The 121,896-nt window shown below is 45.9% G+C and overlaps 2 protein-coding genes and 1 long non-coding RNA gene across 9 annotated transcripts; 2 read left to right on the forward strand and 1 right to left on the reverse strand.

Annotated features, from left to right (window-relative positions):
• Positions 1-35,414: 35,414 nt before the first annotated feature.
• gtpbp8 (GTP binding protein 8) lies at positions 35,415-107,673 on the reverse strand. Of its 5 annotated transcripts, XM_072514065.1 has the most exons (8): positions 73,380-73,492; positions 60,003-60,394; positions 56,775-56,873; positions 50,858-50,988; positions 48,881-48,980; positions 45,345-45,463; positions 41,500-41,581; positions 35,415-40,995 (listed from the first exon to the last, which is right to left on the reverse strand). In XM_072514065.1, the coding sequence occupies exons 2-7, from the start codon at positions 60,354-60,356 to the stop codon at positions 41,515-41,517; spliced, it is 870 nt and encodes a 289-aa protein (XP_072370166.1). In that variant the 5' UTR covers positions 60,357-60,394; positions 73,380-73,492; the 3' UTR covers positions 35,415-40,995; positions 41,500-41,514. The 5 variants fall into 5 exon arrangements, with proteins under 5 accessions (XP_072370166.1, XP_072370164.1, XP_072370162.1 ...); XM_072514063.1 differs by lacking the exons at positions 41,500-41,581; positions 73,380-73,492 and adding an exon at positions 107,655-107,673; XM_072514061.1 differs by lacking the exon at positions 41,500-41,581.
• On the forward strand, positions 73,562-90,604 carry LOC140428769 (uncharacterized). 2 transcript variants are annotated; one of them, XR_011948871.1, is made up of 5 exons: positions 73,562-73,608; positions 73,836-74,247; positions 75,790-75,913; positions 82,080-82,205; positions 90,188-90,604. It is a non-coding gene; the product is annotated as an uncharacterized lncRNA (long non-coding RNA). The 2 variants fall into 2 exon arrangements; XR_011948870.1 differs by lacking the exon at positions 90,188-90,604 and having other exon boundaries at positions 82,080-83,074.
• Positions 107,112-119,047, forward strand: smpx (small muscle protein X-linked). Of its 2 annotated transcripts, none has more exons than XM_072514067.1 (4): positions 107,112-107,331; positions 108,544-108,605; positions 108,785-108,871; positions 118,621-119,047. In XM_072514067.1, the coding sequence occupies exons 2-4, from the start codon at positions 108,570-108,572 to the stop codon at positions 118,747-118,749; spliced, it is 252 nt and encodes an 83-aa protein (XP_072370168.1). In that variant the 5' UTR covers positions 107,112-107,331; positions 108,544-108,569; the 3' UTR covers positions 118,750-119,047. The 2 variants fall into 2 exon arrangements, with proteins under 2 accessions (XP_072370168.1, XP_072370169.1); XM_072514068.1 differs by lacking the exon at positions 107,112-107,331 and adding an exon at positions 107,863-107,953.
• Positions 119,048-121,896: the final 2,849 nt, after the last annotated feature.

Consider the following 121,896-nt stretch of genomic DNA (forward strand, 5'->3'; position numbering starts at 1 on the left):
TGGTAGATGAATGCGGACTTTGTCTCCAGGGGCCAGGGGGGAAAGATCAGTTGCCCTTGCGTCGTACGATCTCTTCTGGCGATCACGCTGCAGTTGCATCTTATGCAGTACCGGAGCATGGTCTGTTGTTGGTGCCAGGATGGAGGGCACAGTGGTTCTGAGGGTGCGACCCATCAGCAGCTGTGCTGGCGAGAGACCCGTGGCTAGCGGGGCCGAGCGATAGGCCAGCAGGGCGAGGTAGAAGTCCGATCCGGCAGCAGCAGCCTTGCAGAGGAGCCGCTTGGCAATGTGAACGCCCTTCTCCGCCTTGCCGTTGGACTGGGGATGCAGAGGGCTGGACGTGTGTGAAGCCATACGAGGCGGCAAAGGACGACCATTCATGGCTGGCAAAACAAGGCCCATTGTCCGACATGACAGTCATCGGAATGCCGTGGCGAGCAAAGGTGTCTTTGCAGGCCCTGATGACAGCAGACGACATGTAGGCGTAGTCCATGATGATAACATAGTCCATGCCAAGCGCGTGAAATAGGTCGACACCCACCTTCGCCCAGGGGGACGTCACCAGCTCATGGGGCAGAAGCGTCTCAGGAGGTTGCGCCGGCTGAAACCTTTGGCAGGTTGTGCAGTTGAGCACCATGTTGGCAATATCGTCACTGATGCCCGGCCAGTATACCGCCCCTCAGGCCCTCCATCTGCACTTCTCGACCCCCAAATAGAACATAGAACATAGAATGATACAGCGCAGTACAGGCCCTTCGGCCCACGATGTTGCACCGAAACAAAAGCCATCTAACCTACACTATACCATTATCATCCATATGCTTATCCAATAAACTTTTAAATGCCCTCAATGTTGGTGAGTTCACTACTGTTGCCAGTAGGCATTCCACGGCCTCACCACTCTTTGCGTAAAGAACCTACCTCTGACCTCTGTCCTATATCTATTACCCCTCAGTTTAAAGCTATAAATGGCCTTCATGTAGTTGATTGAGAACCATCTGGCGCATACTGTGCGGAATGACAATCCTGTCTAGCTTCAGAAGGATCCCATCAATGATGGCTAGGTCGTCCCGTACGTTATAGAATTGCGGGCACTGCCCTTTGAGCCATCCTCCCGTCATGTAGCGCATCACTCGCTGTAAAAGGGGGTCGGCCGCTGTCTCTCGGCGGATGCGGGCCAGACTGGAGTCGTCATCCGGCAGATTTGCCGCTGTCAAGGCCACCTGTGCCTCGACCTGGCGTACTCACTGCTCGGGATAGGGCGTCCGCCACTATGAGGTCCTTCCCTGGAGTGTAGACCAGTTGGAAGTCATACCTCCTAAGTTTAAGTAGGATGCGCTGGAGGCGAGGGGTCATGTCGTTCAGGTCCTTGTTTATTATGCTGACCAGGGGGCGGTGGTCAGTTTCGACCGTGAATCGTGGAAGACCATATATATAATCGTGGAACTTGTCCAAACCGGTTAGCAAGCCCAGGCATTCTTTTTCGATTTGCGCGTAGCGCTGCTCTGTGGGAGTCATAGCCCGTGATGCATAGGCAACCGGGGCCCATGACGACGTGTCATCCCTCTGCAGGAGCACTGCTCCAATGCCGGATTGGCTGGCATCAGTTGAGATTTTGGTGGGACGAGACGTGTCGAAGAATGCCAACACTGGTGCCGTGGTGAGTTTGTGTTTGAGCTCCTCCCATTCCAGCTGGTGTGTATGTTGCCACTGGAACTCTGTAGATTTTTTTACGAGATGGCGCAGAGTCGTTGTGTGGGAGGCAAGGTTGGGATTGAATTTCCCTAGGAAGTTGACCATGCCAAGGAATCGTAGGACAGCCTTCTTGTCGGCCGGCTGCGGCATGGCTGTGATGGCGCTCACCTTGTCTGCATCCGGACGGACCCCTGACCGGGAGATGTGGTCCCCCAGGAACTTCAATTCGGTTTGGCCATAGGCGCACTTGGCTCGGTTGAGGCGCATGCCGTTTTCCCGTATGCGGGCAAAAACGCGTTGGAGACGATGTATGTGCTCCTGCGGTGTGGTGGACCAGATGATGACATCGTCCACATATACGCCCACCCCTTCGATGCCTTCCATCATCTGCTCCATGATTCTGTGGAAGACCTCGGATGCTGAGATGATGCCAAATGGCATCCGGTTGTAGCAGAATCTGCCGAAAGGGGTGTTAAAGGTGCACAGCTTTCGGCTGGACGGGTCCAGTTGGATCTGCCAAAACCCTTTAGAAGCATTCAGTTTCGTGAATATCTTCGCTTGGGCCACTTCACTGGTGATCTCCTCCCGTTTTGGTATGGGATAATGTTCCCGCATAATGTTATTATTGAGGTCTTTGGGGTCTATACAGATGCGGAGCTCGCCAGAGGGCTTCTTGATACACACCATGGAGCTGACCCATGGCGTGGGCTCCGTGACCCTGGATAGGACCCCTTGGTCCTGGAGATCCTGCAGCTGCAGCCTGAGGTGGTCTTTAAGTGGCGCAGGAACCCTGTGAGGTGCGTGAATGACCGGGATGGCGTCCGGTTTGAGGCGAATTCAGTATGTGTATGGCAGTGTTCCCATGCCTTCGAATGCCTCCTGGTTGTGGGCGAGGAGCGATTGGAGCTGTGCGTTGAACTCAGCATCCGGGAAGTCAGATGTGTCATCTGGAGAGAGAGACAGAATTCGTTGTACAAGGTGGAGAGCCTTACATGTCTGTGCGCCCAGCAACGAGTCCTTCGATGAGCCAACTATTTCGAACGAGAGTGTGGCCGTGTGTGTTCTGTGTGTCACCTGGTGCTGGCAGGATCCCATGGCCGGGATGACGTTCCTGTTGTAGTCGACCATCTTGCACCGGGATGGCTGGATTGGTGGTCTGACCTTCATGGCAAAGAATGCTGACCATGCTATGAGGTTGGCGGATGCGCCAGTGTCCAGGCGGAAAGTGATCGGCGATCAGTTGACCGTCAGGGTGGCACTCCATTCGTCGGCCGGATTGATGGTGTTGACCCGGTTCACATCAATGACCGCAACTCGGAAGGCGTCTTGGTCATCTGTGTCGTTGGGTTGGACGTCCTGATGTGGAGGCTGGATGGTTCGCACGTGTCTGCGAGGTTGTCGGAGATGTGGAGGATCCATCGGTTGAACCGCTCGACAGTAGGCAGCGTAGTGGCCCATCCTGCCACAGCGTAGGCATTGTCGGGTTTTTGCAGGACATTGCCCTTTTAAATGTTGCCGCACGTCATGATGTCATGACGTTCGTTACGCCACTGCGCATGCGCAGTTCGGTCTTGCGTCGGGCGCGCCTGCGCAGTGCGTCCCTCGATGTTGCCGTTGGTTTTGGCGCGCACAAACGCGGGAGACCTCAAAAAGCGCGCGAAAGGGCCGCCCTGATCCGGGCCGCGGGCCGGGAGAAACTCGATTGCCTGAATGCGTTCGGCCTCGTGGGCAGCCTGGCTTGCCGATTCGATCGCTTGGGACCCCCTCCGTGCCGATTCGGTTGGCTGGAATTGGGCAAAGCGGCTGGTCGCATTTTCATGCAGGACACAGGCTTCCACTGCAGATGCTAAGGTCAGGCCTTTAATTTTAAGAAGCTGCTGGCATAGGCCACTGGAGGCAATGCCAAAAACGATCTGGTCCCGGATCATGGACTCTGAGGTGGTGCCGTAACTGCAGGACTGCGCGAGTATGCGGAGGTCCGTCAGAAAGGGTTGAAAGAGCTCATCCTTACCTTGCAGGCGTTGCTGAAAGATATACCTCTCAAAGCTTTCATTTCCCTCAACGTTGAAGTGCTGGTCGAGCTTGAGGAGGACCGTGTCATATTTAGATTTGTTCTCGCCTTCCGCGAACACCAAGGAGTTGTAAACATCGATGGCGTGTTAACCTGCGGTAGTGAGGAGCATGGCAATCTTTGTTTCGTCCGAGGCACCCTGTTTTTCGTTGGCTCGCATGTTCAGTTCAAATTGCTGTTTGAAGAGCTTCCAATTGGTGCCCAGGTTCCAGCGACTTGCAACGGCTGCGGTTTGTTGCTAATGTCCATGGCTCAGGATGGCAGATTTGCCGGCAGGTATCGATCCACTCACTGGTATCATGTGGTGTTGGGTGCTCTGAGGTACAGATGAACCAACACGGTTGCGATTGGTACAACGCAGTTTTATTCCAACTTGTTATTTACAGATCTGTCTTGGTACTCAGCACGTGGTGACAGGGTGAGTGTCTTGTTAATCAGGTCCTGTCCTTGTCCTTGTCTCCAGATGGACTGTCCACCAGGTGTCGTGTTTCTTGTCTTATACTGTGTCTGCTCTTGTCTGTGATTGGCTGTCGTGTTATGTGTGCTAATTGGTCTGTTGGTCTGTCTATCATGATGTGTGTGTTTGAATATCATGACACTGTCCTTTACATTGACATTCAATTTTCCCAGAATCAATCCAAAGTGATTCTTAGCTCTTGAAGGTTTATTCACCTTATTTTATTTTCTTCGCCTGGTGACTTGCAATCTTAGAACTTCACAGTCAGGATTTCTTTTTCCGGAGAGTATCTCTTTAGCCCAACTCTTCAAGCCACATTTTAAATCCCCACCAATTTGGACTGTTCAATCCTAGCATAAGTTTCCACCTACATTCCAGCATGGCAAACCATAGAGATCTTCTTGGCTTTCATTTGATCCCTCTCTCCTGGATCCAGGTAGACTTAAACACACTTGTCTGTAATATTCACTAATATTCTAGGAAAGCTTTTACCTTGATCTTTACAATGTTTCATCTTCATCCTTCCCCATGGTAACATGAATCACATGGGCCATGTATTTCAATATAAATGATAATTAGCTATCCTTAAGATACTTTTCTGGGACCTTGGATGCTCACAGTCTCCACTTTTAACACACAGCCTGCTGTCATTGTCTCCAAACTTAAATATCTTACACCTTCTTCCAGGTAAAATCTAAGCTTTCCTTTGATTTCTATCAACCACACCACACATGCTTACTGTCTGAATTGGTCATATGATCCCCTTTTATTCACCTTAAATTTAATGACACTAATGAAAATTTAATCTCATAATTCTAACAATACCAATGATGAAAGGTTTTAGTTCTGAGAAGTTACAGGAGAAGCTATGGCTGAAATCTTAATGAAATGGACCTGCATTCAGTGGCAAATTCAGTAGAAGGGCACTTTATTTAAACTCATCATCCTTCTGTCCTCAACTTTATTGTATCCCCCAATCACCCTGGACATTAGCTTTCAGATGAATGTTATGAATAGCATTTACAAAGAGGAAGGGGTGTGAATATAATGGTTGGCTAATGGATAGTTAACTGCTGGAATGAATTGTGCCTGGGGTGGCATAGCATTTCTGATTGCCCCGTCAGATGCTCTCACAGACTTAGATTAAGAAATGTGTGCCTGAATGAGGTCACAGGTTTCTTTGGTATCCACGTATATGGCTGAAGGCACTATGGTCCCAACTGGCTCCTCCTCCTACACTTCCACAGAGAATGTTTTTTTTCTGCACATTCTTCTTGTTGTAGCTCACTCCTCTCTGCTGCATAATATTGTGAAGTCCACCATCGTTCGGGAGACCTTATGGGACATACTGAAGGGTGCCTCCAGATCTGTTGAGGCACCTGAAGTGCAACTTAATTAATCCAATGGCTTGTTCCACTACTGTCCTTCTGGTGATGTGGACCAGATTGTACCTCTCCTCTGGGCCAATGGTTGGGTTCCTTACAAGAGTCATCTGTCATGAATTCATAAAGGCACAATAGACCATATGACCCATCATCCATACCAACTCTCTGTAGAGCAATCCAATAACTTCTACTCCTTTAACCCTGCAAGTTTATTTCCCCCAAGTTCCCATACAATTTCCTTTTAGTGGGCAGCACGGTAGCACAAGTGGTTAGCACTGTGGCTTCACAGCGCCAGGGTCCCAGGTTCGATTCCCGGCTTGGGTCACTGTCTGTGCGGAGTCTGCACATTCTCCCCGTGTCTGCGTGGGTTTCCTCTGGGTGCTCCGGTTTCTTCCCACAGTCCAAAGATGTGCAGGTTAGGTGGACTGGCCATGATAAATTGCCCTTCGTGACCAAAAAGGTTAGGATGGGTTATTGGGTTACATGGATAGGGTGGAAGTGAGGGCTTAAGTGGGTCGGTGCAGACCCGATGGGCCGAATGGCCTCCTTCTGCACTGTATGTTTTATGTAAAACATTGATCATCTCCATTTCCACCATTCTCACAGGCAGAGAGTCTCAGGTCATTATCAATTATTGCATGAACAGGTTCTTCCTCACATTCCCTGCATCTCCTGAACAAAATCTTAGACCTGTGTCATTGTGCCAACAGTTAATAGGGATAGACTTCCATTGGTTTATTTATCTAAATCTGTTATAATCTTGTAAATCCCCATTAAATCTCCCCTCAATCTCCTCTGATCCAAAGAGAACACGTTTCTCCTACCTAATCTTATAGCTAAAATCCCTCATCCCTGAAACCATTCTGATAAATTTCCTCTGTATTCTCAAAAGGACCCTCTCACCCCCCCCCCCCCCCCCCCATCAAGTGTAGTGCTACAAAAGAGATGCAATGTTCTAATTATGGCCAAACCAGAGCTTTCTAAAGGTTCAACATAACTTACCTGCTATTGTACTCAATGCCTCTATGTATGATGCTCAAGCTCTCATATGCTTTGCTAACTACTTTTTAAATATGTCCTGCCATCTCTAGGCACATGATGCCTTTGGTCCCTGTACACTCTTTAAAATTGTGCCATTTAGTTCATATTGCCTCTCCCTATTCATTTTTTCAAAATGCATCATTTCAAAACTCTGCTTTAAATTCCATTTGCCACTTGTATTCCCATTCTGCTAGCCTATGTCCTCATGCAGTCAATTGTTATCTTTCTCACTGTCTGCCACATCTTCAAGGTATCATCAGCAAATTTGGAGGACAGCACCATTTACCATGACTTCCTCTTTTCTGTCCTTAATCCAATTTTTGATCTCGGCTGGCACTTTCCCAGAGCCTCAATTTTGTTAACCAGCCTTCTATGTACTTTGGTGAATACTATTTAAAATTCATGTCAACAACATCCATTGCTTCCTCTTCAGCAACCTTTTCTGTGACTTCATCAAAAATAATGAATTAGTCAAGCATGATCTGCCTTTTACATATCTGTGCTGGCTCCCCTGGATTGACTCAAATCTTTTCCACTGAGTCTTTTTTCATTGCAACAAAAAAGGTTCAAGTGGGGAGCTAACAGATGTTTTCAAAATTCTGAGAAATGTTTGTAAAGTAATAGAGAAAAAACATTTCTGCTGGTCAGTGGGTTGATAACCAGAATGCATAAATTTAAGAGCAGAGATTTCAGAGAGTTCTGTGGCGGGAATCTCCATTAGCCGACGTCGGAATCGGGAAAGGCGATTGGGTGGAGAATCGGTTCCGGCGTCAAAATCGCGGCAGGCGCCAATTTGACGCCAAACCGCAATGCTCCAGCACCTCGACAGCAGTGTCGGAACACATGTACAGTAGGCACCGTGTGCATATCATTAGCGGGCCCGACCCGGTATTCTCAGGGGCCTCCGTGATTCTCCACCTCTGATGGGCCGAGTTCCTGACGGCGTGGTTCACTTGTGCTTTTAAAAATCGTGAAACCAGCCTGGTACAGAAGGTGTCCAACATCGCCATAGTTTGCTGACAGTTGTTCTGCTGGCCGTGGGGGGGGGGGGGGGGGGGCTTCTGCCAGGGCTGGGGGGAGTAGTGGGGGGTGGCCAGGAGGTGGGTTGTGGGGTCGGGGTGGACAGGCATGGAACACCATTGCCGCAGCCGGCAAGGCAACCATGCAGCTGCGCACATCGCTAACAGCTCACTTTGAACCTAGTGCCTCTGGCCTCAGCCAACCCATCAGCTGTATGGGCGCGCTCCAGCAAAACCAGTGGCATCTTTTTGGCTGGGATAAGTGTGTATGGGGAGTGTAATGTGTATTTGCGGCTGCAGCTGGTCGAGTGTCGATCACAGGTCCGGCGAATCCCGCACCATTTTTCATTGGAATCGATTGTGTTCCACGCTGCACCAGTGCTTGTCCCTCAATGGTACCAGAATTGGTCCAAGTGCGGGGCCGGTTTTTCTGTCGTAAAAGTCCACGGATTCTGCATTGGCGTCAACACCTGTCTTGGAAACGGAGATTCCAACCCCTGATTTTTTTTAAATGTAGAGATTTGTTTGAACATGGGTTCCCTACCAGAAACAGCAGTGAAGCAGAATCCAAAAAAAAACTTAAACACAGGGAAGTGGCTGATTATTTTTTAGTATATAGCTCTTCAAAGAAAAAGCAATGGTGCAACGAAGGTCCTTCTGTGAGAAGTTCTATGAACTGATGATACAGAAAGTGCTAAAATTAATTAATTCCAATAGATTTTTCTTTTATCTGATTAAGAATAAAGGTCAGATCCAAAATTGATGACTCACATCAACCTATGTTTAATAGTATGTTTGTGATGAGTATATTAACTTCTACTGTTTATCTGGAAAATATTTCAATGCTTAACATTTCCCAGCAAGATCCATTTTATGTTACCCTACATAGAAATGCTAATACATAAATGTGTGGTATAGCATCTGCTACACATATATGTATTGCAGTCTAATGAGTCTCAAGCTTTGTAGGCAAATTTGATTTTTCTATATATATATATAAACTATATATTAAAATGCTACATACAAAAATATCAAGTAAAACTCAAAACTCTCTAGGATTTGAATTACAAGAATTACATTGAATCAATAACATAAATGCACACCATTCCGTCCAATTAGTCTATGTCAGGGTTTCCATATAACTTCCTCCCCATCTAATTACTCCTTCTCACCTTCACTCTCTCACGCATATTCATCTATTCCTTCCTCCCTCATATATGCATCAAGTCTCTTCTTAGATCCATCAGCTATCTGCTTTCCATCTGGCAACGACTTCCACATTCTCATGACTTTCTGCAGAAAGAAATTCCTCCCAAATCCTTTATTCGATCTTAGTGGCTATCTTGTCCCCTTGACATATCTATACACTACACAAATTTTCCACATGCACCCTCCGAAACCCTTCATAATTTTGAAGATTTCTGGATCGCCTCTTAGATTTTTTTCCAGAGAAAAGAGTCCCAGATACTTGTATCCACTCACTCCTGCTTATATTCTTATAATTATTTTCTGCACATACTCCAATGCTGCAATATCTTCCTTGCAGTATGGAAACTCGTACTGTTCACAGTACTAAGTTTAGTCTAACCAAGGTTACATATACATTTAACATTACAGCACTGCTTTTGTATTCTGTTCTTTCAAAAATGAACCTCAGTATTAATGACCTGGACTGTGGTGTACAGGACATGATTTGAAAATATGTGGATGATACAAAGATTGGAAGCATTGACAACTGTAATGAGAAAGCAATAAGGGGAGAGAAGATGGAATATGAGTGTAAACTAGCTAGTAATATAAAAGATGTTTGCAAGAGATTTCTTTCGATATATAAAATGTAAGAGAGAGGCAAGAATGGACTTTGGACAACTGGAAAATGAGGCTGGAGAAGTAGTAATAGGGAACAAAGAAATGGCAGAGGAACTGAATAGGTACTTTGCATCAGTCTTCACAGAGTAAGACACTAGTGGCATACCAGAACTTCAAGAGAGTCAGGGGGCAGAGGTGAGTGAAGTGGCCATCACTAAGGAAAAGGTGCTGGGGAAACTAAAATCATCCAGGATGGATAGACTGTACCCCAGGGTTCTGAAAGAGATAGCTGAGGAGATTCTGGAGGCATTTCTGGTGATCTTTCAGGAATCACTGGAGGCAGGGAGGGTCCCAGATGATTGGAAAATGGCTAACGTAACACCCCTATTTAAGAAGGGATGGAGGCGGCAGAAGACAGGAAATTCTAGGCTGGTTAGCCTGACTTCGGTTGTTGGTAAGATTTTAGGGTCTATTATTAAGAATGAGATTGTGAAGTACTTAGAAGTGCATGGTAAAATAGGGCTGAATCAGCACGGATTCATCAAGGGGAGGTCATGTCTGATAAATCTGTTAGAATTCTTTGAGGAGTTAACAGGGAAGTTAGACAAAGGAGAACCATGGACATAATCGATTTGGATTTCCAGAAGTCCTTTGACAAGGTGCCGCACAGGATGTTGCTAAACAAGACGAGCCCATAGTGTTAGGGGCAAGGTACTGGCATGGATAGAGGATTGACTGACTGTCAGAAGAGTGGGGATAAAGGGGTCTTTTTCAGGATGGCAGCCGGTGACTAGTGGTGTTCCGCAGGGGTCAGTGTTGGGGCCACGATTATTCACGATGTACATTAATGATCTGGAAGAAGGAACTGAGAGTATTGTTGTAAGTTTACAGATGATACAAAGGTATGTAGAGCGACAGGTTGTGTTGAGGAAGCAAAGAAGCTGCAGAAGGACCTGGACAGGCTAAGAGATTAGGTAAAGAAGTGGCAGATGGAATACAATGTAGAAAAGTGTTAGGTTGTGCACTTTGGTAGGAAGAAGAGGCATAGACTATTTTCTAAATAGGAAAAGGCTTCAGATATCAGAAGCACAAAGGGACTTAGGTGTCCTAGTTCAGATTCTCTTCAGGTTAACGTGCAGATTCAATTGGCAGTTAGGAAGGTAAATACAATGCTAGCATTCATGTCGACGGGACTAAAATACAAGAGCCTTATATACCCTTAACAGTACATCCCTGCTCTTGTATTTATGTCCATGGTTAGACTAAACTTAGTACTGTGAACAGTACGAGTTTCCATACTGCAAGGAAGTTATTGCAGCATTGGAGTATGTGCAGAAAATAATTATAAGAATATAAGCAGGAGTGAGTGGATACAAGTATCTGGGACTCTTTTCTCTGGAAAAAAATCTAAGAGGCGATCCAGAAATCTTCAAAATTATGAAGGGTTTCGGAGGGTGCATGTGGAAAATTTGTGTAGTGTATAGATATGTCAAGGGGACAAGATAGCCACTAAGATCGAATAAAGGATTTGGGAGGAATTTCTTTCTGCAGAAAGTCATGAGAATGTGGAAGTCGTTGCCAGATGGAAAGCAGATAGCTGATGGATCTAAGAAGAGACTTGATGCATATATGAGGGAGGAAGGAATAGATGAATATGCGTGAGAGAGTGAAGGTGAGAAGGAGTAATTAGATGGGGAGGAAGTTATATGGAAACCCTGACATAGACTAATTGGACGGAATGGTGTGCATTTATGTTATTGATTCAATGTAATTCTTGTAATTCAAATCCTAGAGAGTTTTGAGTTTTACTTGATATTTTTGTATGTAGCATTTTAATATATAGTTTATATATATATATAGAAAAATCAAATTTGCCTACAAAGCTTGAGACTCATTAGACTGCAATACATATATGTGTAGCAGATGCTATACCACACATTTATGTATTAGCATTTCTATGTAGGGTAACATAAAATGGATCTTGCTGGGGAATGTTAAGCATTGAAATATTTTCCAGATAAACAGTAGAAGTTAATATACTCATCACAAACATACTATTAAACATAGGTTGATGTGAGTCATCAATTTTGGATCTGACCTTTATTCTTAATCAGATAAAAGAAAAATCTATTGGAATTAATTAATTTTAGCACTTTCTGTATCATCAGTTCATAGAACTTCTCACAGAAGGACCTTCGTTGCACCATTGCTTTTTCTTTGAAGAGCTATATACTAAAAAATAATCAGCCACTTCCCTGTGTTTAAGTTTTTTTTTGGATTCTGCTTCACTGCTGTTTCTGGTAGGGAACCCATGTTCAAACAAATCTCTACATTTAAAAAAATCAGGGGTTGGAATCTCCGTTTCCAAGACAGGTGTTGACGCCAATGCAGAATCCGTGGACTTTTACGACAGAAAAACCGGCCCCGCACTTGGACCAATTCTGGTACCATTGAGGGACAAGCACTGGTGCAGCGTGGAGATGAAGTGGAGATGGTGGATAGCATTAAGTTCCTGGAGGTCACCATCACCAACAGTCTTTCCTGGTCCACTCACATTGATGCAACAATCAAGAAAGCTCAACAACGTCTTATGGTCTTATACTTCCTACGGAAGCTAAAGAAATTTGGCATGTCTGCATCGACTCTCACAAACTTCTACAGATGTGCGATAGAGAGCATCCTATCTGGCTGCATCACAGCCTGTTATGACAACTGCTTGGTCCAAGATCGCAAAAACTGCAGAGTGATTTAATCACCTGCTAATGCTCGCATTCCAAGCATTGTCTGGCATCTTTGAATCTGTCTATATATATGTTTCTGGAACATACCTCTTCATTCACCTGAGGAAGGAGCAGCGCTCCGAAAGCTAGTGACATCGAAACAAACCTGTTGGACCTTAACCAGGTGTTGTAAAACATCTTACTCAGTCCAACACATCACACAAGCTTGCCACCCCCACATTGATTCTGTATACACCTCCCGCTGCCTCAGGAAGGCAGACAGCATTATCAGAGACCCCTCCCACCCAGGCTTTGCCTTCTTCCAGGCTCTTTCATCAGGCAGAAGGTACAGAAGTCTGAAGACTCGCACATCCAGGCATAGGAACAGCTTCTTCCCCACAGCTACAAGACTCCTCAACGACTCTCCCTTAGACTGATCTGTTCCCTGTCAGAACATTATTCACGATGCCCTATGCTGCTCTTGCTCATGTATTTGCTTTGTTTGGCCCCTTGTTCCACACTGTAATCAATCACTGTTTGTCGATGTACCATTTGTCAATGTTCTCTGTTGATTATTCTTTTTGTCTACTATGTACGTACTGTGTACATTCCCTCGGCCACAGAAAAATGCTTTTCACTGTACTTCGGTACATGTGACAAGAAATCAAAATCAAATCAAAATCAAATGGGAATGGGAGGATACAGGCTCAATCACCCAAAACCAGACTGGTTTAATGTCAGAAATAACATGGAAGGTCATAAAGAAATAGAAAGTTAAGTTTAGATATTGCCTTTTGCAACCAAATGATGTCTCAAAGTGCTTTAACACAATCAAATACTTTTTGAAATATAGTCACATGTAGGAAACACCATACCCAATATGTGCACACCAAGTTCTCGTGCACACCAAGTTCCCGCAAGCAGTAATATGATAATGACAAGAAATTCTATCTTTGCGATGTAGTCACTACTGTAATGTAGACATTTGATAACATGTCACATAAGAGATTCTTGATGATGGTCAAGGCATGTCTCTGCAGGACATAATTTCCACATGATAGCTCCAGAGGAATGTGGAAAAAGGATGTAGATGTTTTGACCATAATTATGAGTCTCTTAAGTGACATACAATCAAATCCCTGCATTATAATAGTGACTACATTTCAAAAATAGATTTTCTTGTCATTAGCATCTTGCGGCTTGCGAGATCTTGCTGCAGCATTTCCTCAATTACATGTGACTATATTTCAAAAAGTATTTAATTGCTTTAAAGCACTTTGGGACATCATGTGGTTGCAAAAAGCAAAATTTAAAAAATATGTTGTTCTTTCTTTACAACCCACCATGTTATTTCTGCCTGTTATGTCAATAAGAAAATAAATCAAAATTGTACGTATAAAAGTTTTTTTTTGTTGCAAATTTTAAAACTGATTTCTGTTGATCCACAAGTGGTTGTTACAGGTCACATGACTCGAGATTGGCCACCTGGAATGTTCCAACAGAGACTACAAGAACAGAAGAGTTCCACTCCCACCTTTGTGGAATCTCACACTCCATTGTGAGACCATATTCTAATCACAAAGGTAGACGAATAACAGACAAACTGACTCCCCCCGCCAGGATGATAACAAAGACAGAGACATTGAAACTCGTTATACCTGAAGTGTTAACAACCACCATTTCGCTCCCAAGAGACAATAGATTTTAGCCAGGAATACAGAAACAGTTTTTGAGGCTGCAATTAACACATTAATGGGCCACATCACATGACCCCATGCTTCTTGCCTTTTGGATCATTTTAATATTACACTTCCAGCCTCACAGCTCAGGTTGCTGCTTTCGCAGGAACAGGAAAGAACTTCAGGTACCAAAGCAGCTGGCCACCATCTCTCAACTCCACAAAGTCTGGTTGATTTTAAAAGTTTTTGATCAATGCCTGTCAGGCAGTATAAACACAGAAAGCCCATCATGCTGCAGCATCATTTGTTTCATGGATTTTCAAGGATATGCTGTTGATGTAGATTACATGGATTTCAGCAAAGCCTTTGTCAAGATTCCACATGGGAGTCTTATAAAGAAGGCAAATGCACAAGGGATTCAGGGTAACTTGATAAGGTGGATTCAAAATTGGCTTTACGGTAGGAGAGAGGATGATGACAGACGGCTGCTTTAGTGACTGGGAGCCAGTGTCCAGTGGCGTACCGCAGGGATCTGTGCTGGATTCCCTATTGTTTGTCATTTATATAAATGACACAGGTGACTGTGGAGGGTATAACCAGTAAGTTTGGAGGTGACATAAAAATTGGTCAGGTGGTCACAGTGAGGCTGAGAGTCTTGGGTTACAGGAAGATATAGACGGGATGGACAAATGAGCAGAAAAGTGGCTATGGAATTTAACCCTTAAAAGTTACAATATAAATTATACTTAAAGTTATATAAGGTGAGTTCTCAATATAAGTTCTCAATATAACCATAATCATACTTTATAAAAGTGATACAGGGTGAATACACAATATAAGTGTATATTAATTTGGACATGATATTAATTTAATTTATCCACAATGTGAGGTGATACACTTCGGAAGGAGTAATGTGACAAGGATATATTCAATGAATGACATTACACTGCGAAGGTCCGAGGAACAAAGGGACCTTGGTGTTTGTTCTTAGATCTCTGAAGGCAGAAGGGCAGATTAATAGGGTGGTGAAAAGGCATATGGGACATTTGCCTCTATCAATCAAGGCACAGATTACAAAAGCAGGGAGGTATTTTTAGAGTTGTATAGAGGTTTGGTGAGGCCACAGCTAGAGTACTGTGTGCAATTCTGGCCGCCACATTATAGGAAGGATGTGATTAAACTGGAGGGGGTGCAGAGGCGATTCATCAGGATGTTGTCTGGGATGGAACATTTAAGTTATGAAGAGAGGTTGGATAGGCTTGGGTTATTTTCACTGGAGCAGAGAAGATTGAGGGGTGACCTAATCAAGGTGTACAAGATTATGAGGGGCATGGAAAGATGGACAGGGAACAGTTGTTCCCCTTAATTGAAGGGTCAGTTATGAGGAGGCGCAAGTTCAAAGACCAGGGCAGGAAGTTTGGGAGGGTGGGGGGAGAGAGTGGGATTTGAGGAAAAACGTTTTTACTCAAAGAGTGGTGACAGTCTGGAATGCACTTCCTGGGAGGATGGTCGAGGCGGGTTTCCTCACATCCTTTAAAAAGTACCAGAAGGGAGCCAAAGCAGAGGGAGAAAGGGCACCAACAGCAAACGGGGCAATACACGAGCCCACTCAGATGAGCTAATTGGCGCACGAAGCGGCGGAATGGAAGCCTCGCCGCAACTGAAAGAACTGGAAAGACAGGAGCTTTTTCCCCTTGGGCCAGAGGGGAACTGGAAGGCAGCCTTTGCCGAGGCGCTGAGGGAGCTCCAGCAAGAAAGCAAGGCAGGGAACAAAGCAGATATAGATAGCAGTGGCCAAGGTCCTGGCGGAGGTGCAGCTCGCCCTGGGCAGAGCAGAAAAGAAACTGGAAGCCCAGGAGGAGAAACTGGAAACCCAAAAGGCGCCCATTAAGGAACTGGAGAGTGCTGCGACTGACATGAGCGACCGGATCACAGCCCTGGAGAAAGAGGTGGCGAGACTGGGCACAATTTAGGGGAGCCTGAAGGGCAGGGTGGATGACCAGGAAAACCGCTCAAGAAGACAAAATGTCAGGATAGTGGGCCTACCAGAGGGGATCGAGGGTAGAAACCCCACGGCCTACGTGGCCATGATGCTGGGCAACTTAGTAGGGAGGGAAACTTTTCCCAACCCAACAGAAATGGACAGAGCGCAACGGTCGCTGCACCCGAAACCCAGGGCGGGGGAACACCCGAGGGCAGTTATAGCCAAACTGCACCGGTACAAAGACAGGGAAACAATCCTGTGCTGGGCCAGGCAAAACAGAACCTGCAGATGGGAAGGACACCTCATTAGAATTTACGAAGACATTGGGGCAGACCTCGCCAGGAGACGGGCCGAATTCAAGAGAGCAAAAGCAGCCCTTCACAGGAACAATGTGCGCTTTGGCATGCTGTACCCAGCGAAACTCTGGGTCACATACCAATAAAGAGAGTATTTCTTTACAGCCCCGCCGACGCAAACAAATTTATCGAAGAACATGGGCTGGAAAACCAACAGCAAGTGTAGAAACACAGGGCCCCTGGTAAGGGGCAACAACATGCCAACGGGGAGGGGGGAGGGTGAGGCAATGCCAGACCCCCCTGTCCCCACCCCCAACATGGCAAGCGCACCCTGAACAAAAAGCAAACCACTACACAATGAACCGATATAGGCGGGAAACCAGGCCCCAGCACAAGGGTATGAGAGTAGCGGAGAAGGGTGAGCAAACAGGGGGAGCCGCAGGGTAGGGTGGGGGAAGAGTGGGTGAAAAAACGCAGAGGCAGGGCAGGGGAGAAGCGAGACAGTAACTCCCTAGAGGGGGGTCGCCAGACTAGCAAGAAAGCTAGCACCGGGGACATGCAAAAAAGTAGGGCCACAGCGCCCCCCCAACAGAGGGGACGGCGCCAGGCAGAGGGCGGGTGGGAGCACTCAACAGAGGCAGGAGGGCAAACGGGGACAGGAGCAGGGGAAAGAGGGACAAAGGAGGGATACATGGGAGAGGGGGTGTAAGGGGGAGAAAATGGAGGGATTGGGGGGGGGAGTGGCACAGAGGGGGCGGAACACAGGGACGGAGGGACAAACAAGGCTAGAAAAGGAACAGCAAAAGGGCTACAGAGTGCCGCAACCAAGGGCTCGGAACAAGGAATCGCTGCAAGCATCCACCCAGTACGGCCTCTGGGCGAAGGGAAACCCCAAAGTGAAGGGGGCTACCCACGTGACGGCCGCACTGCGGGCGACCATGGCGGGGGCCCCCTGGACGGAGGGATGCCCCAGAGCGCAGGGGCCCGACCGCATGGAGAGAACAGTGACAGCGACCATCCTGGACGGCCCCCTAACAAGGGGAACCCCAGAGGGCAGGGGCGCATCCACCAGGTGAATATGGTTAATCCCACAGGAGCGAGGGGACAGAAGCCCCCACCAGGATAGGCACCTGGAACGTAAGGGGACTCTACGGCCCAGTGAAAAGATCCAGAATCCTCAACTACCTAAGAAACATGAAGGCAGACATAATCTTCCTTCAAGAGACGCACCTGAGAGAGCAGGACCGACTGCGGGTAAGAAAGGGCTGGGTGGGACAGACCTACCATTCCTGTTACGGGACGAGGGCCAGGGGGGTGGCAATACTGGTCAGCAAATGGATGATGTTTAGGGTGACAAAGACGGTTACGGACCCAGGGAGACGGTCGTCATGGTTAGCGGGACCCTGGATGGGGCACCGGTAGTACTAGTTAACGTGTATGCGCCCAACTGGGACGACCCGGGCTTCATCAAGAAGACCATGGCAGAAATCCCTGACATAGCGACGCACCGGCTAATCATGGGGGGCGGGGAGAACTTCAACTGTGTACAGGACCCAATGACTGACAGATCGAATTCCAAGACCGGGAAAACTGCAAACATGGCAAGGGAGCTCAGTCACTTTATGGAACAGATGGGAGCGGTGGACCCCTGGAGGTTCACCCACCCAGGGGAGAAGGAGTTTTCCTTCTTCTCCCCAGTACACAACGTATACACCAGAATTGACTTCTTTGTGGTGGGGAAAACCGTGCTTCTGGGGATAGACAAAGTGGAATACTCCGCAATTGTGATATGAGACCACGCTCCACACTACATGGACGCGAGGCTGAAAACGGACAGGGCCCAACACCCCACATGGAGGTTGGACGTTGCCCTACCAGCTGACAAGGCCTTCAACGAAAAGATATTGCGGGCCATAGCAGAATACACAGAGAACAATCAGAACGGGTCGGTCTCGCCCTCCACGTTCTGGGAAGCGCTAAAGGCCGTACTAGGAGGGGAAATCATCGCTTTCAAAGCGCAAAGAGATAGGGAGGAGAGGGCGGCTAGGCAGCAGCTGGTTGACTCCATTCTCGAGGTAGACCGTAAATACTCCGAGGCCCCGACCGTAGAGTTCCTGGCGGAGAGGAAAGAGTTACAAAGAAACTTGAGGATTGAGCTAACGAATGTGATATAAAATAGTTAGTTCAAATATTAGTTAGAGTTATGTGGATGTGATCAGTCTAATAGTAGTGAGTTCACAGACAAAGGATTTCAGAAAGCGTGGCAAGGAAGGGGGAAGGGGTGTCTGGTGGAGGATGGGAAAAGGATGCTGGGTAACAAGAGGCCCAGGGTTAAGGAATGAGAAGTGAGCCAATCAGGATGTATGGCCAGGTCAGGAGGGGTATAGGATGACCTATGGGTATCTTGTATGTGAAACTTGATGCCATTTGAATGTATTTGCAGAGATCTCTTTGTCTCCGACCTCACTCGGTTCCTCGGGTTTCAGAAGACACAGCTTGTGTGTTCTGAGGCTCATTATGAAGCGAGTCAGACTTGCAAGTTGGTTCAAAATAAATAATACTATACCTACAAATCCATCTCGAGTTTTATTGAGGCCAGACTGACAGGTAAAGAAATCAGTATTGTCATTTGGTGCCGAAAATCCGGGATTTCTCCAGACGGTCTCCGGCCAGCTGCAAAATCAGAATTAGACTGATGTTGGACAAGGAAAGTGGAAACGGGCCCACAATGTGTGTAGCTGGAAAATGACCACACATTGGTTTTCCCCTCTTCTCATGGTCTGATTGGTCTGGTCACTCGCGGTTGGTACGGAAAGATCGTCTCGATGAAATCAAAGGTCAGTCTGGGGATTAGAAAATTAAACTGATGGGACATCAGAAAGATGGTTCAGTTTTACGAGTGTTTTTGATGAACTGATGGGACATCGGAAGGATGGTTCAGTTCCACGAGAGTGTTTTTAAAACTATAGTTGATTAAGCTAAAATTGTATCCTTGGACTGTAGTGGCGAGAAACGCAGTCTTGAGGACTAGTTAGAGATTATGGGGAATTGCTTGGATAAATTTCAAAACAAAGAACATCCATAGAAATGGATGCTGCATGTTAGTTAAAGCAGAAGTCTCTCAAAGGGTTAACAGCAGCCAAAGTTAAAGACGACAGACAGTGCTTCTCACACGGGCCTTGAGATAACAGCAGCAGCCTGTGGTGTAATCGAATACCTTTCTTTCGAGTCAGTGAAACTCCAGCAAAGCTACGTTTAGAATTAATTAAAGGAAACCAGTGGATTTCTCCACCTCTTTGATAAAAGTTAATTATTTTAGCAAGCACTTGATTGAAATTGCCAGAATCTTAAGTTTGAATTACTTGAAATAATGTTTATTTCATTTTATTTGTGAATTAATAGAAACTTAAAGAAACTCACTGACACCATTTTAAAAAGAGTAAATCTGGAGATGACAGTTGACTTTGCTCCGGTATAAATCACCGCAGCTAACTGCTCTCTCATTGATAGCAGCCAACATTTTTGTGAATGTAAGAAAAGCTTGTTAAAAGAAAAATTGTTAAGATAAAGAATTAATTAAGCTGTAAAAGTTATACCAGTTTGTGTTAAGCAAATCGTAAATTCAGTTCTGAGTCGAGATCAGAGCTAAGCTTGCAGTTTGCAGTAATTCAATTTGAATTTTCAAACATTTTAAGTTTTAAAAGAACACTGTTAAAACCTTTTAAATAACTTTGACAAGTAGCAAAAATTGCCATTGGTTATAAATAGGCAAATAAATAAATTTTAAAAAGAGCCAAAGTATGAAAGCTAAAGAGTTAATTGGATTATGGAGACAATATTGTCAAGGGGAGAGGGATAAGATCATGTTATTAAGTTGGCAAGAAAATGCCCTTAAAATGGGGATTCCAATTAGAGAAGGGGGGAACCAGAATACTCTGGAGATCTTGAAAAAGGAGTGTGCATTCAAAAAACGCATAAGTAAAGAGAGGGTGGACTCGAGAAAAAACAAAACAATGGGCTACGTAGTTCAATGGCTGGCCTTGCATTGACAGAGACAGAGGATGAACTAGAGAATTGGACCGACTGCACCGGTAGCATTGTCTGCACTAATTCCAGGACCACCAGGGTATCATAATTTATATCCAGTCACTGCTCCCCAGATTCAAATCATGCCAGCCTCTCCAGCCCCTTTGGTTGTTAGCTTGAGTCCTATTTCAGCACCTTCACTATCTGTTAGAGAAGGGGAGCTCTGGTCCACAAACCCAGTTAGCCAAGGACCCGATCCCGGACAAAGAGAGAGGGGCCTGATCCTATCCAGAAACAATTACGCATACCACCTAGATTCCTTAAGACCGACATAGTAGGACAGAAAAGTATGAGAACAAAGAAAGAGGATGGGAATGGTTCTGAGGAGCTGGAGCTCCCCCTAGTGGAAGGGAAGGACGTTGAAGTCTTTGACGAGCCAGAGGAATCCGCTAAAGCGCCCCCTAGTGAGACTCTGAGACAGTTGCCGATTAGGAAAATACCTAACCCTGATGCTGCAACAGCAGCAGCCCAGCCCACGATAGACAGTTATTTTCCATGGAGACCCAGTGAGATGATGGCTATTCTGGCTGCAATCCCAGACAGGAAGAAATCTCCTGCTGCTTTCGTGGACTATCTGAGAACTACCATCTCAGTTTATCAAGCTGATTCAAGGGACCTCTGGGCCCTAGTCCAGCAGCTTTTAACCCCAGCAGAGCACCGCAGTTACCTCAACCACTTGAATTATGCTAGCCACGCCGCACTTCAGCAAGCCCATGCCTTGGACGATGATAGACGGACACAAATTCTGAATGCGTTGAATGCCACATTTCAAAAGCCCATAAACATCTCTGCTATCTTAGACCTCAAACCTAAAAAGACTGAAGAGCCAGAGGAATTTCTGGAACGTTTTAATGAAATCTACCGTGGGCAGTCAGGCGACTTGCTGTACCAAAATGGTCAGAATTCCCCTCAATATTGTGATATGTTAATGCATTGCCTACTACCTTCCGTGGCTTCTGCTGTGAAATGAAATAACATGAATTGGACAGAGAACGACCCTTCCCAGATGGCCCGGGCAGTCAGATTTTATTGGAAGGAGGGTGTAGGCCAGGAAGGAGGCTCAGTTACAAAGATTAAGACTGAGTATGTAATGAAAAAGGATGATCTGAGACCCCAACCAGCGGCAGATATAGAGGGAACAATGCATGTTTTAATTGTGGCCGTACAGATCACTGGCATCAGGAATGCCCCTTTAAAAGACGGGCAGCAGAAGGAGACTACCCAACCCAAAAGGAGGGGGTACCCACCAAGGGGAGGACAGATGAGGTACACCGACTTCTCCCAGGCAAACCCTTTCCCAACACAAGATTGACTAGCTAATTTAGTCATAAGGACTCTCCAATCGGACAGGGAACCTATTATCTCTCTGCAGACAGGAGATCAACATTACCCATTTATAATCGACACTGGAGCAGCCATGTCTTTGGTGCAATCAGAACTTCGACTACCACTATCCGACCACACCCAGCATTTGTCAGGGTTCCAAGGACAGGTGTGTGAGTATCCTATTTCTGAACCTGTGACAGTCACTTATGAGAATAAGTCTACAGATTATCAGTTTGTGGTAACTACTGGGGATTGGACTGTAACTTGTTGGCCCGAGATTTACTGTGTATCTTCCAACTACAGCTAGAGTGCGGAGACAAAGGGGTAACGGTTCAATCATGGAGGATGAGACAACAGTGCTATATTTCTATTACACCCCAGTGGTGGACATTAGACATTGAACATTCACTGCACCACGTTACCCTGGCCTATGACAGAACCAGACAGAACAGGGAGTTGGAGGACAAATACCGGCCGTTAATTGGGACCGAATGGCCAGTCAAGATTACAGCCACAGTCACAGGAAAAGAAGGTACAGCCGATTTTGTTACAATACCACCACATTTATGGCCACAGTCAGCTTCTGTAGGCCTTCATATTACACGTCAGGTCCACGACTAGTACCATGCCAAGGATCTGGGGCCTATGGTAAGGAGGGTAGTGGATCATTCAGATCCAACAGAGTACTCACTTCAAGTCATGCCAGACGGCACTTCCATAAAATATTTTGAGGTCCCTGAAATGATTAACAGTCGACTTCAGCCAACCCACAGCTCTGGAAGAATAGGGGATTCCTTACCTCGGCCAGCACGGAAATATCCCACCGGGGTTTAGTTAATGACCTACTGCAGGCCCTCCATATTCACGTGCAGATTTCCGTCATTAAATGCGCTGTCCATACAAATGGTAAGACCCCAGTTGACGTTGGTAATGAACGAGCAGATTGTGCAGCGCGGACAGCCGCGCAAATTCAGCAAGTGATGGTGCCTAAAATGTTCGGTCAGACTAAACGTTCTGCAATAAATAGGTCTGCCTCTGACAAGCCAATGTCAACCATCCAAGGTTACAAGAGGACACTCCTGAGAGTGATAAACAAATGTGGAAACGGTTAGGTTGTACATATGATTCTATTTCCTCTTTATGGACCACGCCTGCACATCAGACTTGTATGTCTGATGTACTGGCTTTATGGGTCATCGAAAGTGTACACTTTGCAACTCATTGTGGGGCTCGGGGGACTAGTGATTTGTTGCTGAACACTTGGTGGCACCCTAAAATGCAGGGGCTGGCCCAGAGTATCAGTAATCAGTGTTTGATTTGTCAGCAATATAACACCGGCAAAGGTATCCCTTGTGGTATGAGACAAACCCCGTTGCCCAGTGGTCCCTTTGAGACGCTCCAAATGGATTACATTGAGTTGGAAAGGTGTCAATGTTGTCAATGTTATAAATATGTTTTGGTTATTGTGGATGTGTTCAGCAGATGGGTTGAGGTGTATCCGACCACTGATAATAAAGCTGCTACTGTGGTTAAAGTTCTGAGGCAGGAAAACTTTCCTCGGTACGCCATACCAGCTCAGTTGAGTTCTGATAACGGGCCTCATTTTCTTCGACAGATTAACCTGCCTCCCTTCCCCAGCGCTGTTTTACAGGTGTGAAGCATGGTGGGGTGGCTACGCACCGCCTGTGTAATCTTTGGCCTCGCCTCGCTTGGAGTGACATCGGCGGCGGAAAGGGAAAAGGGAAATATCATCTACATCTGTAACCCCAACCAAACTACACGGACATTTCACTTATGCCGAGGTGACGTTCTTCGCTGCCCCCATATAAGAGGACAGGGTATCGACTCGTGGAAGGTCATCAGATTAACGGACAATGCAGGACTCATGGATGGGAAGGGAACACTGCATGGACATTGCCTTGTTTTTGGAGTGCATGTAAATTTGATTTTGGATGTGTTAAGATTGGTGCCACAAAGGTAAAGTCAGACCGTGCGGAGAGGGTAGGAAGAGGTTGTGAGAGAGAGAGGGGGACTAGAAAGAGGACGGAGCGTGTGAGAAGGGGAGTACAACTAGAACGTGGGTTATCAGGCGATATACTTAATTCATTTAGGACCCAGAATTAGGGAAACCTGGGTAGTATGAATCTCTTCTTCCAGATTTACCACCGCTTGTATGGCCAGGGACGGGTTGTCTGCTACCCGAACCCCGCATCGGTGTCTAGGTTATTTTCTGTTTCATCACTTTGGGGCACTCCCCAAACGGTGATTAATTGTCAGCGTTCCGAGCCACCGCCCGAGCAAGTCACTCTTCCTTACAACCCGGGTTCAGCACCACCGGCTATTTGCCTTCCCCTTCCAAGGGATAATTCCCACTCACAGTATGATAGGCTGCAACGGTGGAGGGCGTACATACCTAGCCACTTCACTCCCAATAGGGATTCCCGGTCGTACGAGAATTGTTTCAGCAGTGAAGGATACGGCTGTTTGCTGGTAGAGGTGGAAACGAATATAACATGTCTGTTCCCCACCTGAACGGACAAGAGGTGTCATATCACTCAGGCATCCGGCCACTGCGTCTGTTACAACACCACCTGCGTTCCATTGAACACCGGCCTCCAGCTCCTTTGTGGCTGGGCGAATGTCTCTCATATCACTGTTGGGACTAGGGCTTTCCGCATTGCTAGGAGGCCCGAATGGGCGTTCCAAAGCTGGATAAACTGGGCTACTGGGGGATCCCTACTCAATCGATATACTGATTGTGATGCTAGCCTGTACACGGAGCAAGGATACTACTTTTTTTAATGGCACAGCGACCAATGTTTTGTCACCCCCATTTCCCCGCCAAATTGCTCTCGGGACTCTAGTCCCTACCCCAGTCCCCTGCCCCTCGGCGTGGATGCTGCATAATCAGTTGGCATGCCGGGCAGTCTCAGCCGAATTCTGCGAGAACTGGAAAAAACCTCAGGTTCTCGCACCCAACCGGGGCCACTCAGCCGGATGGGGAATTCTGAGCATCTTGACACTGGGAGGTGTGGGGGATTCCTTGGCGGTCAGCGACAGGAATTCTTTTATTTGTGGCCTTACCATCCTGGGAAACGAAACCTTGGGAGCCCTCGGGGCAATAACTAAGGAATTGTCTCAGCTGCGGTGTTTCGCCATGCAGAACCGGTGTGCTCTTGATTATCTTCTGGCACGTGAGGGTGGGGTATGCACCATAGTGCAGGGCAAGTGTATCATGGGAGTTCAAGACCTAACCGCTAACATCGTTAAATTTATGGATCGCATACAGGATCACCTGGACGGAATGCAGGACCCTGGCACTTGGGGTAACTGGGGATTCGGAGGTTGGAAGAATTGGTTGATAAATATGGCCATGTATTTAGGAGTGGCACTCAGCTGCATCTTTGTGGGCCTGCCCATCCTTAAATGCTTCATGGGTAAAATGCAGGGTGCACTGGAACAGATAGACGCCCCTAGAATTTGGCTGTTCGCATCCACGAGTATACAGCGGATGACAGAGTGCTGCAACAGGAATTGGAAATGCAGCGACGAATCTTCTTAGATGAGGGGCCATAGCTACGGGTTGGACAGATAGGTTACCATGAAATGATAAAAGGAGGGAATGAGGAATTGAACAAACGAATGTGATATAAAATAGTTAGTTCAAATATTAGTTACAGTGGATGTGATCAGTCTAATAGTAGTGAGTTCACAGACAAAGGATTTTAGAAAGCATAGCAAGGAAGGGGGGGAGGGGTGTTTGGTGGAGGATGGGAAAAGGATGCTAGGTAACAAGAGGTCCAGGGTTAAGGAATGCGAAGTGAGCCAATCAGGATGTATGACCAGGTCAGGAGGGGTATAGGATGACCTATGGGTATCTTGTATGTGAAACTTGATGCCATTTGAATGTATTTGCAGAGATCTCTTTGTCTCCAACCTAACTCGGTTCCTCGGGTTTCAGATGACACAGCTTGTGTGTTCTGAGGCTCATTATGAAGTGAGTCAGACTTGCAAGTTGGTTAAAAATAAATAATACTATACCTACAAATCCATCTCGAGTTTTATTGAGGCCAGACTGACGGGTAAAGAAATCAATATTGTCAAACTTTGATCTGCTCTCCACCAGGAAAGCAGTGCACCAACTCCGCCAGGCACATGGGATCCCATACGAACATGGAGACAAAGCCAGCCACCTGCTGGTACACCAGCTGAGAAAGCAGGCAGCCACCAGAGAAATCGCACAAATCAGGGATACTAGAGGTGTATTACAAACAGAGCCAGAAAAGATCAACAAGGCATTCAGGGCCTTTTACCAAGGGCTGTACACCTCAGAGCCCCCAACAGGGGAGGCCAGGATGAAACGGTTCCTTGATGGACTGGACATACCAGTCGTGGGGGAGGGCAGAAAATGGGGCCTGGAAGCACCACTAGCACTGGGAGAGATCATGGACAGCATAAGCTCCATGCAGGCGGGGAAAGCACCGGGACCGGACGGATTCCCGGCGGACTTCTACAAAAATTTTGCGACAGCACTGGTCCTCATCTGCGGGAGATGTTCACGGACTCACTAGCTAGGGGCACACTGCCACCCATGCTAGCACAGGCCTCAATCTCGCTGATACCTAAGAAAGATAAAGACCCAACGGAATTTGGGTCATACAGACCTGAATGCAGATGCCAAAATACTGGCCAAAATTCCAGCCAAAAGGCTAGAAGACTGCGTGCCAGAGGTGGTCGCAGAAGACCAGACGGATTTTGTCAAAGGTAGACAGCTTACCTCCAACAGCAGGCGCCTGCTAAACATGATAATGACCCCCTCCGGGGAGAGAACACCAGAGGTGATCATCTCCCTTCGACAGTCGAATGGAAATACCTCATAGAGGTACTGGAGCGGTTTGGGCTTCGAACAGGATTCACCTCCTGGGTACAATTCCTGTACAACGCTCCCTTGGCGAGCGTACGGACAAACAACACCAACTCCCAATACTTCCAGCTGCGCAGGGGCACCAGACAAAGATGCCCACTGTCCCCGCTGCTGTTCGTTCTAGCGATTGAGCCACTAGCAATTGCGCTCAGAGCGGCAAAAAAGCTGGATTGGGATCCGAAGGGGCGGCAGAGAGCACAGAGTCTCACTCTATGCAGATGACCTGCTCCTCTACATCTCGGACCCACAAAGCAGCATGGACGGAATCCTCACGCTCCTGAAAGATTTTGGCGCCTTCTCGGGCTACAAACTCAACATGAGCAAAAGCAGATCTTCCCGGTACACCCACAAGTAGGTGGGGCAGTACTAACGGGATTGCCGTTTAAACAAGCCCGACTCAAATTCCGCTACCTGGGGATCCAAATAGCCCACGACTGGAAAGGGATCCACAAATGGAACCTCACCAGTCTGACGGAGGAAGTAAAAAAGGACCTGCAAAGACGGAGCACACTCCCAATCTCCCTTGCGGTTGGAGTCCAGACGATTAAAATGAACGTGCTGCTCAGGTACCTCTTCCTATTCAGAGCCATCCCGATCTACATCCCCAAGACCTTTTTCCAAGCAGTAGACAAACTAATCATGGCGTTCATATGGGGGGGGGGGGGGGGGGGGGGGGAAGAATGCTAGGATCACAAAGAAGGCCCTCCCAAACCTACAATTCTACCACTGGGCGGCGACGGCGGAGCAAATAAGGGGATGGATCAAGGAGCCAGAAGCCGAGTGGGTGCGTTTGGAAGAGATTGCCTGTAAGGGGACCTCCCTCCGGGCCCTCGCCATGGCGGTACTCCCATCTCCACCCAAAAAACACTCGAGCAGCCCAGTGGTAATAGCCACCCTCCAGTCCTGGAACCAGCTACGACAAAAATTTGGCCTGACCAAACTGTCAGAGAAAGCTTCCATCTGTAACAACCATAGGTTCACACCAGCACTGACTGACGCCACCTTCAAAAGGTGGGGACGAGGACGAGGGGACACTGACAGTCAGGGACCTGTATACACTGGACGAACTGACGGAGAAATTCCAGCTGGCCAGGGGGAACGTGCTAAGGTACCTGCAGCTCAGAAACGTCCTATGAAAGGAGACAAGGACTTACCCATAACCGCCACGACAGACATTACTGGAGAGTTACTGGACGCAAGCATATAGAGAGAGGAAACTGTAGCGACATGTACGACCGACTGGCAGAAGGGCCGACACCATACAGGACGCAACAAGGAGGAAATGGGAGGAGAACCTGGGGATTGAGATAAGGTGGGAACTCTGGAGCGAAGCACTGCATAGGGTCAACTCCACCTCCACCTGCGCAAGGCTCAGCCTGACACAGCTAAAAGTGGTAAATAGAGCCCATTTAACAAGAACCCGTATGAGTAGGTTCTTCCCGGAGGTGGAGGATAGATGTGAACGGTGCCAAGGAGGCCCGGCCAACTACGCCCACATGTTCTGGTCTTGCCCCAGACTTGCGGGGTACTGGACAGCTTTCTTCAAGGCAATGTCCAAAGTGGTGGGGGTGAGGGTGGAGCCATGCCCAAAAGTGGCGGTCTTCGGGGTTTCGGACCAGCCAGATCTATTCCTGGGGAGGAGGGCGGATGCCCTTGCCGTTGCCTCCCTGATCGCGCGGCGTAGAATCCTGTGCGGCTGGCGGTCAGCAGCACCACCCAAAGCTGCAGACTGGCTGACCGACCTCTCGGAATCTCTCCAAATGGAGAAAATCAAATTCGGCATCCGAGGGTCAGACGACGGCTTCCACAGAACGTGGGAGCCATTCACCCAATTGTTCTGGGAGTTGTTTGTGGCCAACAAACAAGCAGAAGAATAGCCAGGTAGCCAAGAACCAGGGGAAAGCAGCCAAAGCATGAGAGGGAGAGATAGACCGGGAGAGCTGGGGGTGGGGGGGCAGCTCAATCTAAGAGGAAGGAAAGGTGAACCATGGAGGGGGGGGTGGGGTGGGGGAGGAAAGGAAAGGCGAACTGCGGTATGGGGGGGGGGGGGGGTGGAGGAGGGAAGAGACAGGGAACAATATAGGAGAGCCAGGGAGTTGGGGGGAGGGGGTGGCAGGGAAACGTTAACCAACCTGACATCCACAGGAACAGAGAAAAAGAAGAATACAGGTGGAGGACGGGAGGGCCGGCTGAAGCGGCAGCGTGCACGTGAAGACAACGGCGGCGAAATCCAACCGGGAGAAGCGAGGGGCAACACCGGCACCAGACCCACTCGAGGACTGCCCTCTGGAAGTGCCTCGCCCGCACAAACGGATGCCTACTTACATATATATATATATATATAGATATATCATATCCTGTGTACATAATGGCAAAATATACTCTGTGCAAAAATCTAATAAAAAACATTTATAAAAAAAAAAGTACCTGGATGAGTACTTAGCACGTCATAACATTCAAAGCTACGGGTCAAGTGCTGGCAAATGGGATTAGGTAGGCAGGTCAGGTGTTTTTCATGCGTGGTGCAGACTCGATAGGCCGAAGGGCCTCTTCTGTGCTGAATTATCCTGTGATTTTCATTTTGTTGTCGCCAACCAGAACCTCACCTAGACGGAACTCTGACACGAAGGAAACACCCTCTGAACTTTGACTTTATGGACTCTGGCAAACACCTTCACTAATACTCATTTCTGTGGTTCTTTTACTGCTGTTGCCCAAAGTTGTAAATTCTCCTTTTTCCTATCCCCCTTTACCGTATATGTGTGTGCGTGAATGTGAGGTTGAAAACACTAGCCCCGCACATCCCCAGTTTGAATGTGAATAAACTAACTTTCTGAGGTAATCATTTAAAAAATATTTTTATTGAATTTTACATTTGTACACTGTGCAGATGATTGAAACGGTTATTATTTACAATTTACATGTGGCTCTGGTGGTTGATATATGTCCACGCCCCCCCCCCCCCCCCCCCACCAGTGGTGCTCCCCCTACTTTCTAAAAGTCGTCCGTACATGTTCCTGCAGTTCTCTTTTTCCATGCGGTATGCGTCCCTCAGGATGCTAGGGTATCTCGTCGTCTCCTTGCAAAGAATGTTTTTGACTTGGAAATGACAGCGTTCCTGTCCGTTCAGAAGTTCCAGTTTCTCCGTCAGCTCTTTGTTCCCGTGCAGGAGGACAACTCTATCCTCACACATTCCATGCTCGGTTCCCTTACCCATCCCCTCACCCTCTCGGCTGTGGCTGCCCAGTGGTAGTGTTGCAAGTTCGGGAGGGCCGGCCGCCCATGTTTCTTCTCCTTTGCAATGTTGTATTAGGGATTCTTGGGTTCTACCTCTCGCCATACAAACGGCATAATCATTTTATCGATTCTTTGGAAAAAGTCCTTGGGGATGAAGATCAGTATGGATCTAAACAGGAAGAGGGACCTTGGCCGTACATTCATCTCGATCGTCTGCACCCTCCATGCCAGGGAAACAGGAGTGCATCCCATCTCTGCAAATCCATTTTAACTTCCTCCGCCAGACTGGTCAGATTCCACGTGTGGGTCCGTGTCCAGTCATGGGTTATCTGGATCCCCAGGTAGCGGAATTTGTTTGGGGCTATTTTAAATGGGAGAACTTTCAGCTCTGCCCCTCCCCTGTTCGGGTTCACCGGGAAAACCAGGTTGAACTTGGAGCCCAGGGCCCTGAACTCTTCCAAGAGTTTCATCATTTCCTTGAAGCCATTCTGCAGATCCGAGATGTAGAGGAGCAGATCATCCACATGGAGTGAGATTCTGTGCTCCCTGCCTCCTCTTCGAATCCCTTCAAGCCTCTTGCAGGGCGATTGCCAGGGGTTCAATTGCCAGGGCAAACAGGAGGCTGGTGCCTCTGTGCAACTGGAAGTATTCAGAGCTGGTGGTGTTGGCGCAAACGCTTATCTTGGGGCATTGTACAGGGGTTTCACCCAGCCGGTGAACCCCGCTCCTAGTCCGAACCACTCCAGTTCCTCAATGAGGTACTTCCATTCGATTCTGTCGAAGGTCTTTTCTGCGTCTGGGGAGGCGATCACCTCTGGTGTTCTCTCCCCAGATGGGATCAGCATCACATTCAGCAGCCGTCTGATGTTCGCAGTTCGCTGTCTACCCTTGAGAAAGCCAGTCTGGTCCTCTGCGACCACCCTGGGTATGCAGTTCTCCATTCTCTTGGCCAAGACTTTCGCAAGTATTTTTGTATCTATGTTAAGCAGAGAAATGGATCTATATGATCTGCATTCCATCAGATCTTTGTCTTTTTTGGGTATCAGTGATATGGTGGCCTGTGTTAGCGTTGGAGGCAGGGTGCCCCTTGCCAGCAAGTCTGCGAACATTATCCGTAGGTGCGGGGCAAGAGCGGTGCAAATTTTTATCGAAGTCCGTGGGTTACCTCTCCGGTCCCGGCACCTTCCCACCTGCATGGAGTTGATCCTCTCCATGACCTCACCCCATCCTATTGGTGATTCTAGTTCCCTCCGTCTATCATCCCCCACGACTGGCAGGTCCAGTGCATCGAGGAACCGTTTCATCCCTGAGTCCCCGTCGGGGGGCTCGGAGGTGTACAGTTCCCGGTAGAAGGCCTCAAATGCTTGGTTGACCTTTTTTGGTTCGGTTACCAGTCGACCTCTGCTGTCCTTTACCTGGGCTATTTCCCTCGTGGCTGCGTGTTTTCTCAGCTGGTGAGTCAGCAGGCGGCTAGCCTTCTCTCTGTGTTCATAAAAGATCCCCCATGTCTGGCAGAATTGGTGAACTGCCTTCCTGGTAGATAGCAGGTTAAAGTCCATTTGTAGCTTTTTCCTCTCCGCCAGAAGCTCTATGGTTGGGGCCTCGGAGTATTTACTGTCGACCTCCAGGATGGAGTCGATCAGAAGCTGCCTGGCTGCCCTCTCTTCCTTGTATCTACATGCCTTGTAGGCTAATCTCTCCCATAATCACTGCCTTCAGTGCATCCCCGTACGTGGAAGGTGAGTCTTCCCCATTCTGGTTGCTAGTAATGTACTCGCTTATGCCCTGTGATGTTTTCTGGCAGAAGACCTTGTCAGCCAAGAGGTCCGTGTCCAACCTCCATATGGGTGTTGGGCATGGCCTATCTCCAACCTCACATCCATGTAATGAGGAGCATAGTGGGAGGTGACTATCATGGAGTATTCCGCTCTATTCTGGAAGCACCGATTTCCGCACTGCAGAGATCAATATGGGTATATACCTTGTGTACTGGTGAGAAGAACGAGAATTCCTTCTCACCTGGAGGAGCCGCCATGGTCCACTGTCCCCATCTGTTCCATGAAAATTCCCATTTCCCTAGCCATGCCTGTCTTTTTCCCCATTCTGGGGTTTGATCGGTCCGTCAACGGGTCCTGTACACAGTTAAAGTGTCGTGTCCCTCTCCCGTCCCCCCCCAAATGATAAGTCGCTGTGTGTCGATGTCTGGGATTCCCGCCATGGTCTTCTTTATAAAATCCGTGTCGTCCCAGTTGGGCGCTTACGTGTTCACCAGGAGCACCGATGCTCTGTCCAGGACACCGCTGACCATGATTTCTGTCCCCCTTAGTCCGTAACCGTCTTTGTCGCCATAAACACCATCCTCTTTCTTATCAAAATAGCTACTCCCCTGGCCCTCGATCCATAGCAGGAGTGGTAGGTCTGTCCCACCCAGCCCTTCCTTACCTACAGTGGTCCTTCTCCCTCAGATGTGTCTCTTGGAGGAAGACCATGTCAGCTTTCAAATGTCTCAAATGGGCGAAGACTCTGGATCTTTTCACTGGACCAGTAAGTCCCCTGATGTTCCAGGTGATAATCGTGGTGGGGGGGGTGGGGGGTGGGGGGCTTTGTCCGCCCCCTTCCTGTAGGATCAACCATGCGTAACTGGTAGACACGCCCCTGCACTCCGGGGTTTCCCTTTGTTCAGGGGGAACCCAATATGGCTACAAACTGTGTGTACTTCATACGTTGCACCCCCACACTCTGGGGTTTCCCTTTGTTGAGGGACCTTTCAAAGTGGCTGCTTACGGTGCAAACTTGTTCCCTCAACATGAACCTTACCTGCTGAAGCAAATATTCAACCCTTCCTATCCTCATCATTGTATTGCCCTCATGGTCCCCCTTCCCCCTCCCCCCTCTGTCTCCTCCCATCCCACCCAGTGTTCCCCTCCCTATTTCCGTCTTTACAATCCCCCCTTCCCGTCCCGCTTTGCCAGAGTCTCCCTCCCTGCTGGGAGGTGCGCCGCGAGCCCCTCCTTGCTTTCATGCTTCCTAGCGCTAGCATTCCTAACCAGTGTGGTGGCCCCCCCTACTGAAGCTGATCTTGCGCCTTTCCCATGTCCATTCAATGGCTGTTCCCTCTGTCTCCTCTTCACCTCTCCTGCACTCCGCTGCCCTCACCATTTTCTGTGATCTGGTAATTTTGCTCAAAGTACTGTCCCGCGCAAACATTGTTCAAGTCCATCACTGTGCTTTCTTCTTTCTTTCTCTGCCTCCTCCTCAATGGTGCCTTGTCTGCCCCTTGTCTAGGCCATTCATCCGCACAAACTCATCTGCCTCTGCCGGTGTGTTAAAATGCTGTTCCTGGTTTTGGATTGTAACCCAGACCCTGGCTGGGAATTGCACTCCAAATCTTACTCCACTTTTGTGCAGGGCCGATTTCACTCACATGATGTAACTCGGCCCTGCGCTTTGCCAGGTCTGCCCCAATGTCCTGGTACACTCCTGTTCTGTGTCCTTTCCGGCTGCTCACCTTTGTATTGCCCACCGCAAGATCTTCTCCCGGTCCTGGTATCTGTGTAGCTTGGGGATTATCGTCCTTGGCTGCTCCCCAGCCCGTGTGCCCAGTCAATCTCTGGCAGCTTGGGGAAGCTGCCCTTCCCAACTATGTTGCCCAGCATCTGGACCACATAATTTGTCGGGTCTCTGCCCTCAATTCCCTCTGGCAGGCCCACGATCCGTATATTCTGACGCCGAGACCAATTCTCCTGATCCTCGGCCTTCCGCTTCAGGCTCCCCGGGTCGCCATCGACCTTTTTATTTTGGCCTCCAGAGCAACACTCCTGCCACTCTGGTCCGTCGACGCCTTTTCAAGTTCTAGGATCATCTTCCCCTGAACTTCCAGTTTCTTCCCCATTCCATCGATCGGCATCTGCATGATTACCAACACCTCCATCACTGCCACTTTAATCTCAAATTTAATCACCTGTCTGATCGCTGTCAATTCTTTCATCAGGAATGTCTTCCATCCATCTCCAGGCCCGGAGGGTGGGGTGGCATTGTTCGGTTCTTCGGTCTCCCTCTCTCCAGGGACCCCTCGCCTTGTGGGTCCGCCGACTCGCTCACCGGCTGCTCTAGACCTTTTCCTCTGCTTCTACCTTCTCTGTGGCCTCTTGAACTCCCATTTGCTGAACCTGCACCTTTCCCCTTCCTTTCTTGCTTGTGGGTAAAATAAGTCTGAATTTTTGGGCTAAATGCATCCAAAAGTGCCTATTTTATTGTATTCTGGAAGAGAGCCACAAGCAATTTCTCAGCACATCCGCTTTCTGAGGTAATCATAATGCAAATTTGCTGCGAGTATCATATTGGATCATACAAACTGAGGGTTTGGGGAAACATGCCACAGTCCACTTTAAAAACAGATCTTCTTATGGGCAGATGGTGAAGAAAATAAAGAAACTCAGTTTTTTTCTTCCCTATCCTTAATACTGACACTAGACCATTATCTGGTTCTGAGTGATTGAACCTGTGTCTTTCACTCCTTTATGTTAAACATTGTTGCTTGGACGATCAACACTAGTACCAAACTTTGCCACTGATTTAATCTTAAATTAATAATTAGCAAAATAATTATTAAAACAACGGGTTACAACTCTCTCATATATTGTTTTGTTACTGTCAAGGTCCATTTCTGCATAAAAATCCAACAGATTGAAATATCCCACGCTACCCTATTATGAACACCACAGCCATTTCAACTGATGAAATTTTGAACGTAGTGAATAGCAGCAGGACTGCATTGGGGATGAGATAATTACTAAACTGTGAAAATCTATAAATAAATCAGTTTTTTTGATGTATCCACAGGCTTCCAGCATGTGTCCCATGAAAACTATAACCTGACAGGATCCTTGGCATAAAGCCAAAAGTACCACTCAAATCTTGTTACATCTGTCAGGAGGCACACAGGCTAAGCCATTATAGGTGACAGCACAAACTGCTCACTGTTGAACTTCCTACAGATGCTCTGCGGTTGTTCACATTTTCTTTCTTTTATAAATTTGTTCATGGGATGTGGGCATCACTAACAAGGCCTGCATTTTTGTCCTCAACAAGTGGCAGTGAGCCACTTTCTCCAGTTTGTGTTTTACTTTATGCTAGAATGTTTTTTCATCAACGTTTTACAATACACTACAGCACAAAGTCAAGATTAATCCCATTCATCTTACATAAATGCAATGGTGAGTCAACTTTATGAAAGCAGGTCTTCAGCTTATGTAACCTGCACAACTTCCTATGCTTGGAATCTTGTTAGGACTGGTTATGTTTTCAATAGGTTAGAAGATGGAAGTCATAAATCTGTAGATACATTAAGAATGGTCTATTTGTGGACCATTGTCCCGTCAGTTTCTATGTAATGCCCAATGCAAAGATGAGATAACACAAAGAACACTTTTATCTCCTCTTTTTCTTAAGTCTTAATTGAAACTAGCACGAGTGGAGTATTATGTAGCTGATTTCATTAACACTACACCCTGTATGCTTCATCCGATGCCAGTGCTTTTGTAGTTACATTGTATATGTTGTGTTGCCCTATTATGTATTTTCTTTTATTCCCTTTTCTTCTCATGTACTTAATGATCTGTTGAGCTGCTCGCAGAAAAATACTTTTCACTGTACCTCGGTACATGTGACAATAAACAAATCCAATCCAATCCAATCCAAAGTTTAGTGAACACTTGTTAGTCAGCTGAGGAAAACCAAACGTTCAAAAGATAGCAATGCAATTTCTTTTGCTACTTTTAGGTTAACCTATTTACACCCAACAGGGACACAAATCAGGATAATTCCAAAAACTAATGTCAGTCAAAATGACAAGACAACCATAGAAAGACTACTAGTTGCAAAGATACATTTACTATATTCAGCATTTAAATAGCCTTGTTTTACATTTGAATGTATTGAGTGCATTAAGAACAACCTGCCACTGGAAATAAATTTCTTGCTCTGTGTGAACACACTTATTTGATGCACATTAAAGAATAATTTGCTGGGAAAAAGCTTTCAACATTTGAACTGTTTGAATTCTTCAAAAGTATTTTATAACAATATGCCACAATGGAGTTTGAATAATTATAATGGAGTGAGGTTCTAGGAATTACAAAACTGTAAGTCAATTTAGGGGCAATGGGCTTCCGGTGGCGGCTATGAAGGAGTAAGTCGCACATTTGGTGGCTCCTGCTCGGGTCGGACTTTTGGACCTTATACCCCGATTTTCTATCGGACTTGAACTGTAAAACTGAAGACAGAGGCAATTGTGTACTGAATTCCCACATCGGTGCATGGAGAGAAGGATGAGAAGTGCTCGTAAAGGCAGAAACAGAAAGACAGAGAAGACTTGGGCTGAAGCTGCAGCGGGAGACAGCATGGCGGAGGACCGGACCTCTGGTTTGTCAACCCAGCGGTCAACGGAGCAGCTGATGCAAGTTATTCAGGAATGCTTTGCTACGCAGAAACGGGACTGCTTGGACCCGATAAAAGAGTCGATTGAGCGGCTGGAGCTTAGATTGGACGCCCAAGATTGGGCGATCCAAAAGGTGGAGAAGGCGCCGGCTGAGCAGGAGGAACGTGAAACTGCGGTGGAGTTGGAGGTGGGCATGCTGAGAGACCAGCAGAAGAAGCTCCTGGAGAAGGTGGAGGACCTAGAGAATAGGTCCCACCGGCAGAACTTGAGAATCATTGGGCTCCCGGAGGGGTCCGAAGGAGCGGACGCTGGGGCATACATTGCAGATATGTTTGAGAAGCTGCTGGGGGATGGGGCATTCTCCCGACCCTTGGAATTGGACAGGGCTCACAGAGCACTTGTGAGGAAGCCATGAACGGGAGACCCCCCCCCCCCCCGAGGGCAATGGTGGTGAGATTCCACAGGTACTTGGATAAGGAGCGCATTCTACAGTGGGCCAAACAGACACGGAGCTGTAAGTGGGACAATAGTATCCTGCGGGTCTACCAAGACCCGAGTGTGGAGGTGGCCAGGAGAAGAGCAGGCTTCAACCAGATTAGTTCGATTCTTTTTAAGAAAAAGGTGAAGTTCGGACTGTTGTATCCAGCCTGTCTCTGGGTCATGTACGAGGAACAACACTTTTATTTCGAGTCACCTGAGGACGCGCTGGACTTCGTGAAAAGGAAAGGACTGGTGGTGGACTGAGAACTTTTGAACTTTGCTGCAACGTTCATGTTTTTTTTTCTTTTTGTTTCTCTGTTCTTTAAAAAAAAGTTTCTCCTTTTTAGTTTTGTGGAAGTTGTTTGTAATGCCTTCTGTATTGATTTGGGACCAGTGGCAGAGCTGAGTGAATTAAGGTTTTCATTTGCAATGTTGGGGGATGGAGGTGTGCTTGTTTAGATCTTGGTGTTTTTCTGTCGGGCAATTGTGTGGGGATTGTTTGATGTTGGAGTATGTTTGCATGAGCGGGGGTGGGGGGATAACAATAGGTGGCAGACTACCCGGCGCCAGGGATGGGGGCCACCAAGCTAGCTGGACGGGCTAGCTCACAGAAGCGCAGTGGGGGTGTGTGCATATGTTCGGTTTATCAAAGGGGTTGGGTTACAGAGTGTTGTTACTAGGGGGTGAGGGGGGAAAATGTTCTGCTGACGAGGGAGGGACTTGGGCCAAGGGACAGAGAGGAGGTTGGGGGCGGAGGCTGCGTGGGGGCGGGCCGGTGGAGGCACGGAGCATGGGCTGGAGGCGGGCCAAAAAAGGGGATGGCTGATCGGCGAAGGGGGGGGGGGCAATGAGCCCCCCCAACTAGGCTGATCACCTGGACTGTTCGAGGGTTAAATGGGCCGGTCAAGAGGGCACATGTGTTCGTGCATCTTAGGGGACTGAAGGCGCACGTGGTAATGTTGCTGGAGACGCACCTTAGAGAAATTGACCAGATTAGATTGAGGAAAGGCTGGGTCAGTCAGGTCTTTCACTCGGGGCTGGATTCAAAGACTAGAGGGGTCGCGATCCTGATCAATAAGCGGGTGGTGTTTGAGGCGGGTAGAATAGTTTCGGATGTGGGAGGTCAGTACATTATGGTCAGTGGGAATCTGGAGAGGGTGCAGGTGGTATTAGTAAATGTGAATGTGCCAAATTGGGATGATGTGGAGTTTATAAAGAGGATGCTGGGGAAGATACCGAACCTGGACTCGCACAGGTTGGTCATGGGAGGGGACTTCAACCCAGTTATTGACCCTGGCTTGGACCGGTCAAGCTCGAAAACGGGTAGGGTGCCAACAATGGCAAAGGAACTAAAAGGTTCATGGAGCAGATGGAGGTGGTGGTTCCATGGAGATTTGGGCAGCCAAGGGTGAAGGAGTTCTCCTTCTACTCACATGTTCATAAAGTGTACTCCCGGATTGATTTCTTCATGTTGAGCAGGGCCTTACTGGCAGGGCTGGTGGACACGGGGTACTCAGCGATCACAATCTCAGACCATGCTCCACACTTGGTTGACCTGCAGGTTAGTAAAGACAGTAACCAGCGCCCGCAATGGAGGTTAGATGTGGGACTTTTGGCTGACGAAGGGGTGTGCGAGCGGCTGAGGAAATGTATTCAGAACTATCTGCAGGTCAACGACACAGGAGAAATTTCAGCAGCGATGGTCTGGGAAGCACTGAAGACAGTGGTCAGAGGGGTGCTGATCTCGATATGGGTCCATAGGGAGAAGGTGGACAGGGCAGAGACGGACTGACTGGTAAAGGAGATACTACAGATCGATAGGAGGTATGCGGAGACTCCAGAGGCAGGGCTTTTAAGGGAACAGCGGAGACTGCAGTCGGAGTTCAGCTTGTTAACCACAGGGAGGGTGGTGGAGCAGCTGAGAAAGGCGAGGGGGGCGCCGAGAGAAGGCCAGCAGAATGGTTGCACAGCAGCTTAGAAAGAGGGAGGCAGCCAGAGAGATAGGGAAAGTAAATGACGGAGATGGGAACCTGGTTGGAGATTCAGCAGGGGTGAATAAGGCGTTTAGTAGGCTGTGTAGGTCGGAACCCCCTATGGGGCCGGAGAGGATGAGGCACTTCTTGGGGGGGGGCTGAATTTCCCAAAGGTGGACGGGGAGCTGGTAGAAGGGCTGGCGGCCCCGATCGGGTTGGAAGAGATAGTGGAGGGTCTGAAGGCAATGCAGGCGGGTAAGGCCCCGGGGCCGGACGGGTACCCAGTGGAGTTTTATAAAAAGTTCTCTGGGATATTGGGGCCGGTGTTGATGAGGATGTTCAATGAGGCAAGGGAAAGAGGGGTGCTGCCCCCGACGATGTCATAGGCCACGATTTCGCTGATTCTGAAGTGGGACAAGAACCCAGAGCTGTGTGGGTCCTACAAGCCAATATCCTTGTTGAATGTGGATGCCAAACTGCTGGCCAAAATGGTGTTCTCCAGGATTGAGGATTGTGTTCCGGACGTTATTGGGGAGGACCAGACGGGGTTTGTTAAGGGTAGGCAGTTGGTGGCCAATGTAAGAAGGTTGTTAAATATGATCATGATGCCCCCGGAAGGTAGGGAGGTGGAGGTAGTGATCGCAATGGATGCAGAAAAGGCCTTTCATCGGGTAGAATGGGATTATCTGTGGGAGGTACTTGGATGGTTCAGATTTGGGCGGGGCTTTATTCACTGGGTCAGGCGAATAGGACAACATCGGACTATTTTAGACTGCACTGGAGGACGAGATAGGGATGCTCCCTCTCCCCACTGTTGTTCACGCTAGCTATAGAGCCTTTGGCAATTGCTCTGAGAGCCTCAAGGGCAAGGGGCTGGTCCAGGGGGGTGGGGGGGAGGGGGGGGTGGAGCACAGAGTCTCGCACTATGCAGACAACCTGCTTCTGTATGTATCGGACCCATTAGAGGGGATGGAAGAAATCATGAGGATTCTAGAGGAATTTGGCCAGTTTTCGGGGTATAAGCTAAATATGGGGAAAAGTGAGATGTTTGCGGTCCTGGCGAGGGGACAGGCGAGGCGATTGGGGGAGCTGCCATTCAGATTAGTAGGGGGAAGCTTTAGGTACCTAGGCATTCAAGTGGCGCGGGAATGGGACCGGCTGCATAAATTAAATCTGGCCCAGCTTGTAGACCAAATGAAGGACGATTTTCGGACATGGGACGCGCTCCCATTGTCATTAGCTGGGAGGGTGCAGACGGTGAAGATGACGGTCCTCCTGAGATTTCTGTTCGTGTTTCAATGTCTCCCCATATTTATTCCGCGGTCTTTTTTAAACGGGTCAACAAAGTGATCTCTGGCTTTGTTTGGGCGGGCAAGACCCCGTGGGTAAGGAAAGTAATGCTTGAGCAGAGTCGGGGAGAGGGCGGGCTGGCGCTGCCAAATTTTAGTAACTATTACTGGGTGGCGAATAGAGCCATGATCAGGAAGTGGGTGGTGGGGGAGGGGGAGGCATGGGAGCATACGGAGGCGGCTTCATGCAAGGGCACCAGTTTGGGGCATTGGTAACTGCGCCACTGCCATTCCCGCCGGCACGGTACTCCACCAGCTCCGTGGTGGTGGCAGCCCTGAGAGTCTGGGGGCAATGGAGGAGACATGTGGGAGCAGAGGGAGCATCGGTCTGGTCCCCAATCTGTAATAATCACCGGTTTGTCCCGGGAAGTATGGATGGGGGGTTCCGGATATGGCGGAGAGCAGGGGTTGAGAGGATAGGGGATATGTTTATAGAGGGGAGCTTTCCGAGTACGAGGGCGCTGGAGGAGAAGTTTGGGTTGGCGAGGGGGGGGGGGTTAGTTTAGCTTAGAGTAGGGGGTTAATAAAGTTGGGACCTGTAAGGGAAGGAGACGGCTTTTGCACTATGTTTATAGTTTCATGTACATTGTTTATTGTGTTGTTGTTATAATACCAAAAAATACCTCAATAAAATGTTTATTAAATTTTTTTTTTTAGGGCAATAGCAATTGATGTAATTTAAATTTCAATCAGAACTAGATCTATTTTCAAAACAGAAAGTATACAGTCTTTACAGATTTTATACAAAGATAGATTCCATCATATTTCTCATGAATACACAGTGATAATTAGGTCAAACTTAATTTGACTTTTTAGTTTGCATGTCGTCTCCATTATGGATCAGTACAATCAAATCAGCATTCGATACTGCAGACTCATAGCGCTATTCTGAAATCAATTTTCAATTCTTGGCAGAATTTCCCACCGATCTTAAGGAATTGGACCTATGCTCATTAATCTGAAGATTCCCAGTTATGTGAGCTATGAAGCATCTCAGCAGATGGATCCCAGAATAGTTCAAAGAACTGTTGGAACAAATAACAAATTTCCTTGATTTTGTAAGCTGCCATGGAATTCTGTATCACACAAGTTCTGAAGATTTTACACTGAAATTTAAAATTGCAGCTTTTAAATCTGAAGTTAATCCAGCCATATATGGAGGACACACTCAGAAACCAGTACACTAATGCTCCAATGATCGAGAGAATGGCTTCATAGCAAACTCCAAATCCGAGCCACTCTCCATGGGGAGGACCTGATTAATGGCCAGGTAATTTCCCATTGGGAGAATGCAAAGCACACACACAGCAGTGATATTGTTACTCGAGTTGCTGAGCCCCTCCACCGAGGCTTGGTTTATTCAGGTTAAAATGGTTTTGTCAATGATGTCTTGAGGCTGAGACGATTGGGCTTCAACAACCAGAGACATCTCCCTTTGTGCTAGGCGTGACTCCGACCACTGGATAGTTTCCCTCCCGATTTCCATTGACCTCAATTATGATAGGACTCCTTGATGTCACGGGCATCACCTCATCTCTTGAGTTCTATTTTTTTGTTGCTGGTCGGAGCAAGACTGTAATGAGGTCTGGCGTCCAATGGTCTTGACAAAATCTGGAAAAATGTTTGTTCCAGCTCAGAAAATGGGATAACCAAGGCAAAGACGTTTGTAACTCTAAAGAATTTGGTATTCTTTTATGTGTCATATAGATGAATATTATACTGATCTTTTTAAAAGGGATCTAACTGGCATAGAGTCACAGGCCCTTCGCCCAGCTTGTCCATGTCGCCCAGTTTCCATCACTAAGCTAGTCCCACTTGCCCGCATTTGGCCCATATCCCTCTATACCCACCCCGCCCATGTAACTGTCTAATTGTTTTTTACACAAAAAAATTGTACTCGCCTCTACCACTGCCTCTGGCAGTCCGTTCCAGATGCTCACCACCTTCTGTGTGAAAGAATTTCCCCTCTGGTCTCTTTAGTATCTTTCCCCTCTCACCTTAAACCTATGCTCTCTAGTTCTAGACTCCTCTACCTTTGGGAAAAGATGTTGACTACATTATCTATGCTCCTCAGTATTTTACTGACCTCTATAAGATCATCCCTAAGCCTCCTACGCTCCAGGAGAAAAAGTCCCAGTCTATCCAGCCTCTCCTTATAACTCAGACCATCAGGTCCTGGTAGCATCCTCGTAAATCTCTTCTGCACTCTTTCCAGTTTACCAATATCCTTCAGATAATAGGGTGACCAGAACTGAACACAATATTTCATATGTGGTTTTACCAATGTCTTGTACAACTTCAACAAGACGTCCCAACTCCTGTATTCAATATTATGACCAATAAAACCTAGCATGATGAATGCCTTCTTCACCTGCAACTCCACCTTCAGGGAGCTATGAACCTGTAACCCTAGATCTCTTTGTTCTGTAACTCTCCCCAACACCCTACCATTAACCGAGTCGGTCCTGCCCTGATTTGATCTACCAAAATGCATCACCTCACATTTATCCAAATTAAACTCCATCTGCCATTCATCAGCCCACTGGCCCAATTGGTCAAGATCCTGTTGCAATCTTATATAACCTTCTTCACTATCCACTATGCCACCAATCTTGGTGTCATCTGCAAACTTACTAACCATGTCTCCTACATTCTCATCCAAATCATTAATATATATAACAAATAACAGTGGACCCAGCACCGATCCCTGAGGCACACCGCTGGTCACAGGCCTCCAGTTTGAAAAGCAACCCTCCACAACCACCCTTTGGCTTTGGTCGGCAAGCTACTTTTGCATCCAATTGGCTACCTCACCCTGGATTCCGTGAGATTTAACCTTTTGCAACAACCTACCATGCGGTACCTTGTCAAAGGCCTTGCTAAAGTCCATGTAGCCAATATCGACTGCACTGCCCTCATCTACCTTCTTGGTTACCCCTTCAAAAAGCTAAATCAAATTCGTGAGACATGACTTTCCCCTTACAAAGCCATGCTGACTTTCCCTAATTAGCCCTTGTCTGTCTAAATGCCTGTAGATCCTGTCCCTCAGAATACCTTCCAACAATTTACCCAGTACAGAGGTAAGGCTAACCGGTCTGTAGTTCCCAAGCTTATCCTTATAGCCCTTCTTAAACAAGGGCACAACATTTAATACCCTCCGATTTTCAGGCACCTCTCCTGTGGCTGTCAATGATTCAAATATCTCAGCTGGGGGGCCGGCTATTTCCTCCCTAGCTTCCCACAACATCCTGGGATACATTTCATCAGGTCCCGGGGATTTACCTATCTTGATGCGCTTTAATATCTCCAGCACCTCCTTCTCTGTAATATGTACACTCCTCAAGACATCACTTTTTATTTCCCCAATTTCCCTAACATTTGTGCCTTTCTCAACAGTAAATACTGATGAGAAATATTAATTTAGGACCTCTCCCATCCCTTGTGGATCTGCACATAGATGACCTTGTTTATCCTTAAGAGGCCCTACTCCCTTCCTAGTCACCCTTTTACCCTTTATGTATCTGTAAATGCTCTTTGGATTTTCCTTTGCCTTATCTGCCAAGACAATTTCATGTACCCTTTTTGCCTCTTGATTTCTCTCTTAACTCTACTCCGACAAGCCCTATACTCTTCAAGGGATCCACTTGATCCCAGCTGCTATGCATGTCATATGCCTCCTTCTTCCTTTTGACCATGGCCTCAATATCCCGGGTCATCCAGGGTTCCCTCCTTCTACTAGCCTTACCCTTCACTCTAAGAGGAATATGCTCACCCTGAACCCTAGTTAACAACTTTTTCAAAGACTCCCACTTACCAGCTGTCCCCTTGCCCGTAAACAGGCTCCTCCAATCAACTTTTGAAAGTTCCCGCCTAATACCATCGAAATTGGCCTTGCCCCAATTTAGAATTTTTACTTTTGGGCCAGAACTACTATTCTCCATAGTTATCTTAAAACTAATGGAACTATGGTCACTGGTCCCAAAGTGATCCCTCACCAACACTTTCCTCATCTGTCCTTCCTTATTCCCCAAGAGGAGGTCAAGCTTTGCCCCCTCTCTAGTTGGGCCATCCACATATTGAATGAGGAATTCTTCCTGAATACACTTGACAAATTTCTCTCCATCCAAACCCCGAGTGCTATGGTTGTCCCAGTTAATGTTGGGAAAGTTAAAATCCCTTACTATTACCACCCTATGTTTCCGGCAGCTGTTTGTAATCTCCTTACATATTTGCGTCTTGATTTCCCGCTGATTATTTGGGGGCCTATAGTACAGTCCTATCAAAGTGGTTAGGAGCGTAGGAGGCTTAAGGGTGATCTTATAGATGTCTATAAAATAATGAGGAGCATAGATAAGGTAGATCATCAATATATTTTCCCAAAGTTAGAGGAGTCTAGATCTAGAGGGCATAGGTTTAAGATGAGAGGGGAGAGATACAAAAGAGACCAGAGGGGAAATTTCTTCACACAGAGGGTAGTGAGCATCTGGAATGGGCTGCCAGAGGCAGTGGTAGAGGCGGGTACAATTTTGACTTTTAAAAAGCAGTTAGACAGATACATGGGCAGGGTGGGTATAGAGGGATATGGGCCAAACGCGGGCAAGTGGAACTAGCTTAGTGATAGAGACTGGGCAGCATGGACAAGCTGGCCAAAGGGCCTGTTTCCATGCCGTAAACATCTATGACTCTAATCATCTCACACTTGTCAAACACACTTCCTGCTGGTTTTCTCAGTCCACAACCTAATTTATATTTAATAGAGCTGATCATAGAATCGCTACAGTATAGAAGGGCTGTTGAGTCTACACCGAACGTCTGAAAGAGCATCCAAACGAGGCCCACTCCCCAACCCTATTTCTGTAACCATAACTCCACCTAACCTTTGAACACTTTGGGCAATTTAGCATGGTCAATCCATCTAACCTGCATATCTTTGGACTGTGGAGGGAAAGCCACGCAGGTACGGGGAGAATGCAGAAACTTCACACAGATAGTCACCCAAGGTGGGAATTGAACCCGGGTCCCTGGTGCTGAGAGGCAGCAGTGCTAACCACTGTGCCGCCCAAAATATTGGGTCATTCCAACATATAAGGTAAGCACATAAGGGAGGAAGAATTAGACGGGGATGTTAATAGAATGAGGTGCCCCATGTGGACCATTAGCACCAGCATATAGGCCTGCTGGGTTGAATGGCTTTCTTCAATGTTGCAACATGGCACCTCCCGTAAATCTCCTTCTCCACTGAGGACCATTTGCAACAAAGGAAACAGAGAACAAAGGAACTGACTGTTTTATTTCAATATCCACATTTCTTCTCTCCAAAAGTCTGAGCAACTTTCTTCCGGAGTTTGAAAAAAAGATTACATTTTTAACATACCTCACAAGGAAGAGCTGAGGAAAACACCCTGAAGTTTGTTTTTCTATCACTTCTTGTACTCCTAGAATTATCTTCAGCAGATTGCCCCGCTGAGGTCTGTCAATCTTCGTTAATATAAGCTGTGGTGAACATAATAAAGGGAGGCAATTACGGATTACTCTGAGGATGTAATTTTACCAGCTCTATCATTATTATTTCACATGATGTGCAAAATGATTTTTGAAGTGCCCATCAGTTTGCCAATTTGTCTATTTTAATGGCTTCCTGCAAAATAAGCCTGCAATTTAATAGCACAAGTAAAAACAAATCTGCATTTTTATGTTGCTTGCTGTCAAAACCAGAAAGCATATTGACAGCTGGTGTTACATGTTCAGACTTCATCAACAAATATTGTCATAGAGACATGTTGGGCTGTTCAATTTCCTATCTTCAAATGCAATGGAGCTCTTAATTGAACTGCAGAGCAATAAGAAGTTGTACTTAAATTTTATTCATTTTTAATTTGCTTTCTTTACAATTCATTCACTCGGATTTGTTTCTACGCGTTTTAGAATTATATGTTAACAATGCGGACAATGATTCAAAATTAAATTGAGCTTAAAAGTTGAGAAACTATTTGGTTTCAGCAGATTATGCATATCAACAGTTATCTTCAAAAACCAGAAACTCAAAATTAACAACGAATCGGAGTAAGGATTACAGTTATTATTAAAATTTAGCCCTATCCATTGATGTGATGGCACAGCATAAGCATTTTCTAGCAGCATCAGAACATCTAAAAGGGCCTAACTAGAATCACAGGATGGTTACAGCGCGTAGGAGGCTGCTTGGCCCATCAGGCCCATGCTTGCCCTCTGCAAGAGCAATTTAGCTAATCCCACTTCCCAGTCCTTTCCCCATAGCCTGCATTTTTTTTCTCTTCAGTTGCTTATCCAATTCCCTTTCTACAGTCATAATTGAATTTGTCTCCACCACACTCTCAGGCATTGCACTCCAGATCCATTTGTTGCATCAAACTGTTTTTCCTCATGTTGCCTTTGGCTCATTTGCCATTCACCTTAAATCTGTGTCTTGTGGTTCTTGACTATGCCACCAATGGAAACAATTAATTTTGATCTACTTCTCTGGGCCACTCATCGTTTTGAACACAAAATTTTAGGTCTTCTCTCAACCTTCTCGGCTCTAGGCCCCAACTTCACCAATCTATCCACATGACTGAAGACCCTCATATTTGCGCTATTCTTGAAATCTTTTCTGCAACGTAAAGCGTTCACGTACTTCCTAAAGTCCAGTGCCTGGATTTGGACACAATACTGAAGTTGAGGCAAAACAAGGGTTTTTGGACTTTGTCTCTATTTATAAAGCCTGGATCCCATATGTCCTTTTAACCACTTTCGCAACCTGCTCTACCTCCTTCACTGATTTGTGAATATTCCCTCAGGACTCGCTGTTCTTGTAACCCTTTCAGAATTGTACCTTTATATTGTCTTTGTTCTTCCTATCAAAAATTATTTCAGACTTCTCTGCACTAAATTCCATCTGTCACATGTGTGCCCAGTCCACCCACCCTGTCCATGTCCTCTTGAAGTCCATCACTATCCTCCTTAAGGTTCAGAATATTTCTAAACTTTGTGTGATCTGTAAATTTTGAAATTGATTCCAGTGCACCTAAGCTCAAGTTATCATATGTGTATCACGAAAAGCAGTGGTCCTAGTACCTACACCTGGGGAACCCCAATACCTCCTTCTAGCCCCCAGAAAACCATTAACCACTACTTTCTGTTTCCTATCACTCAGCCAACATCGTATCCATGTTGCCACTGTCCCTTTTATTCCACGGGCTTCTACTGTGCTGGCAACTCTCCCACGCTCCACTTCATCAAACACCTTCTCGAAGTTCACATCAGCCCCTCTCCATTACCTCATCAAAAAACTCGGTCTAGTCAGTTATAAAAAACATTTTTAAAATATATGTTTTGCTCCTGATCACAGGAGTATTTTTGTAACTTTAAAATGCTTTTTGGATTACTGAAAACTTTATTACAATAAACTGTATGATAACAAAACATTTATTGCAATAAATAAAAATATAGAATTTGATAGTCCTGCTTTTTACACCTGGAAGGCACTGGTTTCCAAATTGTATAAAAGGGAATGGAGACTCAATATATCATGTTCTGGGCAACACGATAGCACAGTGGTTAGCACAGCTGTTTCACAGCTCCAGGGTCCCAGGTTCGATTCCTGGCTTGAGTCACTATCTGGTGCGGAATCTGCACGTTCTCCCCATGTCTGTGTGGGTTTCCACCGGGTGCTCCGGTTTCCTCCCACAGTCCAAAGATGTGCAAATTAGGTTGATTGGCCATGCTAAATTGTCCTTGGGTTAGGTGTGGTTGCTGGGTTATGGGATATGATGGAGGTGTGGGCTTAAGTAGGGTGCTCTTTCCAAGAGCCGGTGCAGATTCGATGGGCCGAATGGCCTTCTTCTGCACCGTAAATTCTATGATGTGCTGTAGGGCATGGATTTCCAAGGCTGTCACAACAGACATGGTCAAGCCTCCCCCTAAAATGGGCTCAAACCCATCACTGTGATTTAAGTAAGTGGGGCAGAGGAGTTGTCTCTTGATTCTGTTTCCTAAATTATGACTAGTATGGCCATGGCACATCAAGATACAGAGGCATCCCAAAAAAGCTGGCATCGGGCTTGCGCCTGGAATTCCCCTCATGTGAGAATGTTCATGACATACCCTTGAATCATGTTAATGACACGAGACAAACAGGTCAGGTGTACTGATCACGTTCACTCCTGGGGCATCATGACTGGTTGTATGAATATAGAGAATGTGTAGATTTGATGTGACTAACACAGCCTTGCAGATACATAGAGTTAAACTTTACAGTAAAGGGAGACAAAAGCTGACGGCATAGTGAATGTCCAATACACTTCCTTCCCCCAAGGAAGGGATAGAGATACTGGAAAGAACAACAGTCTAGATTGGATTTGAGTTCCAACGGTGACAGGACAGTCTGCTAACTTGTTATATCTAATTGAGTAACATTTACCGATGTTACTCAATTGCCAGGCAGGTGATTAATTGCCATGAGAGGTGATTAAGAATGGGGGTTCAAGAATAGAAGAAAGGATCAAGTTGCCGAGGGAAAGCCTGCAGCACTTGTATTCAGCTAGTAGCCGTTTCAAACTGGTCTGTTCTTGTATTAAGGAAATGCTATGTTTAATAATAATCTTTATTGTCACAAGTGGGCTTACATTAACACTGCAATGAAGTTACTGTGAAAAGTTCCTAGTCGCCACATTCCAGCGCCTGTTCGGGTACACAGAGGGAGAATTCAAAATGTCCAAACGCAGACTCCGCACAGACAGAGACCCAAGCCGGGAATTGAACCTAGGACCCTGGCGCAGTGTAGCCATAGTGGTAACCACCAAGCTACCATCCTGCCCATGTGGATGAAATCCAAAGAGAAGAGGAGTCAGAAAAACAATCAGTACAATTAGACAACGGGAATGTATTACTTACAACATATGGAATGCCAAACTCCTCACACATCTCAATTGCTATTTGATCTGCTTCTTGGATTCCTATTGAAGCATCCAATAGCAAAAAAGTTCTTTTTAAGCTATGGAAGAAACAAAGAATCTATTCAATTTTTCACACGTGAATAACTTTTTTCAGGTGCTGGATAAGGAACAATCTTTTCCACTTTTGTTACAAGGTGTCAGAAGCAAACATTTCCACATTGGAGTTAGAAGAGTAAAACTAACAGGACAAAAAATAAGAAAGACCATTCAGTCCATCCAGCCAGAGAATTGACCATCTCTGCACTGCCCCAACAAATTGTTTCTTAAATGATTCCGGGCTTTTGCTTCCAACACCTAGATGTTTATTGCATGATATGAGTGTTGATCACCCCTTGGGGGAAAAAAGTTCAATACTTCCTATCCTCAAACCAGTTTCTTATCGATTGGATATCAGCCTTTGCCCAGTGGGAGCATTCTCTCTTCAGATTCTATTCCATTTTCGCAGCTTCTCTTCCTCAGTCACATCTGTTCTCCGTCACTGTGACTGGCCAGCCCTCTACCATATGTATGGTCCATTTCCAAAATATCACCCCTTACCCTCCTTCCCAAAACCACAATAGGATTTCCCTTGTCCTCACCATCCACACCACCAGCCTCTACACTCAATGGATCAACCTCTATTAGTGTAACCTGCACTGTGATGCTATCACCAAACACACCTTCCCTTCCCCTTTCACCCTTGTGTCGGGGGCTGTTCCCTCTGCAGCATTCTGGTCCACTCTTCAATCATCCCTAACATTTCCTCCCCGTCCATGGCATAGTCCGATGCAAGGGTAGGAGATGCAATGCCAGCTCATCACCTCTTCTCTTCCCATCATCCTTGGTCCCAAACATTCCTTCCAGGTGAAACAGTAATTTACTCCTTTCAAATGGGTATAGCGCACTCACTGCTCACAATATATTATCCTTTACAGTAGTGAGGTCAAATGCAGACTGAGTGATTGCTTTGTGGAACACGTTCATGCAGTCAGTAAGTGTAATCTTGAGCTTCCGGTTGCATGTCATTTTAATTGTCTGTCCCCCTCCTGCACTGTTCTAATCAAGTTCAGCATAAGCTTGAGGAACAGCACCTCATTCTGCAGCCTGATACTTTACAGCCTTCTGAACTCAACACCAAGTTCAAAAATGTTAGATCATAACCACTGTTCCCATTTGTTCAGACATGCGTTGTTAGTAAGATTCTGAAATTCACATTTACATCCCTTCTGAACCCACTTTGTTTCTTACTTGTCCCATCACCATCCTTTTTTGCCTCCACCATCATCTAGTTTACTATTTAATCTCTCCTGCCTTTTACCCTATCATAGACCTTCCCTTTTGATCTTTCCTCCATTCTGACCCCAGTCCCGCCCAACCTTTCTCTTGGCTCTCCAAATGGTTAGATATTTAGTCTCGCTCTGATTCTTTTAAAAACGGTTTGGAATTTTCTGATTTTTTTGGGTGAAATGTTGTCTTGGGCAGGAAAAGCGGAGGGCAGTCAGCACTTATCTGCCAAATATTCAAGCACTTTGCCAAAAAAAAATAGAAGGGGCAGTTCCCAGTCGAGCCCGCCCTGCCAGCAAGGGCACCCCGGTTTTAAAACTCCCCCCGCCCCCGGTTAATCCCCCCTCACACCACCACCAAGGAGTCCCCCGCAGTGGACATGGAACCTCAGCCTATGCAACTCTTTCCCCCCCTACGCTGTTTTTCTCTCTCTCCACAAATTCTGACTGACCTGCGGAGTGTTTCCTGCACTTTCCATTTTATTTCAAGAAATAAAGGATTTGTTACATCTGAAAAAATGAACACATCTGATTAAGATACACATGACTCCTGAGAGACCCATTAATCTGCCCATTACCTGGAACACAGCTTACAATTTATAATGACTGAAATATTGAACAAATTAGTACAATTTACACCATTTAGCACTTACTTCTGTCTTGCCTGGAGATAGCTCTCTACCATTTCCACAAAATCAGAAGGTGCTCTGTATCCATAACCAGGCATGTCAACAACAGCAAATGCTTTACCTACTTTGAAGAAATTCATCTTCTTTGTGTGTCCCTAAAATAAGGTAACAGAGAGACGTTAGCTCATGAATCAATGGAAGCCCCATTACTGCAGTGATGCATTATTTGGAGCTCACTGTTTTTCTTACAGTTTACAAACAGAGTCAAGACTCAGCTATCTGGAAACATTTTTAAAAACATTATTGTTCTGCTTCAAACATGGCATGGTAGCACAGTGGGGCGGCACGGTAGCACACTTGCTTCACAGCTCCAGGGTCCCAGGTTTGATTCCCGGCTTGGGTCACTGTGCGGAGTCTGCACGTTCTCCCCGTGTCTGCATGGGTTTCCTCCGGGTGCTCCAGTTTCCTCCCACAGTCCAAAGATGTGCAGATTAGGTGGATTGACCATGCTAAATTAGTGTCCAAAAATGATGGGTGGGGTCACGGGGATAGGGTGGGGTGCTCTTTCCAAGGGCAACTGCAGACTCGATGGGCCAAATGGCCTCCTTCTGCACTGTACATTCTATGAAACATAAGTGTTGTTCTGATTAGCAAAAACAAAAATCACTTCTGGTTCCTTCAAACAATAGGAAAAGCTATGATACAATGTTGCACCAAATTATCAGTTAACTTTCAAATAAATTGGAAGTTTGGATAATTGATCACAAAACATCTGGAGGCATTGTCACAGGAAGAAAACAGAAGCCCATCAGCAGTTGGAAAGAAAATGTTATTGTGCCAGAATTTAGTGAAGTGCGGCATCCCGCAGCATGCCCTGTCATTTGGATATTTATCACCACCGTTCCGGTCAAAGCTTTTGCACTTTAAAAAATTTTGCAGTACAAATTGACAACAATGCACTGAGGTCAACAGGGCTGAGCGATGGGACTAACAGTCCATTTCCTGAACCAATTAAATTTAAGAGTGGAGGAAGAGAGGAATTACAGGAAAAACAAGGGGCGTGATTCTCCACTCCCGCGCCGGTTGGGAGAATCGCCTGGGCCGCCAAAATTTCCCGGGACACCGGTCCGACGCCCTCCCGCGATTCTCCCAAGCGGCGGGAACGGTCAAGTTTTGCGGACCGCAGGCCGGATAATCGCCGGAGACACCCAAGATGGCGATTCTCCGGCATCCCCGCTATTCTCAGGCCCGGATGGGCCGAGCAGCCAGGCCAAATCGGCGGGTTCCCCCCGGCGCCGTCCACACCTGGTCGCTGCCGTCGTGAGTGGTGCGTGAACGCTGGTGGGGGCGAGGGGGGATCCTGCACCGGGGGGTACCTCAAATGTGGGGTGGCCCACGATTGGTGCCCACCTATCGTCGGGCCGTCCTCTCTGAAGGAGGACCTCCTTCCTTCCACGTTCCCGCAAGATCCGTCAGACATCTTCTTGCGGGGCGGACGTAGAGAGGACGGCAACCACACATGCGCGGGTTGGCGCCGGCCAACCCGCGCATGCGCGGATGACGCCCGTTATGCGGCGCCGGCCGCGTCATCTATGCGGCGCCGCCTTTACGCGGGCGACAAGGCCTGGCGCGTGTAGATGACGCGGCCCCGATCCTGGCCCATTGTCAGGGCCTGAATCGGTTGGGACCGGGGCCGCTTCGCGCCGTCGTGAACCTCGATTGCCCAAGGTGAGTCAAATTATTTATTTTTGAAAATATTTTTATTTGTTTTTTAACATGTTATACATAAAACAAAACTCCCAATTAAATGAATAACAAAAGAACACCTCCCCCAACCCAACCTATCAACTCCCATATAACTCAGAGAATAACCCCACCCCTCCCAACGCACATCCCCCCCACCCACCCCCAGCAGTTGACGGCAACCAACCCTTTAAAGTGAAGAATAAGTAGACACTATCTCTTATGGAACTCCTCAATCTTCTCCCTCAAGATGAACTTCACCTTCTCAAGATACAAGAATTCCATTAGGTTCCCCCAGCCACACTGAGGCACAGGGTGGAGAAGCTGACCTCCACCCCAACAGGGCCCGCCTGCAAGCAACCAGCGAGGAGAAGTTTAAGACATGCACTCCCTCCTGCAGCTCTGACACCCCAAATATGAACCCCAGGAGACTGGGCTCCAAGTCCAAGATCGCCAACATGGTGCTGAAAGAACCTCCAAACTTTCTCCAACTTCGGGTAGGACCAGAACATATTCACATGGTTAGCCGGGCCTCTCGCACACCACTCGCAAATAACCTCCACCCCCTCGAACAACAGGCCTAGTCAGGTGTGCTCTGTGCACCACCTTTAATTGTAATAAGTCGAGACATTCACCCTCTGCAACACCTCACATCGCAACCCCTCCTCCAACGCCACCCCCAGCTACTCCTCCTATTCGGGTCTGAACCCCCTCCAACGATGCCATATCCTCTTCCAGAATCCTCCGTTAAATCGCCGAGGTGACCCCCTCCTCCAACCCCATCACTGACAACATCCCCTTCAATAACAAGGAGGGCGGTGACACCTGAAACATTAGCACCACCTTCCTTGCAAAATCCCGCACCAGCATATACCTAAAGGCCTCTGCCCCCATGGAATCCCAAACTTCTCGGTCAACTCCTCCAAGCTCGCAAACCACCCTTCCAAGAAGATGGCCTTCATTTCCACCTCCCCCTCCCCCCAACCCCACCTCAACCACCACTCCTCCCAGCCCCGAACTCTAGCATTCAGGCTCGCCAGCTCTAACTTATGATACTCCCGGATCAGCGTCAGCCTCGACCCCACCGCTAACCTAAATGTTGCTGAAATTACCTCCATTTCTTCAGCTTGGCCACCACCACCGGACTACCTGAGTATTTCCCTGGGGGAAACAGAAGAAGCACCATTGCCAGCGCCCGCAATGCCGTCAATCTACAATAGCCTGCCTCCATCCTCACCCACATTGCCTTCGGTCTCTTACCCGTGCGGAATGTCTCTTACCCAGCTCCGCACCTTCTTGGCGTTCACTGCCTAAAAATAATACAGCAGGTTTGGCAGAGCCAAATGCCCTGGCTCTAGCCCCCTCTGAAGCTCTATCTTCCAAATCCTCGCTGCTTTACCTGCCCAAACAAATGACAAAATCAACCATTCCATCCTCATAAAAAAGCGCTTTCGGCAAGAAGACCAGTAAACACTGGAATAAAAACAAAAACCGCAGCGAAACATTCATCTTTATCGCCTGCACCCAGACTGCCAATGAAAGGGAATGGTTATCCCACTTCAACAAATCCGCCTTCATCCTGTCTACCAGGCTTGTAAAATTCAATTTACGGAGACAGGCCCAATCGAGTCAAATTATAACAGAAAGAGAAGTGAGTAGAAATATTTGCTCAATAGAAAGATAAAAAAGACAAAAAGGATATTTTTTTAAAAAGTGATCTTTAACATTTTTTTAAAAATCTCTTCAAAAATTACACGAGATCTTGTGGGGCAGTAGGTGGCGTCCCTGCCTCTGAGCCAGAAGCTCCGTGTTCACCCCAGAACTTGATGGTCAAAGAAGGTGCATTCATAATGTGGCCAGACAGGTTGAGTGTGAACTTGTAGATCTTTCCGCTAATGGAAGTGGTAAGAGTGGGAGAGATTCCGGAGCAGCCATGTGATGGAAAGAAATTCGAGCTTCTACCATCACTATCCAGTCTACAACATGCATGTAAAAGTGTACGTTGCCACTGCAACTCAGACTGCTTTGAGCATTGGTTGGTTTTGTTGGTTAGATTGCTGGGGTGGACCAGATTGATTTTAACAGCACAGGGTTCAATCCCCGTCCTTGCTGGACCCCGTTCCCTTGACCTATCAATGGAGGAGATTGCAGCACTGTGGGTCAGATCTGCCCTTTGGCAAAGACCTCCAGAAGAAGAAATAATTAACTACCCGTAAATTGAACATTCAGTTTCAATTGTTATCTTCCTGGGCCAAAGCCAAGTGGTATTGTAGGAACATAAACTGCATCATTAAAAGGGTTATCACACTGCTAAGTGGCAGCCCCAACTTTCCGTGAGGAGTTCAATTTGCTTTTATAAAACTGATGATGTTCCTATTTTTCTGAGACTAATGGCAAAGGGCTGAAAATCATCCAACAATTTGTGGCGATATTCAATTCTCCCAAGCCAAAGATCATTAGATTTTGTATGCACTATTAATGGCTTCTGCCACAAACGTGGCCTTATTTTACCAGAACATTATGTGCACTAAAATTAGAAATAACTTGAACAAATAAAATGTCTTAGTAAATAAAATGCCTTGGAGCAGATAAACAACCTCCATTAATACTATAAATCAGTACATTCTTAATAGCATCCTTTCTGGAGGGAGTTTCCCATCACCTTTATCTCTAAGAATATTAATTTGTTTGCCAGCTTCATAGGACAGAAATGTGGAAACTTTGCTCTTGAACACAAAATTCTTATAATCCTCTATGCTCTGGGTATATTCTGATAGCAAATACATTTAAAACTATCCGTTTGTCACCTATTGGTACAACATTTTCTGCACTCGTGCTATGTAAGCACACAAATACTACAATTCTCTAGGGATATGAAATGAAAATCGCTTATTGTCACAAGTAGGCTTCAAATGAAGTTACTGTGAAAAGCCCCGAGTCGCCACATTCCGGCACCTGTTCAGGGAGGCTGGTACGGGAATTGAACCATGCTGCTGGCCTGCCGTGGTCTGGTTTAAAAGCCAGCTATTTAGCCCTGTGCTAAACCAGGGGTTCAAATCACACCACAGCAGCTGGTGAAATTGAAACTTAATTTGTAAAATCTGGAATTAAACGCTAGTAATGGTGAGCATGGAACTATGAATTGTCATAAAAATTAATCTGGTTCACTGATGGCCTTTAGGAAAAGAATCTGCCATCCTCACATGGTCTGGTTTACATGTGACTCCTGGCCCATAGAAATGTGGCTGACTCTTAACAGCCCTCTAAAATGGCCCGGCAAACCAGAGTTCAAGGGCAATTAGGGATGGGCAATAAATGCTGGCCTTGCCAGTGCCAGAGACGCCCACATCCCATGAAAAAAATAAACACAAGCCTACCTGCTTTTGTCAATAATATCTGACCTGGTCCCCTAGTCTGCATGGTAACCAAGCCACACAGGCTTTTTGTTGGGCAGAACTCATAGCAGTTCACATGATTCTTTTTTATTACTCCATGTTACCTTGAATTAAATATACAATCAAAACATAATCATAAAACTCACATTCATTTATTGGAGAAAGGGGTTGACAAAGCATTTTTGGAAGAGAGGTCGTGAGAGCAGTATTAAAAAGAATATTGCCTGGGAGCCATCAATAAAGTCATAGTCCTTGGCATTATGTTAACAGGTGGGGTGAGGCTTTCAGAAGACTTGAAGTTGGGCAGCAGGGGTAGTGAAGATGGGAGAAACGGCAGCAGAGGTAGTGAAGATGGGATAAACAGTACGAAGTCAAGTTTAATTTTTTAATATGAATTTAGAGTGCCCAATTCATTTTTTCCACTTAAGGGGCAATTTAACGAGGTCAATCCATCTACCCTGCACATCTTTGGGTTGTGGGGGTGAAACCCACACAAACATGTGGAGAATGTGCAAACTCCACATGAAGCGTGACCCAGAGCCGGATCTAACCTGGGACCTTGGCACGGTGAGGCGGCAGTGCTAACTTCAGGCAGCACCTCTGTGCTACCTGAAGGGAAGAAGTCAAGTTTAACAAGAGTGGTATGGGATTGAAGGAGGAGGTGGTGTCTGAAGCACCTTTGATTTTGGAGTCAGGATATTCATGAGCTCTTCACAGATAATGTCAATAAATAATGACATGTATACAGTGACTATCTGAGGTAAATAAGTGTGTAATGCCCAAAATCTAAAACAGATACTCACAGGATTTTTTGAAACTCTAACTTCAATACCAGGAACCAATGAAAACAAGGATTTTATCAATGAGGACTTTCCCACGTTGCTTCTGCCTATAAAACATACCTGGAAGGAAAAATATTGTCCATGTCAAAAATGTCACATTTCTGCAAATTTTGATAGGATACAAGGCAGCAGCGCAGAGGTTTTAGAACTCATTGTTTCAATCTGCCTACTCAGATATCAATATATCCACCACATGATTACTTTCTTGGTTTTAGTTAAAATTAATTTCATCCCCAATCAACACATGAAGCTATTCCGAAAGTTGATGTTGTTGGTACTAATTCCAACACCAACAGAAATAAGACAAGGATTTGGTGAACCAGCACACCCAGTGAGAGACACAATGAGAAGCAAAATGCTTCTGCTTTCTCCTAGGGTAAATTCCACATCTCTGCTGATGTCTGGACTTGATTATAGCCTCCATCTTTATCTTTTGCTTGCTACTGAGACTGTATTCTTTGCTGGTTGCCGCTATTCCAACACCTGGCCTTCTGTTCCTCCACTAGCAGTTTTCACCCTAAACTGAGCTCGATCTGATTCATTAGTGTTGATTCTGATCATTTATTGGATTTGGCTTCCGAATGATCTCTTTTTCCTGTGCCTACCACGCTGTTGCGCAAAACGTCATCCGTGCCTTTGGTAACCCCATGCTGAAAAACTCAAAAGCTTCCCTTGCTGCAACTCTTGTCGAACTTTGCTACCTGTATCCTATCCTCCTATGCTAAGTTTCCATCACCAGTCACTCTCCATTGGTTTTCGGTCACCCAGAATATTGATTCCAAATCCGTGTCACCTTTAGAAGTTTCGCCCGAGCATTATTTGATCTGTTCATCTCAATCTTCCTCCAACCTTGTTGAAGCTCACACCGTGCAGTTGAGTCTGGCATGTCCACCTTCCCTCTCAGCTACCAGCTGGTTACAGAACCTCCAGCAATCACAGCGCTGCACTCCGGAATTATTCTTCAGTCTGCTTTGCATCACATCCTGACATTCTTCCAATCCCAGACCAGACCCCAATATTTGCTCGGATACCGGTCAGGAACCCCAAGCACTTTTTAAAATTTGTAAATTTGTAAAACTGTGAGGAAAGGATACACAGCACATATAGGGATATGGCATATTAAAACAAATTTAACAACACAACATTAAATTACCTGAAACGACACAGAAATATAGCTTACAATTACCATTAAACAAAGTTAACAATAAAAGTCCTAACTTCTGCCTTCTTTATCTCCAATCAAGAAAAAACCATCACAGATCAAAGCCTACTTTAAAATAAAGTTGGCAAACACAGGATTACTTTCCAGCCGCAGGATAACCAATTCCTTTCGATGACTGCTTGAAGAGAGCAAGCGAGCGAGAGATTATAGAGTGATCCTGCAGGTTAATGCTGAATCTCAGACAGCCTTCTGCAGAAAGGGTTGTTCAGCTCACAAATTTCCAGAGAACTAACTAAACTGCCTGCTAGAAACCTGGTGCACACCTGGCTCCTCCTATTACTACATTATCCTTATCCCACTCAAATCCCATGACCTAATTACTTAAGTTTAAACACAATGGGTTGGATTCTCCGCTCCAGCTGCTAGGTGCCGGCTTAAAGGGAGCACTCACGGCCATTTTACGATGCCAAAATTTGTGCCGAACCCTCACCGATTCCGGGACTGGTGAGGGGCTAGCAGCCGTGCCACGTAAAGCTGGGTCCATGGCCGTGCATGTGCATGGCAGCGGCTGCATCGAACAACTTGGTGCCGGCCACGCGCGGAACCGTCTTGCCAAAAACTGCCTCCTATAACTCCCCGCGCCACCCCCCACCAGCCTCTGCCGAAGCCCCCATGCCAGCGGAACGGGGCACCCCCACCCCACCCGCCCGACTGTGGCTGCGCTGAATACTGTCCACAGCCACCACGCCAGATTTACAAAAAATGAGAGGACACGTGTCCAATGCTGTCGGAAAGTTGGTCCCCTCGGGGGCGGAGCATCGGGGGAGGGCCTCAGGTGACGTGCTGAGGTTGTCCCAAAGTCAGAGTACGCCATTTTTGAGGGAGAGAGCATCAGAAAAAGGGCGACGCCCCCAATTTCGGTGTAAAAATGGATTCTCCAGCCGATCGACAAATGCGATTTCAGCGTTGGCAATCGGAGAATCCCGCCCAATGGGATTAATTTTCTACTCCCCAGAAATCATAACAAAAAACCATTAGGCCTTTCCTTGTAAACATAAGCATTGTTTGAAATAACCAATGATCTCACCTTTATGAAATCTTAATTGCACCTTCTGCAGCCAGTGTCTGTCTTTCTTTTAAACCAGGATTTTAAAAGAATATTACTACAGCAGATATATGTATACACCCTAACCCAGGCTTTTAAAACCCCTGCACCAGATACATATAATACAATATATATACTAATTTCTTACATTCATCACAACATGAAAAGCCTCCTTTCAAACCCCAAATCTTGCTTGGTGCCTAATTCTTCTTCTGAAACTCTCACCCCCGCAGAGTGTTTCACCATGTTAAAATGTACTATACACATGGACTTTTTTATATTAATGACCACTGACTTGATTTTTGTATTGCAACCATTTTAACAGCTGCTCACTGTAATTACTGCACAATAATTGATTCCAGCCATAATTCTGTGAAAACCTTTTTAAGGAAGATCTTGAACTATCTGCACAGGCAGTCACTTTCCACTCACCAGTCCATTAAGTCCTCAGCTGTCACAAAATTAACTAGATATTTAGATTTACCAATCTCTTATTAACCTAACTGCTGTTTTGGACTATTAGGGACAATCAATTATTTGAAAAACAACCCTCTTTAGTTAACTTCAGTCCTCCAATTCTGGCCTCTTGTGCATTCCCAATTATAACTGATCCACCATTGGTTCAGTTGCCTCGCCTCTAAACTCTGGAATTCCCTCCGAACACCTCCCTGCCTCTTTACCTCACTTTACTCCTCTTTAGGACACTTCTAATACATGGCTCTTTCATCAAACTTTTTGTCATCTCACCCAATATCTCCTCATTTCTGGTTCATTGTCATACTTTATTTTTTAATGCTCCTGTGGAGTGCCTTGTGGTTTTTCATTATGCTGAAAGTGTTATATAAATATAAGTTGTTGTTGCCCAAGCAACTGTTAGCTTATTTATGATTTATAATTATCTCTGGAGAAAAGTGACACCAACCTCTGGTTGAGCTGTTGCTGGTGCGTGATCAATCCTGACAGCAGAGGTGAAATAATCTATGCGGTGTTTATTTGAAGGTGTGAAGAATTGTTCTGCATTTCCAATATCCTCAAAGCTTGGAGCAAACATTTGAAAGTTCATTTCATTCACATTTTTCACCAAATATCTTTCCAAGTCTTTGAATGGAAAAATAATACTGTTTTGCTTCTTCTCGCTAAATTTGGACATAGCCTGGATAGAAGCTAATTTGTGACTGTTTCCACACACCAAACAGATTGAAATGGCTCTCTCTTGCACCATGTTTGCTTTTAATGCTCGTGAGAAGCACGGTAAACTTGCTCGGATTGTGAACATCCTTCCAATCTCTTGCTCTATTTATCTGCAAAATAAACCTAAAATTAAAGGGACAATAAAAAGAGGCAACATTAAACATTTTATGGCAAGATTCACAATCTGTTTTGTTACCTCAACCTCAGTACTCACCAGAAGCAGATTCTGGAAACATTCAATTTTCTTTAAGATATATTTCTCATCACTTAGAATGATAGATTCATGAAAACGTTACTGCCAGATAAAGTAAACTTGTGTACATGATGTGTGTATGAGTGTACATCCATGCATTTCCTTCCTCCCTTTTTCTCTTAATATATGATTAAATGCTTTTAACCTGTTGTCTTTCCTGATAGGGACCGTTAAGGTTTAAGAAATCTAAACGCCCAACAATTCTCCAGCAGATTTTACGTTTTTAAACATAATCAAACTTTATAATCATTGTCACAAGTAGGCTTACATTAACATTGCAATGAAGTTACTGTGAAAAGCCCCTAGTCGCCACATTCCGGCGCCTGTTCATGTACACTGAGGGAGAATTCAGACTGTCCAATTCACCTAATAAGCACGTCTTTTGGGACTTGTGGGAGGAAACTGGACCACCCAGAGGAAATCCACGCAGACATGGAGAGAACGTGCAGACTCCATCCAGACAGTGACCCAAGCCGGGAATCGAACCCGGGTCCCTGGTATGCTGTGAGGCAGCAGTGCTAACCACTGTGCCGCCCATTATTGTAAATAAAGCAAAATTAAACAATGCAAGCACTACTAACTTAACATTATTGTTCATAAGACTTATGCTATAGACATATGTTATCAACTCAGTTTTACTTTTTACTTCCCAAGGGTTTCTTTATCATATGAAATTTTGAAGGTTCATTCATGTTTTCTGGGACCAACTCAAAAAAGGTACATCACAGTCCTTTGGAATTCACAATGATTTCCATTACCTTTTGGCTAAGTGACCCTTCAGCTTTCCTTTCAAACTTTGGATTCCACAACTCAAGCATAGATCTCCCTGCAACTCTAGCACAGTGGCTTAAAACATCAGGAAACACCCTTGGTTTCCAATATTCCACTGCTATGCTTTCAAACTGTAGCCAAGCCGATTGCTTCAAGACCTCCTCCAACCACACAGCAACAACCAGGTCAACTGCCTTTCACTAAGGAGATTTCTGTAGATTTCTCTACAGTAATTGAGATTTGCTTAGAAGGCAAGACAGCAAAGACTGCATCTGAGCTTGCTATGCAGCAATTTGCTCCACTTGTTTCCCCAGCATGATGTTCACCATCAGTGCCGACAAGCATCTCTCTGATGGCACATCCCTCCTGGTCTTAGAAATCTTGTCTTTAAGCATGATCTTGATAGCTTAGTCACATGCTGGGACTTGTCACCGATAAATCCCCTCGACATCATCTGGACATTTTCACCCCTGACTTTCAGCTTAGCGATTTTTCAACTGAGGTTCCCTTGTTAGTTTAAAGGAAAGATCCAGGAGGATGATTCAGTCAAACAGGTTTACAAGCTCCAGAGTTATGGCCCGAATTTTTACCATGTCAGGTTGACTTGGCAGCCTGTTAAAAATGGTGGACGGGTCCAGATTCTGGGATTCCCAGCTGCACAATTTCCAAGAGTGCCTTTAAAGGCTGCTTCCTGTCAGAAGCCTGAATCCAGCACTCCAGGCCTGGCTGGCTCCATTACGAAGACGGATATCTCCTTCTTCTCTGCAATTTTCATGGAGTTTTGGAAAACTTCTGGTTCGTGGCCCCTTACTTATGAAATCTAGTGAGGGGTCCTTTAAAAAAGTACGTTTTTAAAGGGGACAAAGTAGGTGGTGGAAGGGCAGAGCCTGGCACAAGGGGCATGAGAGTGAGGTCTGGAGAGTCTGTGTGTTATTTTTTTCCCACTAGTACAAAGTTTTGCAGCATTGTTATTGGCCTTTTAAATAGCCCACCTGGGCACACATCCTCCCAGGTCAGATGGCCTGACTGCAGCTCACACCCGGTCCCGGCAATGAAGATCTCGCCTTGGCAGGCGCACCCACCACCCACCGTGGGCAGGCCGAGCTGATCCCCCCCCTACCCAGCTCGAGGTTGGAAATTCAGGCCTGTGTCCTTGCCTTTAGACTGCTTATATCGGTAATCTTGTTTTGCAGGCTATTGCTATCACCAAATATCAGTTGTGGCCTCTTTTTGGTATTAATAACTCTTCCTGGTATTTCTCTACAGGCTTTTCCTAACAGATGCGCTGTCAAGAAAACCACCTGCTCACTCTCATGAGGCAGCTAATTGCCACAGCCATCTGCACATCCTTGATCCAGTTTTCTACTGAAGGATCACTTGACTTTTCCAGTCTCCCTCCCAATGCTTGCTTCCGGTTGGTAGTTAGAAAACAAGTTAAACGGGGACTTCTGGTGATGGGGATGTGCTGAGCGGACGCAGGAAAGATGGTTCTTCTCTGGGAACTCAGAAAATCAGCACTTTTAGCACGTTAATAAGCCACTAAAACTGTTGAAATCCCTCCCCCATCCTCGTCCAAGACCACCACAACTACCAAGAAATGCCCAGGAATAACTCTAGGACCCGAAAGGATGGTAGAACCAGTAAAAGCCGAGAGAGCAGGAACGGGACGTGGACGAGCACATGGGACGAGTCGGACACCCGAGCAGGCTGGGTCGTCGGGGCTCCTGATTCAGGAGCTGCTAAAACATAGGAATGCCATCAAACTCGAAATGATGCCAACAGTGAAGGTGGTGGTCGCCAACGCCCTGGCCCCCCTTCAAGGTGATGCTGGAAAAGGCAGATCAATGGTTGGAGGCACAAGATGCGACAATCAGAGACCTGGAGACAGTGGCGACCAACCAGAGTGATCGGATCACCTCCTTGGAGACAGAAATAGCAAGGTTGGTGGTGATTCAAGGGACATTAAAGGGGAAGGTCAAGGACCAGGAGAACCTGTCACGCCGCCAAACCTCCACTTCGTAGGTCAGCCGGAGGGTATCGAGGGCAGGAACCTCAAGGAATATGTGGCCCAGATGCTGGGTAAACTGGTCGGGAGGGAGAACTGTCCCAAACCCCCGGAGATAGACAGAGCCCACTGGTCACTCAGGCCAAAGCTTAAAGCGGGAGAACAACCAAGGACCATCATAGCGAAATGTCATCGGTATCAGAATCGGGAGAGGATTCTAAACTGGGGAAAACACACACTGTCCTGCCAGCGAGAAGGCCACTCGATCAGAGTGTATCTGGGCATAGAAGCACCGCGCTGAATTTAATGCAGCCAAGGTGGCCCTTTACAAGAGAGGGGTACGGTTTGGAATGCTGTGGGTAACCTCCCAGGGGAAGGCATACTATTTCACCTCACCAGCCAAGGCTGGCGGGTTTGTGCACAGATCTGCCTCTTTTTCAATCTAACTTTGAGTCCCAGGAAGGGTAAGGTGCAGAGATAGGTTTGGTGGGGGGGAGGGAGGTGTGTGGAGAGAGAGAGGATGAGGATTGCTCCTGGGGTGGGCACCGCACTAGTGGGCAAGCCAACACAGGGAAGTACAGGCGAGGGCGGTGCTATGGCACAGCTCCCGATAGGGAGGGAATGCCTGGCTGAAGGAGGGGTTGGGGGGGGGGGAAGCTAGACATTTTGGGGGAAGAGAGCCGGGGACAAAAGAGGTAGAAAAACCCAAGAGGGACAAATCTGGGGGGGGTAGGAGGAGGGAGGGAAGAAGGGGATGTGGGTAGAATGCTGGCTACAACAGGTCGCACATGGCGGCAGCTAAAACGCAGGGAACAACCATCTTGACGGACCCCCAAACACATGGAAGCCCTGGAATGGGGGGGATGCATCCACATGAAGTAAATGGCACGGACGGCCATCATGGATACCCCTTGGACAAAAGGAAGCCCCACAGTGCAGGGGCGCATCGACAAGGTAAGCATAGTTGACCCAGCAGGAGTGGGGCGGGATAGACAGAACCCCCCCCCATCAGGATATTCACCTGGAACATCAGGGGTTTGAACAGTCCAGTGAAAAGATCCATAGCCTTCGCCCATCTGAAAGGTCTGAGGGCTGATGTCATCTTCATCCAGGAGACACACCTGAGGGAGAAGGACCGACTTCGGGGCAGATCAAGCTGGGTGGGTCAGACATGCCAATTGTGTTACGGTACGAGGGTGATTGCCATATTGCTAAACAAGAGGACAACCTTCACGGCAACAAAGATGGTTACGAACCCAGTGGGACAGTATGTCATGGTTAGTGGTGTCCTGGAAGGGGCACCAGTGATCCTTGTAAACGTGTTCGCTCCCAACACAGAATTCATGAAGAAAATCATGGCAGAAATCCCCAACATAGACACAGACTGACTCATCACGAGGCGGGGGTGGACTTTAACGGTGTACAGGACCCATGGACAAGCCAGATCCTGTCCCAAATTTGGGAAATTAACAAAAATGACAAGAGAGCTGAACGCCTTCATGGAGCAGACTACACGTTTTGGGAGGCGCTGAAAGCGGCGATCAGGGGCAAGTATTGCATTCAAGGCATGCAGAGACAGGAAGGAAAGGGCGGCCAGGCAACAACTGGTTGACTCCACACTGGAGATGGACCGCCGTGGAACGAGTGTTTTGAGGAAAAATATAACAAATGGAGTTTGATATGTTCTCCACCAAGAAAGCAGTGCACCAGCTCCGCCAGAAACAGGGGCCCATTTACGAGAATGGAGATAAAGCCAGCCGCCAGCTGTCTCTCCAGCTGAGGAAGCAGGCAACCACGAAGGAAATAGCTCAGGTCAAAGACATGTGTGGCAAGCTAGTCGCATCACCTGAAGAAATCAACGAGGCCTTTGCTGTACACCTGAGCCCCTGGAGGGGGACTCAAAGATGAAGCAGTTCCTCAATGGGCTGGACATGCTGGTCATAGTGGAAGATAGGAGACCGAGCCTGGAAGCCCCATCAGAACTGAGGGAAGTATCAGGCGGCACGGTGGCGCAGTGATTAGCACTGCCACCACACGCCACTAAGAACCCGGGTTTGATCCCAGATCATTGTCCGTGTCTGCATGGGTCTCCCGCCCACAACCCAAAAATGTGCAGAGTAGTTGAATTAGCCACACTAAATTGCCCCTTAAAAATACAAAAAGAACTGAGGGAAGTCATGGAGAGTATCAACTCCATGCAGGAGGGGAAGGCGCTGGGGCCAGATTGATTCCCAGCGGACTTCTACAAAACAACTTGCGTCAACACTGGCCCCGCACTTGCAGATGTTCGCAGACTCACTAGTAAGGGGCAACTGCCACCAACGCTGGCCCAAGCCTCAATATCGCGGATACAGAAAAAAGACAAAGATCCGACAGAACGCAGACCCATCTCACTCCTAAACATTAAAACAAAGATCCTGGCAAAGGCCGTGGCGAGGAGCTGGAGAGCTCCAGAAGTAGTTGCAGACAGACTTTGTCAAGTGTAGGCAGCTAACAGCGAACAGCAGGTGCTAGCTGCATGTAATAGTGACCTCATCTGGGGAGAGAACATCAGAAGTGATCATCTCCCTAGACACTGAAAAGGTTTTCAACAGAGCCGAATGGAAGTATCTCCTAGAAGTACTCGAACAGTTTGGGTTCGGGCCAGGGTTCACCTCCTGGGTGAAACTACTATACAGCGCTCCCATGGCAAGCGTACGGACAAACATCACCAGCTCTAGATACTTCTGACTGCACAGAGGAACGAGGCAGGGAAGCCCTCTGTCCCCACTGTTTGCCCTGGCATTCGAGCCGCTGGTGATCGTCTTCAGAATGGCTAAGGTGTGGAGAGGTATCCAAAGGGGAGACTAGAGTCTCACTTTATGTGGATGACCTGCTCCTCTACGCCTCAAACCCCCGGGCCAGCATGGAAAGAATAATGAAACTCCTAAAGTAGTTCAGAGCCTACTCAGGTTGCAAGCTTAACCTGAAGAAAGCGAGATCTTCCCTGTGAACCCACAGCGGGCAGGGCAGAGGGGGGGTGGGGGGATGCTGTTAAAACGGGTCCAAACTAAATTCCACTACCTGGGGATCCAAACAGCCCACAAATGGACACAAAATCATAATGCAACCTGACGAGTCTGGTGGAGGAAGTCAAAAAGGATCTGCAGAGGTGGGGTGCACTCCCACTCTCACAGACGATCAAAATGAACATGCTGTCCAGGTTCCACTTCACGTTCAGATCCATCCAAATCTACATCCAAGACTTTTTTCAATGCAGTTGAGTTTAATCATGGCGTTTGTGTGTGTGTGGGGGCGGGGGGGGGAGAATCCCAGGATCCAAAAAAAGGTCTTACAAAGAAATGTTTGAAGCCTGGCCCTCCTGAAACAACAGTTCTACCACTGGGTGGCTTCAGCAGTAAGAGCACGGGGATTGGTTAAGGAGCCAGGAGCGAAATGGGTGAGGATGGACGATAATTCTTGCATAGGGATTTTGCCACAGGCACTCTCCCATTTCCCCACCCCCCACCGGCCAAATACTCAAGGAGCCCAGGGGTAGAACTGCTCCGGACGTGGTATAAATTGAGGCAACATTTCGGCCTAACCAAAGTGTCAACCAGGGCCCCCATCTGCAACAACCACACGTTCACTCCTGCATTAGTGACCGCCTCCTTCAAAAGGTGGAGACAGGACAAAGGGAATTTGACAGTTAGGACATGTACACGGATGGTAGAGTAGCATCCCTGGGGGAACACATGGAAACGTTCCAGCTCCCGAAAGGAAACAACCCGAGGTATATTCAGGTCAAAAACTTCCTCCACAAAGGAACAACGACGTACCCTCAGATACCAGGACACTCACTGGTATAACGACTGCTGGATGCAGGCGACCTGAGGGGGGTGGTGAAGAACTGTTCAGACATGCATCAGAGACTTTTGGAAGAGGTACGCTCACCCCTGGACAAGACAAGGACAAAATGGGAGGAGAAACTAGACATGGAGATAGGGGGAGGATTCTGGATCGAAGCGCTGAACAGGGCAAATTTCACCTCCACATGCGCAGGGCGCACAGAACCCGAATAAGCAGGTTGTCTCCAGAGGTGGAGGACATATGCGAACGACGCCAGGGAGGGCCAGCCAACCACACCCACATGTTCTGGTCCTGCTAGGTAGTGGACGTCCTTCTTTGAGGCCATGTCCAGGATTGTAGTGCGAGGGGGGAGCCCAAAGGTGGCAGCCATCAGGGTAATCAGATCAGCCAGAACTCCTCATAGGGTGGAGGCTGACATCCTAACCTTTGCCTCCCTGATCGCCCACCAGGAAATCCTGCTCGGCTGGCAATCGGCAGCACCACCCAATGCTGCAGACAGCCTGTTTGACCTGGTGGAATTTCTCAGGTAAAATTCACCATCCCTGGATCGGAAGGATTCCACAGGATATGGGAGCCGTTCACCGTTCCAAGACCGGTTCTTAGCCAGCAACCAATAAAGTAGGTGCGGGGGGAAAGATAGAGACATAGGACTAGCCATGGAACAGAGAGGAGAAAGGGGGGGGAGGTGAAGACACAAGTGGAATGCGAGAGTTCTCGTGGGCAAGCTAAAGCCCGAACTAAACTGTACATATAAGTGTCTGTAAATACATGTTTTGACCATGTTGAAGAATATCAAATATATAAGAAAAGTACACCCGTCAAAGGGGGGGTCACGGCCACAGTTGTTATTGGGATGATCCTCTGTTGTGAATATATGTGTTGGTTTAGAGTTGTTTTATAAATTGTCGGATGCAAAATATGAAAATTCAATGAAAAATATTTTCATAAAATAAGAAAATAAGTTTAACGAGGAGACCTCAGATACTCAATTTCGTCCCTTGAAGTCTGTGCCTTCACCAGAACCGGAGCTGCTTCGGAGCTGTGGGCAGAGAGGAGTAGAGCATTCGTCATTGGGGACTCCATAGTTAGGGGGACAGATAGGAGATTCTGTGGTAACGAGAGAGACTCGCGGTTGGTGTGTTGCCTCCCAGGTGCCAGGGTCCGTGACGTCTCGGATCGTGTTTTCGGAATCCTTGAGGGGGAGGGGGAGCAGCCCCAAGTCATGGTCCACATAGGCACCAACGATATAGGTAGGAAAAGGGATGAGGATGTAAGGCAGGTATTCAGGGAGCTAGGGTGGAATCTTAGAGCTAGAACAAACAGTTATTATCTCTGTGTTGTTACCCGTGCCACGTGCTAGCAAGACGAGGAATAGGGAGAGAGAGAGAGCAGTTGAACACGTGGCTACAGGGATGGTGCAGGAGGGAGGGATTCAGATACCTGGATAATTGGGGCTCATTCTGGGGCAGGTGGGACCTCTACAAACGGGATGATCTACACCTGAACCAGGGGGGGAAATTTGCTAATGCTCTTCGGGAGGGTTTAAACTAATTCAGCAGGGGGATGGGATCCTGAATTGTAGCTCCAGTGTACAGGAGGTTGATAGTGAGGTCATGAGTAAGGTTTCAAGGTCGCAGGAGTGTACCGGTACTGAGTAAAATAAGGGCCCATGGTATTCGAGGCAAGGTACTAACATGGATTGATGATTGGCTGTCAGGCAGAAAGTTGGGATAAAAGGTTCTTTTTCGGAATGGCAACCGGTGACGAGTGGTGTCCCGCAGGGTTCAGTGTTGGGGCCACAGCTGTTCTCTTTATATATTAACGATCTAGATGACGGGACTGGGGGCATTCTGGCTAGGTTTGCCGATGATACAAAGATAGGTGGAGGGGCAGGTAGTATGGAGGAGGTGGGGAGGCTGCAGAAAGATTTAGACAGTTTAGGAGAGTGGTCCAAGAAATGGCTGATGAAATTCAACGTGGGCAAGTGCGAGGTCTTGCACTTTGGAAAAAAGAATAGAGGCATGGACTATTTTCTAAACGGTGACAAAATTCATAATGCTGAAGTGCAAAGGGACTTGGGAGTCCTAGTCCAGGATTCTCTAAAGGTAAACTTGCAGATTGAGTCCATAATTAAGAAAGCAAATGCAATGTTGTCATTCATCTCAAGAGGCTTGGAATATAAAAGCAGGGATGTACTTCTGAAGCTTTATAAAGCATTAGTTAGGCCCCATTTAGAATACTGTGAGCAATTTTGGGCCCCACACCTCAGGAAGGACATACTGGCACTGGAGCGGGTCCAGCGGAGATTCACACGGATGATCCCAGGAATGGTAGGCCTAACATACGATGAACGTTTGAGGACCCTGGGATTATATTCATTGGAGTTTAGGAGGTTGAGGGGAGATCTAATAGAAACTTACAAGATAATGAATGGCTTAGATAGGGTGGATGTAGGGAAGTTGTTTCCATTAGCAGGGGAGACTAGGACCCGGGGGCACAGCCTTAGAATAAAAGGGAGTCACTTTAGAACAGGGATAAGGAGAAATTTCTTCAGCCACAGTGGTGGGTCTGTGGAATTCATTGCCACAGAGGGCGGTGGAGGCCGGGACGTTGAGTGTCTTTTAAGACAGAAGTTGATAAATTCTTGATTTCTCGAGGAATTAAGGGCTATGGAGAGAGAGCGGGTAAATGGAGTTGAAATCAGCCATGATTGAATGGTGGAGTGGACTCGATGGGCCGAATGGCCTTACTTCCGCTCCTATGTCTTATGGTCTTATGGTAGGCAGGAAGGTGGTTTGAAGTGTGTCTACTTCAACACCAGGAGCATCCGGAATAAGGTGGGTGAACTTGCAGCATGGGTTGGTACCTGGGACTTCGATGTTGTGGCCATTTCGGAGACATGGATAGAGCAGGGATAGGTATGGTTGTTTCAGGTTCCGGGGTTTAGATGTTTCAGTAAGCTCAGGGAAGGTGGTAAAAGAGGGGGAGGTGTGGCATTGGTAGTCAAGGACAGTATTATGGTGGCAGAAAGGACGTTTGATGAGGACTCGTCTACTGAGGTAGTATGGGCTGAGGTTAGAAACAGAAAAGGAGGTCACCCTGTTGGGAGTTTTCTATAGGCCTCCGAAAAGTTCCAGAGATGGAGAGGAAAGGATTGCAAAGATGATTCTGGATAGGAGCGAAGGTAAGAGGGTAGTTGTTATGGGGGACTTTAACTTTCCAAATATTGACTGGAAACGCTATAGTTTGAGTTTCTGTCCAATGTATGCAGGAGGGTAATGAACCAGGCCAGGTGTTAGATTTGGAGGTAGGTGAGCACTTTGGTGATAGTGACCACAATTCGGTTACGTTTACTTTAGCGATGGAAAGGGATAGGTATATACCGCAGGGCAAGAGTTATAGCTGGGGGATAGGCAATTATGATGCGATTAGGCAAGACTTAGGATACATAGGATGGGGAAGGAAACTGCAGGGAATGGGCACAATTGAAATGTGGAGCTTGCTCAAGGAACAGCTACTGCGTGTCCTTGATAAGTATGTACCTGTCAGGCAGGGAGGAAGTGGTTGAGCGAGGGAACCGTGGTTTACTAAAGTAGTTGAATCACTTGTCAAGACGAAGGAGGCTTATGTAAAGATGAGACGTGAAGGTTCAGTTAGGGCACTTGAGAGTCACAAGTTAGCCAGGAAGGACCTAGAGAGCTAAGAAGAGCCAGGAGGGGACATGAGATGTCTTTGGCAGGTATGATCAAGGAAAACCCTAAAGCTTTCTATAGGTATATCAGGAATAAAAGAATGACTAGGGCAAGAGTAGGGCCAGTCAAGGACATTAGTGGGAAGTTGTGCGTGGAGTCAGAGGAGATAGGAGAGGCGCTAAATGAATATTTTTCGTCAGTATTCACACAGGAAAAAGACAATGTTGTCGAGGAGAATACTGAGATACAGGCTACTAGACTAGACGGGATTGAGGTTCATAAGGAGGAGGTGTTAGCAATTCTGGAAAGTGTGAAAATAGATAAGTCCCCTGGGCCGGATGGGATTTATCCTAGGATTCTCTGGGAAGCTAGGGAGGAGATTGCAGAGCCTTTGGCTTTGATCTTTATGTCGTCATTGTTACAGGAATAGTGCCAGAAGACTGGAGGATAGCAAATGTTGTCCCCTTGTTCAAGAAAGGGAGTAGAGACAACCCCGGTAACTATAGACCAGTGAGCCTTACTTTTGTCATGGGCAAAGTCTTGGAAAGGATTATAAGAGATAGGATTTATAATCATCTAGAAAGGAATAATTTGATTATGGATAGTCAACGTGGTTTTGTGAAGGGTAGGTCACGCCTCACAAACCTTATTGAGTTCTTTGAGAAGGTGACCAAACAGGTGGACGAGGGTAAAGCAGTTGATGTGGTGTATATGGATTTCAGTAAAGCGTTTGATAAGGTTCCTCACGGTAGCCGATTACAGAAAATACAGAGGCATGGGATTGAGGGTGATTTAGTGGTTTGGATCAGAAATTGGCTAGCTGTAAGAAGACAGAGGGTGGTGGTTGATGGGAAATGTTCAGCCTGGAGTTCAGTTACTAGTGGTGTACCACAAGGATCTGTTTTGGGACCACTGCTGTTTGTCATTTTTATAAATGACCTGGAGGAGGGCGTAGAAGGATGGGTGAGTAAATTTGTGGATGACACTGAAGTCGGTGGAGTTGTGGACAGTGCGGAAGGATGTTGCAGGTTACAGAGGGACATAGATAAGCTGCAGAGCTGGGCTGAGAAGTGGCAAATGGAGTTTAATGCAGAAAAGTGTGAGGTGCTTCATTTTGGAAGGAATAACAGGAATACAGAGTACTGGGCTAATGGTAAGATTCTTGGTAGTGTGGATGAGCAGAGAGATCTCGGTGTCCATGTACATGGATCCCTGAAAGTTGCCACCCAGGTTGATAGGGTTATTAAGAAGGCTTACGGTGTGTTAGCTTTTATTGGTAGAGGGATTGAGTTTCGGAGCCATGAGGTCATGTTGCAGCCGTACAAAACTCTGGTGCGGCCGCATTTGGAGCATTGCGTGCCATTCCGGTCGCCGCATTATAGGAAGGATGTGGAAGCATTGGAAAGGGTGCAGAGGAGATTTACCAGGATGTTGCCTGGTATGGAGGGAAGATCTTCTGAGGAAAGGCTGAGGGATTTGAGGCTGTTTTCGTTGGAGAGAAGAAGGTTAAGAGGTGACTTGATAGAGGCATACAAGATGATCAGAGGATTAGATAGGGTGGACAGTGAGAGCCTTTTTCCTCGGATAGTGATGGCTAGCACGAGGTGACATAGCTTTAAATTGAGGGGAGATAGATATAGGACAGATGTCAGAGGTACGTTCTTTACTCAGAGAGTAGTAAGGGCATGGAATGCCCTGCCTGCAACAGTAGTGGACTCACCAACATTAAGGGCATTTAAATGGTCATTGGATAAACATATGGATGATAATAGAATAGTGTAGATGGGCTTTAGATTGGTTTCACAGGTCAGCGCAACATCGAGGGCCGAAGGGCCTGTACTGCGCTGTAATGGTCCCCAACTGTAATGCAGGAAATAGCAAACTGATGTACAACAACATACCCACGTTAAACAATGTCCCACATAAGAGGGCAGCACAGTGGCGAGCACTGCTGCTTTGCTGCACCAAGGACCAGGGTTCGATCCCAGCCTCGGGTCACTGTCCCTGTGGAGCTTGCACATTCTCGCCTTGTCTGTGTGGGTTTCACCCCCACTACCCAAAGATGTGCCGGGTAGGTGTGGATTGGCCACACAAAACTGTCCCTTGATTGTAAAATTTTTGAAATAAATGTCGCACACCAGAAGTTTGCCGAGAGGAAAGCAGTCCAACTGTGATTAAAATAATTCCTGGAGATTTCGTCAAATGACTCCCCCTCATTATTTGGCCAACACACCGCCTTCCAGTGCAAATTGGAAAGCAAATAGATCCATTACCTAACTGGATGCTGATTGATTATCAACCAAATAGCCACCCCCCATTTTTAGTGTGTTTCTATCTGGTAAAGAGAAATAGCCAATCTATTGCATATATATTTCTCCAGGAAACTGATCTTCAATTCCTGGAGACTCCAGGCCCACCCTGGAGAGTTGGCAACCCAGTTTCAACGACCGCCACCTACCGGCGGGGTTGCAATAGATCTACCGCCCGGGTTCCCGCCTCATTACCAAATTTCAACCCACTTGCCCCGATCCGGCTTACCCTTCTGCCTCGCCCCCTGCCGCCTGAATGAGAAGTAGGCGGTGTCGCGCTGCCGGAAACTGCCCGGCCCGGCCGGTTGCCCCGAGTAACCGCGCCTCTAGCTCCCATCTCTGACTGTCCTCCCCCAGGAAACAAGGAGCGGCAGTAAAAGGGCCGGAGAAACACTTCCTTCATAAGTACATTAGCAGCTCCTGGTTCAAGGAGGGGAACTATTGCTCGGTCTAAATATGTGAGAATATAGATGACGTTGGCAGTTTTCACATTTATTTGCAGTAAATTCCTTTGTCAAACTCATATATGGTCTTCAACAAAATTGGCTTTATTTTTAATCTAATTTTACATGTGAAATGCTTAAGTGCAAATTTGAAAAAAAATATGTTGCACAAAGAATAGTCAGACTGATCCTTAAAGCAATGTAGATATTGTTCTTTAATTTTTTTAATTCCTTTTTCACAGATCCGGTAGGAGACTGAATCTCTGGCAGGTTTTCAATTGTGTGACAGTAGTTTGTGCCTTGGTAGTTATCTCTGTGTTAACATTGCCTGGCATGGCACAGCTGAGGTAGCTGATGCACCATCAATTACACACAAGGCAAGTTGTAGGAAACAAAGTAATGGTTTTAATACTGTAAGATGTAACCTGTCTGCTGCTGAACCCAGACTGGAGACAGGGCTACAGATCAGACAACTATATACAACACCCAGTGGGGCGGAGCCACGGAAGAACAACAATATATTAGACAGTGAGTAACAATGGAACAAACAGTAACAGAGAAAATATACAGCGCTGTAAGTAACAGTGGAACAACAGTGGAACTACAATAACAGTGGTTCACCACAGTAGCTTTGAGTAAGGTGACAGAATTATGGTAGGTATAGACTGTTATATTACGTGATCGTAATGCATTGTTACTCTTTGCTTTACTTCCAGAATGGTCTGATGGTTAGATTTCAATGAAACTACCATCTTCAATTTAAAGCAAATAACTAACGAAGAACGAATATAAATACTAATTAGTTTGTTCACTCTACAGAACTACAACTGATGATAAAGTAAATCAGGAGAAGTATTAACTGTGCTTAACTACACGTACAAACTGAGCTATCTCTCCAACACTCTGCTGTCTAGTTACTCCTGGTTCGAAGAGAGGGAGGATCTTCTAGGTTCAGTTTATATACCTGAATCTAGTGCTGCCATCTAGTGGTTGTCTAACACTATGATGCAGTTGTTAACCCTTCATGTACCATCAGATATACAGATCACTACATTGACTTCACCATATGCTTGATAAGTGTACAACACGAGCATCTGCCCAGCAATTTGTTAAATTGCCCATGTATCCTGATGTATACTGGGCGGCGAATGTGGAGAAGGTACGGAGCTGGGCCAGAGGGATTGACTCCCAATGGGTCAGAATGGAGGAGAGTTTGGGTAGGGGGTCGGGATTGAAGGCACAACGACAGCGCCGCTTCCAACGTCCCCGGGGAGATACTCTGGGAGTCCGGTAGTAATAGCTTTGTTCAGAATTTGGAGGCAGTTTCGACAGCACTCCGGGTTGGGGTCAGGGTCCAGGGAAATGCCGATTCGGGGAAACCATAGATTTGAGCCAGGGATGTGGGATGGAAATTTTCGGAGATGGGAGGAGGAGGGAATTAGGACACTAAAATATTTATTTCTTGGTTTTGTGGGGTTTAAGGAGCTGGAAGCGAAGTATGGACTGGAGCAGAGGGAAATATTTAGATCCATGCAGGTTCGAGACTTTGCCAGAAAGGCGATACAGAGCTTCCCAGTAGAGCTGGCTTCCACATTGCTGGAGGAGGTGCTGACGACAGGGGTACTGGAAAAGGGGGGAGTATCGGCGGTTTACGGGGCTATTTTGGAGGAGGAGAAGACGCTGTTAGAAGGGATCAAGGCAAAGTGGGACGAAGAGTTGGGAGAGGATATGCTCCGGAGGATGAACGCCTCCACCTCGTGTGCGAGGTTGGGGCTGATACAGCTGAAGGTGGTGTACAGAGCGCACCTTACAAGGGCGAGGTTGAGCCGGCTCTTTGAGGGGTTAGAAGATGTGTGTGAACCTTGTGGGGTAGGGGGCCCGCAAACCACTTTTTAAAAAGGGTAATTAAATGGAAAAATAGGACAATGGAATATACTGTGTCAGTATTCATGAAGTGGAGATGCCGGCGTTGGACTGGGTTGAGCACATTAAGAAGTCTTACAACACCAGGTTAAAGTCCAACAGGTTTGTTTCAAACACTAGCTTTCGGAGCACTGCTCCTTCCTCAGGTGAAAGAAAAGGTATGTTCCAGAAACATATATATAGACAAAGTCAAAGGTACAAGACAATGCTTTGAATGCGAGCATTTGCAGGTAATTAAATCTTTATCTTGTCTGCTTTCTTGCATCTTTGTAGAAACTTGATGTCAGTGTCTATATGCGTGATCTTCTTGGAGATCCTCTCCACTTTGAGTCGGCAGTTTGCGGTGTCAATGGTAGTCATGATGTGGAGATGCCGTTGTTGGACTGGGATGAGCACAGTAAGTGTCTATATGCTTACAGGTTTAACATCGTTTCACAGCATCTCACAAAAAGGACAGCTGCTATTTGAGCCACAGAAACAAAGAAGGTTTGGCTGTGGAGAAGCAGAGTGAAATGTTGAGTGTTAACGGCAGCACGGTGGCATTGTGGATAGCACAATTGCTTCACAGCTCCAGGGTCCCAGGTTCGATTCCGGCTTGGTTCACTGTCTGGGCGGAGTCTGCACATCCTCCCCGTGTGTGCGTGGGTTTCCTCCGGGTGCTCCGGTTTCCTCCCACAGTCCAAAGATGTGCAGGTTAGGTGGATTGGCCATGATAAATTGCCCTTAGTGTCCAAAATTGCCCTTAGTGTTGGGTGGGGTTACTGGGTTATGGGGATAGGGTGGAGATGCTGACCTTGGGTAGGATGCTCTTTCCAAGAGCTGGCGCAGACTCGATGGGCCGAATGGCCTCCTTCTGCACTGTAAATTCTATGATAAACAACCAAGCAGTATGATTGTAAGAGTTTGGTTTCTGTTCAGACGAGTCCTCCCGGACAAAATACACAATATAAGTTTTCAATATATAATATCCTTCCTCTTCTTAGAAACATAGAAATAAGTATAGCGTGTTTCAATGTTTATTTTCAAAAGGTAAGCAATAAACTTAAGCAAAACTTGAACATACGTTCAACTTCACCAGTAACACAATTACATATTATTTTCTTTTAAAATATTTTTATTAAAGGAATTTTGCATATATATATAGAAATATCAGAAAACCACAGATACAAAAAACGCAAGCCCACAACAACCCCTGATAATGAGCCCACGACTCTCAATACGCCCTTAGTTTTTCCCCCTTATCTGCCCCCCTCAAAATGAAGAAGAAATCAAAAAACAATCCCTGGACCCCCTCCCCCCGCTGATGCCTTAATTCCAAATCGATAAACAGCTTCCACATCGGGGTGAACCCCACCTCCACTCCCCATTAGTCGGACTTGACCTTTTCCAAGCGCAGGAATTCTTCCAGATCGCTCACCTCCACCCCGCCTTTGGCGGCTTCGAGTCCCGCCAGCACAACAAATTCCATCTCCGGGCAATCAAGGTGGCAAAGGCCAAGACATCGGCCTCTCTCCCAACTTGGACTCCCAGTTCTGCCATCACTCCAAATATCATCACTTCCGGACTCGAGGCCACCCCTACACCCAGAATCCGGACATAACATCCGAGAACCCTTGCCAGAACCCCCTCAGCTTTGGCCATGTCCAGAACCTGTGGACGTGATTTGCGGGGTTCCCACCACACCGCCCACACCTATCCTCCACCCCTGCAAAGAACCGTCTCATTGTCGCAACAGTCATGTGGGCCCTGTGCACCACCTTAAACTGGATGAGACTTAACCTCGCACACGATGAGGACGCTTTCACCCTTCGCAGGGTTTCCTTCGCGTTCTGGCCCTCACCACCCCACCACCCAACTCCTCTCATTTGCACCTGATCTCCTCCACTGGAGCGCCCTCCCTCTCCATCAGCTCTCCATAAATGTCTGCCACTCTCCCCTCCCCAATGGCATCTTTGGACAACAGCTTATCTTGCAACAGCGGAGGCGACAGCCCCGGCAAGGACGAAACTGCAGATACCAGAACATATTCTCCTTAGGCAACTGACATGTTTCCTCCAGATATTCTAGGCCTGCAAACTTATCCCTTACAAACCAGTCCCTGAATTACTCTACCCCCACATGCTGCCACCCCTGGAATCTCGCATCCAACCCCGTCGGCGCAAACCTGTGATTATCGCATATCGGCGCCCGCAGAGACATGCCTTCCAACCCTTAGGAACTCCTGCCCATCCAAGAACTGTCTCATGTCTTCCTTGCTAGGCAGGGGCTCCCGACTCATACAACCTTCTGTAAAAGACCTCAAACACCCCATTCACCCCTTCTGCATCCGAGACCGCCTTGCCTCTCTCATCTCTCAAGATCTTCCTAATTGCTGCCTGCTTCCAACCCGAAATGTTGCCTGCACTGGTTCTAAACTCACAACACTGAGACCCACCGGGCTCATGGAATACCGGACCAGCAAGAACAGGAGGGGCGCCAACAACAGTGATCTCAGACCCATCCGGCAAGGACGGGAGTGCTGCCAAAAATAGTCCCCTGAGACCCATCCCATCCGCCCCCACACCAATGCCTCCTCCACTGTCCATTTCCTAACCATTGCAATATTCGCAGTCAAATCATCGTTCATCAAGCTCAGCAAAGCCAGCCCCCTCGCCCTCTCTCGCCCCCTCTCCTAAAACACCCTCCTCCCCGCCCACACAAACCCCGAAAATATCCCATTCATCGTCCTAAAAAAAAGACTTGGGAACAAAGATGGGGAGGTTCTGGAACACAAACAAGAACCTGAGCAACACCGTCTGCACGTGCCCAGCCAGTGACAGACGCAACACATCCACCTCTTAATGTCTGACTTCATTCCCTCCACCAGTCGTGCCAAATTCAATTTATGCAGCTGTGTCCAGCTCTGCACCACCGGTATCCTGAGATACTGAAAGCTCATTGCCACCACCCAGAACAGGAACTCCCCTAGCCTCACTCCTGCCCTCTAGCATTAATCGGGAACACCTTGTTTTTCCCCATGTTCACTTTAGATCCTGAAAAACGGCCAAATTCCCTCAGGACCTCCACGATCTTATCAAAATTGCCCACCGGGTCCAAGATGCATAACAGAAGATCATCCGCATACAACAAGGCTCTGCTCGACCCCACCTGCTAAGTCCCTCTCCAACCCCTCAACGCCCTGACGCCATTGCCAATGGCTCTATCCCCAGAGCAAAAAAGCAACGGGGAGAGCGGGCACCTCTGCCTCATCCCCCAATTCAGCCTAATGTACCCCAAACTCGTCCTGTTCGTCCAGACACTAGCCATCGGTGCCCTATACAGCAGCCAAACCCAATCCATGAAGCCCTAGCCAAAGCCGGACCGACCCAGCACCTCCAGAAAATACGCCCACTCCACCCGATCAAACACTTTCTTCGCATCCATTGCCACTCCACTTCAACTTCCTGCCCCTCCGAAGGCATCATAATGATATTGAGCAACCTGCGCACATTTGTCGACAGCTGCCGCTGCTTCACAAAGCTTGTCTGGTCCTTCCCTATCATCCCCAGCACATTGTCCTCGAGGCACAACGCTAACACTTTCGCTAGCTCCTTCACATCCACATTTAACAGCGAATTTGGGCGTTACCACCCACACTGCTCCTGGTCCTTATCTTTGTTTGAATTGAATGAATAAGACTCTTGCAACAATGTTGGGGGGAGCTCCCCCTTCCCCTTGACTCATTGCGCATTCCCAACTCCACACCAAGCCTCTTACAGAACTTGGCTGGAAACCCATCCGGCCCTGGAGCCTTCCCCGCTTGCATCGCATCGATGCAGTCCATCGCCTCCTTCAGCCCAATGGGGGCCTCCACCCCCTGCACCTTCCTCTCCTTCGACTGTTGCCTCCCAAACCTCCACTGGTACTCCTCCACCTCCCCCCTCCCCCATATGGTCCATGACCCCCTCAGCTCCTTGGCCACCACCGAAACCTTCAAAGACCTGGGACACGACCAGGCCATCCTTGAATCCAGAACCATGTTAAAATCAGCCAGTATATGTCCAGATCCGGGATCATCCCTAACACCCACCTCATGAAGTCCACGTCATCCCAACCTGGGGCATAGAGGTTCACCAGGACCACAGGTGTCCCCTGCAGCTTCCCACTAACCATCACGTGTCTGCCACCAGGGTCAGCTAGAATACTGCCAACCTCGAAAGCCACTTCCTTGTTGACCAGTACCGACACTCCTCTCGTCTTCATGTCCGGCCCCGAGTGGAACACCTCCCCACCCATTCCTTCCTCAGCCTCGCCTGATCTCCATGCTTCAGCCGCATCTCCTGAAGGAACACAACGCCTACCTTCAAACTCCTCAAGTCTGCAAAAACAGGCAATTGTTTCACCGGCCCATTCAACCCCCGCATGTTCCATGTAACCAACCGGGTCGGGGGGCTCCAAGCCCCCTTTCCCTGCCGATCAGCCATAGCCCTACTTTAGCCATTCCCCCCTCCCACCCCCACCCCCCACTGGTGTCTCTCACTTTTCCGGGCCTGCCCCAAGATGTTCGCTGCCATCCCTCCTTAACCAGCTGCACCACACCAATCACACTCATGTCACCATCCCTACCTCCCCCCCCCCCCCAACCCCCCTCCCCATAACCAAAAAAAACAAAACAACGCACTCACCCCTTCCCTACTCTCTCCTCCCGGAAACCCCCCATTTCGCTCCCGTTAGCTAGCCCAACCAGTTAGCATGGTGGCCCCCGCTTCAAAGTTCAATGTCCTCATACTCCTCCCAGTCCAGAGTCCCTCATAAAGTCCTTTGCCTCTCCCAACGAGTCAAAATAAAACTCTTGTTTCTGGTGCGTAACCCACAAACGAGCAGGGTACAGAATCCCAAACTTCACCCCTCTCTTGTAAAGGGCAACCTTGATCTGGCCGTCTGCTTGGCCAACTCCGCTCCTAGGTCTCCTCCCATGTGGACTTCTTTGCCTCGCCCACCTCAAAATCTTCTCCTTATCGAGAAAATGATGCAGCCTCACCACCATGACTCAGCGGCTCCTCCTCCTCAACGTCCTGTGCGCTTGATCCACCTCGAGAGGACAGTCAAAGATCCCCTCCCAAATCAACTTCTACAGGAGGTCCGCCACATACTTCAATGCCCTCAGGCATCTCCACGAACCAAAGATTTTGCCTCCTGGAGCGGTTCTTGACATCCTCCAACTGTTCCCTCAGCCTTTTCTGACTGCTCATCGCCGTTCCCATCTCTGTCTCCAGCGAGGTCAACTGATCCTCATGCTCCCTCACTGTCTCCTCCATCTTTTGGATCACCAGGCCCTGTGTCTCCTGCCTCTGCTCAACGTGCTCAATCGCTGCCCTAAGCGGTTCCACCTGCTGAGCCAGGTCCTCAAAGGCCTCCTTCCATTGTTGCTGGAATTCCTCAATATCAGCTGCTCCTTTGACCACTGGGCAGACAGCACTCTCCGCCACCTTTTCCTGCGTCACACCACTACTACTCTCGCTCAAGCTGCTGTTTCTTTCTCGTTGCACTCCTCGTCTGATGAGCCATAAGCCAGTTCCACCAGAGGAGGATGACACTCCCTCAATGCTCATGCACCTTTTGCCACCAAACACAACACAATTTGGGTGGGGAAGGACCAAAAAAAACACCTCGAGCAAGAGCCACCAAATGTGCAACCACTCTTTCCATGGCCACCACTGGAAGTCCAATATTACATATTCTGACTTTGCATTAATGTAAAAATGCATTCAGTCATATATAATGAGACAAAGGTTTTGTTCACCAATTGAAAATAGCTTACTTAGGAACATAATCGAATAACCATGATGGACGTTTTCTTTCATGTGTAGGACATCATCTGACATGTGTGTTGACACCTGCTTCTGCTTTAATATCCGTATTCTGGCAATACTTTTATGGGCCGTGATAACTAAACCAGGCATGACCTGATTAAATGGTAGTCCTGATAATGAAAGCTTTTAAATGGAAATAACCTAAAGTTGGTTGTTGAAGATTTCAAGTGATGAAGTTGTGACTATTTCCTTTGGCAGCTTGTTCCATTGTGGGTTTGTCTTTGGGAAGAAAGATTCTTGATACACTGGGCAGGATTTTCCCACCTAGCGCTGGAGTAGTCCAGTCCCACTGAAAGTCAATGGATTTTTGGCTGCGTTGCGACATCCCGTGCAGGAGGCTCCGCCAAGGCGATACTGGAAAATTCCAGCCACTGCCTTGGAAACAAATGGTCTGTTAAGTTTGCATGGGTGGGTACCTCATCTTTTGACATTGCCAGAGAGCACCAGATAGTTGTTTCTGTCAATTCTCACCTATTTTATAGAACATAGTGCTCTCGGCTGCGACGGGACAGAAAATAAATGCATACCCAGACTGTAAAAATTATAATTTTTATTTTTATGTGGGGATGGCTTTCCATGACTATCTGGCACTCACAGCAGGGGAATTTCCAACTATCAGAAACTCAATATCGGCATGGAGGTGCTAATGCCTCTGTGACTGCTAACAACCGAATTCCAGAAAAATACATCAACCTTTTTTGCATTTTTAAGCCAGAACCTCAACCCTGGAGACAGTGTGTTTGTCCCAGCTGCTGTATTTGGTCTTCTAAGCCTTGCAAAGGAATTCATCAAACAACTGGACTTGTCCAACCCAGGATCTTTATTGAATCACACATGGTAAGATAGCAATCTGTTACAGAGCAAGTTATCATGGAGTTTCTTTGTACTCCTCTGGAACTACACCTAGCACGACTGTTCACCTGTATGTCTTACCACCATCCCCTTCAACTATCTGGTGATGGCCAGATGTATCTCCACATATATAGGAATCCCTGGTCACAAGACCCGGTCTTGAGACCGCATTGTGTGCTGCACCACCACCTACTGGTTGGAGGGCACACACCATCCATCTCTGATACAAGCATATCACTACACCAGCCAGCTATGGACAAAGGCAGTTATTTGTGACTCCTCATCCCAAGGTGGTGTCAATGGCCCAACCAATAAGGGCTCCCAAATACAATGAGTTTCAACCAGAGGCTTCACTAGTTAACACAAAAACAGTGTCACATGACCAGGACTTGAGCTGTCTAAATTCCTTTATTTAACAAGTTGTTGGAAGTTACCTTTAGTTTTCTGTTTGATCTCCAAAGAGAAAATTAACTCCAGGCAGGAGCCTGTTCCTCGCTATCATCTTAGCATCAAACAGGTAGCAGCAGAAAGAGCTTTATCCAGGGACAATTTCCTGACCCTCATCTACATTGTGAACTATTGAAACATTGAAACTAGTAACTTCAAGCTTAATTCAACTCAAGGTGCCTTCTCCCCTTGTGGAAGTTCTCACTTCTGGAAATATGCATCACCCGGCAACAGCCAACCAACCTATCCTTGCAAGGAACCCTCTATTAGCCTTTTGATTCTGGATTCTGGACTCATGTAAAACCATAATTGTTATTGTGGTCTAACCCTGTACCCCTTACTTTCCCTTGTTCCTTTTATTGTATGAGTGCAAAAGGGGGCGGATGTAGCAAAACCTCTTTCCGCGTGTTGTGTGTGTGAAATAAACACACCCCTTTTTTTTTTTGAGTTTGCTGTGTGAGTTATTTATAGAGGATTGGAATGTTCCGAATTGAAGGATTGGGAAAAATATGCCACCACTTATAAAGGTGGAAATCAGAAATTTTAAAAACACCTTTCTGTTTATAGGCGGATAGTGAGAAGAAAATAAGGGCTTGTTGGGATTCTTATTCTTCTCTTCTAATAAGAATCGGTAGTCCGGTTTGTGGGAGGTGTCAAAAATACAACTTTATTGTTAGTTACTCACTGGTATATACTTGAATAAGAACTGAATAACAACTAAGAAACAAAATATCAAATAATACATAGAAAGTCAAGCACATGGCAAAAAGCATAAGCGCAAACAAAATCACTATACACAACAAACGGATAGATGATTCAAGAATTCAGGAACAAAGGACCTCAACCACAAAAGTCCTACTTTTAAGGGAATTCGCTCTGATTTAACCCGTCTTTGGCTTCTAATTCTCAGCTGACACCTCCTAGCTTGTTCAAATGAGTGTCTGTTACTTAGAGGATGACTTGTTAATCAAACATTGGACATTACTTAAAATTGATTGGTGCCTATCAAAACTAGCTTAGTATCTAGTCCACAGTCTTAGGAAAAATACTGGATATGTTTTTTCATACCTACTATGTGTCATAGCTTGGCAGAGACCTAGCTAAAATTGATTATTTGATTACACAGAGAACAATCCGTTCTCAGTACTGAATACAATGACTGGATTCCCACAGTCAAGACACTTTTAATATTTTGCCTATTAGCTATATGCATTCAACTACTCTTATATGAGTAAAACTAGATTTTATCAGTCCCCCCTTTGATTCTTCTAATCCTAATATAATGAATCATATTTAAAGTAAAGCGAAAAATAAAATAAAATAAATATAGGCTAAGAGGAACACATTCAAAGTTGCCTTTGATGGTCCCTTTGTTTAGGAACAGCCTTCAACACTGGAATGGGCAAGCCTTGAAAGAGTTACAAGCACTTTGGGCTTATAGTAAGAACCGCTCATATCCTGTGGAGGTGTCATTAGCTACTTCTTGTATGATAGCTGCCATCTTATTTGATTTGTATTTAAATTATTTTTTTCTTTTAAAAATAATAAATTTAGAGTACAAAATTCATTTTTTCCAATTAAGGAGCAATTTAGCGTGGTCAATCCACCTAGCCTGCACATCTTTTAGGTTGTGGGGGCGAAACCCACGCAAACACGGGAAGAATGTGCAAACTCCACACGGACAGTGACCCAGAGCTGGGATCAAACCTGGGACATCGCACTGTGAGGCAGCAGTGCTAACCACTGCGCCACTGTGCTGCTCCCAGCTTCCTTTTTATTAAACCCTTCAGCTACCTTGGCATCACCATAAAAAGGAATAAGAGAGAAAAACCTATCACGTGCAGTAATGGCACTTTTACTTCTTTGGACTGATAGTTTGTAACAGTAATTGTTCAACATTGACGTCTCACATGAAATGAAATGAAATGAAAATCGCTTATTGTCACAAGTAGGCTTCAATTGAAGTTACTGTGAAAAGCCCTTAGTCGCCACATTCTGGCGCCTGTTCGGGATGCCATATGTTCTTTCTCCGTTGTCAATTTTGAGTGTGATGCTGAGACCAAGCCATGGGATGAGCTTTTGATCCGAAATCTGCTATAAAATCATATTGAGTTGCCATCCTGAGAATATGTATTAACTAAACTAAAATAAATAATTTAACATTGGTTTCTCTACCTTGAGGCTGAGATTGCCTGGGCATTTGATGCCGCACATAATAACTGCTGTGTATCTTATTGTGTTTCCTCCTGCAAGTGTGGGTACTAGACTGGCTTTGACCATGTCATTGTACCTCACAAACAAACAAACTTTGACCACTTGCTCTGTTATTAATTTCATTCTTTGCTTCCTATGTGAAGTAAATGTCATTTCAATTTGTGAGTAATGTATAATACGGTTCCAGTTTTCACAAGGTGAGATCTCACTCTTCCACCCCTTATCTCATTATTATTATTGGTCACTTTCTTTCTCTAGCACTTGAGTGGGGTGATCCACGCAGGGAGAAAATTAACTTCTTTGTTTTTGTTTTCGATTCCAGTTTTTTCTTCACATAACCTGTGTTAAATTCCAATTTATTCCATAATCTATTGTAATTTGAATATGATCCCTGAATGATTGGATTGATACCCCTTTCTCTCTGACACTCCCCACTTGCAAATCATCTCACTCAAATATCATTCAAAATAGCATCATGCATGTACTTAAAATATTCTCCAGCTCTCCAATCATCGGTATCCATCTTGTGGATACCCCTCACCAGGTTTACTTGCTACCAGGCCCTTACTTATTCTTATCCAAATAATTTATCCTGTCACTTCAACTGTGCTCATTTTGTCAGGTGTCAGTGTGTTTGATTCTATCCCAATTATTCTAAAGTAAGTTTCTCTATGGAATATGTGTCAGTGCCTTGATCGCTTAATGGTGTTGTTTCACTCTGTTGGTCCCATTGACCATTTCTGGCCGTGCTGTTTGCCAAGTAGTGTGCATGCTCTGCAATGCATAATGACAAGGAGTTTTAAAGCCTTGAAAGGGTCTATTTTGAACTGGTTTCCTGCTTGTTAGTTACTTCACATGTAACTCATCTGCACACATGCTCAGTGCCCCCAATGTCATACCATACATTCTTGAACCTTTTGTGATCTAATCAAAAGATCTCATAGTTGTTGCTTATCTCTCCACGTACGGTCTAGATGCCTTGGGTGGTGGCCCTGGTATCAAGCTTTGTTCTCTTTAATTAAAAGCTTAGCCAAGGACACAAGCATTATCAAGAGAAAGTTTATCAATTTAAAAGCTTCCTCGAGACATTGCCCTTCATATTAATGCCAGATTGAAATATTTAATTGAATTGCACCCAATATTCCAATTCCTATTTCCTGTTCCAATCGTCTACTCTAAATTACTTAATCCTATCCCAATCATGAGCCCTGGAGAAATCTTGCAGTCCAATAAAATATCTCCATGTTTAAAACAAGAATCAAACATTTCCATTTTATTCCAAGCAGTAACATTTTGATTGCTTGTTCTTTGTCTTAAATTACATCTTTTTTAAAGTAACTAGCTAAATTACATTGTCTTTCTATACCCCAGAATTGTCCCAAATTCAAACAACAGTGTTGTTGGCTTTCAGATTTTTATTAATGTCCAGTCTTTGTCTTAAGTTGTAGGATCTCTTCTTCAAATGAGGCTTTGTCCTTATGCCCACGGACACCATCATCGTTGTTCTCGTTACCCATCAAATAGATTCACTTTTGATTCTATCCCGCCTTGTTCAACTATCGCCCATCCTGTTCTTGGCTCTTCATTCACTCTGCTGTATCCCATTGACACAGGATCACAATGGCCTCCTCTAATTGCTCTTCTCCTGCCATACTCACTTCCTCAATTCCAATTTGCACATCACATATTTATTCTTTTCCTCAATGTTCATATATCCCACTTGGTTATTCCTCTCGTCCTTAACTACTGTAGCCCACCCATTTAAGTAATAGACACTTCCCTTGAACCCTTTTAGCATCTGAGATCATTTTCAATCTTCCCATGGTCAGAATCTTCACTAAGGGGTGTTCTAAGTGGATTTCCTATATCGAACAGCAATTGCTGATTGCCTGTTGATGTAACAGACTACAGGTCACTTATAATCATCGTATTGTTGGGTCAGTACAGCAATGAAGTAATTCCCATTATTATGGCCTTAAGTTCGTTATTTGATCCATTTATATATTTCTTTTCATTTAAGTCAATTTTCAGCATCTGATTTCACAGGCATCACCTATCCTTTGTTAAATTCAGATCTCAAAGACATTTTCACCCAAACTCGTTATGACCTACCAACCCTCTGTTCCCTAACAGGGGTGATGTGATAGCACAATAAATTCCCCCATTTGTTCCAAATTTCTCTAGAGCGTGCTTAAAATTTCTGCTTTTAACTGGTGTCATTGAGTTCCCATGAATCAGCAATTAAACCTTATATCGAGTAATTTAGTCCATAAGTTTCTGGGCAATTTAAAATCAAACAATTGACTGGTGAAATAGTTAACTTCTGTGCTCCAATTTATTTTCCTATATCCTTTATTTTTTTCCTTTAAACCGATTTCAATTTAGTTACTTAACCAAATTTGAAAGAAATCTTAACATTTCACTTGCAACTTGTTTTGGAGAACTTAAATTGGATCACTGCCAAGCTGCAAGCTTATAATCTGACCTAGTCTCAGAACAAGCTTGTACTTCTCTGCCAGCCAACTAATTCTTTATTTGATCATTTTCTTATGACATTTTTCTCTCTGCAGTAGCAAAAGCCACTGTTTCGACATTCCTTGTCTGGAAATGCTCGTGCAGCACTTTCAATTGGTCTTTCATGTGTGTCATTTTTCCCCAGACCCTTTTAATATCTTCCAAGGACAATTGTCCTGTGGAGGTACCATGCTTTTCCTCAATCACTGTACTGGTTTCAGCCATGTCAAATCACTGCTCCATATGAGCCTTTGTTATCTGGAACATTTTTTCTGCAGAAATATCTGGCACCCTTAGAAATTGGAGACAGGTTTTCAGCTGGCATTTCAACTCCAATGCTTTATCCTTCAATAGCATTTTCTAACCCCGGGCCTCAAGTCATAGACTATTCTCTAATTGGGGATTGCAATATATATATATCTATATTGCCGTATAATATACATATGTACCATCGTCAAAAGTCTGTTACTGGGACTTGGGCCAATTTCAATCCAGGTGTTTTCATTAGGGGTGCTGAGGAGGCCACGCGACTCTAAATGGCCGCGGACTTGAGGGTCTCTTATCTCGGTTCTGTCGATCCACTGCCCAATGCCTCGGTGTGGTGTTCACCAAATTATTTTTCTCTTCTAATAAGAATCGGTAGTCCAGTTGGTGGAAGGCGTCAAAAATACGACTTTATTGTTAGTTACTCACTGGTATACACTTGAATAAGAACTGAATAGAAACTAAGAAACAAAATATCAAACAATACATAAAAAGTCAAGCACATGGCAAAAAGCATAAGCACAAAGGAAATCACGATACACAACAAACAGATAGATGATTCAAGAATTCAGGAACAAAGGACTTCGACCACATAAGTCCTACTTTCAAGGAAATTTTTATCTCTGGTTGAATCCCTCATTTACTTTCATTGGCTTCTAAGTCTCAGCTGAGACCTCCTGGTTTGTTCAAATGAATGTCTGTTACTTAGAAGGTAACTTGTTAATCAAACATTGGACATTACTTAAGATTGATTGGTGTCTATCAAATCTAGCTTATCGGCTGCGTGCACAGTCTTAAGAAAAATACTGGATGTGTTTTATCACACTTGCCATATTTCATAGCTTGGCAGAGACCTAGCGAAAATTGATTAGCTGATTACACAGGGAATAATCCATTCTCAGTACTGAATACAATGGTTCCTTCATTGTATGAGAAAAGGACTGGATTCCCACAGTCAAGACACTTTTAATATTTTGCCTATTAGCTATATGCATTCAACTAGCCCCCATATGAATAAAACTAGACTTCATTAGGGCTGTTTTAATTAACCCCCCTCCTGTCCATAACAATGGTCAGTCTGTTTTTCTCCCTCCTTTGGTGTAGTGCTTTCCATTCCAAATCTTTAATCAAAGATGTAACCTTGGTGTTTTCTCCCATACTGATTCATTCAGAATCATGCAGCACGTCTTTGGGTCAGTTCAGTCTTACTTATATCAGTTACGATATAAGGATTCCACACACAACTTACATACAGCAGCTTCAGAAATATTAATGTTTGGTCAGCTATAACTCTGATATTTGTGATCCAACACCAATAATACCTCCGCATAGATCATTAAAATGTCTTAAACAGGTTCAGAAAATAAAACGAGTGTTGTAAAATAGATAATATGGCAGCCATCTTGTGCACAGCAAGATTCCATAAGCAAGAATGAAAAGAACACTGTTTAGTGATATTGGCTGACGAAAAGGACAGAACTTCCATGTTCTTGTTTGAAATAATGCAATGGACCCTCTTACATTCACCTTACAGGACAGTTTTATCCTAAATGCTCAGACAGCACCGCAGTTATGCTGCAGTTTAGATTATGTGCACAAATCTCCAGAATGAGACTTGAACCCATGACCCTCTGACTCAGACACTGAGCCAAAGTTCACAAGTGCTGCAAGAAGATTAAAGAAAGACAAGAGATTACAGAAGGAGAGAATCTGTTCTGGGTTGTAGGACAGGAAGAAGGAAGATTATTTTGTTTCAGTATGATGACATGTTGGCATCTGAGTATTTGTATTGTTGCACTGATATAAATTAAAACAATTTAAGTGACTGACCGCATTAATTGCTCAGGGTCAAAGTTAGAAAGTCCAGCCAGGTCAGTATTCCTCACACTATCTATGCATTGGCACATGTGCATCATGGATGGGCAGGACTGTAACCGTCAAGAATTCAGAAAATGGGCCAATGACTATAAAAAGCTCATGTTGCTGTTAGCAGTAAATACAGAGTCATATTACCACCCATTGACCTGAGCCAATATTGTACATTGTTGGATCATTTTGACTTGGAAGCTTTCTGGCAGCAATATGTCAATTATTTGAGTGAGACAATAACTATATTGATCTGATTTCAACAAATACTTTCTGAAAATGGCAGTCTGGAGATGGCAAATAATTAAGTTTAATGAGTAAATCAGAAGTATGAATTTACATCTTTACTGATTGGGAATTAAAAGTACTCTCAACTTGAAGTCCCCAATCATTGAATTCATGGATTCACAAACCCAATTCTATTCATGAAAAGTAATTACTTGTCAACTGCAAATGATAATTTTTAGAAATAATAATGCAAATAGATATAGTAACTAATTAATTTCAGTTTTCATTTTGAAGTGCTGGTTCTTTGTTGAAGACCGCGGCTGTATTTTATTAATTAGATATCATAATGTTAATGTCTAAGTTATAGCTGCTTAACTGTGAAGGTCCAATATACCTGCCTCAAATAATAATAATAAAAATCTTTATTGGCACAGGTAGGCTTACATTAACACTGCAATGAAGTTACTGTGAAAATCCCCTAGTCACCACATTCTGGCGCCTCTTCGGGTACACAGAGGGAGAATTCGGAATATCCAATTCACCTAACAAGCACGTCTTTCAGGACTTGTGAGAGGAAACCGGAGCACCCGGAGGAAACCCACGCAGACACGGGAGAACATGCAGATTCCGCACAGACAGTGATCCAAGCCGGGAATCGAACTTGGGACCCTGGAGCTCGGAAGTGACAGTGCTACCCACTGTGCTACCATGCCGTGGTACATTTGATCATTTTTTTGCCATCTTTCAAAGTAATTGTGGGTGAGATTTCTAGTTCTAACCAGACAGTACCCCATTTATATAGCTTGGCGTGGTTGGAACATTAAGTCTCCACTTTAGCAGAATGTTCTATGCATGCCTGTGTACAAAAATGGGTAAATCTGACTCTGAGGAATTCAATTCAGCATGTGGTGTTCTTTGTGTTGCTTATTTCAGGGTGGTTGGTGTAGTGTTCACAAACACCACAAAATAGCTTTAACTTAAATACAGCTATAAATTTATTAACACTACTAACTTGGATTCAACATGTACTCCTGAAGAATACACAGTTGATTAATAACTGGGGGTGGGGAGAGGTGAAGGTGGGATGCGGTGTTCGTGCTCCTGGCCAGTCCCCCCGCCCAGTTGGTGAACCTGGAGGCGATCAGAGCATCCCGTACCCGTTGGCCCGGTCACACATGATGTACGGCCTCCCTTGCCTGCCGGGGCCGCATGTGCCGCCCACCCCTGCCCCCCCTCCCCCCCCCACATCCTCCTCATCGGAGGAGACCTAGCATTTATCCTCCTCCTCCAGCATGTCGCCCCTCTGCTGTGCGATGTTGTGGACGACACAGCAGGCCACCACAATGTGAGCGACCCTCCCAGCATTACATTGGAGGGCCCCTCCAGAGCGGTCCAGGCATCTGAATCGCATCTTCAGGGTGCTGAAGCACCACTCGATCACCCCCCTGTTCACAGCATTGGCGTCATTGTACTGGGTCTGCGTGTCGTTTTGTGGCCTCCGGATAGGCGCCATCAGCCACGACCGCAATGGATAATCCCTGTTGCCCAAGAGCCAACACCCCAAACGGGGGTGCGCCTCGACAAGGCCAGGAACCGTCAAATGTGCCGGAATGAAGGCGCCGTGCACACTGCCAGGGTATCTGGCGTAGACGTGCATGATATGCATCTGATAGCCACACAGCAGCTGCACATTCAATGAGTTGAATCCCTTTTGGTTTATGAAGATCGGCTTGTCACCTGCAGGTGCTCGTAGGGTGACATGCATCGCGTTGATCACCCCCTGGTCCCAGGGCATCTCGGGTATGGTGGTGAACCCCGCTGCCCAGGCATCCTGCTGGGTTTGGTCCACATTCAAATGGATGTATTGTGCCGACTGGGCATACAGGGCCTCCGTGACAGCGTGGATGCACCTGTGCACCGAGCTCTGTGAGATCCCAAACAAGTCCCCACTCGGTTCCTGGAAGGACCCCATGGGGTAAAGGATCAGGGTAGCCGTCACCTTGACGGCCACTAGGAGTGGGAGTCCTCCACCATTCTCCCTGCAGTGCCAGGTGCGTCATGATCTGGCAGATATGTGGCATTGTCCCTCTGCTCAGCTAAGGTCTTCAAAGGTATACCTTGTCCAGCAGGCCCTCGAATGACAGGCGGTGCCGATGTCCCCGCATGCTCACCTCTCCCCCATCTCTGCACCTCCAGTCCCGTGTGGGGTCACCCCGGCCCCATGGCCCATCCCCCCATCACCATCCCCGGCCCTGGCAGGTCCCCCCACCCTCCCACCCCTCCCCAGCCAGCACGGCCAGTGTGAGGACCATCAGCCCACAATTGCGCCCCTTGTGTTCTACCCCTCTCTCACCCTCATCAGCCACGGCACCTGTTTCCCAATTTTTAAAAGCACAAGTGAACCTCGCTTTTGGGAACTCCCCCCAGTGGAGGCGGAGGATCATGGAGGCCCAGAGAATATCAGATCAGCCCATCTAATTATTTGCAAACAGCGTTTACTGTACATGTAGAGTAGAATGCATTGACACCGCTGTCGAGGCACCAGAGAATTGCGATTTGACGTGAACCTGGCGCCCGCCGTGATTTCGGCGTCAGTATGAATTCTCATCCTATTCTCCTGCCTTTCTCGATTTCAGCGTCGGCTGAAGGAGAATCCTGCCCATGGACTTTCGGCGCGGATGGATTTAGGTACCTTCAGGAACGGAGCTAGGTTAAGCTGTTTTCTCTGGCCTTCCCAGTGGTTCCGCCATCCACCTTATTGGAGTGGATGTTTTCCTGCGCAGGATCGGTGGAGGGTAGTCTGTCCAGGATGTAACAACAAATAGCGGGGGAATTTAGGTTCAATTGAGGGAGTGAAATGGATGGAGGAGATGGGGCTGATACTAGAGGATGGGATGTGGTGTGAGGCGTTGAGGAGGGTGAATGCGACATCGTCTTGTGCGAGGCTGAACTTCAATCAGTTAAAGGTAGGTTTCCGAGAGTACCTCACTAGAGCAAGAATGAGCCAATTTTTTGAAAGGGGGGAAGATAGGTGCAAACCTTTTTCAACGGGACCCGCACATCACATGCACATTTTCTGGTCGTGCCCCAGGCTGGTGGAGTTTTGGGGGTCCTTTTGTGACACCATGTCGGTGGGGTCCTGAATGTGGGGGTGCACCCTGCCCACTGGTGGCAATTTTTGGGGTCTCTAATATGCCGGAACTGCGCACGGGAGCAAGGGCAGATGTCCTGGCCTTCACTCTGTTGGTGGCACGGTGCGTATCCTATTGGGCTGGACGTTGACGTTCAGTTTAGCATCAGTCTATCACTATTCCTTCATCATTGGTGGGTCAAAATCCTGGAACTCCTTACCAAGGAAGTACAGTCACCACACAGACTGCAGCAGATCAGGAAAGTAGCCCACCACCGCATTCTCAAGGGCAATTAGCGATGAGCAATAACGACTGGCCTTGCCAGTGTAGCCACCTGGGTTGGCCATTTCCAGACTTTAAAATGGAGATCCGCTAAGAATGCAGGGAAATTCAGTCAACGCAGTAAAAACAAGCAGGTGCAAAGTTTCCTGTAATCAGAACTTGCAGGAACCCAGACAGCACTGAAACTAACAACCATCTATATATTAATGAGCGATCCCCGGGAACAATTGGAAACAGTTAAGGTAAACAAGGCCAAGCCAGACTCCTCGGCTCCAGCAGGAGCCAAGACAAAGGAAGGCCAACGGACATTTAGGAACCGCCCAGCAATCAGGGAACAGCTCAAGTATTGGAGAAATTGATCCAAGTGATCAGAACTTAGTCCAATCACTTGGAACCAGGTACGCCCAAAAGGGCGTGAAGCCCCTGGGGACAATAAAATAGAGTCCCCAAGTTCAATTCGTCCTTCTTGGCAGGGTCTCTCAGCAGCTCGAAACAACCCTTGACCGTGACCCGCCTAGTAGCTGCACCAACCAAGTAAGTCTCCAGTCAACGCACGCTATGAGATACGCACTCCTAGCTACCAGTCTATACCAGCTTTGAAGCCTGCAGACTCAGAATCGAACGAAAGGCCATTTGTTCCCCTGACCTGGTGGGCCAGTTCCAAGGCTAAGTATAAGCCTTTTAGTATTAGAGATAGTCTAATAAGTAGAGTTTTATACATGAGTAGTGATTGACTGTGTATAATAAATGTGTTTTGATTTGAAATGTACTAACTGGTGTATTGAGTTATTGATCAGGACTTGAACTTGAACCTCGTGGTGGTATCATAAAGATACCTGGCGACTCTAGAGCAAAGGTTATAAAACAGAGCAAATTAAGTAAAGACACAACGAGCAACGTTTACGAAGAGCCAACCAAAAGTTAGCAACATTTACTGGCGACTCTGGTGGACCCAACTTAGAAGTGGCCTCACCACTCCGAGAGAACCCAAAATTTTAATTGACAATCCAATTGGGAACAGAAACAGTCACAAGTGTTCAAGCAGTTCTGATCAATCCTCATAATTCGGAAGCGTGTTAATGCATGCGTAACTAATAGGGCTATAAGGTAAAACTGATAGATTTTGTTGCGAAAAACTGTCGGGAGTTTGTATTCCGGAAAATAGTGAACGCCGCACCTGTGAATACAGCACCGCCTTAGTACCCCTCGTTCCAAATTTTAAAAGAGAGCATTCAGATAGGAAAAATGGCAATGAAGGCAATGGAACGCCTCATGAACCCTCAAGAATCTGTGGTCGCAGCGACCAGCAGCAGAGTAGGTCAGTGTCCCGTTTGGGAAGTTGAGATTAGAAGGTACCTCAAAGGGAAGGGATGGCCCCTTTGGAGTGACTTTTGTTCAAATGAGGAAACAGGTCCTGGGAGTATAGGACATACTTGGTGGGAGAACCTGAGCGAAATCCATAAGAAGAGCTTAGGGAAAGCTCGCAAGCCGATGGCAATCGTGTCCTGTCTGGCACAATTGCGAGGCACAGAGGAGGTCGTTCGGATGCTCCGCAAAGAGATAGAAGAGAGACTTCGAATGAGCAAGGTCGATGTTAGTGAGATCTAGAGAGAGAATGGAGAATTGAGAAGGAAGTTGGCAGCAAAGGACGGAGAGATGGATGATGCCAAGAGGTCACACCAGTCTTGTCTAGCGCATCTGAGCAGCTTCCAAACTCAATACGATAAGGCCTATCAGGACACACAACGTGCAGTCCTGGTAAGGGAAGAGACAGAGAAACAGGTAGAGGCATTGCAAAGGCAGTGCAGCAATCTAAATGCAGCGTTAAGAGCACTCCATGCTGCCACCACGGAGCACAGACAAAGCTCAGTGGATCATGCAAAATGCTGGAAGCAGATTGCAGAACTGCAGTCTTTGCTTTCAGTGCAAAATGGGTTTCAAAGCACCTTTGGATCCCAATTAGATGAAGAAGACGGCCCTGATTGCAAGAACTAAACAAACCCGCGCATAGATATGTACAGGGAATATGTGCGCAAGGAAAGCCCCAAAGGAGAAAAGCACCCCAACCCCCCACAGAGCAGATTGATCAGGCACCCATGAATCCAGTAACTACCCACCGCACAGTCAAATTGGACGGAGACGCGGAATTCCTTTACACCACCCCCTTAACCGTGACCCAATTACGGGACGCATGCAAAAAGATCACACCATTCCTCCCCACCTCAGACCTCCACCACTTTGCTAGAGTGAAGCAGCAGGTGACCATGTACGGCCTGGATGAGCGTGAGCAAGTGAAGCTCACAGTTTTAAGCTTAGACCCTTCTGTTGTAGCAGCTCTTCCCGACCCACAGAATGTAGGAGGAGGCACCCTTGCAGAGATGCACACGGCGATCCTAGACGCGATCGGTTATAACAGAGGTGACCCAGTAGAAGGCCTGAATAAGTGCAGGCAGAAGAAAACAGAACACCCCACAGCGTTTGCTGGAAGCCTGTGGATCCATTTTACAGCCGTTTTCGGAAACTTAGACTGTGCCCATTTGTCCCCAGACAACATGGCCAAATGGACCCGCACCCTTATCTCCCATGCCACAGAGGCAGGACAAAAAGCTTGTACTAATTATGACCCCTCGGAAGAAACGCACAATGAAAAGTTGGTTTTTAAAAGGTTGTCCCGCTCCTTGGAGCAATCTGTCCACAACAAACCCGCGATTAGAAAACCCGAAGAACAGCAGGCAGAGGCAGATATTCAAGCAGTTAAAGCGCACCAGAACCCCGCATGGGTGAACGAAGGCATGAACAGCCCCCCACAGAAACCACAGGAGTGTTACAACTGTGGACAATTAGGTGACTTTGCACGAGAGTGCAATGCCCCATGAAAGCCACAGAGAGCCCAGCAGGCAGGCACTCTGAATAGAAACAGGACAAAGCCCATACATAGTGTAAGCACCCGTTCAGACCAGACAGACATGAACGGAACTGACTGACGGTGTTCGGGCTCCCCCACCTGGGTCTGCGACACCCTTTGGGATAGGTCCGGCCGCCCAGTCATTGCAGCGAAAGTACGGGGACAGCCCATCGAATTTCTCTGGGACACAGGAGGGTCCTGCACCACAATTAATTCCTCCACCATGTTCCAAAAAGACACGTGGCCCACTACAGCCACAATGACCCTCAACGGCTTCAGAGGCCACTCACAACAGGGACACATCACAGCCCCTGTACCCATTCAAATTGGCAACATTACAACAAAACACCCAATAGTTTTGGTCGATCTGCCCCACACAGCAGAACACATTTTGGGCATCGATTTCATGAACTCCCACAACCTGTCATTTTACCCAGTAAATCAATGTGTCTGGAAAATGACAAAGTCAGCAAGAGCCCCTGCAACGCTCACAGTAGGTGAGTATGCTAATAAGATTAGCGCAGTCAGCGATTTTTGGTTTGACCCGACCACAATTAGCGCAGACAAACAGGTTAGGGCAGTTCTCCAGAAAAACAGGACCGCATTTACAAGTCATAAACATGACTGTGGCAGGATGGCTGGTTCGGTTCAAATAACAGGACCTGACCCTAGACCCCAGAAGCAATATGGATTTCCCCAAGAGGCAGAGGGAGAAATCTCAAAAGTTATTGATAGTTTATTAGAACAAGGCGTACTTAGATCAGTAGCCTCTACTAATAATGCCCCGATTTGGCCAGTGAGAAAGCCCGATGGATCATGGCGACTGACCATCGATTACCGGGAACTCAACAAAGTCACCCCCGCAGCAGCCCCCATAGTAGCCACAAGTCCCGAGACCATGCTCAAACAGGGACTCAACTCACGATATTTTACGGTTTTGGACATCAGTAACGGATTCTGGTCCATTCCATTGGCAAAAGCGTGCCAGTACAAATTTGCCTTCACTTTTAAAGATTAGCAGTACACGTCGACATGCCTTCCACAAGGATTCCACAACTCCCCCTCCGTTTTCCACCGACAGCTGGCCAATGGTTTATCAAAATGTTCTCGCCCCGAATGTCTGGTCCAGTATGTAGACGACCAATTACTGCAGACAGACACCAAGGCAGAGCACATCGCGCTTCTGTCCGAACTCCTGGAACTCCTACAGTGAATTGGATGTAAAGTGAACCCCAAGAAAGCCCAAATTTTGGAAAACAAAGTGGTATATTTGGGAACGATTATCACGCATGGTAAACGCGAGATCGAGCATAAAAGAATTGACTCGATTGTCAAATTGCCCCTTCCCCAGAATGTTTCCGCCCTCCTGTCGTTTTTAGGACTGGTTGGCTACTGCCGAAACCATATTGATGGTTTCGCCACCAAAGCAGCACCCCTCTCGGAACTCCTAAAGAAAGGAGCCCCTTGGGAATGGCTTCCGCGGCACACGGATGCTGTAGATGTTTAAAAGCACGCACTCATTGCAGCCCCCGCACTACAGGTTCCAGGTCCGCTTTCCCCCTATGCTATAGAGATAGCTAGTACAGATCGTACCCTTTCGGCCGTGCTCCTCCAGGAATGGCACAAACAGTTAAGTCCTGTGGCTTACGCCTCCAGAGTTTTAGATCCTGTGGAGCAGGGATTTTCGGCCTGTGAAAGGCACCTGCTCGCAGTTTTCTGGGCAATTCAATACTTTTCATATATCACCGGACTAAACCCCATCACAATCCTCACGGAGCACACCCCCACCCAACTTTTACTAGATGGACGACTTAAGGACGGTACAGTAAGCCAGATCAGAGCAGCCAGATGGACCCTTCTTTTGCAGGGACGGGACTTCACTGTTAAAAGGACCAAGACCCACACTTTCCTAGCCGACAACCTTCAGTACCCAGGCATCCCCCACGAATGTGAAATCATCTCACCGCACCAGAACACAGGCCCCTTTATCGCGGAAACACCCACCAAAAAGATAGGTAGTTCACCCCAGAGCCCCCAGCACACAGACACGTGCGCACCCTTGAGAATATATGTGGATGGTTCTTCCACTATATTAAACGGGAAGCGCATTACAGGATGTGGCATCTATGTTGAGGACGCGCAGGGACGCGCCCTTGAAGAAATCTCGTTAAAATTGCCAGGACACTTAGGCACGCAGGCGGCAGAACTAGCAGCCATTGCATACATTGAGATCACCCAGATTCCTTCCCCAGCCCAGCAGACATATACTCGGACAGCCCCTATGTCTGTAACAGCCTCACAGAATTCCTACCCCTGTGGAAAGCAAGAAGATTTGTTTCCGCGGACGGAAAACCCCTCCCTTCAGCCCCATTGCTCCGGCACATTTTGGACAAAGCACAGGACAGGTCATTTGGTATCATTAAAGTACGAAGTCACCACCGTTCCTCCCCACCTGGAAATGTAAAAGCCGACGCACTGGCTAAAGCAGGTTCCAGACATGGATATTTTTGGAACCCCCCCGAAAGCGTCCCAGTGAATGCAGTTCAGGTCTCACAGACAAATATCGAAGATTTAGCGCAGGCCCAGAGCAAGATAGTAATCTCAGGGAGATTTTAAAAGGAAAATTTCCAGCCCCATACGATAGGTTTAGAAATGCACTGACCACACATGACAGTATGGTCCTAAAAGACACCCTTTATGTGGTTCCTGAACAGGACAGGAATCAGCTTATTTGTTTGTTCCATGATGGTCATGGGCATCAGGGAATTGACCCCACTACAGCCCACCTCAGGCAGCTCTGTTGGTGGCCGAATTTAAAGGAAGACGTCACGCACTATGTTGAAAATTGCCTTATCCGTGCCCAAAACAATCCGGACAGATATGCGAGGAAAGCTCAGCTTAACCACACCTGCCCCGTTAATGGCCCCTGGACTAACCTCCAGATTGATTTTATAGGACCATTGCCCCCTTGCAGGAATGATCACAAGTATGTGTTAGTTGTTATAGACACGTTTACGAAATGGGTAGAAGCATTCCCATCTAGAACAAACATGGCAAAGACTACAGCTAAGATTTTAACCCACCACATCTTTACGAGATGGGGACTCCCCCGCAGTATTTTACGGGACGTGTCATGAAGAACGTCCTCACGATATTTGGCATTACCCAAAAATTCCACATCGCATACCACCCCCAGTCAAGTGGTATCGTGGATCGAATGAACCAGACCCTAAAAGCAACCCTCAGGAAAATGGTCCAACAAAACAGCACCACTTGGGAGTCAGTCCTCCCTCTTGCACTAATGTTTTTGCGTAACACTGTTTTGACATCCACAGGATACACCCCACACACTCTCATGACCGGACGCCCCATGAAAGGCACAGAATTTTTATTAGGACTTGACTTCACCAGCCCCGAAGTGACGGCCCTCACACACGAGAATGCAGTGAAACAATTAGTAGAGAATGTAAAAACGGCTCAGCTAGCAGCCGCAGTAAAATTAGGCACCAGGAAGAAACAGAGCAAGGCCTGTTTCGACAAGACATTGCATGCGACTGAGTTTGATGTAGGACAGCAGGTCATGCTCTCCATTTATAACCCCAGCACGTTCCTGTCACCTAAGTATTCGGGTCCATACTCCGTTGCGGACAAAGTAAGCCCCTCTGTTTATAAGATTAGGTACCCCAACGGGAAGACCGCGTGGTTTCATATTAACCAGCTCAAGGCATACGGCTCGCAGTCTAACCACGCACACCACGTCATGCTCGATGCAGCAGACCATGCCCCGCCCACAGCCAACATATCCCTACCCTCCCCCAACATGTCCACCCCATCCACGGACTCGACCTCGACTCCACCCCGAACTCTAGACTCCGCCCTGGAACGCCCACAGACAGCAGCAACAGTGACTGTGACACAGACAATAGCCACAGCACGCCTCCCTACTACCCCCATGCTACAGGCCCCACACCCAGTGAATCTGAACACGATTTGAGTGATCCCTTTCTGATCACATTCCTTAACAAACCTCACCAAAGACCACGGCCCTACGATGACGACCCCCATTCCATCTCCACAGAATTAGACACACCTATTTGGCACCGTGACAATTCGTACACACTCGTCTGAAACGACGAGATGGACCCTAAGTCACACCATGCAGCTTTAGCAACCCTCATCCATTCAAGAGTATGGCATCCGGGAGAGATGATGACATTGAGTCTGACTCCCAAAACGAGAACCCCTTTGCGACCCTGTTCGCAACTGATAACTGAGGTGTCCAGATGATGTTTTAAAAGGAACCGCTTGGGAGAGAGGGTGTCCTTTCTGATGGAACCTGCACCATGTTTGTTGAATGTTTGTTCGATTAGTGTTGTTGTTAAGTGTTGTGTGTAAACTCGGAAAGTTTTTCATGGCCCCACGTCACCATTCCTTTAACGCCCCCCCGGCTGTTAATGGAACAAGTTTGTCCCAGACAATAGTTCAGAGGAACAAGTCTGTCGACAGAACCCGACTCATAGTTGCTCTCCTAATTCGAAAGGCAGCCCCCCACGACGACCACATTCTTACCCGTTCTTGTCGGTTGCTCAGGCAGTGGAGAAACGGCATTGGTCCCCGCCCTGCCTGAGGACCCCCCCTCTGGTCAGCTGCTCTCGGGTAGATCACATACGGCATTGATCACAGTCCTACCCGGGGATTCCATCCAAATCTTACCCGCCGCGGCCCATACTCACCCCATTTTGGCTTGTTACGTTCAAAATTCTTTTGTTTGGTTTTGGCAACCCTTCGGTTGCTTCTCTATGCTATTTCCATCCTCAAACACTGGGATGGTAAATCACACAGGCTGCGAGACGGCTCGCAGTACGGCAATCTTAGATGTCTAGTCCAAATATTCATTTTTTGGTTTTTTTAAATGAGGGAAATTGGCACGAAAAGACAGACATGCTAACGTACAAGATATTAAACAAGATAGTTACAGAAACTATGCTTGATCCACAGAATTCCAGAAGCTCCAGGAAGAGAGAAGAGACGAAAAGGAAGAGAACAGAAGAGAGAAGAGAACAATGAAGACATCATACGTGTTTTTCGTTACCATTATAATTTGTATTCGGTTACGCGCGATCGCGAACCCCTGACCCCAACTCCCCCGGCCGTCAATTATTCACTTCCCCATAGCACCCAGAGCCCAATGACAAGTAACAGCACACCATCATGGTGTGATAGGTTTATAACGTGGTACTCCCTTTCATATGTCATTGAATCCCTTTTAGCATTGGAGATATTCTGCAGCATCGTGCAGACTATCCGCATGAGAAAATGGCGAAGGAGAGCCTACTGCTCTTGCACCCCGGTATACAGGATAAGATCCCCTATTTTCGGTCTTCGCCAGGCCCCCGAACCCCTTGATCTACAATCAAGGACATTAGTTTTGCGTCATTTGTAAATGAAGAAATATGTCTCATTTGCAACTGAAAGATTGTCCAACTCTGTGCTTGACCACCAAGCCAGAGGAAAATGTGAATGCTGCCATTATTTTTGTATTGTTAGGAAGTTAATATGATTGGATGTTTAAGTGAGTGTAGTTTATGGAAGATAGTTAGAGGTACCGCTTTTTATATATGTTGTACTGCATGTCCCTGTTGTGACATAGCGCCACTTAGAATTGTCAGTTAAAATGTTCTTGCATAGTTATGGTCAGTGTAGAGGCCATGGAAGAGTGCTCGCTGGGTCAGGAAGTGAAGACGACGCAGTTATGTGATCCTTCACGCTTCGCGTTAGGGATCACAAGGAGGGTGTGTATCCACCTGGGTTGGCCACTTCCCGACTTTAAAATGGAGATCCGCTAAGAATGCAGGGAAATTCAGCCAACGCAGGAAAAACAAGCAGGTGCAAAGTTTCCTGTAATCAGAACTTGCAGGAACCCAGACAGCACTGAAACTAACAACCATCAACATATTAATGAGCGATCCCCGGGAACAATTGGAAACAGCTAAGGTAAACAAGGCCAAGCCAGACTCCTCGCCGCCAACAGGAGCCAAGACAAAGGAAGGCCAACGGAACTGCCCAGCAATCAGGGAACAGCTCCAGTATTGGAGAAATCGATCCAAGTGATCAGAACTTAGTCCAATCACTTGGAACCAGGTACGGGGTCCGCCCAAAAGGGCGTGAAGCCCTTGGGGACTATATAGAGTCCCCAAGTTCAATTTATCCTTCTTGGCAGGGTCTCTCAGCAGCTCGAAACAACCCTTGACCGTGACCCGCCTAGTAGCTGCACCAACCAAGTAAGTCTCCAGTCAACGCACGCTACGAGATAGGCGCTCCTAGCTACCAGTCTATACCAGCTTTGTTTCTCTCCCCACAGATACTACCAGACCAGTTGAATTTTGGTAGCACAGTGGTCAGCACTGTTGCTTCACAGTGCTAAAGTCCCAGGTTTGATTCCCTGTCTGTCACTGTCTGTGGGGAGTCTGCACGTTCTCCCCGTGTCTGCTTGGGTCTCCTCCGCGAAGTGCTCGGGGTCGCGACCCGCAGATGGGTCACGGGTGGGTGTCGGGAGGGTCCGGATCGCGCAAATTTGCGTGCAGCAGCCGGCTGCTAATAACTCCGGCTGCAAGCGGCCTTAAAATGGCCGCGAACATATAAACAGATGCGGCCTCACTGCGCATGCACGCGATGATTGGGCACTCATGCGCAGTGCGGCCGCTTTTTTAAAAAATAGCCGCAACTGTTTGTTTTACAAGTTCGGGGTAGTTTTATTCATTTATTTTATTCATTTTTTTTTACAAGTTTGGGGGGGTTTATTTGATAAAATTGTATAGGGAAAAAATGCAAAACTTTGGACAGGTGGAGTCTCCATACTTTCCAACACCGGAAGGCTTCACCTTCATCTAACAGGTTCCATTGGAGGAGCGTGTATAAGAGCCAAAGGGACCCAAAACCATTTCCTCCATTTTCTTCAGCAGCAAACAAGGTAAGAGAAAATGGTGGGTTGCAAAGTTCAGCCGGCGTGGGCCGCGAAGGTCGGCCGGGTTGGGTCCCGAAGGTTGGCCGGTTGGTAAAAATGGGTCCCCGGAAAAAAGTTTGAAGAATGCTGGACTGGGGGATTTTCACAGTAACTTCATTGCAGTGTTAATGTAAGCCTACTTGTGACAATAATAAAGATTATTATTATTACTTTCCAGCACTTACTATTTTTGTTTCAATAACAGTTGCTTTTACAGCAAAACCAGAATTTTCTGCTTTTATGTTAAATTTTCAACATTTATACCCACCCAATATTGTTCAAAACAATAAAACTGTCAGAGATATTAAGCTTGCCCTTACAGCCTTACACTGTCAAATTTCCAAGTGTAGCTACTTCCACCGATATCCATCCAAAAACGTACATTTCTTCCAAGCTATTGCATTTGTTTTAAGGATTGGTTTACATTGTGTTTACTGCATTAAGGCATTAAAGAACAACCACTTGCATTTATTATCATCTTTGACATACTAAAACTTTCCTAGAGGGGAGCTTTTCTAGCCTGAGGGAGCTGGAGGTGAAATTTGGATTGGTGAGGGGAAATTAATTCAGGTACTCCACCTTCCTGCTCCTACTACCAAGGGGGATACAGGACAGGGTAGTTTTTAGAGTGTGGGTGGGAGAAGGGAGGGTCTCTGAAGGAACTCATGGGGTCAGAGGAGACGCAGACCAAGGAGCTGAAGCGCAAGTGGGAGGAGGAGTTGGGAGGAGAGATGGAGGATGGTCTCTGGACGGACGCGTTGAGTAGAGTCAACGCGTCCACAACATGTGCCAGGCACAGCCTGACAAAATTCAAGGTCGTTCACCGGGTCCACATGACAGTGGCCCGGATGAGCAGGTTCTTTGGAGTAGAGGATAGGTGCGCAAGGTGTGCGGGAGGGCCAGCGAACCATGTCCATATGTTCTGGGCATGCCCGAAGCTTAGGGGATTCAGGCAGGGGTTTGCGGAGGTTATGTCCAAGGTGTTAAAAACAAGGGTGGCACCGTCCAGAGGTGGCGATTTTCGGAGTGTCAGAAGACCCGGGAATCCAGGAGGAGAAAGAGGCAGACGTTCTAGCCTTTGCTGCCCTGGTAGCTCGTAGACGGATTCTATTAGCTTGGAGGGACCCAAAGCCCCCGAAGTCGGAGACCTGGCTAACTGACATGGCTAGCTTTCTCTGTTTGGAGAAAATCAAGTTCGCCTTGAGAGGGTCAATGTTAGGGTTCGCCCGGAGGTGGCAGCCGTTCATCGGCTTCTTTGCGGAAAATTAACCGTCAGCAGAAGGGGGGAGGGGCTGGAGGTTAGATTAGTTTAGAGTAGGGGTTAGTAAAGGTGGGACCTGTAAGGGAGGAAGACGGCTTTTGCACTATGTTTATAAATTCAGGTACATTGTTTATTTTGTTGTTGTTGTGTAACCATAAAAACCTCAATAAAATGTTCCGAAAAAAAAGGAGGAAACTTCCTCGCCATATTCACCCTGCCAACACCCCTCATGATCTTAAAGGTTTTGATCAAGTTGCGTTTTTCTCTTTTAGACTCTAGTGGATACAAACTTAACCTCTCCAACCATTCCTGGTATTGGTCTAGTAAACCTTCTTTGAACTGCTTTTAACACATTTACATCTTACCTTAAATAAAGAGACAAAACTGTACATAATACTCCAGGTGTGGTCTCACCAATGCCCTGTATAATTGACACATAACCTCCCTATTTTTGTAATCCATACCAATCACAATAAATGATAACATTCTGTTAATTTTCCTAATTACTTGCTGTACTTGTATACTAGCCTTTTGTAATTCATGTACAAGGACACCCAGTTCCCTCTGCATCTCAGAACTCTGCAATCTCTCATAATTTAGATAATAAGTTTATTTTTTATTCTTCCTGCCAAAATGGACAATATCACATTTGCTCACATTATATACTCCAATTGCCAGATCTTTGCCCATTCGCTTAACCTATTTATGTTTTTTGTAACCTCCTTTTGTACTCTTCACAATTTACTTTACTACCTATCTTTGTGTCGTCAGCGAATTTAGTAACCATACCTTCAGTCCCTTCATCCAAGTCATTTACATAAATTGTACAAAGTTGAGGTCCCAGCACTGATCGACCCATTTATGCCAACTATGTTTCCTGTTAGTCAGCCAATCTTCAACCCATGTAAATATTTACCCCCTATACCATGAGCTTTTATGTTCCCCAATAACCTTTGATATGTCACCTTATCAAATTTCTGGAATTCTTAGTACAGTACATCTACCAGTTCTCCTTTATCCTGTGACCCCTTCAAATAACTCTAATAAATTGGTTAAACTTGATTTCCCTTTCACAAAATCATGTTGACTCTGCCTGATTGCCTTGATGTTTTCCAGGTGCCCTGTCATAACATCTTTAATAATGACTTCTACCATTTTCACTTACCATTTTCATTTGACAGATATTAGGCTAACTGGCCTGCAGTTTCCTGCTTTCTCTCTCCCTCCCTTTTTGAATAAAGGAGTTATATTTTCTGTCATTTAATCTAATTGAACCTTCCCTGAATCTATGGAATTTTGGAAAATTAAAACCAATGCATCAACTGTCTCATTAGCCACATATTTCAAGACCTTAGGGTGAAGTCCATCCAGTCCAGGGGACCTGTCCACCTGCAGCACCAACAATTTGCTCAATGCCACGTCCCTGGTAATTGTAATTTTCAAAACTTCCTCCCTTCATTCCACTTGCTGATTTACAGCTATTTCTGGGATGTTACTTGCGCCCTCTATACTGAAGACAGATATAAAATACCCTTTCAATTCATCCACCATACCCCTACTTTCCATTTAGAATTTCCCAGATGCACTTTCTGCAGGACCAATATTCACTTTGTTAACTCTTATTTAAATATCTATAGAAACTCTTTCTGTCCATCTTTGTTTTGCTGGTGGGCGGCATGGTGACACAGTGGTTAGCACTGCTGCCTCACGGCGCCGAGGACCTGGGTTTGATCCCGACCCCGGGTCACTGTCCGTATGGAGTTTGCACATTCTCCCCGTGCCTGCTTCGGTCTAACCCCCACAACGCAAAGATGCACAGGGTAGGTGGATTGACCACAATAAATTAACCCTTCATTGGAAAAAAGAATTGGGGTACTCTAAATTTCTTTTTAAAAAGATCTATAATTTGCTGGCTAGTTTTTTCTCATACTCCAGTTTTTCCTCCCTTGTAATCTTTTTATCATTCTTTGACGTTCTTTATATTCTTTCCAATCTTGTAGGTTAGTGAGCAAGGGGGCCTGAGCATTAAACAATAGAGAATGGGTATGTCCTTCGTAAAGGAATGCAATAAAAAGACAAGGCTATATTATTCATATTCCTTATGGAGCAACACGAGATCTCAAATGTCTCTACTGATGTAGAGCAATATATTGTAACAGCTGATCGTCAGCTTTGTGTAGTGGATGTATCAGGGGAGAACAGTTTATGACTGACACACTACACCAAGCGTCTGTGGTCCCTTTACACCTTCCCCTTAACACAGGTGCCAATAACTTTGAGAGTAGGTCAGAAGAATCGCGTGTTGCAACATCTACAGAGGGATCTGAAATATTCAAATAGGTTGATAGTTTGCCCACATTTCTTACTGACGGTGTCACCTTTACAATTCGTTGTCCTTATCTTCTTATTTCCCAATCTTACCCAGACTGAAAATATAGCTGTATATTTATAATAAAACTACAGGAATAGTTAAACTGGAATCCTGTGATTTGGTTGGGTAGCTGTGATTGTTGAAAACATTCCTGATATGGCCTGTTGTGGGAGGAAAGGGCAATCTTGGAGTGAGTTGGATTCCAATGTTAGGAGCTCTTTAAAGAATAAGTCATTTTAAATAGGCGAGGTTTGATGATACGATGCCCCCCTGGTGTGATCTACTTCAGCGGTGTTTGACCTATGCACATTTGACCCTTCCAGTTAAAAGGGCAAATACTAACATGGAAAAAGTTCCCCCTGCCTATCAGACGCTATTTTTAGTTGGACCAACTGTCAGCCACGTCAGGAATCTTTTCACAAGCTGTCTCCAAACTAAACTGATGCACAGTCCCAACTATCTCTTTCAATCGACTTCTGCCCCGTCCAAAAACACCTCAGATATTTCAACCTTCAACTCCACCAATACCGGGAAATAGCATTCAACATCCCACCTGTGTGTCTGGGATAATAAACAGAAAATAATAGCCTGCAGCAGTCAAAAAGAGGGCATCCTCCAATTCGAGGTAAGGTCCTGCCTGGAAAGTTTTGCATTCGTTCTGCTGTTGTCTGGTGGTGGGGTCGGGAATCCAGTGGTATGTCTGAGGAGTTGGACAATCAGCCCGGATTATTGCCCCGCTTGTTTGAGATGTATGTGTGTGTGTGTGTGGGGGGGGGGGGGGGGGGGGCGGGGGGAGAGGAGCCTCACACAGCTCAAGGAGAAAGTGATGGCTCAAAAAGGAGAAAGTGACATGAGGCGGATCCAAAGGCCCGTTATAATTGTGGAGCTGCTTTTAGAAAGGTGACCCTTGTAGCTCTGGCTTTGTGCGTCTTTGTTGGACTGACTTACCTCTCGGAGTTGGACAAGGACTCGACAATAGTGAAAGCGCCAGGTCCAGTCCTGTGACTGTGACGCGACTGTCCCAAGAACGCAGCCAAACTGAGCTTTCAACAGCACTGACCCGCTGGAAGAGGCTGTCAGGCTACCGTAACTTTCAAACATTGATGCCGTGACTCACCCAGATGCAATCCACTCTAGACTTCAATGCTTATTCTTAGGAGATGATGCTCCTGTTGTTAATACTGCCAGCATCAATCAGCCTGGTCCCTGTGCTCTTTGAGGCAGTGCAACCTCAGTGTCCCAGGACGGTAACACAAGAATAGTTAATACTGCACATTATTCAGACAGTTAACTGTGGGGGTGTCTGCTGCAGTTTTCTTTTGCACTGTACTTTTTCCTATTTCAATAAATACCACCCAAAGTATAATATCCCAACCTCACTTGGCTGAGATTTTAGTGATACACTACTGTTCGCCAGATGTGAACTGTCAGATAATTTGCTCCCTTCCTATTTATTAATGTCCATTTCTGAAATAGCTGTGGAAATAACACGTAATCCTCCGCATAAAGGAACCAACAAGAATATCTAGCATGTTTTCGTGGCTTGGTGTAGTTGCTTTATCTAAGGGGAAACATATTTTCAAATGTTTTCAGACAGTACTGAGAATGTAACGTTGGTGTTTATTAAAGATTCACTCAGATCTGAGCGAACAGAGGCTCACGTGTTTATGTTCTGTGTCCCTGTAAGAGGTAACTAGGCAACATTGAAATGGACACTGAAAGATTATCCTGAGTGCGGCCATTAACAATGTTCTAGCGATAGAGTTCGTTCCATCTCTGCACTGTACGCTCTCCATATTCTGGATGTTTGGATTTAATTGTCTTTTCTCGTTTCTAGCGGGAAATCAAGCTTCCCTCTACACGATGTCCAAACGAAGCTCCAATGTCAAATCTATTCAGGTGAGATGAAAGTTCCTTAGAACTTGGCAGTTGGTAAATTGTTAGATGTGTGTCCAGAGGGGGGTGGGGAGGAATGACATTATGACTACCCTATCTTCCACTGTCCCATCTGGAGTTATCATTGACTGTCATGATGGCTGGCGGATGTTAACAGGTTGTTTTGTCTGATCCAATGCCAGGCCAACATAAACATCCCCATGGGCGCCTTTCTGCCTGGAGCTGGACATCCCAGTAAAAGAAAAGAGTGCACCTCAGAACCTGATGAGGTGAGTGGAAAAATGAATAATAGTAACAAAAGGGAGTGTCCACTTGCCAACTTATCAGTGCTCTCTTCGTTTGCAATATAAATTGTTACTAAGTTTACAATTGGTGTTCTTGTGAATCTATCCTGATAAGTGCATACCATCAAGCTTCGACAGCTTGTCAATTCTTTCCATGACTTCAGGACTTTATTACCCAAAAAGTACTCTTTTTTTGAAGGGTTGTACTATTGTAATGGAGAAAATATCACAGCCAATATGCAAGACCCCACAAACAGCAAAGTGACAATTACCAGATCATCTGTTTTTATTGATATTGGCTGACAGATAATTATTAGCTAGAACACTGGAGAGAATGTCCCCAAACCTCTTCAAATGGGTCTATGAGATCTTTTACACCCAACTGGGAGGAGAGACAGGGCCCCATGTTAACATCTCATCCAAATGGTAGAACTTCTGACAATGCAGTACTCTCTCAATGCTGCTGTGACATGTCAGCCTACATCAAAATCGAAAAGCAGCAACTCAGAGGCAAGGGTGCTACGAGTGAGCCATGCTGACAAGTAACTGCTAATTGTGGAACTATACCAATAGTTAAAGATTTGGTGTTGACTATGGTGCATTATGGAATTAGCCACAACTGCCAAAACATGGCAAGAAATAAAATATGATAGAAGATTTTACCTCACTCTATTATTCACTAATATGAAAGGATATTGGAACCATGCACGCCTGGTTTGAATAAAGTTTTCTTTTTAATCAACAATTTTAATATGTCTAACCTGACTGGGCTGTTGTCAGGAAAACCTTGGCCATATGCGAAATACTGCCTTGTCGAAGTTTGGGAAAGGAAATGCTACAGTTTACAAAATGAAACATCCTTTCATTACAGAGAACATGTGACAATACAGGAAAGAAAGACATGCATTTATTTAGTAATGTCCATGGCCTCAGGATAGACCAAACAGGATGAGTGGCACGGTAGCACTGTTGCTTCACAGCTCCAGGGTCCCAGGTTCGATTCCCGGTTTGGGTCACTGTTTGTGCAGAATCTGCACTTTCTCCCTGTGTCTGCGTGGGTTTCCTTCGGAGCTCCGGTTTCTATCCCACAAGTCTTAAAAGCCGTGCTGTTAGGTGAATTGGATATTCTAAATTCTCCCTCTGTGTACCCGAACAGGTGCCGGAATGTGGCGACTCGGGCTTTTCACGGTAACTTCATTGCAGTGCTAATGTAAGTCTACTTGTGACAACAAAGATTATTATTATTAATAACTGCTTTACAGCCAATGAGGTACTTTTAACATATAATCATCATTGCAACAAAGGAAACATAGCAGGCAATTTACTTGTTGCAATTTCTCACAAACAGCAATCAGATAGTCTGTTTTACCAACAGCTTGTATTTATCTTTAATCAGGACCTGGGTTCGATCCCAGCCCTGGGTCATTGTCGATGTGGAGTTTGCACATTCTCCCTGTTTCTGTGTGGGTCTCACTCCCACAAGGCAAAGATGTGCAGGGTAGGTGGATTTGCTATGCTAAATTGTCCCTTAATTGGAAAGATTAATAAAAAATATTATCTTTAATGTAATCAAATGTCCCAATTCGCTTCACAGGAACTCGATAAAACAAAAGTTAACATCACATGAAGAGATAATACAGTAGATGATCAATTGCTTGGTGCGAGAAGTACATTTTAAGGAGAATGTTTAAGGAGGAAAGGGAGGTAGAGAGCCACAAAACCTAATGGCGGGAATTCCAGAGCTTAGAGCCATGGCAGATGAAGGTACAGAGTTGTGGCAGGGTCAGGCAATGGAGAAATTTTCAGACAAGGAGGACTCTTTAATATTGAGTGTTATGGGCCAGGGCTTAGAGAACCCCAAAGTGTATCATGGAGTTCACCTGACCCACAACTTTTAATAGATTGTGGTATGGGGAGCACACGGTCCACTCTACAGGTGTGGTACAGCAGAAATGGAAAAGTATTTTTTAAAGCAAAACAATGTTTATTCTATGAACTCAAGTTAACCTTTTTAAAACATACAGTGAACATCTTAGCAACCATCAATTCAAATACAACCCCCAAAGAGTACAACACTAAGTAATGCTTATGCTGTCCTTTTAACATCCAGAAGACTTGCAAAAAACATAACCTTTAACAGAAGCACATCAGGTTAAAGTCACTACTGAAACATTTCTAATTCTGAATTCACCAAATGATTAAGAGATAGTATTTTCATGACAGAGAGATCAACAGTACATCTGCTCTGTCTGGCTTCAGCTCCAACACTGAAAACGAAACTAAAACACACCCTACACCAAACAGCCTAAAATGAAAGTAAAAAGCTGACAGACAGCCCAGCTCCACCCACACTGTGACATCACTGATAAACACCCATTTCTTAAAGGTACGTTTCTTAAACACCCATTTCGTAAAGGTACTCTCAAATGACACCTCCCTGCAAGAAAAAAAAATTAACCATCAACTTCAAGGTGGTTTCATTTTTCACCTTTTCACTATCCTTTAAGAAATGCACACAGTAAATATACTTTTTTGTTTCAAAAAACAACACACGCAAACAGGTATAATAATATAGTCCATTTTTATTTTCGTTCTACTTCCTCCAACTGAAATCCTTCTCGATTGACAGTCTCTTTGAACAAGAAGGTCTCTGCACGATCCGTCCATTTCTCTATGCCGCGTCATTTCTCTTTAAAGCCAGATACTTTAGTTCAATCTGATCACAGAGTCCCTTGTAATTCTCCAACACAGGAGCATTGGTTATCACAACTTTCAGGCAGTCAAATGCCTGTTGAAACTCTGCTGTCCATGAAATTGTTGACGTTTCTTCAGCAAGTCCATCAGTGTAGCAATCACGCTACAAAACTTTTGCATAAATGTTCGATCTAATCCACTCATGCTGTTATGGGTCCGGGTTTACAGAACCCCAATGTGTTTCATGGAGTTCAACCGACCCACAACTTTTAATAGATTGTGGTGTGGGAAGCACACGGCGTATTCTCCAGGTGTGATACAGCAGAAATGAACAAATGGTTTTTAAAACATTAAATCAATGTTTATTCTATGAACTCACGTTAACCTTTTAAAACTAAACATTGAATATCTTAACACCCATTACTTCAAAGATAACCCCAAAAGACTACAACACTAAATAATACTTCAAACTGTTCCTTTAAACATCCAAAAGACTTCAAACCTTCAAAAATAAGAAGACATTAGCTTACATTCAATATATTTATAGTCTTTGGATTGCAGGCATCAACAGACCAGCTCTGTGTTTCTTCCTGCAGCTCACAGCAAAACACACAGACACTCCCAGCTGCCTTCCCAAACTGAAACTCAGAAAAGCAGAAGTGAGCTCAGCTCCCCCCACCCTCTGACATCACTTCAGTAATATGATCAGCTCCATTTCTTAAAGGTACATTGCTTAAACATCCATTTCTTAAAGGTACTCGCACATGACACCTCCCCCAAGAAAAAAAATAAACCATCAACTTCAAGATGGTTTCATTTTTCACCTTTGCACCATCAATTAAGAAATGCACACAGTAAAAACACTTTACCAGTTCAAACAAAACAACACACACAAACAGGTATAATAATATAGTCCAATTTTTTTTCATTGTTCTTCTTCCTCCAATCGAAATCCTTTTCGATTGACAGCCTCTTTGAACAAGAAAGTCTCTGCACGATCCATCCATTCCTCTATGCCTCGGCATTTCTCTTTAAAGTTAGATACTTCAGTTCAATCTGATCACAGAGTCCCTTGCAACTCTCCAATACAGGAGCATCGGTTACCACAGCTTTCAGGCAGTCAAATGCATGTTGAAACTCCGCTGTCCATTGAAAGTTTTTTAAACGTTTCTTCAGCAAGTCCATCAGTGGAGCAACCATGCTACAAATGTTTTGCACAAAGGTACGATCAGATCCACTCATGCCAAGAAATCGCATTATTTCCCTTTGTCTTGAGGGTATCGGAAACTCCTCAAGGAAAGTGATTTGGGCTTTTCCAAATTCACTTCTGGCTAGGTTTATCACCAAACCCGCCACCTGAAGTCGAGTGAATAACTATCAGATGATGTAATATTCTTTCTATGTCTGGCTGAAAACTATCAGATCATAGATATATACTGTACAATTGGGTAATCCTGAAACAATTGTATTAGTTAACCGTTGAAATGTGACTGGGGCGTTTTTCATGCCAAATGGCATAACTTTGAATTGGTATATACCATTTGGAGTCACAAAAGCTGAAATCTCCTTCGCCCTTTCAGATAAAGGTACCTGCCAGTAACCTTTAAGTAAATCCAATTTAGAAATAAAAGCAGATTGTCCCACTTTCTCAATGCAATCCTCCAAACGTGGGATAGGATAAGAGTCCATTCTTGTAACTGCATTCACCTTTCTATAGTCCACAAACAACAGTTGGGTATCGTCTGGTTTAGGTACCATCACTATGGGTGAGCTCCATTGGCTGCAACCCACTTCAAGTATGCCATTTTTAAGCACACTCTCAATCTCTTTGTTAAACTGTGCCAATTTTAAAGGATTAAGTTCCTATCCATTGTTTGATAGGAACAGCATTTCCCACATCTACATCATGTATAGCCATTTTAGTACTTCCCAATTTATCTCTACAAACTTGCCCATGTGATATCAATAACTCTTTCAGGTCAGTTCATTTTTCCTCTGGAAGATAACTCAACAATTTATCCCAATTTTTAAGAACATCCTCATTTTCCACTTTAATTTGAGGTATGTCAAATTCGCAGTAATCTGGATTCGGTTTGTCACTTTGAGTCAGAATCATTAAAACCTCCTTTTTCTCTCCTTCCCTTTCAAAGTACCTTTTAAGCATATTCACATGACACACTCGGTGAGTCTTCCTTCTGAATGGTGTTTTTGCCACATAATTCAACTCACTTAATTTCCTTTCAATCTGATACTGTCCACAAAACCTAGCTTTTAAAGGTTCACCTACCATTGGTAACAACACTAAAACTTTATTTCCACTGGAAAAACTACAAACTTTGGATTTCTTGTCCGCCACCCGTTTCATCACATTTTGTGCAATTATCAAATGTTGTCTAGCCAATTCACCTGCTCTATTTAATCGTTCCCTAAAATTTGACACGTAATCCAAGTGTAACTTCCGATTTCTCACAAACCAATTTTTCTTTCATCAATGTAAGCGGTCTTCTTACCTCATGACCAAAAATTAGTTCAAAAGGACTAAATTTGGTTGACTCATTAGGTGTATCCCTAATTGCAAACAGTACAAATGGAATTCCTTTATCCCAATCCTCTGGATAATGTTGACAATAAGCCCTCAACATTGTCTTTAATGTCTGATGCCACCTTTCTAACACTCCCTGCGATTCTGGATGGTATGCAGTTGATTTAAATTATTTTATTCCTAAACTATCCATAACGTCTTTGAATAACTTTGAGGTAAAATTTGATCCTTGATCCGATTGAATTTCTGTGGGTATCCATATCTAGTAAAGAATTTAAGTAACTCCTTCACAATCTTTTTAGCTGTAATATTACGTACTGGAATGGCCTCTGGAAACCTAGTAGACACATCCATTATAGTCAAAAGATATTGATTCCTACACAATCAATTAGGACCCTTGTAAAAGATTCCTCAAAGGCTGGAATGGGTATTAAGGACGCTGGTTTTATCACTGTTTGAGGTTTCCCTATCATTTGACATGTGTGACATGATTGACAAAATTTAACTACATCTTTTTGTAGTCCAGGCCAATAAAAATGTTTCTGGATTTTAGTTTGCGTTTTCCTTACTCCCAAATGACCTTCCACTGGCACCTCATGTGCAACTCGCAACACCTCCTTTCTATACCCTACCGGCAATACTACTTGCTGAACTTCTGCCCACTTTTCATCCGCCTGCATATGTAAAGGTCTCCATTTTCTCATCAAGACATCACTTTTACGGTAATAACACTCTGGTATACACTCAGAATACTCTTCCATGTATGCTTTCTGATACATCCGTTTTATTTCTATACTTTCTGTTGTAACTCCGCCAATTTTCCTGAACTAAAAATATCCGCGCCATCCTCCACCTGTTCTTGTTCTTTTTCAACCATCTGATCAAAAATCGTTTCTGATAATCGCACTTCAACTTCATCTTCACTCTTTGATTTCTCCTCTTGTCTTAACCTGTGACTTTGCGACCTTGTTACTACACAATCTGGAAAAATCCCAGGATATTCGTCCTTCAACACCTCAGATGTTTGATTTTGCACTGACTTTTCAAACACAGTAGGCATCACTCCCACCTGCGATCCAGCTATATCATTACCCAAGATAAATGTATTCCTGGACAAGATAGTTTCTCTATTACTCCTACTACCACTTCACCACTCTTCACTGGACTTTCCAACCTTACCTTATACAATTGAACACTACCCCTCTCACCCTGAATCCCACATATTACCACCTTTTCTGGCAACATTCTTCCCAAACTACATAACTCCTCATCTCTTACCATTAAAGATTGACTAGCTCCCCTATCTCTTAAAATTGTGACTTCTTTACCTGCTCCTCCTGATACACATGAGTAAACTTTACCCACACAAGTAAATTATTTAAAGAGGTCTGGCACCTTCTTATCAATCACCTCGTGATCAGGCTGTACAATCTTTTGCACTTCCTTCGCTGCACTTGGGCTTTCCTTTACCACAAACCCCACTGTCTTATCCTGTTTTACCACATCAGCCTTCCCAGTGCTTCTCTTCAACCACCAATACTGTGACTTTACATGGCCTAGTTTGTTACAGTGAAAATATTTGAACCTTTTCATGTCTCTTCCACCCTCCTGGATTTCCTTTTTAGTCTGAGGTACACTCTCCTTATTATCTCCCACCAGATCACCTTTACCTTTACCACTTGAGTATTTCTCATGTCCCCAGTTTCTGTTCCTCACAGGCTGAAACTGATGTCGGAAACCAAGCTTTGATTTATGAACTAATTCATAATCATCCGCCATTTCCGCTGCTAATCTCGCAGTTTTAACCCTCTGCTCCTCCACATGTGCTCTCACTACATCAGGAATTGAACGTTTAAACTCCTCCAAAACTATAATTTCTCTGAGAGCTTCATACGTTTGGTCTATTTTCAAAGCCCTTATCCACCTATCAAAATTACTCTGCTTGATCCTTCAAACTCCATGTATGCTTGACCAAATTCTTTCCTTAAATTTCTAAACCTTTGTCTGTAGGCTTCACGCACTAGTTCATATGCACCTAAGATGTTTTTTTTCACCTCCTCATACGTCTCAGATACCTCTTCCGGTAGTGATGCAAACACTTCACTAGCCCTACCTATCAGCATTGTTTGAATCAGTAATACCTACATGTCCTGTGGCCATTTCATTTGTTTAGCCATCTTCTCAAATGAAATGAAAAAGGCTTCTACCTCCTTCTCGTCAAACCTTGGCAGTGCTTGGACATATTTAAATAGATCCCCACCAAGCCTTTGACTTTTTCGCATTTTGTCAGGTAATGTTAACTGCAATGGTTTTGCCAAATCTAACAGTCTGCTCTTAGTCTCTGTCCGCAAGGTACTGCATGTGACCGTCTCCACCCCCAAAAACTTCAGAGCCTCTGAAAGAGCCATTGTCCACAACACACTCCCCACTTAAACTAGAATACCACACCTGATAAGCAACCACAATATGCTCACTCCTCACTGTCTTAAAGTTCACTAAGCCAATCCAATAGATAGATAAACACCGATGATGGATGAACTGGACTTAGTGCAATTTAGACCACGGGCAGCAACATATTGGAAGACTTCATGTTTATGAAGAACAGAATATGGGGAGTCAGCCAGGAGTGCATTGGGATAATCAAACTGTAGAGGTAACAAATGCATGAATGAGGGTTTCAACAGCAGACAAGCTGAGGTGGGGCGGAGTTGGGTGGTGTTACAAAAATGGAAATAAGTAGTTAGCGATGGTGTGGATATGTGGTTGGAAGCTTACCTTGAAGTCAAATATGACACCAAGGTTGTGAACAGTCTGCTTGAGCCTCAGACACTTGGCAGGGAGAGAATGGAGTAGTTGACGGTAGAATAAAGTTTGTGGCAAAGAAAAAAAACATTTAGTGGAAATTGGCAGTCATCCAATTCTGGATGTTGGATAAGCAATTTGATAATTTGAAGACAGTGGCGGGGTCAAGAGAGGTGGTGGTGAGCTAGAGCTGGGTGTCATCAGTGTACATGCTTGACATTTTATTTTTGAATGTTGCTGCCAAGGGGCAGTGAGTGGATGTGAAATAGGAGAGGGCTGAGGAGTGATTACTTTTTAAACAAACAATTATCCCTCCTGAGGAGTGATTCTTGGGGAACACGAGAAGCAACTGTGTAGGATTGGGAAGAGAAGCCATTGTAGGTGGTTATATGGCTATGATTAGACAGATAACATTGGAAGCAGGTAATTGCAGTTCCATCCAGCTGAACGGCAGTGAGGAGCCATGGAGCAAGATGCTGTAGTAGTCAACCATGTCAAAGGCTGCTGAGAGGAGAGGAAGGCTAGGTTATTACAGCCACATAAAATATATTTTGTGCCTTTGATAAGAGTGATTTGGGAATTGTGGCAGGAGCATAAACTTGATTTGATGGAATTAAATCCAGGAAAGATAAATGTAGATTTGGAAGGTGACAACATGTTCAAAACTTTGGAGAGGAAAGGGAGGTCAAAGATGGGGCAGATGTTTGAAGGGTCAGGTGGAGTCAAAGTTTGGGATTTGCGGAATGGGTTGGTGGTAGTAGATTTGTAGGAGAGGGAAACAGTGCCGGAGAAAACATAATCATTAACAATATCTAATATGTGCTAACCGGGGGGCCAAGAAGAGCAGAAGCAGGATGAGAAGTTGGATGGTCATCAGTTTAGTGAGAATAGGCCAAAGGGTGAGAAGGTGAGTCTCATGAACAAGATGAGCTCGGAGAGGTCATGAAAAGTGACGCTAGAGAAAGGAGCAAGTTCAGGGATAGAGCAGGGAGGGACCTTAGAGAGGTTTAACCCTGTGAGAAGGGAGGGGAGATGGAAGAGACAGCTGATTGGCTGTCCTCAATTTTAGGGGCCAACAAATCAAAAAACTTATAATTCTCGTTGTTCAATGTGAGGATGGAGGGAACAGTAGAGAGAGGTTTAACAAGAAGGTTGGCAGTGTGGCAAAGAAATCAAGGCTTATCTTTACATTCCTGAATGATCCTTGAATAGCGTGCAGTTTTGGCAGGTGAGAGTATGACCTGATAATGCTTTATGCAGTTCGCCATATCTGGTGGGGAATGGCTAAACCAGCTTTAGTGATGTTGGTTGAGGAATGAATATTGTCCACTGGATAATACACCCCATTTCTTCTTTGAGGAACTCACCTCATCCGAAAGATGTACCTCTGGCAGTTCAGGACTTACTCAATTTTGCTCTGGAATGTCAGCTTAGATGTTGTGCTCAGATTTTGTATCTCTGTGGCACCTGCTGTGATTCAGAGGTGGGAGTGCTGCCACTGTGCCAAAACCCACACTATTCCAGGATGCAAAGACTTGAATTCACAACCTTCAGTGATGAGAGTACTATCAATGCACTAATGTAGGAGTGTAAGCATTGTTTATAGATTGACATTTAGACCAGGAAAAATCAGGGTATGAGATAAGGTGATACTGTATTCTTTTCTGAAGTTTGGTAATGGTTTCATCTGATACAGGGGGCGTGCAGTAAATCCGAGGAAAAGAAAGAACTGCCTGGAGCAGTGAAGTTACCAGGACCGGCAGTCAACCTCAAGCAACTTCAGGATGCCAAGAGTGACCTTAAATTTGTCCCCAAGGTTGAGTAAAAGGGATCGGGGCTTAGTTTCTGAAATGTCTATTACAATTGACTTTCACTTTGAGCCATCTCTGCTTATGCAGAATGGCAATGGGCAATCCCATGGCCCAACATTTTATACAGATTTACCGGCTTTGATAGAATAAACCAACAATTTGTACAAAACTCTCTTTGCTATTACCTCCAGTATTGTAATATCAATTTTTGCCTGACACTCATGCTGTTTTCTTAACAATGTAATGATAAAATATTATATTATAAAGTAATTACAATTTATTAAACCAGAAGTCTTGTTAAATTGAAAATTTTACCTTTTGGTATATCATGTTTTATTAGAATGTGTGAGTATTAAATAGTGAATGTTTTCATTAATGGTGTCTTCTTAGGTAGTTATAAAATGGAGTGTTAGAAATCGTTGTCAGTTATGAACAAATTCCTCATCCACAGCTTATTCCTCTGAAGCAAATCCACTGAGTAACGGCACAGCAATAAACACTGCACTCAAAGTCAAACTCCTACTTACATTTCCACTTGTTTGTTGTTCAATGTGGTGAGTGTGGACATAGCTCATATTACGAGACATCCTGGACCTTCAGGGTGAACACATCATCACCAATGTGATTGTTGGGATTATTTCATATCACGGCTGTAACAGTTATTTAAAGGGCATGAACTGTTCTAGTGACAGTAAAAAAACATCCAACACCACAGGTCATTAGTATCAGAGAACAAGGATACTTGTGAGAGATCAAAGGGCTGATTTTAATTCGGCCTGCCATGCAGAAACATAGAATATAGAAACATAGAAAATAGAAGCAGGAGGAGGCCATTCGGCCCTTCGAGCCTGCTCCACCATTCATTATGATCATGGCTGATCATCAAGTTCAATATCCTGATCCCGCCATCTCCAATATCCCTTTAGCCCCAAGAGCTATATCTAATTCCTTCTTGAAATTACACAACGTTTTGGCCTCAACTACTTTCTGTGGTAGCCATGATGTGGAGACGCCGGCGTTGGACTCAGGTGAGGAAGGAGCAGTGCTCCGAAAGCTAGTGTTTGAAACAAACCTGTTGGACTTTAACCTGGTATTGTAAGCGTTCTTACTTTCTATGGTAGCAAATTCCACAGATTCACCACTCTCTGGGTGAAGAAATTTCTCCCCACCTCAATCCTTAAAGGTTTACCCCTTATCCTCAAATTATGACCCCTAGTTCTGGACTCCCTCACCATCGGGAACATTCTTTCTGAATCTACCCTGTCTAATCCTGTTAGAATTTTGTAAGTTTCAATGAGATCCCTACTCACTCTTCTAAATCCCAATGAATATAATCCGAACTGGTTTAGTCTCTCCTCATTTGACAGTCCCGCCATCCCAGGAATCAACCTGGTAAACCTTCGCTGAATTCCCTCCATAGCAAGAACATTCTTTGTCAGATAAGGACACCAAAATGGCACACAATACTCTAGGTGTGGCCTCACAATTGCTCTATACAATTGCAGTTAAACATCTGTATTTCTATACTCAAATCCTCTCGCTATAAAAGCCAACATACCATTTATCTTCTTTACTACCTGTTGTACCTGCAAGTTTACTTTCTTTTTTATTTGTTTTCTTTTTATAAATTTAGAGTACCCAATTCATTTTTTCCAATTTAGCGTGGGCAATCCACCTACCCTGCACATCTTTGGGTTGTGGGGGCGAAACCCACGCAAACATGGGGAGAATGTGCAAACTCCACACAGACAGTGACCCAGAGCCAGGATCGAACCTGGGACCTCGGCGCCGTGATTGCGCCACCCGCGCGCGGGTTTACTTTCAGTGACTGATGCAAGAGGACACCAAGGTCTCACTGAGTATCAACCTTTCTCAATTTACACCCATTCAAATAAAAATCTGCCTTCCTATTTTTGCTACTGAGCGGATAACCTCACATTTATCCACATTATACTGCTTCTGCCATGCATGTGTCCACTCACTCAGCCTGTCCAAATCCTCCTGAAGCATCACTGCATCCTCTTCACAGCTCACCATCCCACCCAATTTTGTATCATCTGCAAAGTTGAAGATCATACATTTTAAATCTTTAGTATATAATGTGAACAGTTGGGGTCCTCGCACAGATCCCTGCGGTACCCCACTAGTCACTGCCTGCCAATCAGAAAAAGACCCATTTATTCCAACTTTTTGCTTCCCGTCTGCTAACCAACTTTATATCCATCTAAAGTTATTACCTGTAATCCCATGCGCTTTAACTTTACATAGTAATCTGCTATGTGAGACCTTGTCAAAAGCCTTCTGAAAGTCTAAATAAACCACATCCACTGGTTCTCTCTGGTCAATTCTACTAATTATATCTTCAAAGAACTCTAGTAGATTTTCCTTTTGTAAATCCATGCAGACTTTGTCGGATTACACCACTGCTTTCCAATGCTGTGGTATGAAATGCTTGATAATGGGCTCCAGCAACTTCCCTACTACTGACGTTAGTGTCACTGGTCTATAGTTCCCTGTTTTCTCTCTAACTCCCTTTTTGAATAGCAGGGTTACATTCATTACCCTCCAGTCTGTAGGAACCATTCCAGAGTCCAAAGAATTTTGGAAAATTACCACCAATGGATCTACTATTCTGAGGGCCATTTCCTTAAGTACTCTGCAATGAAGATTATAAGGCCCCGGAGATTTGTCCGCCTTCAATCCCATTAATTTCCCCAAAACCATTTCTTTACTAATAGTAATTTGCTTCAGCTCCTCACTAAATCTTGTTTTTGTCAGAACTTCCAGTACATTATTCGTGTCTTTATTTATGAAGACAGAAGCAAAGTACGAATTTAGTTCCTTAGCCATTTCTTTGTTCCGTTATGCATTCCCACGTTTCAGACTGTAAGGGGCCTACATTAGTTTTTATTAATCTTTTTCTCTACACATACCTGTAGAAACTTTACTGTCAGTTTTTATGTTCCCTGCTAGTTTACTTTCAAATTGTATTTTCCCCTTCTCAATCAATCCCTTGGTCGGCCTCTGCTGAATTTTAAACTGTTCCCAATCCTCAGGTCTCTTGCTTTTTCTTGATAATGTGTATGCTTCTTCTTTGAATCTAATACTATCTCTAATTTCCCTTGTAAGCCATGGTTTGGCCAAAGTGTCCTTTCTAATCT

This window comes from Scyliorhinus torazame, chromosome 8 (genome assembly GCF_047496885.1).
Source record: "Scyliorhinus torazame isolate Kashiwa2021f chromosome 8, sScyTor2.1, whole genome shotgun sequence".
Classification (NCBI taxonomy): Eukaryota; Metazoa; Chordata; class Chondrichthyes; order Carcharhiniformes; family Scyliorhinidae; genus Scyliorhinus; species Scyliorhinus torazame.

Bases quoted from the DNA above. Each gene is read 5' to 3' on its own strand.
- gtpbp8 (XM_072514063.1), bottom strand. From the start codon at position 60,356: ATGTTCACAATCCGAGCAAGTTTACCGTGCTTCTCACGAGCATTAAAA. The intron at 48,981-50,857 runs GTAAGTGCTAAA...TTTCTTCCATAG, and splicing joins TATCTCCAGGCAAGACAGAA to CTTAAAAAGAACTTTTTTGC. The intron at 40,996-45,344 runs GTATGTTAAAAA...TTGTTCCAACAG, and splicing joins CCTCAGCTCTTCCTTGTGAG to TTCTTTGAACTATTCTGGGA.
- smpx (XM_072514067.1), top strand. From the start codon at position 108,570: ATGTCCAAACGAAGCTCCAATGTCAAATCTATTCAG. The intron at 108,606-108,784 runs GTGAGATGAAAG...ATCCAATGCCAG, and splicing joins CCAATGTCAAATCTATTCAG to GCCAACATAAACATCCCCAT. The intron at 108,872-118,620 runs GTGAGTGGAAAA...CATCTGATACAG, and splicing joins GCACCTCAGAACCTGATGAG to GGGGCGTGCAGTAAATCCGA.